General features: G+C 41.8%; 1 protein-coding gene and 1 pseudogene across 5 annotated transcripts; both read left to right on the top strand.

Annotated features, from left to right (window-relative positions):
* The first annotated feature begins 13,900 nt into the window (after window positions 1–13,900).
* On the top strand, window positions 13,901–16,269 carry LOC148015181 (PRA1 family protein B1 pseudogene; annotated as a pseudogene). Of its 3 annotated transcripts, none has more exons than XR_015688387.1 (2): window positions 13,901–14,057; window positions 15,135–16,269. The product of XR_015688387.1 is annotated as a PRA1 family protein B1 pseudogene, transcript variant X2 (transcript). The 3 variants fall into 3 exon arrangements; XR_015688388.1 differs by having other exon boundaries at window positions 13,902–14,057; window positions 15,098–16,269; XR_015688386.1 differs by having other exon boundaries at window positions 13,903–14,057; window positions 15,119–16,269.
* Window positions 16,270–39,304: 23,035 nt separating this feature from the next.
* On the top strand, window positions 39,305–99,114 carry LOC148015180 (AMSH-like ubiquitin thioesterase 3). 2 transcript variants are annotated; one of them, XM_087665099.1, is made up of 14 exons: window positions 39,305–39,648; window positions 40,096–40,160; window positions 40,762–40,837; window positions 40,922–41,086; window positions 41,172–41,245; window positions 41,526–41,631; window positions 41,715–41,761; window positions 41,909–42,230; window positions 42,318–42,407; window positions 42,500–42,562; window positions 97,811–97,885; window positions 97,996–98,058; window positions 98,318–98,357; window positions 98,442–98,579. In XM_087665099.1, exons 1-13 carry the CDS (start codon window positions 39,532–39,534, stop codon window positions 98,333–98,335), a joined length of 1,281 nt encoding a protein of 426 aa, XP_087521225.1. In that variant the 5' UTR covers window positions 39,305–39,531; the 3' UTR covers window positions 98,336–98,357; window positions 98,442–98,579. The 2 variants fall into 2 exon arrangements, with proteins under 2 accessions (XP_087521225.1, XP_087521224.1); XM_087665098.1 differs by having other exon boundaries at window positions 39,308–39,648; window positions 98,305–98,357; window positions 98,442–99,114.
* The last annotated feature ends 45,065 nt before the right edge of the window (window positions 99,115–144,179 follow it).

The following is a 144,179-nucleotide window of genomic DNA, read 5'->3' as shown; positions in this document are numbered from 1 at the left end:
CACTGCTAGGCGACCTGTTAATGAGATGCACTGCAGTAGTAACTGCGTCAACCCAAAAGTGTTGTGGTAAGCCAGTCTGGCTAAGCATCCTACGGACCGGTCCCTTTCCTGAATGGTCCTATTCATGCACTCAGCCATACCATTCTGGGGTGGGGTGTAAGAGGCGATCAACTGACGCTTAATACCCCACTCATCACTAAACAGCTCAAAAGCACATGATACATACTCACCCCCACTATCTGACCTTAGGTATTTTAGCCTTTTCCTAGACTGGTTCTCTGCCAATGCAAGCCAACACTGAAATGTGTCTAAGACATCAGATTTTCTCTTTATGGGATAAGCGCGAACCTTACGTGAGTAATCATCTATGAAAGACAGGGCATGGGCCCACATACATCTAAGTGCACAAGAGCCAAGGGCTCACCCATGCGTTTCTTACCAGACTTCTTATGTGTATTTCTAGTATGCCTACCATACAAACAATGATCACAAGAATCAAAATGCAAAGAGTCAAAAGGCGGAAGATACTACAAAGCACGAAGCATTTTCATTCATTTAAGAGACATATGCCCTAAACGAGCATGCCAAAGGGATACATGGGGAATAGAACCCACAGACAAAACATGATCCAATGTAGCTCCAGATACAAGTAAGGGATACAGGCTGCCAGACTTGGCACCTCTTGTAAGTACAAGCCTGCCACAAGTAATTTTCCATATAGAGTCTCCAAAAGACACAAAATACCTTGCATCATCAAGCTGTCTAGCTGACATAAGGCTGCAAGTCAACGTAGATACATGGCGTACATCATGCAAAACAAAAGAATTGCCAAAAGGAAACTGCAGCCTAACATCTCCAATGCCCACAATGTCAAGAGACCTGTCATCACCAAGACGCACAGAACCAGACATGGTACGATAGGTATGAAACCAATCTCTACAGGGTGTCACATGAAAGGACGCACCCGAATCCAAGATCCATCACTGTGCATACATAGAGTGTATCTCAAAATTTTGTAAGGCATCGCATGAAGAAGCTGCAAGTATATAATCATCATCTGAATTAGTGGCCTGCATGACATTAATCTCTTCTATCTTCACACTACACTTTGCAGGTACAATACTGTGCTCAGAAGACTTTTCCTGCACTTTTTTTTTCCCTTTTCCTTGCGCTTATCATTGCGCATTTTATGGTACTGCAGCCTAATATGTCATGCTTTCCCACAATAATGACAGGTAACATCAGACTTCCATCCACATGACTTATTGCGACCACGTGACTTGGACCTGGACTTCTGAGAGTCCTTGCCCTTATTATCATTAGCATGCATGCCATTTATGCCACCTCTAACGGTCAATGCATGTGAAGAGTAGGAAGCATCATTGTTTCTCCTGTTGATTTCCTCAGTCAATAAAGCACTCTCAACATCTTTGATTTTCAGCCCATCAAGCTTGTTCGTGCATATGGCAGTACGAAATACATCCCATGATTCAGGCAAGGTGCCAAGCAGAAACAATGGGTGCAAGTTTTCTTTGAACTCAATACCCTGTGACAATAGACTCTTCATGATAGCATGAAACTGACTGAAATGAGATGAAAGGGAGGTCCCCTCCTTCATGCGAAGATCCATTAATTGCTTCAGCCAATACATCTGTGACGCAGGACTCTGCTGTGCATAAAGCTCCTGAATCTTCTCCCATAAATCCCATGCACTCTGATTCTCATCTTCAACAACATTATGATGGGCCTCTTCTGAGAGTGACAAAATAATGGTAGACTGGCATAGCTCATCAACTTCCATCCAAACATCATCATCCATATCTTCAGGTTTAACACCCTTGAAACGCAAGGGTTTAATCTGCAACTTTTGCACCAAAACTTGCCATACTTGGGACTTCCAATACCCATAGCTGGTACCATTCAACTTGGCAATGTTAAAGAGAGCCGTATCTTTCAAATGATCAGTCCTACTATCCCAAATCAAAGCAAAAAAGTAAAATTGCAGGTTGCTGTAATTAGCAGAAAATGCTCTAAAACCACAGCTAAAACTGGCTGAAAGGGTGGATTTCACCAAGAGAAGCACTTGTCCACCAAATATGACCAAGATAACATCAAATGGTAAGCATTACCCTCATAGAAGTGCTCAAAATCTGTAGATTTTAACTTGTAATAAATGACAGCAATATGTACAGCTGTTCCAAAATCAAGCAATCACTGATACATATGTCACTACAACTGCCAGGTAACAAGATACATCCAACAGTGAGTTTCCAGGGGCAAGAAGGTACCAAGAACTGTCAAACCAATAACATGTCAGGCAAGAGACATCTCATAGGTCTAGAAGTCATGCATGTAATGGGTCTCGGGGTAAAAGAAGAGACCAAGCACAAGCACAACTGATAGAGCAAGAAGCTCAATACATAACCATCCAAGATGCATACAAAACTGACAAACCTATGATAGAGATAGGTGTCTGCCCCAATAGGAGTATCAAATCAGCCCACTAAAGACAAACTGCAGACGTAAAGCTCTTAAGAGAGCAAATGCATGTAACTGTTCCACAAGCTCAAGCTCATCTATAAATAAGACTCTGTGTACATCTGAATATACCAAGAGGCTCCCAGTGGAAGTGAAAGTCAGATGCAAAGAGAGCAAGCAACGCTCTAATACATCAAATACATAGCATCAAACATGCCGAATCCCAGTAGGGAACATCCAGAGCATAAATCCCAAGCTATCTCAGACCCGTAAAGCATAAGCCTAAAAGCATTCAAAGAGTATGTAACTGACAACCAAATGTAATGCTGAGTAGATCCAAAATGCTCAAATACATCAGAAGATGAAGCTCCAAGTAACTATCAAGCATGGGCAAATCAAGTGGCATCCATATCTAACCAAAGCATAAATGCAAGAAGCCTAAATGTCAAGAAGTGACAATAGGCATAGACCGGTCCAAAGCATGCCAACTGAAGCCAAATGCCAGTGAATAACAACCAAGTCGAAGCTTAATACAAGCTCAAAAGCATTCCATAACCAAGAAGAAGCATTTGAAAACCTCCAGATACATCGATATGATCATTCAAACCTCCAAGAAGCACCTCGTATCCATGAACCAATGCATACACCAAGTAAATGAGCTTCAGCCCACTGTATTACAACAAGCAATTTACTGTTATATGAAGCTCAAATGGTGCTCAAATCTGCTCCAAATCAATCCCAAAGCATAGGCATAGCATCCCATAACATCCAGGCATCACCGGGCATCAATAGGCATCAAATGGACAATGCCAAGAAGCATGAAATAGTAAATGTCAAGTGCTACCCTGTTTTGGCAATCCTAGGAATGTGTATACAACAAAGGGTTGAAGGGGGAAGCACTCGAATCGGGCATTGGGAGCCAAGATCCAATGTCGGGGAGTCCGAAGATGATCAAGAGGGTTGCAAACAATGCCAGAAGCTGGGGAAGGAGCTGGAAATGCCAGGAGGGGATCAGCAAAGCCCCCTAAAAATGTGCCGCATTTTGCGTTGGTTGCTCCTCGAGGCTAGGGAATCTTCTATAGCCCTCGGGGGCAATTGGGAATGTCGAGGGGGCTCCGATGCAACCCGGAAAGAAGCCATTGAAGGTCTGTAAGCTTGGGGAGGAGGTGGGAGATCAAAACATACCTCCAAATGAAGGTGCCATGGCTGCCATTGAAGCTCAGGTGTTGAAGCTCTTCAAATCCATGTTGAAGAGAATGCCGGGAAAGCTCCAATGCCTTTGCTGTGATACCAGTTGAAAGGGAAGTGGAACCCAAGAGAAAGAAGCTTGGCGGTGAGAGCTATGGCGGATGGAGAGCAAGAGCCAAGAGAGAGAGACTCAAAAGTGGGAACTCCAGCAACCACAATGTGTGTCCGGGCCTTCCTTTACTCAAACTGTCACTAAAAGAATAAAGAATAAGTGACTGTGACGGGCGCCCGCCACCTGCAATGTGCAGTGTGGGTACTATCAGTGTAGTAATACATGGGCGGCTAAGCGGAGGCACCTTTACCCCCAACACCATTTGGGTACCCTCAAGGCATTCCTTCAGAGGTATTGAAGAATTCTTTTGAGTGTTTATTTCAGTTTGTAGGGTACAACAGGAAGGGGCAGCCAACCATTGGAGCTCCCCCATTTCATATCTTGGCTCCTGCCTAATTAGGCTTGACAAGGCTTTGTGTAGGCCTTATTTACGTCTCCTTGAGTCCCCCCTTCCACCCCATTAATGCCATGTGGACCAACAACATCAACCCTATTTGGGCGAACTTGAAGACCTACAAAAATTCATTTTTTACTTCAACCCTCCCTTGGCACTCATTGGTAGCTTGAAAACGCTTCATTTGGCACTTGGGAACACCCCCTTGATGCTCGGCATTAGTAGTTTATCATTGGCATTGATTTGTGGATTGATTGATCTCAGTCCACGACTATTTTCCACAGTCTACAGGCAGCCACAAACAGTGTTACATCAACACTTTATGTTTATGCTTGGATAGCATTGGCCATTTGATGCCCGGTTGTGGTCCATGAATGTTAGGGGAATGTATGCCTATTGATTGGCCATCATTTGAAGATGATTTAACGGCCTGAAATACTCAGTTTTACACAATAAATCAATACTGTACACTCCAGTGCTGAAGCTTATTTGGTTACTTTATGCTTTGCCTATTGGTCAACAGGTGCTTCCTGGGTGTTTCATATGACTATTGGGATGCAAATGAAGGTTGGCAAATGCTTTGGATGGTTCCAAAATGTATTTTGAGCCAAGTTTGAGCTCCGTATTGGTTGGCATTTACTTGACATTGGTCTGCACTGGCATGCTTTGTGACAGAGGTTATATGTATGGTCTATGTATGACCTGTTGGTACATGCTTGATGCTTATGTTACCTACACATGCTAGTTACATTGTTTGGACTTGAATGCTACTAGAGCTTCATTTGGGCTTGGCTTTGGATATTCTTGAGCTTATTTTGGTCTTTCTTTGGCTCATTAGAGATTGGTTGGGATTATCTTCATGACATTGGATGCTATCATTGGATACTTGATTGCTCATATGCTCTAGATGTCTTACTAAAAAATGATCTTGGATGCTCCGTCATAGGTGCTCTTACATGCTTTGTTTGAGCTTATTTGCTTGACACTTATGGCTTTGTGCTAGTGGGAGCATCTTTGTATGCTTATCAAACATTGAGCAGTGTGGGTTATGCATATTGAGCTTTTGGAACTTTGAGACATGGATCTCCTTGTGGATAATGTATGATTGATATGCCTTGGTCCGTGTAGATGCACTTGGGCTGATTCGGCTTTGTATTCACTGAGTGGACACCGACTTGTGTCAGGTCTTGGCTGTGGTATATATATTTTGTCCTGTTGATTGGAGGGTGTATTGACTTTACTGACGGACTTTATCTGACATGCTTGGGTGTTGGCCCATGTCAGTTTGACTGTTACATGCTTGTTGATGCATGCTTGATGCTAGTTTTGCATTGACAATCAGTGATTGACTTTGAACATTGGGTTTTGCCTAATGTCAGCTCTCATTGTACACTGCTGTCATAAATTACATCAAGTATATATCTCCGAACCGTCATGTATTTTTCATGCTAAATCATCCTAATTTGATGTACTTTTGATGGTACTTGGTGGACAGCATCATTAAATACTTGTTTCTCCCCATTTTGCCTTGGTTTTGGTGGTTTTTTTGTCATTTTCTACAGTTTACAACAAGCAGTTTTAAACTGTATGCACTGTTTTAGCTTGTAGTATGGCATCTTCTTCCACTGATAGTGCTATCTTCAACATCATTAGGCTTGATGGTACGAATTATGCCTATTGGAAGAGCCAAGTTTGGCAAGTATTGGTGTAGAAATCGCAAGTAAAGCCACTAAGGTTGAGTGGATAGCAATCTGAAAGTATGATTAATGATGAATGGATGGAGCTTGATGAGTTATGCTGCAAGTCCACCCTCATCTTGTCTCTCACTAAATGTGTGCATTACAATGTGGTTGAGGAAGCACAGAGTGCTTGGCAACTTTTGAATAAGATCAAGAACCTCTATGACAAGCAAAGTCCTACGAGTCAAATGTATTGGCTGAAACAGCTTATGGATCTCTGCATGAAAGAAAATGTGACCATGTCAGCTCATCTAAGCCAGTTTCATGCTATTCTTAAGAACTTAGTTTTGCAGGGCATTAATTTCAAAGAGGATGTCACTCCGTTGTTCTTGCTTGGAACTCTTAATGAGTCTTGGGATGTATTTCGCACTACTTTATGTGCATCTACCACTATTCTGAAGCTATCTGATATTGGGAGCTCTCTTCTGCACAGGAAGAGATAAACCATAAGAATTTAGATGCCTCTCGTGTGTCTCATGCTTTGATAGTTAGAGGCCGACATGATGGAAATGCAAAGAATGACTATGGTAATGGTAGTGGATAGGATTCACAAAAATCTCGGTCCAAGTCCCGTGGCAAGTTACACAATAAGTCTCGTGGGAGAAATGCAAATCTGACTTATCATCATTGTGAGAAGAAAGGCCACAACGTCATGAATTGCGCAATGAAAGGGGCAAAAGACAAGGGGAAAGAGAAAATGCAGGAAAATTATTCTAATCACAGCATAGTACCTACTAAGTCATGTGTTAAAATCAAAGAGATCAATGTTATGCAACCTGAGGATAGTGATGGGGATTATATCCTTGTAGCAACATCATCTAATGCTTCATAGATGACAGATTTACACTCTATGTATGCACAGTGTTGGCTCTTGGACTCAGGTGTGTCCTTGCATGTGACACCTTGCCGAGAGTGGTTCCATTCATACCGTTCTGTTTCGAGTTTTGTGCGCTTGGTGATGACAAGTCTCTTGAGATTGTTAGCATTGGTGATGTTAAGCTGCAGTTTCCTTCTGGTAGTAGTTTTGTTATGCACGATGTACATCATGTACCTACATTGACATGCAGTCTCATGTCCACTAGACAGCTTGATGATGCATGATATCATGTATCTTTTGGAGACTCTGCATGGAAGATTTCTCGTGGCAGGCTTGTGCTTGCAAGAGGTGCTAAGGCTGATAGCCTCCACCCCTTAGTTGTTTCTAGATCTACAGTTGATCATGTTTTGTCTATGGAGTCTTCTTTGGACCATCTAGAAAAGGGTTCGTATTGTACTTAGCCATGTAGGCCTACCCCAGCACTTTTGGACTGAGGCAATTATGACTGCCATGCATATCATTAATAGATCGCTCTGTAGTGGCATTGATTTTCTGGTTGCAGAGGAGGTATGGATAGGAAAGCCTCCCTCTTTTGCACATTTACATGTCTTTGGATGTGAGGAATTTTGCCATGTGCCCAAGGACAAGCATAATAAGCTGGATCCTAACAGTGTTAAATGCATATTCCTTGGTTATGGAGATGCAAGAGAGATGGATTACCGTCTATGGGATCCGTATGTGCAGAAAGTCATCCATAGCCATGATGTAGTCTTCCATGAAGACAAGATACATAGGCAGCCTGAGAGAGTCATGGAGATACGCAGGTTTATATTTCAAGAGGAGCCATGTGCTCCCGTACAGCCAGCTTGATGGCCTGCATCAACAACAGATGCTCATGGCCAGGGTGTTGGACAAAATGTTGGGCAGGCAACAGAACCTGCAGTGTGGCATTCTACTAGAGATAGATGCCCACCTGACATATTTGAGCCCTCCATGCACTATGTCTTGGTTACATATGCAGGAGAGCCTTTCACATATGATGAGGCTATGCGCATGGGTGATAGTCACTCTTGGGAAAGGGCTATACAGTCTGAGATAGACTTCTTGCATAAGAATATGACTTGGGATTTGGTTTCCTTGCCTGTTGACAAGAAGGCTCTACCATGCAAGTGGATATACAAGCTGAAAAGTACCCCTGAACACCCCCAGCTAGCATACAAGGCTAGATTGGGAGTAATGCATTTCAAGCAAGAGCGTGGTGTTGACTTTGATAAGGTCTTCTCTCCTATGGTTAAGATGCAGATGGATGTCAAGACGGCTTTCTTACATGGGGACTTGCATGATGAGATTTACATGGAGCAGCCTAAGGGCTTTGCAAAGCCTGGCAGGGAGCACCTAGTGTGCAAGTTGAAGAAAAGTCTTTATGGCTTGAAGCACGCACCTAGGGAATGGTATCATAAGTTCAATGCCTTTATGCAGTCACAGGGCTATAGCCATAGTGTTATGGATCCATGCTTGTATAGGAAGAAAGTCCGTGATGGTTCTTTGCTTATTTTGGTACTCTATGTGGATGACATGCTATTAGCAAGGAAAGCTCATGATGAGCTAGATGTTCTTAAGGCTCAGCTTAAGAAGAGCTTTGAGATGAAGGATCTGGGATAGGCCTCTCACATACTTGGTATGTGCATTAGATGCGATAGGCATCAAGGACTCCTCTACTTGTCACAAAGGGAGTACATTCATAAAGTCCTTGAACACTTCCGCATGCAGGACATGAAGCCTATTAACTATCCATTACCTTCTTATGTGAAGGTATCACAAGCCAATTGTCCGCAGACAGATAAGCAAAGGGCCAAGACGGCCAAGATTCCCTATGCATCCGCAATGGGAAGTCTTATGTATGCCATGATAGCCACTCATCTAGATATTGCCTTTGCAGCTGGTATTGTGGCGCACTATATGGCTATACCTTGCAAGAAGCATTGGGATGTCGTGAAGGGTATCATGAGGTACCTAAAGGGCACTGTAGATATGTGCATATGCTATGGTAGCCAAGATACAGGAGTCATGGGGTACACTGACTCTAATTATGTAGGACATACAAATAGTAGAAAGTCCACTTCTGGCTATGTGTTCACTTATGCTGGAGGTGCTATTTCATGGATGTCCAGGGTGCGAAAATGCACGGCCCTTTCTACTACAGAGGCCGAGTATGCTGCAGCCACTGAGGCTTGCAAGGTGGCCATTTGGTTGGGTCGTTTGGTTCTTGACCTTAGTATTGATTCTATCCCTACCCTGCATTCAGATTCTATGAGTGCTATTCAATTAGCCAAGAATCCGGTCTTCCATGCGAAGATGAAACACATTGAGATGAGGTATCACTTCATACATGGGGTCATTGAGGACAAGTCTAAGTTGACCTTATCAAGATCTTGATTGACCAGAATCCTATAGATATGCTCATCAAAAGCCTCTCTATGGAGCAATTTGCCTTCCTCAGGAGATTGATGGGCGTGGGATAGGACGATGTCTTTCCTCATCCTGTTGTACATGTGTACGTGTTGCACTGTCTTTTTTCTTTTCCTTTTCACTCCTCACAGGGGAAGATTCGCCTTTAAGTGGGAGGTTGTTGGGGGTAAAGGCGCCTCTGCCTAGCCGCCCGTGTATTACAACATTGACAATACCCGCGCCTACACATTGCAAGCAATAGGCGCCTGTCACCATCACTTTATTCTTTATTCTTTTAGTGATAGATGAATAAAGGGAAGGTCGGTTACACATTGTGACTGTTGGAGTTCCCACATTATGAGTCTCTCTCTCTCTTGCTCTTGCTCTCCCGCCATAGCTCTCCCATGCAAGCTTCGATCCTTCTCACCTTTCAACGAGATAGATTTTCTTGTAGTAGTTTCCTTTTTTTCTTGGTGTTCCTCTTGGGGCCCTAGCACATGAAGAGTGGACTTTACGAAGGATGCCATCTAACTATGTGAGAAAGTGTTTTGGTACGGAGGGTAGAAAGAGTTGCATGTGCAAATATTAAAGTCATCAAGTGGGGCTACTCGCACTATGCTTTTGGTCTGACAAAGCCTATAAGGACAAGGCCATTGCACAATGGATATGATTTTGTAATCATGACGTCAAGCATACAAATGTTGTGTAAAAACAAGTGATAGAATCACCAATTGTTCCATCTTTGTGGCCAGTTTTGATACAGGAACAAATATATCAAAGGAAGAGTGTAGCAACCTAAAACAGGCTGGCTTCAAGTTTGTTTGCTTTGCAACACCATCAAGGAACGAGAAGAGCAAACCTCCTAATTCTACAGACAGTGGTTCAAGTGGGAGAAGATGCAAGTGGAGGAATGAAATTTTCAAAGATGCACAAAAGAGAATAGAGGCAATTGCTTGTATGATTGCAACCTTCTTAGAGGAGATAGTGGAACTTGAGAGGTAGCATTTAGTATCTCGAGACTTGACGGAGAGTTGTTATGATGTACACATCAAAGAAGAGCCTAGGTGCACTTGTCTTGATTTTCAAAAAAGAGTATCTATGCAAAATGCATTTCTTGCTTGCAAACATATGTATTATATGTATGCACATACTTTGCCTTTAACCCAAGGAGTACATGGTCATACATCATCTTGCACTAACTCCCATTGACCTTTGTGTTAGGGAAAACACGTAAGATATGCACCATCATGTAGGAAGCCCAAAGCTAAGCACAGTTTGTTCATTATTTAGGCCCACTCATCATCATACTCACATCAATAGGGTGTGGCATATCATTTTTTATTGCAAGAAGATTAGGGTGTAGCAATCTTGGAAAATTTCTAAATATTGTACTCTTTTGGGCAATGCAGAAGTTTAGAATATTTTCTTATGTAGTGATAATTTAGTGCCATTGCTTCCTCTATTTTGGATAGTATACATATCATTAGGAGCTCCGACATGGTGATGCATGCATTATATTTCACATATCTTAATGTTTAAAAAGAGTAGTATTGTGTGGCATTGTGAGACTAAAGTATTTGAATTGTCATTATATATTTGCGTAGTAAACAATAATTTCGATGTCATTTGTAGAAAAAATCGAAGGTTGTTTCAAAAAGCTCAAAAAAGGAGTTTCAATTGCAAAAGCCCGAAATCGAAAGCTCACAATAATAATACATCCGAGAAGAACTAGATTGAATAAATCCTCGTTCGAGATAATCAATCACTTGCTTCTCCACTTCTCTAGCTTCACTAACACTAAGTCAATACGGTGGCCGATTAATGGGTTTACTTCTCGTAAAACATCAATACTATGCATTACATTATGCTCATGCAGTATACCTAGAGGCAAATTTGGAGGAAATACATCGTTATATTCATTAAGCAATTGGCACATCTTATTATGTACATGTGGTAGAGAATGAGAAGAAGAATTTGTAAGAGAATGTTGTGATGAGGAATTTCCTTTTAAAGATAGAGAGCATGCACTTAATTTTATCATTAGATTCTAGTAAAGAAATATCCACAACATCATTAATAGAAGACAAAGACTTGCACAAAGAAACAAGGAAATACAATACATAACAAAAATAGACATCTTCTATTTCATTATGTTTGGCCAACAATGAAGTTTGTTGTACATATAAGAGGGGATGGTGTAACATTCTCCTCACCCTGTAACAAAACTTGCACACCATTGTCCTCAAATGCAATAGTGCTATGATGATAATAACTACATTTTAATTAGTCACCGAAATTGTACAACCATTCTCGGCTCAATGCCACATTTGCCCTAGTCATGTTCATAACTTGAAAATTTATTTTCATAGTATGCCCTTGCACTTCCAATGGAACATCATGTACTTTTGTAGCCCACGCATCCTTGTCATCCCCATTCATGAGAGAGCTGACATAAGTATGAGTACTAGGTGCTTGGGGCGAGCTTCTTAACCAACATATAGTTAATGAAGTTGTGAGTTGACCCATCATCCATAAGAGTACGGACTCGTCGTCCATTGATCATACCACGCATTCATACCAAGTTGTAGGGGCAAAATGTGGGCATACCATTCAAGAGTCATGCGGTTATAGGGTAGTTTGGGTTGCTATCGAATGGTATTTCTAAGTCCTTGATTTTTTGCTACAACCTCACTTTGATACCATTGTTATGCACACATGGATGCCTTGCCTTCAACGAGCACAGAAGTTAAGAAAAGCTCAATTAACCTCTCAGTCACTCAAGTTGATAGTCTCTTTTAGCACCACATTGGTATCTTTAGGTAGATCCATGGACTATTTTTGGACCCCAACCCACCTCAAGTAAACAATGTACAAATTTTTGTCCAAGAATTGAGTGTATTTCAACCTCCCATAGTTAGTACACCACTTTCAAGCAATCACCTTAGATGGCCACAAAACAATGGTTCATGACCTTACTACCACATGTTCAAAAAAGAAGAAGTTAATCTTACTACCACATGTGCAACTTCAAGTCCAAATAACTTAAAGTAAGAATGGTAAACTTCTTAGGCTTTGTCAATATTATAGTGTTACCCTTAAGAAACACTTAGACATAGTAAAGGTACACCACATAATCTTGTATCCTTGACATAGAAGGGGTTCAATTATGCAATGAATAATCTTCTAAAAAATGTGCACAACAAACAATGTGTTAAAATTTGTAGAAGGGCGATTGATCAATTTTGCCCAGTACAATTGACAAATATTGTGAATTTGCTTTTGGGTCATTATGGAAGAATGATGACTACATGAAACAAAATCCTTGTCCATCGTAGAAGTGTGAATACATGAAATGATTTTTCTAGATGTGCATGCAATAGAGGCATCTATGCAAATCCATGCAATCTACATGTTCAAAGAATATATGTCCTATTGAAACTCAAAGTGACTATTCAATCAATTGCACAAAAAGAGTCTTCTAATACAATGAACAAGATAATAAAAGGAGGACAATGGAGGCAACAACATTGAAAGAAATCATACCTTGATGTACTTGGTTGAGCAAGCAATGAGGAAAAGGTAGAGAACATCCTAGTACTCACATTTAATATGCAAACTCCACTGTTGAGTACTAGTTGCTACATGTCAAAGACTAGCTCCTCTAGTTTATTTCACCTTCCAATTTTAGTTGATCAACCCAATTAGCCATATTCTTGGTCCCCTAAATTGGGTAAATGAATCGAGGAGTGTGGATCCTTTTCCCAAGCAACTAGCATGTGAAGCTACCTACTTTTTTGTAGTTGCTAGATATTTCCAAGGACTAGAACATAAATATTTATTCATGTGAAGTCGCTCTAGAGTCTAAGGCCTAACCAAGCAAGTCATACTCAAGCTCTTCTTGAAGTAGAGGATTGCTTCAAGACACTCCATGAATCAATTGGATTTTAGGCATCCCATGACAATGGAAAAAAGTTCATTTGTGTTGATGAACAAGCAATTGCAAGTGTTTGAAGGTCTCACTTTTTCACATTTGTATTGAATTGCTTGCTTTGGGAAACTAACCATTCCCAACCTATGCAAGTATAAGAGAGACTTCAAATCTCTCCCACAGTTGTCCCATAAAAGCACGTTCTTAAAACACCAAAAATTACTACAAATAAATTTATTATTGGACCTCTACTTGCATGTGGGCCTCCTTTACTGATTACAACAATTGGCCTCATGCTTGACAAAAGGGGGTTCTTAGGGGTGGCTTGGGGGTGGAGAGGCCAAAAAGATATGAGTAAAATAGAAGGCACAATACAATTGTTTAGGGTAGAGATAAAAAGCCCTTAGCGCAAGGTAGCTCCCAGTGTTGTTTAATAGAAAAAGGTGTTAATGCAGGTGTCTTAAACAAAAAAAGGCTTATCCTTAATGCCAACTTTCTAGGTAATCAACAATATGTAATCTTTCTTTACTTTTTAATACAATTTTATAGCCTTTTTAATCAGACTATGGAGTGCATGGACAATGACAATGACAATCTTTGCCACTGTGGCGACGCGCCAAAGGCCTAAATTTGACAGGATGCCCGATATTTCATGTGATAGCTAAGTTTATTAAAATACATTTTCTTTATTTGGATTAAGTTTATAATCCTTTAAAAATATAAGTATATTACACATAATATATGTAAAAATGATAGGCATAATATAAGTATAAAAATTTAGGCCCGTTGGACATTTTATGCCTTTACTTGTAGTCGGATGTAGAAGCCAATCAAGACTCGAAGATTAGCCGGCTTAATGATTTCTGCTTCTGCGAAATATTGAAAGCACTAAATAGCTCAGACATCTGATCAGAGAAGTTCCTTCGATCCCGCGGCACACAGGATTTCCACAGGTAAGACAGCTGCTCTCGTCCATGTCTGTTCTCCTTCTTCTTCGCCTTCGCCTTTATCTCTGGTTTTTGCGTTCTTTTGTTTTGGGCCATTCCACTACAAGTCCGTGAAATTTATATATCTGCAGAGGTATTGTGATTAGAACCAGGTGCCTTGTAGGTATAGATCAGCGGATCTCTGTACCTGTCGTGTGATTGATCCTTGAATAGACCTGTATCTAGCTTTCATTCTAGGGTTTCCTGTCTGAGCCATGGCCGAGTGCGTGGTTTACCGTTGTGCTCTTAGCTTTCATTCTAGGGTTTTCTGCCTGAGCCATGGCTGGGTGCACCGTTTTTTGCTGTGTTTTTAGGGCCCATTTACCACAGTTTATGTGATGCTACATGGATGTGTTTGCAGCTTTATTTAGTTTTCATTTTCATTTTTCTGGCTGTCAAGTTAACGGCTTGTTGTCAACCCCTGTCTTGAAATGTAAGTGCAGGCTATGAAATTAGGAATGAATAGGTCTAGTTTGCTCACATAGAAATTCCAGTTATAATTAGATTGACAGTTATTCTTGAAAGTTAAATGTAGCATGGCTAGAAATCCAGACAAGTAATACAGATTTTCTATATAAAAAATTTGCATGTTTACTTAAATCACTCTTAAAATGAAGGGATGTGAGATAAGCCTTCCGTGGAATGCTGTCGTTGAGCCTTGCGGACAAGAGGATGCAGGCAGCCATTAGAGCAGAGTTTTGAATCATTGCACAAGCCTGACTTTGCTGCTTACATGGCTGCGAAAGAAGACTGAAGTGGCTCTGGTTTTTCTGAAAGGGGGGTGGGGGGCGGGTTTTAGGGGCTGGGGGGAGGCTCAATAAAATTGTCAGTCGCCATCATAACTTCAAACTTCCTAAAGAGACACGGGCAGATTTTCCTATGCAGGCTTATTTTAGGCTGGATTTGAAGTGGAAACTTGGATCTGTATCTTTGTTTTGTCATGTGCTTCCTTTGGTCAATTCAAGATTGCCAGTCTGATTCCGTGCTTCTTTCGTGTAAATTGTCAGATTGCTGGTCTGATTTTGTAGGTATTTTTCAAAGCAGGGATCAGCTTGAGAAGCGCAGAGACTGGTAGTTCAAGTAATGGCAAACCAAGTACCAGCAGCACCTGGAAGCGTTGCAGCGGCAGCTCCCACCCCTGCTGCTCGAGCCTTTTTTGGCCGCTTATCTGATGTGTCACGAGCAGCCCTTGCACAACGACGGCCATGGAGTGAGCTTTTTGACCGCAGCTCCTTTGCAAAGCCAGAATCCCTTTCAGATGCGACAACCCGACTTCGCAAGAACTGGAATTATTTCCGCATGAACTATTTGCTCTTTCTGATAGCTGGAGTTGGATTCAGCCTGGTCACGCATCCTTTCTCTCTGCTTATGTTAAGTGGACTTCTGGGAGCCTGGTTTTTCTTGTATCTGTATCGGACAGAGCAGCTGGTCCTCTTCAATAGGCCTTTCAGTGAGCGGGAGGTTTTTGCAATGATGGTGGTGTTGACAATTGTGGTCGTATTTCTGACCAATGTTGGGTCTCTCCTCATTTCAGCTGCTATGGTTGGGCTGCTGCTGGTTGCAGTACATGGGGCTTTCAAAGTTCCGGATGATCTTTTCCTTGATGATCAGGATTCAAGTGGTGGATTTCTGTCATTCCTTGGAGGTGGTCCTACTCAACCTCCCTTACCCACCCATGTCTGAAAGAGAAGTAGTGGCTTCATGGCAGAGCTCTTGATTAACCTTTTTCCTCCCTCATTGATGGGACCTATATCGCATGTTACTCATGTAGGTGCTGACCTTTTAACATAATGAAGTGTCCTGAATTCGCCTTGTTAAAAGACACTAAGCAGCTACTCCAGTGCTGGCACAAACTTATCTCCATCGTTATTTGGAGTGCAAATATTGGTTGGGCCCAATTGAAGAGACTGTTTTTCAGCTTTGTTGTTGAAGTTGATGGACGAGTTGGATACTGACAAGCCAGCTGAAAAGAATACAGTTGTAATTGGAATTAGAAGAAGATTGATGTCTGCCAGGCTTTTTAGGTCTCTTTGACTAGCTGCCATGTTAGAAAAAGTACTTCATAGCCTGTGAATAATTTGTTGTTGCCATGTATGGCATGTTCATGGCCATTGTATTGCTCCTTTATGTGCATCTCAATAACTTTTCCTTCAGTATATACCATCGTCTATTTGCTTAACACTGTGTTGCGATTGAATATCAATCTAGTTTAGAGGTAGAACATTTCTGTGTAGCATGCCTCAAGCCACAGGTGCTGATTAAAGTTGGCCCTCAAGGCATTCATGATCCACTTTCATTTCACACTTCTTAAAAAAACTCCTCCTGCTACTTCAAGTGTGCAATACAGCAGGAAAAGGATTGGTTGAGGTGAAAATAAGTTACTACATCAACATCTTGCTACTATGCATTTGGCTTTGCTTGTGCACAGATTTGATTGAGTACATCTGGTTTATGATGACAAGGTCTAAATACTCTGAATGCACGACTTAGCACTAAGTTCATGCTCACAATTATACATAAATTGCAACACGCCGTTTGACCAATTCTTCAAGTTGGATGGATGTGATGGAGCATTGTGTGTTCATGCAGGCAAGTGCTTGTTTGTGTGTGTGCTTGGTTTCTTGCTTACTTCCTTGCTTAGGGCACTTAGTATTTTCTGTTGTCAGATTTTCTTTGGTCAGTGAGCATGTAATAGCTGGTTTATGGATTGGCAACCCATACCAAATCCCCATTTGATGGAGGCTTTCTTTAAGGTTTCATCACCTTGTGTTCCATGTATATGTCCCATTGCTTCTTCTTTATGTAGATGCACTTTTGAATAAAATATAATTGGGTGGTTTACATAATATATCTATAATAAAACCCCCAATCACTTTGTCTGTGTTCACTTGCATTTCAAGGCTATTCAATTGATGTTTGTCATTTTCACTATAATTGGAAGCTGGGCACTTGTTTCAATAGTATTGATTGTTGTAGGTTTGTAATTTCTAAGGTTGAAGTTTAGAGGTCAAACTTCCATGCTCCTCTTAGAAGTTGACTAAACCTTTTTTAGTTCAAATTACCAATTTGTATTGATTGTTGTAGGTTTGTAATTTCTAAGGTTGAAGTTTAGAGGTCAAACTTCCATGCTCCTCTTAGAAGTTGACTAAACCTTTTCTAGTTCTAATCACCAATTTGTATGGCAATGTTTGTATAACTTTGTGGATTACATTTTATGACTTTGTGCATTATATTGAGCTATTTGACCAGCTTCTTTATAAGTGGCTAGCATTCTCTTGAGGATTTTGACTCCTTAATTCAAAACTTGATCATTGGGTTCAAATAGATATCATAATTTGCTTTTTGTTGTTTTTATAATTGATCCATGTGTAAGAGAATTTTCAAAAACCATAAACTTGTGTTTTTAAGTGTGTTCAACATAATTAAAACTTGATGTAAAGTTTCGTAAAGTTTTGATAAGATCCTACTAGTATTTTTTGGTAATTAATTAATAAATTTCATGGTTTATTTTCAAGATTAATTGTGTGTTAAAAATCTACTTATGTATATTTTTGTGTGGTGTAAGTTAAGCATGTAGGATTAGAGTTTTCAATATAGAATAGCTTTGCTCTTTTCAAAAAATTTAATCTTTCCGGAATGAATAATTGCATTTATTTTTTGTACTCACAAATTGATAATTCCGTGTTTTGAGCTATAATGTCACCTAAGTTTTTGTGTGGGAATCTTAGATCTTAATTTTGTGCTTTGAGCTCTAATGTCACCTAAGTTTTTGTGTGGCAATCTTAGATCTTAAATGAAGGTCAAGATGGAATATATGGTCGATGAATAAATTTAAAGTCAAAGGGGAGAATGAGATGAACTATCTAATTTATCCATTAGACCATCGAAGTTGTGTTTGGTAGCTTTTCAACTAAGCAATCTTATGCAATGTTAGAAAGAGATGTTTATTTATTTGAAGAAAATATTTATCCAAAATATGCAAGGGTGGATAAGTTGAGCATGTGCCACTTTTAGTATGTAGATTGGATGTCACTTGTGAGGGTAGCAAATATTGAAAGCTCAAACTTACTCCTTTTCTCATGTCTCCATGAAAAAATAGATAAAAAGAAGACCCATAAACAAGAGCACGACAACATACATTGGGTACAATATACTTCCATGCACTAAGAGTGCTCTTCTTAATTCATGTGGTTCTTGGATTAGAGAAGCTTGTAAGGCTAACACATAACAAAAATAAGGATCCATTGATAGGTCCTTTATAATATTAGTGACCAATGACTAGCATAAATAGACTTGACTGTGCCATAAAATATAAATATGTAGAAAATAAAAAGAATCACTTGAATGCTGAGCTTGACATCAACACCACTAGTATTGCCTAATGTGTATAATAGAAAATCACCTATTGATGGTATCACCTAAATACACAAGTATCATGCCTAAAAAGGACACATGTTTGTTTCAACTATTTGCCCAAGTGATAATGATACAATCTAAGCCCATCGTCTCCTTGAGAATGTGCCCTAACACATAGATAATTATTTTAAGGACATCGTAACTCTAGCATTAAAAATGATGCATCTTGTTAACAACTTTAAGGGCATATTTTTAATAATGCAACCATCTTAATACACACATCCTCAGAAAGCAACCATTTTGAAAAGGTGTGGCATAATAAAGCTTCTAATGTGTGATCAAACAAGCATGCTGAGAACAACCCCTTATGGTGAGTGTGGCAGTCAATCTAAAAGAGAGAGCTCTTCTACTTTGGATTCTGGTTTATTAGGGGAGCATAGTTGTTGAACCCCATTCATATGGGGTGGGCTTTGAAGCTAATCTTTACTAGGAAGATGTGGGAAACTTTAGGAAGCATGTCCACAATGACCAAATAGAGTCATAACCCCCTTGAACTATAAGAATTCCCACAAGTTCCATATTGATGAAGTTCCATTTCATTTGAGGGATACCAAGAGGCTGAAACTCCCTTGATAGCTTGACTCTTTTATCTTTAACCCTTTAGTAACTTAAACACTATGTAACTTACTTGAATATATCACCCTTCATGTTAGGCTAAAAGTAGCTTCTCCTAACTACACTTAGAGTCCTTATGTATGCAAGGTATCATGCTCTTGGAATGTCATGAGATTTCCAAAGCATTCTCTTCTTAAATTCCATGTCTTTCGAGATGCACAACTTATTATAAAAGTACAAGTTCTCATCCTCTACATGATAGTCCTTGTACTTAAGCTATAATTTGGAATGCTAATCATTTTCGTGGACAACTTGCTTGACTTACATGTAGTTAGAAAGAAACTACCTCAAGAATAAGGATATTAGGTGTAGATATTAGTTTCACTAAGGCTCTCTAGTGATTATTACATTTAAAAATACATTGCAAATTTGGGTATTTTTTACCACATTATCTTCCCCTAGGCGGTATTTAACAAAATCAAACTCCTAAAGTACTTCTATCCACCACCTTCTATGTCTCATGTTGAAATTCGATTGAGTGAATATCCACTTCAAACTTTTGTGGTCCATGACCAATGTGAATTTCCTTCCTAGAAAATAGTGATACCATTTCAAGGTGTGTATAAGTGCTAAAAGTTCCAAGTTATGGATAATATAGTTCCTTTTATAAGGTTTTAGATTATGGGATGCATATGCAATGGAATATTCCTCTCAGGCAAGGACACATCCTAACACTAGCATCCTCACATTAGTTGTGACTTCAAATTCCTTGGAAAGATTAGCAACTTTAGAATGGGTTCCATAGTTGAGCATTCCTTTAGTTTGTCAAAGCTTCCTTACTCAACTATTGTCTAAACAATTTGTATCTAGTTTTTAAGTAATTATTGAGAGGTGTTGTAATTAAGGCATGATCATTAATAAAGATTTGGTCCCAACCTATTATGCCAAGAAATCCTCTAACATTTCTTATCTTTGTGGTGGTAGCCAATCTTGAACATCCTTCCTTTGTTTTGAAACAATGAACCCAAGGTATCAATCCATCTCTTGAAAAATGCATCCTTGCTTTTCTTAACATAGAGCTTGTTTTCTCTTAACGTCCCTAGGAAGATACACAAGTGGCCTAACTGCTCTTCTTCTTCCTTTGAATAAGTTAGGATGCTAGCAAAGAAAACTAGGATAAACTCATCTAGGTATGGTCTAAAGATATCCTGCACTAGCTTGTTAAATGTAGTTGGTGCATCTTCCTTTCTTAATCCTCAACTGATAATATCAAGATCTAAGACCCATCTTGGAAGAGATCTTTAATCCTTGCAATAAATCTAGGAGCTCATCAATTCAAGGAATAGGATATTTGTTCTTTATTGTAACTTAGTTCAAACCTTTGTAGTTAATGCACAATCTAAGGGAGCCTTTGTTCTTCATCTGAAATAGAATTGGTGCACCCCAACAAGAATTGTTAGGACTAATAAAGCCTAGATTCCTAATCTACTCCTTTCATTCAATGGCTTCAAGAATAGCTATTCTATAATGTCTTTTTGTGGCACATCCTATCCTTGGAACTAGTTTTATCTCATGATCAACTTTCTGTGTTGACAACAACTCTATTATTTCCTCCAAAAATACATCTATGTACTCCTTCATCAAGAGGAGCTTTCTTCACCTTCAGAAGACTAGTCTAGCTTGTTGATCTTCATTAGGTATATTGGGAGTCCCCTCCTTATGTCTTGGGCTATGCAAGATGCTTTGGCAAGTTTGATCTTGGGTTTTCCTACTTCCCCTTGAGCAATAACTAGATTTCCTTTCAAAATTTAGAAAGTCACTAATCCTTTGCCATAGTGAATGTTGGCATCATTTGGTACTAGCCAATCCATTTCTAACAAGCAATCATAAGGTCCCAATTTCATAACTCTAAATCTAACATTGATCAGCTTCGTTTTCCTAGCTTAATCCTAGTTTATTTTGTTTACTGTATCCATAGAATCTCTTTTTGATTTGCTAATCCAACTAAAATTTTATTAGTAGGCTTAATTTCTAGGTGTAAATTACTTGTACATTTTTGAGAAATGAAGGAATAGGTAAGGACCTTGAAGAGAGTACCTTTGCCATGTCCAAAGCTACCTAGATTACTAAAAACTATTGATTTGACTCTTTGTTGTCCAAGGTAGCATGAATGGTTCCTCTTTCTATTTCTGATAGATCCACTTCTTCTTCCTCCTCTTCAAGCTAGGCTTGTGTTACTGTTGTATGTCCTTTGCCTTGACTAGTATTCCTCTAGTCAAATGGTCTTTGTCTTGTAGCATTATTTTGGGCTGGAGTATTAGCAAGGTTGGCCCATTGTTTCTTCCTATGGCCAAATTTTTTATTTGATTAGTTTCTTTTACTAAAGGATGTTTGTTCATTCCATACTACTTATTCTAATTATTCTAACCCTAGTAATACTTCCCATCGGTCTTTCTTTCAAGGATCTTGATGAATGGCTTTGCTTGCACAAGAGCATCTTGAAGGTGACTTGGCCACATTGATAATACAAATGAGCATTCAATGGAGATTTAAAACCATTGAAAAATCTAGCCACTTGAGCATCCATATCTATGACTAGAGTATATTTCTTGAGAGTAATGAAGCACAATAGTACACTTGAAGGAAAAGATTTTGCTACTTCAAGTTGAAAAAATCATTCATCTTAATATATTCGTATGTAGGAGGTAGATATCTCCTTTATATATCTTTCTTAACCTCATTGCAAGTAACTCTAGATTTGAAGGTACCACTATCTTTAAACCACTCCTTCCATTAGAGGCGAGCTTCTCTGATAACTTAAGTTTGGCTATCATTACTTGATCAGTGATGTTAGTCCCTGCAAAGTAGTCCTTTGTGGACTCTATCCACACTTTTGTGCTAGATTCCACATCCTTTCCTTTGTTGTCAAACTTAGGAGGCTTAACTTTCTGAGAGAGAAACTTATTCTCCTATAGGTCAATTGGGTTGGTTAACATGTGGAACCTCCTAGATAGATGATAACAACACATTAAAAGTTACACAACTTGAACAATCATTCAATATCAAATTGACACAAGAAAATACTGATTCAGATACTTCAATTGCAATGAAAGAGGTAATTTGCTAAGATATAACAAGCAATCATTTTTTATTATTCAAAACAAAGTACAACAAAGAAGACTCGAAAGAATTATTTAATTCATATCAGAATGAGATACAATAAGTTCAACCGTGAAACATACTAGCATCTATCATATGAAAGGTGGGTGATTTGTTGAAAACATCAACAACTCAATATTGAGCTGAAAAATCTAGAAGTCCCCCTCTAATGTAGTTGTTTCATTAGGATCTTCCTAATACCATAGCTCAATCAGGAGAACACATGAATCACCTACTCATAGATGGCCATGGCTTCTTCAAAGATAAAGATCAACTTAAGCTCCTCCATCTCGTAGATTTTGCTTAAGGTTAGTCTTGAGATAATGTAGGCGGCTCACATTGATGAAGCAATAGATCCTTGTGCACATCCATCGATGCTTGACGTAGAGGTGATGGGATTCACAGCTCTAGTAAATTGGGAGTATATGTATTGATTTTGTTTAATCCATTGCCCATTTACAATAATAGTAGCTCTAGGGTCCTTTACCTTGAAGAACCAAAAAGCTGCCATAAGATGAAACAATTTATAGATCTAGGCTCTCTTAATATCCCTTTCCATGTGATCAACCCCTTTAGCATCAATGAGGAGGCTCCAATTCTTCTAATGCCATCCCTCTATTTGAATCTTTAGCAAGTCGGGCCCAAAATAAAACCTTGAAGGTGAGGCAATGGAGCATCAAAAGAGGAAACCATCCAATTCGTAGGCCAAAGTATACATGGCCTAAAATATTTTGTGATCTATGAGACTATTCAAAAAGGACCCAAGGGAAGCCAAGTCTATAGTCACTTACTTATAGTGAGAAGTACTTTCTAATTCAAATAGTTCAAATAGAGGTAGACAAACAATTCTTAAGGTTTCCTTTTACTTCAATCTTCTAGATCCATCTTGATCGGGCTCTGATACCATGTGAGATGTACCTACATAGAAAACCAGGACGACGTAACATTTGGTGGTCACCCAATTTCTTATCTACACAAGACTAGTTGGATCTCATGGTATGTGTGGGATTAGTTGGTTAGCTCAATGCTTTTGGGTCCACCTAACAGAGAAAATGTCTATCTTGACCCACCAAGACTGGAGATTTCTAATAACTTAACTATGGTTTCCTAATGGAAATCTAGCATCGAGTTAAGAAACATGCTTCTGTGATCATTTAAAGCTCGAAACATCACACTTGGTTCAATGAGAGTGAGAAATGAGGACAAGGAACCCTTTTCCCATAACGCATTGTCTCACCTCATTCCCCTAAAATGATGTTTTGCTTATTTGAAGACTTGGACCCTAGGATGGCCATTGTTTTAGCTCTAATAAATTTAGCGTGTACAAGAAACACCCAACCAATCAAATCCACTCATAGAACTTTGTCATCAAGGGAATAATCCACTTGCTTCCCATGCACTCTCCTAAAGAATTCTTTAGTTATCTAGTTATCGAGCACAATTAATTGAGATATTTACAATCAAATTCCTTAATTTACTTATTCAAAACTGGATTCCTTCATAAAAATTATCAAATAGGGGTGAATACAATGGAATATAGTCCTTCAAAAACAATCCTTTATTGCAATCAAGAAGGAAGTACATCTTATTTTCTTCCATTGGCCATATCCATGTCCTTGCCCAATAATGAACAAAGCACAAAAATTTCCCAACATTAAGCATCCGTCATCCATTTCCTAGCTAGTACACGGACCTTCTAGACATCTTCCAGGCTCATGGGGCACTGACCCTTTCTAGGCTTGAGGGGCACTAACCTCTTCTTAGACCTTGTGGTAGTATCTCTGTTATAAGATCCAAGATACACGCTCGACTTCTTATATACTTAAAATATATATGGTGAATATTATGCTGGCACAGAGGGAGAACAGATGAGAGAAAAGAAAGATGTAGAGAGAGAGAGAGAGAGAGAGAGAGAGAGAGAGAGAGAGAGAGAGAGAGAGAGAGAGAGAGAGAGAGAGAGAGAGAGAGATTGACAACACACTAGGGACTGGAAGATGGGCCAGTCCCCCCCCTTGTGGAGTTATATTATTGACAAGGAGCAAGCTCCTCCATTACACATAAACCAGTTCTTACTTGTTGATCTTGGAAATAAGATCATGGTTCCTTGAATGGTATACAACCGGCTAACACTTGCACAACTTGGAAGTTGGCACCTTTTGATCCTTCTTGAGTCTCCTTCTCTCCTACACAATATGTGTAGGGCTCTCCTCTTGAAGCTTGATTTCAGCAGAGCTTCCGCAGCTCTTGCACCTTATCTTCTCCTCTTGGAACTTGATTTTACCTAAGCTTCTGCAGCTCTTGCACCTTCTCTTCTTCTCTTGGAACTTGATTTCAGCAGAGCTTTCGTAGCACTTGCACCTTCTCTTCTCCTCTTGGATGTATGCAAAGTGATGCTTCCTTCACCTTCCCCACATCGAAGGAGAGCCTCCTCTTTTATAGGCTTTCAAGAGCTTCTCTTCTTGGAGAGAGACTTGAATTCCAAGATTGGAAAGGTTGATCTTCATGCAAGATGTGGTTGTTCCAGGACCTACTCTACAACACCAATTTTGAGATATCTCTCTGTGCACTTGTCGAATGAAAAAACGTACAACACAAAAGTTGTAAATCTTGATATTTCCAATAATCCTTGTAGGTTGTTTTTAGAGATCATCTTTCTATCGCGAGATATTTTAAAAATGGCTTCACCATGTCTATTTTAAGAAAAACAGCTTTTTAAACTGTACTCTTAACTTGTGGTCCATGCAACCACCTTAAGGAGAGTTCATTAGATTGCCTTGGGCCTTAACCTTAAGATTGACTTCCACACAAAATCTTGTGTCATTTTAGACCTTAGAAAGAGAAAATCACTTCTCTCCTCACTTCCAAAGGATCACGTCTCTCATCTTTCTTAGTGAGAGAATTACCTCTCTCGTCTTTCTTAATGAAAGAATTACTTCTCTTCTTAATTCATTAAGAGAGAAAAGACCTTAAACCTTGACTTGTAAGGGAGAGGATGACCCCAAATGAATGCAATGCTCATTACACACAAGTAAATGTTCACAGGCATCCTCGGATGCACACATAAATACATATACACAATGCTGATGCATTTTCTCTTCTTAGAACTCAATCCATCTTCATTTATGTGTAGCTCCTTGGTTCTTGTGTACACTCTTACACTTGGCAGACACTTCCTTCCCCCTTCATAACTTGTACTGCTTGTACCAAATATCCCCGTCATAGTGCTCTGATCACCCCATTAAGTGATGCATTAGGAATACCGGTCTCTAAACTGTCTCATGGCCATGCTAGATCATCATCAACACTTAAAGAAAAGTGAGTCATTAATTTATTGACATAAATTTACTAAATAGAGGATGTGTAATAAGCAATCAATTTAGTGACAATCTCTAGAGTCTCACTAGTCAACACAATTCTCATGAAGCTAGTTGCATTTGTGGAGAGACATCTCACCTATGGTGCCAATCCTAGCAAATCAAGACATCAAACAATTCCAATGGAGGAACTAATGGTATACTTGGGGATAGTCATCATTACTCCCCATAAAATCTATATGGAATTGATCCATCAAAAGATGAAAACCAAGTCCATGTCAAATAGTATTTTATTTAACTTCCAAAAACAATCCTTTTAAAAAAGCTACTTTTTTCAAGCATTTTTCCCTTTAACTTATATTCATTAGTTAAAAAATAACCAAGTTGTGAATATCTACTTGACCTTACAAAGAATCCTTTCTTACTTGTAACTATTATTGCAACATAAATAATTATACAACATTTGTGATTGCATCAATTAGCAAAGTCAAGAGTTTCTAACAAAGTTTATTCTAGTTCCCTTTTAAAGATCCATGGCTTGCCTAATTGAAATCGTGTTCTTTTTACAATTTGCTCCACTTCACCACAATTGCAACTCTTCCAACAAATTGGAAATTTGAAGTTTGGATCAAAACTTATGGTATTTTGAAGTTCTATCTTACATGCATGAATTTTTGTAAGCATGTTGCATGCACAGAAGAGCCATGTTTTTGCTATTTTTAAAATCTCTTTTTTGGTAAAAATGTGTGTAGCCCCTACTTTGGGCTAAATCTCTCAAGAATCACAATGTAGTTAGGACTTGTTTAAGTACCCTTGCTCTTCTTTTGGGTGCCATAAAGAATCAAGCTTCCCAAAATACACTTGTGTAAAACAATATGCTCCAAAGCTCATAGAAGACATGCTAATCCCATGTGTGGATAGCTCATACTTTTGGGGATTACTCACTCAAATGAGAGACAATCTAGAATGCCAAACACTCAAGAACCTATTGATTTTTTACCCAACAAGATCTAGAATGATTGATCACTTGTCATAGGAGATGAGAAACATAGGTCTAGAAATATCAAAGTCTTCTAAACCAAGTGCAATGCAGCTTCAGCCTCTAATTGAAACATATATTACATTAAAGCCACTTGAGATTATGGCACCTTCTTCTAATTGTATGGACCCATTGGGTTTCGATGAACTTGAGGAGGGAGTTAAGGCATAATCACAAGAATTACAACTAGTAACTCAATTGGCACTTGATGCTCAAGAGCATTATGCAAGAATGTTACAAGTCCTATGGGCACAAAGAGAGATTTAGATAAGGCCATAAGGTAGTGTCATGAAAAGCAAAAGACAAAATCATCCATAGCATTCAACCTCAATGTGTATAAGAAATCTAAATTTTGGAAAACAATGCCTCTTGACATAGCTCAAAAACTTATAAAAGTTAGAGACCAACAAGACAAGTCAACTTTTGAGGGAGCTTGTAAAATTCCTAAGAAGAAGACCCAAATAGTGTGTCTTACTAAGAAAGAATGAGAGGTATGGAGGATTTAACCTAAATGGAGATATGCTATCCTTGAAGTAGATGAGTAGGCTTTGTGCGTTTTTTGTACTCAAATCAACGGGAAGAAGATTTGCTTCATTGGCATGCTAGACCACTTGTAGCTAAGCTTACCCATTGAATTCAACTCAATTAAACTTGCCTATTCGCTCTAACTTTGAGCTTTTCCACTTGATTAGACCCAAGCCTATGGGTAAGCTTGCCACTTTGATTTGACTTGTTCCACCTTCAACTTATTGTGTGTCTCAATGACAAACTTGCCCACATAATTCTAGGCAAATACAACTTAAGCTTGGTTATACTAGAGGAAAAAGCCCATTTGTTTACTATTAGCTTGCTTTTGACCTAAAGTTGAGTGAGCTTACTCACTTGCCCTAAGTTCACCTTAGCTTTTGCACTTGGCATTCAATCAACCTTGTTTAAGTTGCCTACTCAAGCAATCTTGTTTGCTTGCTTACATTTAACCTAAGCTTGCTCATTTGAATGTTTAGGTGAGGACTAATTACTTAGTTACTTCCCAAATCTTACTAGATCCAAGCAAAACTGATTGAAACTAGGGCAACAGCCTACCAAGAAGCAATCGAGTCTAGATAGAGCCACATGTTCTTGATGTGCCTATCTAACCACATAAGATAAACCACAAGCACACTTGAGCCTACATGGCCAACTAGGTTTAAAGTGCATTTTCACACATCATTAAATGCATTGAATGCAATTCAGGAAAGAATTACTTGAGTACTTGAAATGCTTGATTGGAAGAATCTAAAAGAATGGTTGTGCAAAAGGCACTAGTACACCCACCCACCCACTTGCATTGAGCATAAAAAGGACAAGAATTGATTGTGCTTAAGTAGATAAATTTTAGGGGAAGTTTAAAGGGAATAGAACTTAAACCGCAAACTCTTGTGAGAGCAACCCAAAGAAGAAACAAAAACTTGGGGAAGGACAAAATCTAAAAGAAAAAAAAGAGGGTGACACTTCAAAACTAGAAAGTTATGATCTATAGATGGAACTATTAAAAGACATCTAGCTCATATACCAAGAGACAATCATATGTCAAGCGAACACCATGGTATGTGAGAGATGTTCCTCGAGACTTACATGAATCCTTAGACAACTTCTAGGATGCAATGAACTTGCACCCCAACTAAATGATACAAGATGTCTCAGGAGGACAATGATTACATACTCTAAAAGACCATAGCAAAAGTACTTAGTTGCACAATAGGAAAGAGCTAAGATGCAAAGAGAGATAGATCACATTAAGAGACGTGTCCTAACATAGGGTTGGCAAAATCCTTTGATGACTACTTGTTTGACCTTATTTAGAGGTGATTGATTGATAACTTGATCGTGCTACAAGTAGGTTCATAAATGGCCAATGCACTACCCACATGACTAGGTATCATGCCCAAAACCAAATAGCACCATAAGATCCCTTTAATATTAAAATAGCTAGACAAATAGAGAATTGGAAGATGGCCCCTATAGCTTTGTAGAGAAATTGAGTAAGTATGCAAGGTGAATGACCTCACCTTAGACTCAGAGAGAGTGTAAGCCTTTGGGATGTGCTTATGCAAAAAGGGATACATGTGGCCTCAGAGCTTAGATGTTGCTAAAAGAAATCATTGTTCTCCACTCTCAAGGGCATCTCATTATGTGTCTCACTAAAGTTGGATATGGGAACAACCTCATTGTATGGTCGATGAACATGGAACAACAAGAAGAGGAGAAGACAAGAGGCCACATTTAAAGCTAGGAGCTTCTATAAGAAAATTTCAATAGTAGAAAGACCAAATGCGAAGGTTTTTTGTAAAGAAGCTAATTCCCATAGGATGCCATTAAACTGAAAATACAAGAAATATACTAAAATGCCAAGAAACCATAGCCAAGGTGGCTAGGCATGAAATGATATTACCAATGTTGGCTAAGAATCAAATGATGAGAGGTTGTAGCATGGTATGCACCCCAAGCTATGGTGGCCAAGAGTATTCACCCTCTTAGATGGTGGGAGGTTGAAACCTCAAACATGTAATGTTGTAAAATGGCCAAAAAATCCTAGGGTAGTTACAACTTAGCCTTTTATACTTAACCCTAGTAGGCTAAATATTGGCTAAGGCATTTAGGCACTTTTACTCCATTACAAGCCATCCTAGCCTAGAAGAGCTTTGTCCTCAAAACTAAATTTGGAAACAATATACAAGGATGAGTACATGAATAGCTTGAAATAGATGAAGTCATGTTGAAATAAGAGTCCATGTTGAAGAAGACCAAATAAGTCGATGAAAAAAGATCATGTAAATGGAACAAATTGTTATAGGCTGTCCAAAACATGCTACAATACAAATCTGGCCATATCTTGAAGTAGAAGTATCCAATTTCCATGTATGAGGTATAGAAATGTAGAGGATAATATGTAGTATCCAGTCATGCCATCAAAATCAAATTTTGATGAAGATAATGCATTTAACTTTAGAACAAAAATTTATTACAACAAGTTGATTACTGTCCAATGAATGAACTATTCTCTTGAAAAAGCCACGAACATTATTCCAAATATGAAGTATGTTGCCAAGAAGATTCTTCCATAGGCAAACCCTTCCACTTAATAAGATACTCCACAAGAACTCGGTTCCTTAGAACTTTCTCCAACTTACCAATAAATCTTTTAAGGTTTATAAATTATCAAACCATCTTCATAAAGGGAAGGTAGTTCTTCAAGAACTTGGATTTTAGGGCCAACATACTTCTTGAGCTGGGATACATGAAAGACATTGTGGATGCATGTAGTTGATAGGCGAGATCCCCAACTCTCTTAACTATTTGGTATGGACCATAATACCTATGAGTGAGTTTATTATGTCCTCCCTTAAGAGAAGCATAACGGGATTTTGGAACCTTCAAGAAAAACCCATTCACCTTTATTAAACTCCACATGTCTTCTTTTCTCATCTGCATAGGCCTTCATTGTCTCTTGAGCTTTTCCAATGTTGTCCTTGCATTGCTTCATAAGAGCTTCCATCTTTTCTAACTCTTCACGATCATTAGGATTTACATCATCATGAAACAATGCAGAAGGCACTTGAACCTTGTGACCATTTAATGCTTCAAAAAGATGAAAGGTAAAAAGGATCAAGCAAGAGGCATAGAGGTGAGAGCTATGGTGGATGGAGCAAGAGCAAGAAAGAGAGAGACTCCAAATGTGGGAACTCCAACAGTCACAATGTGTGACTAGTCTTCCCTTTATTCAAATGTCACTGAAAGAATAATGAATAAAGTGACAGTGATGGGCGCTCATCGCCTACAATGTGTAGGTGCGGGTACTGTCGATGTAGTAATACACAGGCAGCTAGGCGAAGGTGCCTTCACCCCCACAACCTCCCACTTAAAGGTGAATCTGTCTCAGTGAGGAGTGAGAAGAAAAAAGAAAAAATACGGTACAACATGTACATAGATATGCCCATCAACTTTCTAAGGAAGGCAAAGCACTCTATAGAGAGGGTTTTCATGAGCAAGTCTGCAGGATTCTGGTTAGTTGAGATCTTGACAAGGTCAACAGACTTGTCCTCAACAACCCCAAAAATGAAGTGATACCTCACCTCAATGTGTTTTGTCTTCGCATGGAAGACCAGATTCTTGGCTAATTGGATATCACTCATAGAATCCAAATGCAGTGTAGGAATAGGACCTGCAATACCAAGGTCAACAACCAAACGACCCAACCAAATGGCCTCCTTGCAAGCCTTAGTGGCTGCAACATACTCGGCCTCCGTAGAAGTAGAAAGAGACGTGCATTTCTGCACCCTAAACATCCATGAAACAACACCTCCAGCAAAGTGAACACATAGCCAAAGGTGGACTTCCTACTAGCTGCATGTCTTGCATAGTCAAAGTCAGTGTATCCCACGACTCATGTATTCTGGCTGCCATAACATATGCACATATTAGCAATGCCCTTCATGTACCTCATGATACTCTTCACAGCATCCCAATGCCTCTTGCCAAGTATAGCCATATAACGTGCCATAACACCAACTGCAAAAGCAATGTCTAGACGGGTGGCTATCATGGCATACATAAGATTGCCCACTACGGATGCATAGGAATCTTGGCCATCTCAGCCCTTTGCTCATCTTTCTGCAGACAATTGGCCTGTGATACCTTCACATGAGAAGGCAATGGACAGGCAATAGGCTTTACATCCTACATACGGAAGCACTCAAGGACTTTATGAATGTACTCTCTCTGTGATAGATAGAGTAGTCCTTGATGCCTATCAAGTGTAATGCACATACCAAGAATATGAGAGGCATGCCCTAGATCTTTAATATCAAAGCTCTTCTTGAGCTGAGCTTTAAGAGCATCTAGCTCATCATGAGCTTTCCTTGCCAAAAGCATGTCATCCACATAGAGTACCAAAATCAATAAAGATCCATCACGAGCTTTCTTCATGTACAAGCACAGATCCATAGCACTACGGCTGTAGCCCTGTGACTGCATAAATGCATCGAACTTATGATACCATTCCCTAGGTATCTATTTCAAGCCATAAAAACTTTTCCTCAATCTGCACACTAGGTGTTCCCTACCAAGCTCTGCAAAGCCCTTAGAGGCTGCTCCATGTAAATCTCATCACGCAAGTCCTCATGTAAGAAAGCCATCTTGACATCCAAGTGATACAAGTCCAAGTCAAGCTGTGTAGAGCCAAGACTAAGTGTAGGGTAGTCATCTTAACCACAAGAGAGAATACCTCATCAAAGTCAACACCATGCTCTTGCTTAAAACCCTTTGCTACCAATCTGGCCTTGTATGCCAGCATGGGGTGTCCAAGGGTACTTTTCAACTTGTACAAACACTTGCAAGGAAAAGCCCTCTTGCCACTAGGCAAGGAAACTAAATCCCACATACGATTCTTATGCAATGAGTCAATCTTAGACTCTGCATAGCCCTCTCCCAGGAGTGACTATCACCCTTGCACATAGCCTCATCATAGGTGAGAGGCTCTCCTACATTTGTAAAACCAATACATAATTTATGGAGGGCTCATGCCGGTTAGAAGGTCGTCTATCTCTAGTAGAACGCCTCAATGCAGGATGTGTTGCCTGTCCAATATCGTGTCTAACATCCTGGCCATGAAGATCAGCTGGTGTAGGTTGTCTAGCTAGCTAAGTGGGAGTAGGGGGCTCCTCTTGAAAGATAACCCTACATATCTCAACAACTTTCTCAGACTGCATATGCATTTTGTCCTCATGAAACACAACTACGGATCACTTTCCATGCTTGTAGATTCCAAATACGATATCCCATCTCACTTGCATCTCCATAGACAATGAAAATGCATTTCACACCTTTATGATCCAGCTTACTGCATTTATCCTTTGGCACATGGCAAAAGGCCTCACATCCAAAGACATGCAAATGGGCATATGAAGGAGGCTTTCATGTCCATACCTCCTCTACAACCTGGAAGTCAATACCACTGTAAGGTGACCTATTAATGAGATGCATGGCAATAGAGACTGCCTCAACCCAAAAATGTTGTGGTAAGCCTGCTTGGCTAAGCATACTGCAGACCCTCTCCTAGATAGTCCTATTCATATGCTTAGCCAAACCATTCTGGGGAGGGATATAAGGGGTGGTTAACTAACGCTCAATACCCCACTCATCACACAAAACTGCTCAAAGGCATGCGAGACGTACTCACCCATGTTATCGGTCCTTAGGCATTTTAGCCTATGCCCAAACTGATTCTCTGCTAAAGCAAGCCAATGCTGAAAGACGGCCAAGACATTTGATTTCTACTTTATGGGATAAGCCCAAACCTTGTGTGAATAATCGTCAATAAATGTGACAAAGTACTTCGCACCCCCTCATGATTGACAGGGCATGGGTCTACATACATCTGAATGCAAAGAGCCAAAGGCTCACCCATGCATGGAATACCAAACTTTTTATGTGAATTTCTAGTCTACCTGCCACATAAACAATGCGCATCTTATGGCACTACAGCCGTATGTGTCCTGCTACAATAATGGCATGTAAGATCAGACTTACATCCACGGGACTTGCTGCATCCACGTGACTTAGACTGAGACTTCTGAGAGTCCTTCCCATGACGATCATTATCTTTCTGCCACTTCTGCCACCTCTAATGGATAAAGCATGTGAACTACAGAAAGCATCATTGTTTTTCCTGTTAATTTATTTAGTCAAAAGAGCACTCTCTACATCTTGCAATTTCAGCCCATCAAGTTTGTTGGTACAGATCACAGTGTGAAATACATCCCAAGACTCAGGTAAAGTGCCAAGAAGAAACAAAGGATGCATATTATCCTAAAACTCAATACCATGTTGAAGTAGATTCTTCATGATAGATTGAAACTGGCTAAAGTGAGCGAACAATGGGGTCCCCTCCTTCATGCAGAGATCCATCAATTGTTTAAGTCAATACATCTGTGAAGCAGGGCTTTGCTTTGCATAAAGTTTATGAATCTTTTCCCATAGATTCCACGCACGTTGATCTTCATCTTCAACAACATTATTATGGACCTCTTCAAAGAGTGATAAAATGATAGTGGACTTACATAGTGCATCTAAATCAGCCCAGTCATCATCATCCATATTCTCGGGTTTAATACCTTTGTTTCTTAGTGGCTTAATCTGCAATTTCTATACCAAAACCTACCATATTTGAGATTTCCAGTAGCCATAGTTGGTGCCATCCAACTTGGCAATGTTAAACAAAGCCGTATCTTTGAGATGACTAGCCATAACGAGTCAAATAGAGACAAACTATGCAGAAAATAGCATGTTGTAATTAGCAATAAACAAGCCAAAACCATTACCAAAACAAGCTGAAAATAAAAAAAACTACTAGAATGACCAGTTGTCCATCAAATAGTACCAAAAGTACATCAAAAGGACATGATTAAGCTCAGTAAATACATCACAGTCCACATAAAATAGCTTGTTGTAATAAATGACAGCAGTGAGTAAATGAGAGCAAACACTGAGCTAATAGAGATCCAATGACAACAATGACTGCCAAGTCCAATCTTGCATCAAGTGGGCATAACAGAGGCACTATGACAGCCAATGAACATGAGCCAAACACCCAAATGTGTCAAGAAAGTCCGTCAGTACTACAACTGGTACATCCCTTGAGTAATAAGCAAGATGTACACACCATTGGCAAGACTTGACAAAGGTCGGTGTATGTTCAATGAAGACGGATCAAATCAGCTCATAAGCATCCAAGAGCAAACATGGAAGCATCTACCGAGCAAATATCATAGTTAAGGACGTGTAAGAGATCACAGTCTCAAATCTCAAGTAATAGCTCAAATGCATAACCCACTATCGGTTTTTGTTGAAAGGTCGTATCCACTGGGGATCAGAGATAAAAGAAAGTAGAGATAGGAGTTGAAAGAGAAGAAAAAGAATAGACAAGAGGTAAACACAATAAAGACAAAGCACAATGAATTGAATCAGTATGTACTATGACAGAACCTGAAATCCTTTGTCTGGCACTACTCAGAAGCAATCTCTAAGCATTAGATCTCTTAGAGCTCCCTTGTAGGCCAAAAACGTGGATCAAAATAACAGCTCCCTCTCTGCTGCTCGAAACCCAAATCTGATGGCTCCCTTGGCTTCGAAAGGGGGGTAAAACTCTAAGACACTAGGACACCTGCTCCAGGATCTCCCAATTCACTCCTTCTTCTTCTTCCAATTCAAAGTGCAGTTTTTTGCCTATCAACAACGATTGCTTGCGCGCGATTTCAACAATCTATATTTTTTAATGAAAAATCCCATAACTGGCTGAAAAAGCAACTTGCTTTTTGCATGCTAGTACTCATTGCTTTTACAATATTCACACTTACCATTTTCATCATTATTTCAGTCCTATAGCATCAATGTTCAATCATCCAACAAAAATCCAAGTTAAGTAGGCAGTGAATGGCATTTATGCAATCAATTCAGCATCAACATTTGAATGGGTAGGAAAGAAATTCATCAAGCAATCATAATTAGTCCTACGTTGAATTCTACATGCCCTTCAATGGGAATTAAGAGGTTCTATTACACTCAATCTCTCTTATGAACAATATGACTGGTTCAACAATTGGATGAAAAGAGAGATTAAGCTAAAGGCAATTGAATTACCTCTTTAATGTTGATGAAGAGTGGTAGATGAATCCAACCAATCGATATTCAGCATAAACCACCATCAATGGACCAATATTGAAGATTATGATACCAGCTTTAAGAAAGCTTTGTCCAATATGATTGGTTTCATGTAATTTCAACTCTCGATCAATGAGATTGCTCCAATGCTTCAAGAGAATCCAATGACTTAATAGAAGTCTACAATGGTTTGTTGGAGAAGATCCTTTGAGCTCTGAAGAGTGTAGAATCAAGGATTCCAAGAATTTTCAAACATTGCCATGTTCAAGAGACTGAAAATGTCTTCAATCTTGAAGAATTTCTTCAATCTAAGCCCAAACTTTATGGAATACCTTCAATTAAACCTTCCCAGGGTTGTAGACAACAAAAGCCCCATAAATTGAAGCCTCAAGGAAGTAAATTTTAATGAAGATTGATGGCTGCCCTGTTTTGCCCCAATTTGAGATAAGGAAATTGCTTCAATCTTGCTTGGAAGCTCCAATGTTTGCCCAATGTTGGTTGTAAATGGTTGTTTTTCACTTCTTGAAGCTAAAAGAGACTAAGATTGAGTCAAAACTTCAAGAAATTGCTGAAATCTTCATGCTGTCCATTTTCAACCATAGGTAGGGTTGTGAAGGAAGCTTCAAGGCTAAAGGAAAGTGAAACAGCAACTAAGAGATGACTAGTACTTCAGGTTAGGGCTGCATTTGATCATGCAAGAGAGGGCATAGCTTCAGGATGAAGTTGTGAACTGATTCAGGTGGATAGTAGCATGCTGAAAACTGGCACAAACTGTCCAGGCCCTTCATCACGTGATGATAATCTTGATGAAGAACCATCAAATAGGTACCATGGTATTAGGAATCATCTCTAGTAGAGGTGGCTTGAAGAGAAATGATCATGTCAGAGAGAAATTAGAAGAGATCTCCATGGCAATTTTCAACAAGAAGCTTGAAAAGAGGAAAGAGAAGCTTGCTCCAAAAATAACCACGATTTAACCCTTCTAAACCCTGTTTAGGCTTCAGTTAAGTCCATGATCCTTCAAAATGGCCCCAAATTAACCACGAATCACCAAAATGACCATGAATCTGTCATTATTTCTTCAAACATTCTTCAAGACTATCAAATTCAGTCACGGCTTACTGCAGAGACCTTAACTAGTCGCGGTTTTAACTGAGTTAAATCCTGTGACTAATTCTTGTCCTCCAGTTACTCTGTGCCTAAAATGTAACCAGATTTACCATGAAAATGACCTTCCCATTGGATCAAAGATGTGCTATGATACCAATGTAAAGAATCTAATTCCCACGAGAAGCCATTAAACTGAAAATACAGGAAATATACTAAAATGCCAAGAAACCATAGCCAAGGTGGCTAGGCATGAAATGATATGACCAATGTTGGCTTAGAATCAAATGATGAGAGGCTGCAGCATGGTATGCACCCTAAGCTATGGTGGCCAAGAGTATTCATCCTCTTAGATGGTGGGAGGTTGAGACCTCAAACATATAATGTTGTAAAATGGCCAAAAAATCCTAGGCTAGTTACAACTTAGCCTTTTATACTTAATCCTAGTAGGCTAAATATTGGCTAAGGCATTCAGGCACTTTTATCCCCTTACATTGTCATCAAGGCTTATATCAAGGGTATCCAAGATGAGAGAATTTATGAGGCCATGGCTAGTAACTCCTCGTCCTGAGCCAATCCAATATCAATATTCTACTGGATGAGACAATTCCTATTGATAACCTCCATAGAGAGAGGGCAAAGATAAGAAAGGGTCAAGGATTCAAGAGCACCATCCTAACAAAAGCATTGCAAAGCTTAGTACAACTCCTAGCTATCTTCAAGTAGCAGTAAATTGAGCTCTAAAGCAATAGATAGCTTATTGACAAAATGTGTAGTATGTACACTACGGACCACCTACCATCAAAATTATTGATACAGTAAACTCTTGCGGACATTGATGATGGTCTGCTTGGTTAGATGGGTTTGCACGTTTACACATAACACATCAATGGTCATTATGATCCTCACATGGCCACTAACTTATCACTTATTGTATTTGGTTCTAGAGTTGGCATAGCTATAACGCTAGTCAACTAGCATAGTTGGTTATGCATCTGTTTGACTTGATCGTCCACTTTCCTTTATGTTGTTTTGAATACCTTGTCAAGCTTGGGAACATCCTATGTATGCCACATAGATTTGGTTTAGGTTCATGAAATTGGTGAACTACAAGACAATATAGATTTTTTAAATATGAAAATTATTTGTAGTTACTTAGAATACCTTGTCTAGCTTAGGAGCATTGTGCCACATAAGTTTCGGTTTAGGTTTGTTGTGAGATTGGTTTGAACCCACCATCAACAACCATTGCAACCCCATTAGTTATTATCTCCCTCCTCGAGAAGAAGGCATTTGCACAAAGAGAAGGAGTTTTAGTTGCATCCCATCATCAACACTCGTGTCACTGTAGCCATATTAGCAAATGATGCATCCCATCATGAGCCACATTAGTAGGAGGTTGTGCTACAATTTTCGGTCACATAAGCATCCACCTCACTAAGAAGAACGCATAAATAGGAAGAGTAGAAGGTCATGCCTCACCACTAGTGAGAAGAAGGAATCCCATCATCACATACACAATCTCATATTCAATATATCCTTCTTTATCAAGCTCTTGTTTTGGAAAAATCATTGACTTTTTGGTGAGATTGGAAGGGGGCATTTGTAGTAGTAGAGCTTGTCTATAGAGACCCTTGTCGAAGCACAATTGCAAGAATGGCATTCCATGGAAGCTGAGAAAAGGCTGCGAGGGTCCATGTGAGTGTGGTGCATGTAGAGGAAATGGACTTGATTTACCCGTTCTATTTGACCATCAGTCTATGGATGATTGGCTATGGATAACTTAACTTGGACTCCAAGGAGGTTGCAAAGACTCTTCCAAAAACTAGATATCAATTGGGAACCCCAATCGCTAATGATGTCGTCTAGGAGTCCATGTAATCTAAAAATGTATATGAGGAAGAGTCTAGTGGTAGCTACGCCTGTGTTGGACTTGGTGGTAGGAATGAAATGTGCCATTTTTGTAAACCCATTTACCACAACAAGAATAGAGTCATATTTATCTGATTTGGAAAGATAATGAAGGCGTCCGTGTTGTTAGTGCATGTTTGATTGGGTTGCATAGAATGGATTTGTTCCTAGCAGAAAAGTTGGATAGCTTTTCATGAAAGAGAGAGATAATGGCAAGAGCGCGCGCGCACGCACGCATGCACGCGCACGCGCGCGCACACACACACACACACACACACACACACACATATATATATATATATATAGAGAGAGAGAGAGAGAGAGAGAGAGAGAGAGAGAGAGAGAGAGAGAGAGAGAGAGAGAGAGAGAGAGAGAGAGAGAGAGAGAGAGAGAGAGAGAGAGAGAGAGAGAGAGAGAGAGAGAGAGAGAGAGAGAGAGAGAGAGAGAGAGAGAGAGAGAGAGAGAGAGAGAGAGTCTTGAATACCTTGTCAAGCTTGACATCATCTTACATATGCTACATAAAATTTTGGGTATAGTTAACAAGGAAGGTGTTTAGAGAGAGAAAGGAGGAAAAAGAGAGAGTGATTGAGAGGCAAAGAGGACAAATGAGGGAGGTTGTGAGAAAATGTGAAGCAAGCGATGCGTAACCTTGCAAGCTTTGCAACGATTCCCACTGCACAAAACGTAGTAGTAGGCGCATTATTGACCACTCCAGCTAGTACATAATATACAATATAAATATACATGTAGATATACACGAGAGCCCATCCTATAGGCATGTGGATAGCTCCTATGCGAGCGATGGGTTTGGCAGGGTGGTCCCTTTGCGAATGTGCAAGTAGCGAACTCTCAAAACGTTTTGTGGAGAGGCTCCGCGTGCACTAGAGAGCCCCCCTGCAAAACCTTTTCCTTAAGAGATAGTATACCTATAGATATAGATACAGATAGATAATCGCATCATAAAAGAAAAACACGGGTGAGAACGCTGGTAAAACTTAAGGACAAAAGCACGCGAGGAAAGTCAATACAAATCCGAGGAAGAAAGATTAGCCGCCGTGTTGTCTATTGCCTTATGCCTAAGCAAGAACAAAACAGCAGAAATACACTCTCGCCTCCGAAGCGGGAGAGGGAGGAACAGAGGTTTCCTTTGTGAAATTTGGGATCGCTGGCGATGGCGATTCCTGTGCTCCTATGATTCGTTCGTTCTTGGCTTCTTCTTCTTCTCTCACCATCTCTCTTCGAGATGACGACCCGATCGTCCCGCCGCTTCAGCATCGCGGCCAACACCCCTAAGGTCGACGTCGACAATCGTTTCCCTCTCAAGAAGTACTACCGCACCGCAGACAATCTTCTCAAGCAGGTACACAATCAGTGGGTTATGCTGCTAGGAAGATCAGAACCAGAAAACACGCGTATCACAAGAATTAGAATCTGGGAAAACGCACACACGTGCGCGCGCACGAAAGAAGTTTTTGAGATTTTTTCATGTGGGAAAGGGGGGTCTTTTCCCTTGTTTTTCTCTGCAGTGTTCAACATCACGAGCTTCTACTGGGAAGGGAACTTATACCTAGCCAGGTGCAGTTGGGGGCAATGGGCTGCTGGCCTTACACGACCCCTGCCCCCAATGGCACCTAGCCAGTTATGTGGCTCCCTCACAAAAGCTCACGATGTTGTCATAATTCACAATGCAGGAATTGTTTTGGGAATTTGTCTAAAATTTGATGTCTCCCCCCCCCCCCCCCCCCCCCCCCCCCCCGCCCACCTCAACCCCTATTTTCCCCTCCTCATTCTCTGTTTCTTTGTGCAGGCATACATCTACAGAGAGGAGAAGAACATCCTTGAGCTCTATATTTTGCTCCTTAGATTCTCCAGGTAGACTTTCTTTACCATAGCAGTATGGTGAGAAGAATCTTGCACGAGCAAGCAAGATACGATTTCTTATGATGCCCCAATGCCCCAGCAAAGTTTTCCTTTGCAATCACCCATGGACAGGTGTATCTACTTCCCGTGATTAGGAACCACATTGAACATGTTTGATATAAGACTGACTTGTGCAACCAATGGGACAAAATTGGCTAAAGTTGCCTGGGTTCTCACCAAACACTTGGTTGGTCCTACTCCTTGATGGGGTCATCAAGGAGAAGGATCCTAGTGCGATCAAGCTCCACAGTTTGGTTGGGTTGTGAGCTATCTTGCATGCATATGGAAACAATGCCAGCATGGCTCTTGCTATGCTCTCTTGGTAATATTTGCAAGGGAGGTGCTATTCCTTTAGGCATTTGGGTATATACATCTCTTACCTTAGATAAAAAACTGTGTTATTTTGAACCCTTTTGTCTATATCAGATTCAAGGAAAAATGGCACTACTAGACAGCATTTTCCAAGAAATTTTAAGACAGCACTGATGTTTTATTTCATTTGGAGGAGGTGATTGAACTGCCTTCATTTGTGGTTGGTTCTTCGCTATTGCAGTCTTGTGGGAGAGACCATACCTGAACACCAGGACTATTACACATCATCTGCAAAGCAGAGAGCAGTTTATAAGCAGGTGGATCCCAAATACTGTGTGAATGATAAGAGATGTCTAAATAGAAGATTGTAACGGCTGTGTGCTTTGCTTGTGACATTGCAGAAGTGCAACCAGGTACTATCTGAACTTGAATTCCTCAAACCTGAAGTGCAAAAGCGGGTGGAGGAGTTGAACAGTTCAATTGTGGATGTTGGTGGGCAAGTCAACAAGTATGAATGGCCTCCAATATCAAACAGACCTGTGGTTCAAAGTGTCAACAATGAGAATGTTAGTGTCTTGGTCTGCTTTGACTACTACATCTGATAACTTCCCCCATGAGCATAGCCTGAATCTTGCATTGATGTCTGTTCAGACCAATTGGCAGCTCCAAGCACTGCAGAATGTTCAGATCAGACAGTACCAAGTTGATGAACAGCTAAGGGACTTGTGAGCTCCATTTCATTCACCTTTTTCAGCATGCACTAAGCTTATTTTTCCTGTTCAGTAGTGTCTTTACTTGATTGATCCTTTCACTGTTCCATTCATAAAGTTTGATGCTACAGAAAGGACTACCTGCATTCTAATCATGGCTCAAGGAATCACCAAGTTGTGCTCACAATGCAAAACAATGTCCAAATGATACTTTGTTAATGACCTACAAGACTTGATTTGATGCAACAACTATAAATTTGAGTTTCACAAGCTAGTTATGCACGCAACCTTGCAGATCATGGAAATTGCCACCCCCTAAGCAGGAGACTCTCTCAAGGCACTCTTTTCTGGGACCGAATGGCTTACGTGCCCCTTGGGATATGCCAATTTCACAAGCTAGGGTATTAACACAACCCCTGCTCTCTATCGCACTGAATTTTATCCTGTTAATTGGTGCTTCTAATGGCTTCAATTGTCATTATAGGTTCAATATCCCAGTTACATTGATGCAGCACAAATTGAGGTGCCCAGGTTTGTTAACAATTGACCTTTCTTTTTTTTCTCATTTTGTATTTTCTGAGTGGGGTAGTGGGAGGGGATTTCAAGATACAGGCCAAACATTGTGACACATTGTAACATAGGTATAGTCTGACCCTTAATTTTGTATTTTGTGTGAAGCTTGAATCAGAGTGAGAACAAGACTATATCAGTTATTGAAGCTCCATTGTCTGCAGCCTCGGTTGACTTTGAAGTGGAAACACCTTCTCAGTCTGTGTCTGGTGGGGAGCATTTGGACATTATTTCTCAACTCAGCACACTGATGCAACCATCACCTCCACCAGTTCCTGTACCTGTGCAAAGCATGCCTATTATGTCAGACTCATTGGAGCTCTCTAAAGAGGAGAATTCACCTGCGGCAATCTGTGATCCATTTCAAGGCCCCCTTTCAGCATTAGCTGATGATGTGAAGCAAACAGGAGACCCAAAGAGTTTGCACATTGTAACACAGTTTTTCATCCCTGAGGTTCAAATTTTAATATATTGTCTAGATAAAGATTGCTAATATTCTGCATTTTGGTATTTTCAGTCAACAAAAATGATGGAAGAGTTCTTGAAGCTGGCACGAAGTAATACAAACAATAACATTGAGACCTGTGCTGTGCTTGCAGGCTCTTTTGTAAGTAATAGCAATACTGAAACTATAAGTTTATTTCTGATTGTTGTGATTATGTTACTTAGACTGTATTGTGAAATATTTATGCTGTACAGAAAAATGCAACCTTTTATGTTACTGCTCTCGTTGTTCCAAAGCAACAGGCCACTTCAGACACGGTAAGCAGATCTATAGCTGCATACTATTTTATTAACATTTTGACAAACTGTGGCTCAATGTGCAAAAGTTTTCTGAAGGATCTATTTAGGCATCAAATTCATGTTCTAGGAGAGTTTTGGAGTTTATAAGTGATACTGTAGCTTTCTGGTCACCAAACAGAGCAATGAAACAAACAATGGAGCTGCCCAGCCACATGTAAAAAACAGGGATAGGCTATGATAGAAATCACAACATTTTCTAAGCACAATTGTGCTAATTTTGATGCATGATGAGTACTAGATAAAAATAGTAAACATATGGTTACATATTGGAAGGCATAAACCTGTGAGGGTAATGTCATTTTGTGTCAGAAATGAACCCTAAACTGACTGGGGAATGCAAGGCTTACTAGAAGGGAAATTAGTTTTCCGCCTTTTGCATCCTTTGTACACAGCTGTCACTTGGAACGATGTTTAGCAATCCATGCATTATCTTTTTGACCTTGGATCTATCAGAAAAGTGTGGAGCAATGGAAGCAAAGAGACACTGCTGATATGAACTGCAACGAACACAGATCAGAAAAGGGAACAGCAAGAACAGAACTCAGAGAGTACTCTGGAAATCGAACCCATATACTGGGACCTAAGAGCAGTACAACGGCACGGGTTGAACATGCAACTGGTAGAGTGTTTGAGCTAAAACACTCTTTTCAGCTGATTAGCATTCTTAAATAGCCCCAAAACACACTCAATTAATGAAAAGCCCTAAAAAGGGGAGCGGTCTGAGAAAGTTTCAGTAGTCCCCCAAAAACCCTAATTCTTTGGGGCACCCTTCATCATCTATAAATAGACAGGCTGCCCCCATTCAACCTAACTCGTTTTTGCAGATTGCAGCCATTAGCACACACACACACACGTGGTGGTCTAGCCCTTTGATTGCTTCCTCTCTCTCCATCAGCCCTTGCAGTGCCTTGGTGCCTTCCTACAGGCTGTCGCCCACTGTCTGGTGCCCTCCTACCTGTTGCGGTTGGCCCTGTTTCTCATCGCTAGCACCTTCATCTTCATCTGCACCCTGCGTTTGCAGCTTCTGGCTATAGGTGACAGTTAGCAGCCCTCCTCCTCCATCAGATGACTTGTTGCATTTGGAGCTCTCCATCACTTGGCGGCAGTCGGCGACCATCTTTCTCCACCTGGCATTTGCGTTTACAGCCTTCTGCTGGCGTTTTCATCATCAAGCATCATCCTTTGCAGTCGTCTACACTCTAGTGATCAGCGTTTGGTGTTCTTCCTCTCTCTTCACAGTTTGGTTGGTGGTCACAGGCTCGCGATCCGTCTCTAGTGGACGTCACTTTTCGACACACTGCTCTGCCCTTGAGTATCTGTACACTCTTACATTCATTTGCAGTATTCATTCACTTTAGAGTTGTGTTTTTTTCTCCCTTCTTCTGTTTGTGTTTGTTTTTGCGTTTGAGTTTTGAGTTTTTGCATTTAGGGTTTGAGTTTTGAGTTTTGCATTTAGGGTTTGAGTTGTATTCGTCTCTTTGTGTTTTTGTCGTGGTCGTACGCTCTGTGTTTTCTCATTGCAAACCCTAGCAGTTTTCTTCACACGGTATCAGAGGCGGTGCTCTTGTAAAGAGTATCCTGCAGATATTGTGGAGAGCTAGTCTTTGTGCAAGGCACATAATATGACTCGTAACCGAATCACAATATCCCAAACACCTTCTTCTCCAGTTCCTATGATGTTCTATCAGGCTTCTTGATTACTGGAGGCCCTGAGACGTCATTATGAACTCGGTGAGGAGGACGACATGCCACTTTTACTTGCATTATAAACTCGGTGAGGAGGACGACACGCCACTTTTACCTTCATCTTCTTTTTCTACTCCTATTCTAGATTTTACTAACATGACAAAGGACTTTGAGGAGTACTATCGCAACAAGTACGGTGATGTTTACACCCCTTCTACCAGTTTTACTATCACCTTCGGACTGGTTGGTGAGATTGGTTACCTCTCCGATCATGGACGATATACAGCATTTGGAACGTCTGGCAATCCATCTTCATTATCTCAGCGAGGTTCAATGTCAGGTTTGTATAATCCTTTTGAGTTGCCTGAATTAAAACCCTCGCTTGTTTCCTCTTTTGAGGTGCAAAATCCAGAATAATAGAGGGGCTCACGAAGCAGATGGAATTCAGGTACATTTGCAATTTCTATTTCATTTGAGCATGTAACACATACTTCTCCCATCCCTCCCATCCCACCCTCTTCTGCCTCCACTCTTGATCATCTCTCTTCATCCTTTCAAAATCTCGGATTACACTCAACATTCGCTTCACACACACTAGGGGTTGAATCTTTCATCTCTGCTCCTAGTACCCTCTCCTTGTCTATCCCATTATCTATCTCTTTGTACCATAGTACTTCGTTAGGGGGAATGCCACCCTTTAACACATTGCCTCTCACCTTTCCGCTAATGACCACACCCATAGCACTTGGGACAATTGTGATGGGCATTCCTCTCACTGCCCCTAGATTCATCTCTCACATGACCACTCAAACGCAAGGGTTTCCATCCTCATCTTCAGTTGATTAGCATTCTTAAACAGCCCCAAAACACACTTAATTAATGAAAAACCCTAGAAAGGAGAGCGATCCGAGAGAGTTTCAGTAGTCCCCTAAAAACCCTAATTCTTTGGGGCACCCTTCATCATCCTTTGGGACCTCGTCATTGGTCTATAGCCTATGCGGGGGACCCTTGACTAGTTCACCCTAACTATGTTGGCCACATCCCATAAAATTTAACTCACTTATTTAAAAGAAAAAAAGTTCCATGTGGTTCCATTCGCCTTTGTAAGGCTTGGTAGGCCTCTGGGCAGCCGACGTGCACCCTTTGTCTGATGCCCTGTCCTCTCTGGGGTGACTACTTGAATTTCCTTGGTAAGATAACCATCGCCTCTATAGTCTTGGTAGGCCACTGGGTAGCTGATGTGCACCCTTTGTCTGATGCCCTGGTTGCTTTGGGGTGGGATGCCTTGGGGTCAATAAACATCATAGTGGCTGGTCTAACCTTTCGGCTTAGTTTTGGGCTTGAGAGGGGGTGTTGAGCTAAAACATGCTTTTCAGTTGATTAGCATTCTTAAACAGCCCCAAAACACACCTAATTAATGAAAAATCCAAAAAAAGGGAGCGGTTCGAGAGAGTTTCAGTGGCCTCCCCAAAACCCTAATTTTTGGGGTATTCTTCTATATCTATAAATAGACAGGTTGCCCCCATTCAGCCTCATCCTTGTTTGCAGGTTATGCCAACCCACACACCCTATGTTGCTGTCGGCGCCCAGTTTCCAGCCTGCAGCCCGCCGTCTCCATTTGCTGTCCAGCCATCATCGATTGCAGCCACATTATCTTCAGCTTGTCCATTGGTGTAGGTAACAACTCCAAGCTGCTGGCGACTGCTTCAGACTGCTGCTCCAGCTGCCGCCCATCATTGCCAAGGTCAGCCAGCCTGCGTTTTCAGCATTGTAGGTCCTGACACTCTTCGACACCCTTTCTCCAGCTGTTGCCCTGCGGTTTACAGCACCTGTGCACAGTTTTCAGCTTCCAATCGGTGGTACACTGCTGCGTTTACCAGCCTCTAGCCTCCAGACTGTTGCGTTTTGGTGACCAGCTTGTTGCCATTTGCGATTCACTATTCAGCACTTCTACAGCTCCGACTGGTGGTCACAGACTTGGGATCCATCTCTGGTGGACGTCACACTCCACATTGCTTTGCCCTTGAGCACACTGTACACTCTTAAATTCATTTACAACATTCATTCACTTGACAATTGTGTTCTCTCTCTCCCTTCTTCTGTTTGTGTTTGAGTTTCTGTGTTTTAGTTTTTGAGTTTTGCGTTTAGCGTTTGAGTTGTGCCCTCTGTGTCTGTGTCCGTCTCTTTGTGTTTCTGTCGTGGTCATACACTCTGTGTGTCCTTAGTGCAAACCCTAGCAGTTTTTTTTACACCGAGGAGTCCTTCAATTTTATGCATAGCCTTTAGGCCCTCTTCTTTTCTCAATCGGGTGGTGTATCTATGATGGAGGCTCATCCTCCCTTCCACACACTTTTGGGCTTATCATGGCTTGGGATTTCCTCGCAGCCATTATCGAGTGTGGATCAGTTGGTACTAGACTCTAGAGTTTGTCTCCATGGCATTACCTAGTAGGCCTTCTGGTCATTTTGCTGTGTCCTAGTTGACATTTGGATAGGGCTCATGTGGCCTGGTATCTCCACTTGCTTTGATGTCTCATGAAAACATTCATATTCTAGTGCCTTCACATCAATCGGCACCTTTTGGACACTTACAACCTACTTCTATCTACCCTCCTCCTCCTCCTTTCTTTTTTTGGTGGTCCTAAGCTGTAGATGACAGCTTCCATGGCTGTTTGAGTAGGGCAGTGGTAGTTTCAGCCTCTCTTGTGATGAAACTCTGAAATTTCTCTTTGTACTACATTTTTTCTCTTTCTCCAACAATTTTCCAACTTTCCTCCAAGTTTTATAGCAATCCAGTCATTGGAGGTGGATATTTTGGTGAATCTCTGCTGGAAACCCTAATTTACAGCAAAAATTAAGGTTTGACAACCACCTCAGGATGCTTGTTCAGAATTGAGGGCCTATGACTTGAATTCCAGTAGTTGAAATGAAAGAATTTCAGGGAGTTTCAAGACTTAAGAAGCTAGCTAGCCCATATTAGATTTGGGGCTCAATTTGTCCTTCAAGGAGTAAAGGTCAATCCCCAAGCAAACCTAGGGGCAAATCGGTTTGAAGGCTTGCTGGCCATTTATGACAGCAAGTGGCACTTGGATTAGTGGAGGAGATCAGAGTATCTTAGTTGTACTTCACCTATTTGCAATTGAAGATAAAGAAATACTGCTAGGGGTGCCAATTTTGAGGCCAATAGGTTGTCCATTGTCCAAGATTAAAGTGGTAAAGTGTGAATTTTAGTTTATGCGATTTATTTACTTGCTGTAATTACTATTAAATTAGGTTGTTACCACCCTATCCGAGGAGGAAGGCTGGTTTCATGGTTCCATTGTTGGGATACAATCAACTCCCTTGAATTAGTGGGCTCGAGGCACTTCATTGAAGGTCAAAAGCTTTATTGTAGTGTTGACATTGTATTCAGCTGAGCATTACAACAAGAATGTCTTCAGATAGTGAGATGGGATCAAGAAATGATGATTCCTCTTAGTCTGAAAATTCACATGATGAAGGGGAAAATGCAATGTGTGATCTTGGACAAGGCCCGCTGTATGGACTCCAAGCTGGTAATGTTGGTTTAGACTCAAATGTGGGTCTGTTTAGGCCTTTGGAGTTTCATGGCCATCAAGAGGGAGAGGAATTTGATGAACAATTTAAAGACCAATTGAGGATAATAGTTGAAATGCTTGTGCAATTGGCAAAAGATCCTTGGTTTTTGCACTTTTTGAACCTCTTACGAGAGGGCAGGAAAAGGCAAGAGAAGAAGAAATTGTCTTTAAGAGCTTCGGGACAGCAAGATGCAATGAAGGAAGAGCCAATATAGTAGCATGATTTTCCGAATGTGGGTAGTGAGCATAAGCAAATGATGCAAATGGGCCAATTTATGCATATACAAGGTCAACTTGGAAGGACCAATCTGTTGGCCCTTAATGTTGATGGTAATATTAGAGGCTAGGCATTAATTAATTAATTAATGCTAGTCTATGGGTCAATAACTGCTCAAGGATAGTTGAGAGACATTGGCCTAGCCACTTCAATTATTGGTTGGTGGAATTAGTTTTTTGGGCACCAGAATAAATATTAAATTAATTTTCAGAATTAATATTTTGAAAACTAATTTAATAAGTTGAATAGTGCTGGAAAATGGGATTAGAAGGCTGTCACTTGGTAAAACTTCCCCATGTAAGTGGAAACAACGTTTTTGGGGGCTAGTGAAAGTTTATTCCAGCCATTGTGAGAGAGAAGAAGGTTGTTACAGATCAAGGATATGCTGGTAAAATCACAAGGATGTGAAATTTTATTGCTTTGCTTAGCATTTGATTAAAAGTTAATCAAATGTGCTAATGTAGCTTGCAAATGTGAGGTGGAAATCAATTATTTCGTTGTGTGGGACTTATTAGCAGTCCAGATGGCTCACGTGTGAGTCTCAACCTATGCCAGGCATGTCTAGGTTATTTAGGCATTTTATTATGGTTATTATGATGCTTATTTGGGGTATTTTATGTTGGCAGACTAGCATTAAATGCTGACCTATCTCTATTTTGGCATTATTTTCTTCTTTATATTCCTGGCTCCCTCATCATTCAATGACATCATCACCTACAGCAAGTTTGGTGGAGAGTGAAACCAGCCTGTTCACTGGGAAGGGCGGTAGTGTACAACCAAAATATATAAATGCTTTCACCCAATTTACAGTCGTCCACTTTACCTGAACTTAAAGACATAGAATCAAGAAGAAAAACAGGCAGCTAGAATGCTCCTGTTGCCACACAGACACCTTGTTGGCCCCTAAGTTAGGCGCCCCTTGTGGTATTTCTTTATTTTTAAAAAGAGGGAAAATACAATGGGCTGTCTTTCACCTATTCTGGGTGAAATTTGACAGCATAACAGTACAATTACTGACCCAAAACAAGTTGACTAGGAGGGGAACCTCTGCCCAAGTCTGAATCTTCTGGTTGGAGTGCAGAATTGACCATTTCAACCGGCTGTATTTACTGGTTCAGACCTGTTCTGAAACCTGTTTACAACTCATACTGTTCCCTGTACTGTTCAGCCCACTGTAATTACTGGTTCAGACCTGTTCTGACACCTGTTCTCAGCTCATATTGTTCCCTGCACTGTCCTATATCATCTGGGCCAAGTGCCCCTTGATTCTGACATCAATTGGGCTCTGAAATAACCTCTGAACAGTCCAGAATCAGAACTGATTTAATGCTGTTTCAGACACTTGCTTGGTGAGGTTACCACCCTCACCTGTTCCTGCTTGTGGGCAGCATACAACTGCTCTTGTTCCTGGAGAAAGGAGGCTCTTGCCTCATGCAAAAACAACATATTCCACACAGCTGTACCTGAATCAGAAGAAAGGCCCTTGATTCTGCAGCATAACCATACTGTCAGGGAGAGAGAGAGAGAGTAGGAAGCAAGCCCAAGCCTCTGTGCATCATAGACAAGGTAGACCAGCTCTCAAGAGCTCTCCATCTGCAGCAATCCATCTCCCTTTCACAAAATGAGCCCCCCATGCATTGAAACTCGTTTTTGTGCTGCCCTCTCTCTCTCTTTTGGGAATTTATGCCCAAATTGTGACACATGGCATACATGTAACAATTTTCCTGTTTAAACCTTTCGGTCTAAAATTCTCCATCCTCGGTTCAAAATTTGACCTCGGCACAGACCAAAGGATTAATCCTCGTACAAAAACAAAGATAATGATGCGAACAGATTCTGGGGTCCAAAAATAGTAACTCCCTAAATTTTAGGAGTTGTTTCCATTGCATCCCCACTAGTCTTCTGACCATCTTTGCAGACTATGGCTACATCCAAATCTGTAATGTAGCTCAACTGAAAGTGAATTTCCACTGATGACTCCACATAGACTAATCTCTTGAAGATTTGTCCATCTTCACTTTGAACTAGTCTCTTCCAGGCTAGTTCTTCAACACACTTGTCCATATACACTTTCACAAGTCTCTTCCAGGCGACATTCTTGTCCGTTTCACAAATTGGCCATGCAACTCAGGCGTTTAGATTTCAAGAGGGATCCTTCCAAAAAGAAAAACCAAATAAAATATGTAATAAAGAAATCAACAAAAAGGTAATAGTTGTCACAGTCTTGTGACAGAGAGATAGAGTTGTTGCAATGGCTAGGAGCTAGAGACTCACTGTTGTACGTATCATTCTCGTGTTTGGTATATGGATTGTATTTTTTGAGCACATCTTTGGGTTCTCTTCTTTTGCAGTGTTATTCTGTTTTCTCTCTCTTTTGTCTTATATTCAGTATATTTCAACACTTGACTATGGTTGCATTGCTACATCTCTTTTGACATGGTATCAGATTGCAGGACCTAGGTTCTTGCTGCGATTTTTTTGTTGATTACAGGTTTTTCTTTCCCCTATTGACCAGGCTTGTGTTTTTCAAACCAGCAACACGCGTTTTCAGCGTGCACTTGGATTCCAGCCTTCAATCGTCGGTTTGCTGCATTAAATGCTTCACCATTCTGCATTTTTAATTTTCTATCCCTAACCTTGGCTGGGGCGATTGTTTGTACAAGCCGTTTTTGTTGTTTCTGGCAGTTTTTGATAGGTTTTTCTTTATTTTGTAGTAGTCAGCCTTTGTTTTTAATCATATTTTCGGTTACATTATATGTGAACTCTTATTTTGTGAAGTCTTTGTTGTTGGTTTGGCTGTATTCTCTCTCTATATACCTTCTATTATTCTATCTTCTCTTCTTATCCTCCCCTAATGGCTTCTCCATGTACTTCTACAAATGATAAGTTACATGGACTTGACTATCTTACATGGAGTGCTGTGATGAAAGCTTGGTTTGTGAAGGAGCGAATTTGGGACATTGTATGTGGAGCTATTTCTCGGCTTCAGTGTTCTTTTCCTCTTTTAGAAGATTTTGATGAGGACAACCATGAGGAAGTTGTGCTTACATGGGATTTGGACAATGCACGTGTGTATTTTGCCCTACTTTGGTGTATTTCTAAAGCAATTCTATTGGTGGTTACCTCTTGTAGATCATCACCAGACATATGGTTGAAGCTTCAGCTGTTGTACAAGACATCTTTCTTTATGTGTGCTATGACTCTTTATGGACAGCTTTAGCAGATGAAGTTTAAGCGATAAATATCATATAGTCATTTTTGATCTGTGTGACACAGGTATAGAACTGGCTTTCAACACATGCAGTCTGTCCTTCCAGAGGCAGATCTAGTGGGAATGATACTCTGCAAGCTTCCCTTCGAGTTTGATTGAGTGGCCAATGCTTTGCGGATGCAGACATCCTCCACACTTGTGACCTTTACACATACGTCCTCGATGTTACTTGAGTATGAGGTATCTTTGCGTTATAAGGGAGTCTTTAGTCTCATTATGGAGGTTTCAGTGAGGCCTTTATAGCTTTCGAGAGGGTTGATAGAAAGAAGGCGAAGGCCTTGTGTTATCACTGTGATAAAAAGGGCCACTTGTGGAAGGACTGCAAGGAGTTTGTAGCCTCATGAAAGAAGAAGAAGCGGAATGTGGACTTCTCCAATGAGTTATCCTCATCTCGAGTCTCGGACTCCGATCCTTCGGCCAAGGGGAAGTCCTAGGTGTGGTAGAGATCCACTTTTTCAGATTGAGGGAGGGCTTGCTTGCCCCTTCCTTTGTTGCTTTCTAGTCTAGGTGATGCGGTCATCCTTCACGACTCTCCAATGCCAGAGAGGGAGTGTGAGAGGGTGGTGAGATGGGGCTGCTGAGCCTCACCTATGTAGATATATAGATGCACATGTTCCAGAGAGGGATGTCCTTGACACATCAACCAAAGTCTGTAGGTTCAAATCTTGGAGCTGGGATTGACATCTAGGTTCATGATGGGCTGGTTTTTTGATAGAGTGGGATTGGCTCCTAATCCGAGCTCACATGAGGGCACACTTTGGTAGTCTTGGCTAAAGGCGGGGAATCCATGGTCATGTATGTTCAGAGGCATTTTTTGTAGGATGGTCTTGTATGCTCCTGCGAAACATTGTTTGACAGACACAAAGATTTGTTATGACTCTTCTCTATTTTCGTGAGCCGGTATGATCGACCTCGACATCAGGTTTACTGCGAAGCACCTTGGTGGTGGCTTGATCACCCATTGTTTGGGTATCCATGGTTCTACTTTGGTGGTTCTTTGTTGTATGGACTATGATTAGCCTTTATCATTGTATCATTGTATTTTATCAAATCACTTATGATCTGAGCCAGGGTGTTAGCAATCCAGATAGCTCATGTGTGAGTTGACCTATGTTGGGCATGGCTAGGCTATTTAGGCATTTTATTATGGTTATTATGATGCTTATTTGGGGCATTTTATGTTAGTTGACCAACATTAAATGTTGGCTGACATGCCTCTATTTTAGCATTATTTTCTTCTTCATATACCTGGCTCCCTCCTCATTCAGTGACATCATTACCTATAGGTTTTGTGGAGAGAGGGAGCCGATGCTAGTGTCTAGGAGCCAAAGACTCACTGTTGTATGTGTCATTTTCATGTTTTGTACATGATTTCCATTTTTTGAGCATATCTCTGAGTTTTCTTCTTTTGTAGTGTTTTTCTGTTTTCTTTCTCTTTTGTCTTATGTTTAGTAGTTTATTTGAGCACTTGTCTATGCTTCCATTGTTAGACCAGTTGTAACCAGCCTTCCTTCTTGGATAGGGTGGTAAATAACGTGATTAAATACTATTTACAGCAATTAACAAATTCACAAAATTAAAATGCACACTTAACCATATAATCTTGGACATTGGACATCCTGTTGGCCCCAAAATTGGCGCCCCTTTCGGTATTTATTTAACTTAATTAAAGAAGAAGTTGATGTATGATGGGATTCTCCCAATCCCTTTCAGTATTCCAACTCCCCTTGCTGTCCAAAATGACTAGCAAGTCTTCAATTTGATTTGTCCCTTGATTCGGGCAATCATTTGGCCTTCACTCGCTTTGATGGAGATGGAAAATTCTCCAAATTCAATGATTTGCTGGTCCCTCCACTTGAATAGGCTAAAAACAGCTTCAGCCCTATTGAATCTAAGTCTTGGAGCTTCCAATTTTTGGATGCTTCTCGAGACTGTTGCTAAACCCTAATTTCTATTGCAGATTGGGGTTTATAGAAGAGAAATCTAAAATTTCTCAGCCTTTGGTGATCTCAATGCTGTAATCTTTGGAGCAATGCTGTAGAAAGGTTGGGAGATGAGAGAGAATGTTGAGGATAAAGAAAATTCAGACTTTCTTTGCGAAGAACTAAATAAATCTGTCATTTATTGTTGCTGCCCTATCTCAACAGCTTGTAGATACAAAGGACCGAAGAAAATTAGTCATTTACTGTTACTGCCCTGTCTCAATAGCCTGTAGATGCTGTCACTTGGTGTTGATTGGTTTTCTCTTGCCCTTGGTTGTCTCAAAAGGTCCTCCAATGGCTGCAAATTAGACAAGCAACATCTCCTTCCTCTCTTGTAGGTTGAATACACTAAAAATGCCTCTCTCCAGTCTCTAAAGAAGTTTTTCAGTCTTGCATGGGTATTGTTGACAAGTAGCAATCTTCCCAAATGGTTTTTCTAGCATTATTCATAATTAAATATTAATTTTTAGTACCATCTTTGACCATCGGATTGGCGTTAGGTACCATTAAACACCACTTCCCTAGTGTGACCAACTGACACTCATGGCTAAATGAATGACCTAGGCCAACAATTGGCACAAGATATCACCAAGTACCTGTGTGGCATAACTTATAGCAACTTTTGCCTTTGACATCTCGTGATTTCCTCGAGTCCCGGGCTCCTAAATTTACTCTAATCCCAGTTACACCTCACATGTGTAACATTTACTTAACCATGTGATTAAAAATTAATCCACATGTTAAGTGAGGTTTCAAAAATACACGTCCTCATGACACCAATTTTGTCAGGAACGAGGATTGTGAGATATCCTTTAATACCAAAGGCAAAAGTTGTAATGAGTTATGTGTGACATGTACTAGGTAGTACTCGGTATCAGATTTGGGCCGAGACCTATTTATTGGTCACTAATGTCAGTGGTGACATTAAAGACTAGGCATTGATTAATTAGTTAATGCCAATCTGAGGGTCAATAATTGCTTAGGGACGCTTGGAAGATAAATTAGCCTAGTCAAGTTAATTATCAGCCAATTGAATTTTTATATAGATTTGTGTAGCCCTTTGCACACTACTTCCTTAGGAAAAGCCAAACACATCGTACTAGTGGTTGATGACTTCTCTAGATGTGTACAAGCCTATTTTTTGGAGCTAAAATCAAAGGGTTATTCCCGATTATGTGAGTGGAAAATCTTTGTTGAAAAGAAATCTACCTTCATGTTTGAGGACTTCGAGTGAACCTTGAAGGAGACTTCACCTCCAAAGTGAATCTTGAAGAAGAGTTCACCTCTAAAAGGCTTGACAAGTTTCATAAGCAATTGAAATGAGGGTTTGAGATCTCCAATACTACGGAATCATCTAAGAATTATATGTTGAGAAACCCTTCACCCTTCACCCACAGTTTGTGTTTTTGCGTTTTTGCGTTTTGCGTTTAGGGTTTGCAGTCCCAAAAAGGGGCGCCATCCTAGACTGACTATGCCTATTTATAGGCCACTCTCTCATTCATTCCTCACGGCTGATTCATTCAGTGCGTCACTGCTTCTTTCCAGTCTCTCCACTACTCTCACACCCCTTCAGGAGGACATTGCGGTTCGTGGTTCGTGGCTCGTGGCTGTCTTCATCATCTTCCTTGTGCTACGACACGCTTGTTCCCTTGTATCACATTCACTCCATGATTCAGATCTTCATCATTCCATTCATCAGAGTTTCTTCTCTCTTCTCTTCTCTTCTCTATGTTTGCCAAGTTCACTCCGTGTTCCTCCCCGCAAACCCTACTGTCTCGTTGGTACGTCATCTTTTGACATTATAAAGTGGAGTAACCAAAATAGAATAATTATTAAATTAATTTTCAGATTTAATATTTTAAAAGTTAATTTAATAAGTTGGATAATGTTGAAAAATAGGATTAGAAGGTTGCCACTTGGCAAAACTTGCCCATGCATATGAGACAAACGTTTTTGGGGTTGTGGAAGTCTATTTCAATCATTGTGAGAGAGGAGGAGGCTATTAGAGAGCAAGGAGATGCTGTTGATGTGATTTGCAGCCACCAGAGACCATTCCTATAGCAGATGACAACAATATGAGCCCTCCAGGACAGGTGATAGTAGCCTAAGCCCTTTTGGTGCAGGTGACAACATATAGGAGGGGTAGTAGTCTTTTTGGTGGTCCTAAGCTATAGGTGATAGCTCCATGGTTGTTTGAGCAAGACAACAGTAGTTTTTTAGCATTTCTCGCGATGAAACTCTGAAATTTCTCTTGCTATAGCATTCTGTCTGATCCCCCAACCATCTCTCAAGCTATCTCGGCAAAATCCAGCCATTTGAGTCATCAGAGGTGGAGATATTGAAAAATCTTTGTTGTAAACTTTAATTTACAATAGAAATTAGGGTTTGACAGCTACATCCCGGGCCTAGGACTTGAATTCCAATAGTTGAAATTGAGGAATTTTAGGGGGATTCAAGAGGCCAGCCAATCGATATTAGATTTGGGGCTGGATTTGTCTCTCAAGGAGTAGGGTGAAGGCCAATCCTGGAGCAAATCAAGGGGCAATTTGGTTTGGATGCTTGCTGGTCATTAAGGATAGTAAGTAGTAGTTGGATTAGCATAGGAGATCAAAGAATCTAAATTGTACTCGATCCATTTGTAATAAAAGCTAAAGAAATCTTGCAAGGGGCGCGAGTTTGGGCACCAACATGCTGTCCATTATCCAAGATTAAAGTGGTAAAGCGAGCATTTTGATTTGTGTGAATTAATTACTTATTGTAATTAGTATTAAATTAGGTAATCACCACTCTTTCGAAGAAGGAAAGATTGGTTTCATCAAATGTGATTTGCAGCCACCAGGGACCAGTTCTGCAACAAGCAATAGCAGTTTGGAGTCCTCCAGTGTAAGTAACAGCAGCACAAGGTCTTTCTAGTTCAGATGACAGCATATAGGAGGGGGTAACAGTCTTTTTGAGGGTCCTTCTTGAGCTAAAACATACTTTACAATCGATTACCATCTTGAAACAGCCCCAAAACACACTTTATTAATGGAAAACACAAAATTGGTGCACAGTCCAAGAGAGTTTCAATAGTCCCCCAAATCCCTAAATTTTGGGGTACCCTTCAACATCTATAAATAGGCAAGATGCCTACCATTCAGTCTCATTCCTTTTGTGTAGGTTCTCACCCTTGTGTGCATATTTCATCCATCAGCCTTCACCCATGTGGCGGTCTACCCTTTGCGACTGTTACCACTCCTTCCACAATTCCTCCAGTGCATAGTTTTTTCATATGGCAATCATACGTCATATGCCGACAGGTATGAAAGTATGATTGGAGTATGATTCACACCTTGGGGATGAATCATTCATTGCCCTAATTTTAATTTTAAAAAATTGTAATAATGTATCTAAATCTAGTATTTTACAGTAAATTGAGTAAGCAAGCTAACAAGCTGAATGAAAACTAGAGTCCCAAGTGTTCTAACACCACTTGCACTTGCATGTAAATTGCCCCCTTCCATTGCTTCACAGTTGTTACAAATTCCCATTTCACTTTTTTTCTTTCTTCCCACTTGTGTCGGCCTGAAGCAGAAGCAAGGGGATGAGGCTTTCTCACATGAAGACATTACAACTAATTTAGTTTGCTGAAATGTCAATTTCAGCTGTCAAATCAAGAAATTTCAGAAATTTTGGAGGCAATACTAAAGGGGAAAAAGAGTGTTTCTCAAGAATTTGAGAGAGAGTTTAAGGGCTGTTAATGTCAAAAATTTCTGAAAGTTTCAGATTTTTAATCAGATATTTCAGAGATCCTTAAGCATATACTAAAGAGAAAAGGAGTGTTTCTCAACAATTTGAGAGTTAAACGGCTGTTAATGTCTAAAATTTCTAAAATTTTTAGAAATTTCAGACTTCAGTCCAAGAAATTTGCAACAGTAACTAGCTACTCAGAGTTGAGAGTCAAGGCACGCAAGAAAGATAGAGAGGGAGGGAGAGAGAGAGAGATGCAGTCTGAAATTTCAGACAGACAAAAATAGCACATGTAAAAGATGAGAGAGGGATAATACACTAAGAAAATGCATTCAACTCTGGGGCAGTCAATATTGAGGCTGAAGACTGAGTAAACCTGTTGCACAGTCCACAAGCAAGTTTTCTATGTTTTGGGGCAAGGAGAAGACAAGTGACAGCAAGTGACACCTTCCAAGGTGAAATTGGCAAGTGTTTCTTAATGTTTTTTTACCAGGCAACAGCCTATTTGGCAAATTTGTGATGTTTATTTCTTTTTCCAATCTGTTTTTTTCCTCAAAAGTATGTCAAATATGAAACAAGATTTCATACTCCTGTTTTCATACGTTTTTCATACGTCTGCTTGAGCAATTAGATGTGTCTGATAAAAACTATGCTCCAGTGCATGGTGTCTTCATCCATTGCTGCTGCCCACTGTTTGGCCCTCTCCCTTATGCTGTGTTTGGTCCCATCAGCCATCATTAGAGGTTAGGCTGCCTCCTACTGCTTGCATTTGATCCTTATCAGCCAGGCAATAGTTGGTAGTGCCCTTCTTCAGCATCAGGCAACCTTCTGGAGCTTGCGTATGGCCCTCCTATTTGCAGGCGACAGTTGGTTGCGGTCTTCTTCCTCTAGGCGGCAGCTCTATTGCTGCGTTTACAACTTCTTGTTGCTGCCTTCTGCTCCTAGCATCATTCTTGCTGTCGCCTCTGTCTTTTGACTGTTTGCTGATCAACATTTGGTGTTTTCCTCGTCTTTTGCACTTTGATTGGTGGTCATAGCACTTTGAATCCATCTCTGGTGGATGTCACTCTTTGACACTCCATTGCTTTGCCCTTGGATTTTTTGTACTCTCTTATATTCATTTATAGCATTCATTCACTTCAGAGTTTCTTCTCTCTATATTTGTCTTCGTGTTTGACTTTTGAGTTTTGCATTTGTGTTTTGCATTTTTGTGTCTAGGGTTTGAGTTTTGTTTGTCTCGAGTTGAATCTTTGTGTTTTATTGTATCCTACGGTGATTGTGGAGGCTAGTCTTTGTGCAAAACACACATCGACTCGGTTCTGACTCGTAATGTCTCAAGGGCCTTCTTCTGGGGATCCTATGACGCCCTATCAGGCTTCTCCATCGTTGGAGGCCCTGAGAAGGCATTATGGTCTCGAGGAGGAGGTAGATACATCTTCACCTTTACCATCATCATCTTCTCATTTTGATCATCTTATAGATGAAGAGTTTGAGGAGTACTTGCGAATCACATACAATCAGGTTTATCCCCCTCCAACAAGTGCTACTACTTTGTTTGGACTGATTGGTGAGACTAGCCATCTCTTTGATCTTGGAGGGACCACGATACATGATATTCGGCTCGTTTGGTGATCCATCTTCTTCATCTCAGCCAGGCCTTATGTTAGGCTAGTATAATCTTTTTGAGAGTCGTATGAGCCAAAACCCTCTCTTGTTTCTTTTGTTGTGTAGGATCTGGATTGTTTTCAATATGTTAACTTTAATAGAAGAGGCTCTGAGTAGATACCCTTCATCAGGTATATCTTTACTATCTGTTTCATTTGAGTAAGTAAACCATACTTCTTAACTCCCTCCCATCGCACCACTATCTTCTTCACATTGTAATCTACTCACATCTTCCTTCAAAAACTTGGGATTACATTTCACTTTTGTTTAAAGCACACTAGGGGTTGGATCTTTCATCTCCGCTTCTAGCACTTTCTCATTCCCCATCTCCCCTTCTACCTATCCTCCATTCACTCCACCTCTTGGTGCATCGTTAGGGGGAATGCCACCCTTTAACACTGTATCTTCCACATATCCCCTCTTTACCGCATCCTTACACTTTGGGACAGTTGTGATGGGCATCCCCCTCAATACCCCCTCACACTCACCTCCTCCCCTCCCTCCCCCCACATGACCTTTTAGATGTAGGGATATCTATCCTTTGCTTATGGATTGTTGTCACACATCCCTTGGGTCACTCCTATGTAGGGATTTTCGTTCTTTGCTCCATGTGTCCTTAACCCTCCACCTTGGGCTCCTCATGTGGTTACTATGTTCATACCTAGCTCGCTTATGCCCTTATTTGGAATGACTATTCACACTTCTCGTTTGCATGGTGGTCACTCTAGGATTCCTTTTCAAGTGTGCTCCACTCCCCCACCCTATCCTCCCTATCCATCTTATCTCCATTACACACCTCTATCTCCTAGCACTACCACTCGCTGCAATGGCCAAGAATGCCTTCATGGATAAGACTCGTTTTAATGGGTCGAATTTCACTACTTGGTCAAACTTCATATAACAAGTGCTTGAATCTTAGGGTCTTTGGAACCTCATTGTTGGTATCCAGTCCATAGCAAACCCTCGATTAGCTCACCTTGATTACATTCGTCATTGGAGAGCCCACAATACCATGGTCAATGTTGAGTTAATGCAGGGATTGCTTCGTGAATTCCACTGATAGTTACAATATTTTTCCCTCGCATATGAGCGTTTGACTCATCTCATGGACCGCTATGTGGCTCGAGATCACACACGATGTATCAATCTTAATATTGAGCTTCAAGGGTTTTCCATTAAGGAAGGGGATGATCTGAAAGTGAGTTAGGTTGAATATCGGTGGTCACTCGCTAAGTTTGCTACTATTGGCTTTACAAAGTCAGATGACAATTAGGTTACGTTCTTCTTGAACAAGTTGTCTGACAAATACTTTCATTTTATTCAATACATTATCTCACTACCTAGGTTGCGGACCTTCTACGAGTTTGAGTGCCAATTCTTGCATGACGCGAGGCTACACAATCAAGTTCATAAGAAGTTCTCCACAAACATCTATTTAGAGGAGTGAGGGTTGGTTCTCTCTTCTTCGGGAGGGATTACCAACAGTGGCGAGAACTCTGAAGGCAAGCCAAAACAAGCATGACACCCCTTTCTTGGATGAAACTAAAGAAGCACAATCCCTTTGGTAGCCAATTTCTAAAAAAAAAAAAGTTTTGCACACGTTGCCAGAGGTTGGCCATGTGGACAAGGAGTGTCATACCAAGGCCCAAGACTTTCCATGTAGAAAACCACAACAAATTGCTACGACTGGCTCTACTCCGACTAGCCAGTCTTGTGGGGTTGCGCCTCCCATTTCTACACCATATGCTCCATTTGTCCTAGTGGCTACTGGACATGTGGTACGCGGATAGCCTCAATAGTCCATCTCCTTCACTACTCTTGAAGGACTAGTTGATTGGTTTGTTAGTGGCTCATCTATTACACTTTACACATCCATTCCTAGGGCATCCATTGCACCTTCTAGGACCACTTTCCCACCTCGCCATATGCGATGATGGCCACACTCTTTGCCTTTTTCTTTTTAGACTTTCAGTGCATACTTACATACTCATTGCATTGCACTTAGCTTTCCTTTCCTTTATTTTTAGTACAATGTGTTAAGTGTACCATCTCTACTCTTGTCTTTTGGATCATTGTTACTTAATTAGCCACCACCCATAAAATTCACTTTTAACCCAAAAAAAAAACTAAAACAAAAGTTCAATGTGGTTCCATCTGTCCTTATAGGACTTGGTAGGCCATTGGGCAGCCAATGAGCACCCTTTTTTCAATGCCTTGTCCTCTTTGGGATGACTACTGGGACTCCCTTGATAAGATAACCATTGCCTTCGTAGTCTTAGTAGGCCATTGGAGCCTTTCCTTTTGGCTAGTCTATTGAATTTGAGAAGGCTAATAATATGGTCTAGGGGGTTTGGGCCTAAGAGGGGATATTGAGCTCAAACATACTTTACAACTGATTAGCATCCTTAAATAGTCCCAAAATATGCTTATGTAATGAAAAATGCAAAATTGGTGTGCGGTTCGAGAGAGTTTTAGTGGTTCCCCAAAACCCTAATTTTTTGGGGCACTCTTCAACATCTATAAACAGATTGTTGCCCACCATTCAATCTCATTTCTTTTGTGCATATTGTCACCCTTGTGTGGAGATTTCAGCCATTAGTTTTTACCCATGTGGCAGTCTATCCTTCATGATTGCTGCCACTCCTTCCATAGCTCCTCTAGTGTATGGTGTCTTCATCCCTTGCTAGCGGTCTCCCTCATGTTGCGTTTAGTCCCATTAGCCATCACTAACAATCAGACAGTCTCCTACTGCTTGTGTTTGATCCTTATCACCCATGCAGCAGTTGGCAGTGCCCTTCTTGAGCATCAAGTAACCTTTTGAAGCTTGCGTATGACCCTCCTATCTATAGGTGACAGCTGGTTGTGGTCTTCCTTCTTTGGGCGGCAGCTCTATTGCTGCGTTTACAGCTTCCTAGTACCACTGTATGCTCTTGGCATCATCCCTGCTATTGCCTTTGTCTTCTGATTGCTTGGTGATTAGTGTTTTGTATTTTTCTCCTCTTCTCACTCTGACTTGTGGTCACAACACTTGGGATCCGTCTCCGGTGGTCATCACTCTCCAATATTCCATTGCTTACCCTTGGGCAAGCTTACATTCATTTACAATATTCATTTACTTCAGAGTTTTTGTCTCTTTGTTTTTCTTTGTGTTTGAGTTTTTGAGTTTTACGTTTGCGTTTTGCGTTTTGCATTTAGGGTTTGAGTTTTGTTTGTCATTGTTGGAGTCCTTGTGTTTCAGTCTTGGTTGTACATGCTGTGTTTCCTCAGTGCAAACCCTAATATATCTTCACAGTTCTAAGCTGTAGGTGATAGCTTTTATGGCTGTTTGAGTAGGGCAGAATCAAATTTTAAGCTTTCCTTACGATAAACTCTGAAATATCTCTCTCTCAAAAGCATTCTCTCTCATTCTTTAGACATTTCTCAACTCTCCTTGGCATTTTTCAGTAGTTTGAGTCGTCAGAGAAAGAGATTTCAATCAATCTCTATTGTAAACCTTAATTTGCAACAGAAGTCAGGGTTTTGACATCACCTTAGGATGCGTGCTTAAAATTGAGAGCCTAGGATTGGAATTCAAGCAGTTGAAATTAAAGAATTTCAGGGAGATTTAAGAGGGCAGCCAATGTATATCAAATTTGGGCTTAATTTGTCTTTCAAGAAGCCGGATCCCCAAGTAAATCAAGGGAAAAATTGATTTGAAGGCTTGCTAGCCAATTTTGACAGCAAGAGATACTTGGATTAGCAGAGGAGATTAAAGAAGCTCAATTATAACCTATCCATTTGCAATAAAACCTAAAGAAATACCAGAATGAACGCCGGTTTTGGGGCCAATAGGCTGACCAATGTCCCAAGAATAAACGGTAACATTTGCATTTTCAATTTATGTGAATTTTATACTTGTTGTAATTAGTGTTGAATGAGGTTATTTACCACCATTCGAGAAGAAAGGCTGGTTTCATTTGGTGTCTGATTTTAGCCTAGACCAATTTATTGGCCACTAATGTCAGTGGTGACATTAGATTAGGCATTAATTAATGTCGGTCTAAGGGCTAACAACTACTAAGAGATACTTGGAAGAGAAATTGGTTTAGACAATCTAATTACTGACTGATGAAATTATTTTTTTGGACACTAGACTAATTATTACATTAATTTTCAAATGGATAATGTTGAAAAATTGGATTAGAAGGTTGCTACTGAAGGATCGAAGCTTGCACGCGAGCTATGGCGGGAGAGCAAGAGTAAGAAAGAGAGAGACAAGAAATGGGAACTCCAACAGTCACAATGTGTGACTGGGCCTTCCTTTATTTACTAGTCACTAAAATGAATGCAAAGAATAAAGTGATGTGACGGGCGCTCGCCACCTGCAGTGTGCAGTGGCGGGTACTGTCAGTGTAGTAATACACGGGGCAGCATGGCGGAGACGCCTTTACCCCAACAACCTCCCACTTAAAGGCGAATTTGCCCCAGTGAGAGAGAAAATAAAAGAAAAAGATAGTACAACTGTACATAGGTACAAGGGATGAGGAAAGGCAACATCTCATCCAACGCCCATCAATCTCCTGAGGAAGGCAAAGCGCTCAGTAAAGGCTTTTCGTGAGCAGATCTGCAGGATTCTCGTCAGTGGAGATCTTGACAAGGTCAACAGACTTGTCCTCCACGACACCACGTATGAAGTGATACCTCACCTCAATGTGTTTCGTCTTCGCATGGAAGACCGGATTCTTAGCCAACTGAATGGCACTCATAGAATCTGAATGCAGTGTAGGTATAGCATCAATCCCAAGGTCAGCAACTAGACGGCCTAGCCATATGGCCTCCTTGTAAGCCTCAGTGGCTGCAACATACTTGGCCTCAGTGGTAGACAAAGCTGTACACTTCTGAACCCTAGACATCCAAGAGACAGCACCTCCAACATAGGTGAATACATAGCCAGAAGTGGACTTCCTACTATCTGCATGTCCTGCACAATCGGAGTCAGTGTACCCCACGACCCCTGTATCCTGGCTACCATAGCAAATACACATATCTGTTGTGCCCTTCAGGTACCTCATGATACTCTTCACGGCATCCCAATGTTTCCTGCCAGGTGTAGCCATATAGCGTGCCACAACACCAACTGCAAAGGCAATATCTGGACGAGTGGCTATCATGGCATACATCAAACTGTCCACGGCTGAAGCATAAGGGATCTGGGCCATCTCGGCCCTCTGCTCATCTGTCTGCGGACAATCGGCCTGTGATACCTTCACATAAGAAGGCAATGGACAGCCAATAGGCTTTACGTCTTGCATGCGGAAGCGCGTAAGGACTTTATGAATATACTCTCTCTGTGACAAGTAGAGGAGTCCCCGATGCCTGTCGCGTCTAATGCGCATACCAAGTATATGAGAGGCCTGTCCCAAATCCTTCATCTCAAAGCTCTTCTTCAGCTGAGATTTAAGAGCATCTAGCTCATCATGAGCTTTCCCTGCTATCAGCATATCATCCACATAGAGTACCAAAATAAGCAATGAACCATCACGGGCTTTCTTCGTGTAAAGACACGGATCCATAGCACTCCTGTTGTAGCCTTGTGACTGCATAAAGGCATCAAACTTATGATACCATTCCCTAGGTGCCTGCTTCAAGCCATAAAGACTTTTCTTCAACTTGCACACTAGGTGCTCCCTGCCAGGTTCTGCAAAGCCCTTAGGTTGCTCCATATAGATCTCATCATGCAAGTCCCCATGTAAGAAAGCCGTCTTGACATCCATCTGATATAGATCTAAGTCAAGCTGAGCAACCAAAGCCAAGACCAAGCGCAGGGTGATCATCTTAACCACAGGAGAAAAGACCTCATCAAAGTCTACACCATGCTTCTGCTTAAAACCCTTTGCTACCAATCTAGCCTTGTATGCTGGCTTGGGGTGTCCAGGGGTACTTTTCAGCTTGTACACCCACTTGCATGGCAAAGCCTTCTTGCCCTTAGGCAAGGCAACCAAATCCCAAGTCTCATTTTTATGCAAGGAGTCAATCTCAGACTGCATAGCCCTCTCCCAGGAGTGACTGTCACCCCTGCGCATAGCCTCATCATAAGTGAAAGGCTCTCTTGCATCTGTAACCAAAACATAATGCATAGAGGGTTGAAATCTATCAGGTGGACGTCTGTCTCTAGCAGACCATCTCACTGCAGGCTCTGCTGCCTGCCCAACTGCCTGTCCAACACCCTGACCATGAGCATCTGCGCTGTAGGCTGTCCAACTGGCTGTGCAGGAGCTCTAGGCTCCCCCTGAAAGATCACTTTGCGGATCTCAACCACCTTCTCAAGCTGCTTGTGCATCTTATCTTCATGGAAGACTACATCATGGCTGCGTACTATTTTCTGCGCTTGCGGATCCCATAGGCGATAGCCCATCTCTCTTGAATCACCATAACCAAGAAAGATGCATTTAATGGTCTTTGGATCCAACTTACTCCTCTTGTCCTTGGGCACATGGCAGAATGCCTCACATCCAAAGACATGGAGATGCGCATAAGAGGGTGGCTTACCAGCCCAAGCTTCCTCTGCAACCTGGAAATCCAATCCACTAGAAGGCAATCAATTTATGACATGCACTGCCGTACTAACTGCCTCAGCCCAAAAGCTCTGTGGTAGGCCTGCATGGCTAAGCATAGAGCGGACACGCTCCTGAATAGTCCTGTTCATGTGCTCAGCCAAACCAGTCTGGGCGGGGGTGTAAGGGGTGGTCAACTGACGCTTAATACCCCTGTCATCACAAAACTGCTCAAAAGCACGTGAGACATATTCTTCCCCATTGTCAGTCCTAAGGCATTTCAGCCTATACCCAGTCTGGTTCTCAACAAGAGCAAGCCAACGCTGAAAGACTGCCAAGACATGGGACTTTTGCTTTATGGGATAAGCCCATACTTTCCTAGAAAAATCATCAATGAAGGTAACAAAGTACTTCGCGCTACCCATAGACATACACGGCATGGGTCCACAAATATCTGAATGCACCAAAGCCAAGGGCTCACTCATGCATGGCCTACCCGATTTCTTATGCGTAGACCTATTCTGCTTACCATAAAGACAATGATCACACGAGTCAAAACGTGCATAGTCCAAAGGCGGAAGATACTGCAAACCAGATAACATTTTCATTCCCTTCAAAGACATATGCCCCAAACGGGCATGCCAAAGTGATACATGACGTACATCCCTGAGCAAAAAGGAACTGCCAGTGGAAAACTGCAACTGAATATCTCCACAGCCCACAATATCAAGAGACCTGTTATCTGTTGAAGCGCGCGGGTAGCGGAAGCGTGAAGATTTGCAGCAGAGGAAGTGAACAGGTGAGTGAGAGTGAGAGTAAGAGTGACGAACTGATTTGGGTGTACCAACAATGTGTTGGTACACAAAGAATAAAATGTATTTATACTTAGGGCCCGTAAGGGTGCATTTGTTAGCATGCTCTTATTTAGTCTCAGTCTGTCATCTCCTGGTTGTGAGCTCCTGTCAGAGTCTGACAGGAGACAGAGGAGCTCTGTCAGTGTGTTAATAGGCTGCTTTAGTCAGCATGCAGCCTTGGGCTGTTTTTGGGGTGACTGCCCATTATTTTGGGCAGTCGGACCAGTTCTGGTCAGTCGGACTAGATCTGGCCATAGTCGGCCAGATCTGGCCAGGTCGGCCAGTTTAGCTGGTCGGCCAGTTTTCTGGCTGGGGGCTATTTATAGCTGCCCCCCCAGTCAGTCCAGCATTCATGCTCTGCAGGTTCAGCACTGCTCCCTCCGTCTCCGTCTCCGGCATTGGTGCTGCCTCTGCTTCCAGTCTGTCCTGGTTCGCTCACTGACGCTCCGGGCTGCGTGCAGGGACTGTTCTGTCCATTCCAGTGTATTCAGCATTCATCTCAGTCAGTGCAGACTTTCTTCCTTCATTCTCTGCTTCCTCTCTCCTCTCCTCTGTGTTCGTGTTCTTCTTTCGCTGCGCACTCTCACATGGTATCATCGCCTGATTGAGAGCACGGAGGATGAGAGAAATACCTTACTGCTGCTGCCCACAGTTCCTCAACAGCCAGGCGATTCCTTCAGGCGGCTGCCAACAGGTCCATCCCAGCCAGGGGACTACATCAGAAGGCTGTACAGCCTGCGTTTGCTGTACACAGGGGCTGCCACGTCATCCAGTGACGCAGCAACCCTGCGTTTGCTGCCAGGCGACCTCTTCTGCTGCAGGGCGACCCTCCTCCAGCTTGCGTTTTGCTGTTTTGCAGGTCGCTTCTACCCCGGCTGCTTCTATCCTGCAGGCGACCTCTGTCTGGGCAAGTTCCCGGTGCTGGTGGTCTCGATTCTGGTGTTCGACATCAGATCTATTTGCGTTTTGCAGATCTAGGTGTTTGTAGGCACTCTCTGCCTGCATCTTGGTGGTTGGTGACCACATTGTTGGTCCTATTTCGTCAGCGGCACAACTTTATTTGGTATTTTGCAGATTGGAAGATGTCTTACCAGTTTTCAGGCTTTGAAGACTTAGAGGATGAGCTTCTTTCTCATCATTCCTCTGAGCGGAGGCGGGACTATCGTGAAGTTCGACATCGGGATGACCCTCCTCGCACTCGTCCTTCTTCAATCCATGCATCTCAAAGGGTTCCATCTACTGCGAAGGTTTCTTCAGTGAAGACTGCATCAACTGTGCGGATGCCTTTCTTGATTCCCTCTATCCAGGTGCCGATTCTCCCTTCCTTTCCGAAGGAAGACAAGTTGGATGGTTCCAACTATTCCCTATGGTCATGCAAGGTGGCTTGCATCCTTGATACCTTTGATCTGTGGGATCTTGTTTCTTCGCCCATCGACCGACCCCCCGTGGATTCGTCCGATGGCACTTCTATGGACCGTGCAGCCTTATGGGATAGGCTCAACTCTCGAGCCCATTCCTTTCTTTTTATGAGTCTCCATGATTCTGTTCTTGTACATGTTCACAGGTTAAAGACCGCGGCGGAAGTATGGACAAAGCTTGCGTCTTTGTATCAGCACAAGACATTTGCCCACAAGATTTCCCTGGAGAAGAAGTTGCGGATGCTCAGTCTTGATGGTTCTTCTTCCATGAAGGAGCACATCACGAAGATGGAGGATATGCGAGGCGAGCTCGCCTCTCTTGGTCGTCTGATATCGTCTGAGGATATGGCGATGATTCTGTTGACTCAGTTGCCATCACCCCGTTATGATGTCTTCTACACCAGCCTCATCACTACGAGAACCCGTGAGACTCTCCTATGGGAGGAGCTTTCCCCGCTTGTCTTGGAGCATGACGAGCGACTCAAAGAGGTGGGAGCCAGTGGCTCCACCAAGGCATTTACGGCTGCCACAGGTGGTGGCAAGAAGAAGAAACAAAAGAAGGAGAAGTCCAAGGACAAGAAGGAGGAAGATAAGAAGGATGCGAAGGAGAAGAAGCCCAAGTGTCCCCATTGTGGGAAGGGCACTCATCCCGAGGAGAAGTGTTGGCAGAAGTATCCCCATTTGAAGCCTAAGGAGAAGGACTCGAAGGCGGCCCCAGCCACAACAGAATCTGCGTTTGTGCATCTCTTTGTTGAGGAAGACACTGCCCTAGCCTCTACCACTCAGGAGAAGCCTTGGCTCGTCGACAGTGGAGCATCTTCACATATGACCTTCCGTCAGGATTGGCTTCAGGATCTTCGTTCCAGAGGGGGTACAGTCACCATTGGTGACAATTCTACAGTTCCTGTTCATGGAGTGGGGACTTTACCTATGTTTTCTGACAGGCGGTCTTCCTCCGCCAAAGTTCTCTATGTGCCTGATTTGGGTTTTAACCTATTATCTGTGCATGGTCTTACTCAGTTAGGTACCCGAGTCATTTTTACTCAAGATGCAGTCACAGTGGAGGATGCTTCTACAGGTGATGCTCTTTGGACAGGTACACAGGAGGGTGGGCTTTATACGCTCACAGCCTTGGCTGCGCGGACTTCCCATAAGCTTGGGCTGCTCTGGCATGCTCGGTATGGTCATTTGAACCTCGATTCTCTTCGCCGGGCTTCTAGGAGGAAGATGGTGGAGGGACTTCCTGATTTCCCTCCTCTTCACACTTTGTGCCCTAGCTGCTTGAGGGGCAAGCAGCACAGGCAGCCTCATCCGCAGGTTGCTTCTAGGCGGGCTACTTCACCGCTTGAGTTGGTTCATACCGACCTTTGCGGACCTATGGGCACGGCCTCCCTTGGAAAGGCCAAGTATTTGATGCTGATTGTGGACGATTTTAGTCGTTATGTGTGGCCTTATTTCTTGGAGTACAAGAGCGAGGCGTACTCCCGTTTTTGTGAGTGGCAGGTGTTTGTGGAGACCCAAACAACTTCCAAAGTCCGTGGTGTTCGAGCTGATCACGGTGGAGAGTTCACTTCTCACCTTTTCTCTCAGTTTTGCAGGGATCATGGTATTCGGGTGGAGTATTCCCATCCGAACACACCATCAGAGAATGGTGTGGTGGAGCGTGCGAATCGGACCATGATTGAGATGGCCCGATCTATGCTGGAGCATAGGAGTCTTCCTCATTTCCTTTGGGGTGAGGCGGTGGCTACAGCGGTGCATATACGCAACCGCTCTCCGACTTCGGCGTTACAGGACATGACTCCATATGAGGCTTTCTTTGGAAAGAAGCCTTCCGTGTCCCATCTTCGCATCTTTGGGTGTGATGCTTTTGTCCATGTGGACAAGAAGAAGAGGAAGACGAAGTTCGACTCTAAGTCGAGAAAGCTTATCTTCGTTGGTTATAGTACGACCACGAAGGGATATCGGCTCTACGACTCGACGACGCGGCAGGTTGAGGTGAGCAGGGATGTGATCTTTGATGAGGCTTCGGCCTCTGAGGATCCGATTGATGGTTCTATTTCCGATGTTTCTTCATCATCGACAGACCCCCCCCCCCCCCCCCACCTTCTCTCCCTTCACTTCCTTCCAGGATCACCCTTAGCACCTCCCCTATTCCTCCTCCTTCGGCTTCCCTTTCCCCTTTGGTGGATGTGCCTTCGTCTTCTACGAGCTCTTCTACCGCCACTTCGGGATCTTCACAGGATATACAGCCTTCTTCAGATGCGGAGGATTTACCTTCACTCGGTGAGGGGGAGTCCCTCTCCGATTTGGGTGCTTTACAGGTTCCGGAGACCCCCCGGTCTCCCTCACAGAAGGAGTCTCTCAGGATTCCTTTATGGTATCGCCGGCTCATGCAGGATTCAGGTGTTACTCACTTTCCTGCTTCTTCTACAGGTCCTCGTCGATCCGTCCGTTTACAGGCCCAGCGGGACAGTTCACTATGTGTGAACTATGCTCTTATGTCACAGATTCTTCAGGATTCTGAGCCTTCCACTGTGGAGGAGGCTCTTGCACAGGATATTTGGAGACAGGCCATGCAGGCCGAGCTCGACTCCATCGAGCGAAACCATACGTGGGAGCTTGTACCGCGTCCCGCGAAACGGAAGGTGATTGGTGTGAAATGGGTCTTTAAGACCAAATATCTTGCAGATGGCTCCTTGGACAAGCATAAAGCTAGGCTTGTTGCCAAGGGTTTTGCCCAGCGTGCAGGGTTGGATTACTTTGAGACTTTTGCTCCTACAGCTAGGATGTCCACCATCCGAGTGCTTTTGGCTCTTGCTGCTCACCACCGTTGGCCTGTCTATCAGATGGACGTCAAGTCTGCTTTTCTGAATGGCGTTCTTGAGGAGGAGATTTATGTTTCACAGCCTCTTGGTTTTCTTGTGCAGGGGAAGGAGGATCATGTCTACAGGCTGCGGAAGGCTCTTTATGGCCTAAAGCAGGCTCCTCGTGCTTGGTACCAGCGGATTGACCGCTTCTTTCTACAGAGTGGCTTTGCGCGCTCCGCTTATGATCCCAACCTCTACTTACGGGTGGTGGATTCTCTTTCGGTGTTCCTCATCTTGTATGTGGATGATCTTATCATTACAGGGAGTGACACTCAGCAGGTGGAGCATACACGGTCCATTCTACAGCAGGAGTTTGACATGACGGATCTAGAGATCCTTCACTTCTTTCTAGGTCTGGAGATCTATCAGATGGCACAGGGCATTTTTATCTTGCAGCACAGGTACATCTCCGAGCTTCTTTCGGAGTTTGATATGGCTGAGTGTCGGTCTATCTCATGCCCTATGGACCCTGAGTCCAAGCTTTTGATAGTTGGAGTTCCTCTTACCGATCCCACCCGTTACAGGTGCCTTGTCGGCTCTCTTATCTGGCTGCTTCACACTCGGCCGGATATCTCCTTTGTGGTGGCTTTATTGTCTTCCTTTATGCAGACTCCTACCCAGGATCACTGGCAGGCGGCCTTGCGGGTTCTTCGCTATTTGCAGGGGACTCGATCCTTTGGGATCATGTATGGAGATGGGATTATCCTTTCTGGATGGAGTGATTCTGATTGGGCAGGTGATGTGGATTCGCGACGATCCACTACAGGTTATGCTTTCACCCTTGGATCTGGTGCTGTCTCTTGGAGCAGCAAGAAGCAGCCTACTGTGGCACTTTCTTCTACAGAGGCTGAGTATCGGGCCCTATGTTCGACCGCTATGGAGGCAGTTTGGCTCCGTCGCTTACTTGCGGAGATTGGCTTTTCCCAGACCGGACCTACGGAGCTGCGCGTGGATAACCAGAGTGCTCTTGCTCTGGCCAAGAACCCGGTGTTTCATGCTCGTACGAAGCACATTGAGGTTCAGTATCACTATGTTCGAGAGCGGATCGTGGATTCGGAGCTGGTGGTGGTCTATTGTCCTACGGCGGCCAATGCAGCTGATCTCTTTACGAAGCCTTTGCCTCAGGCTTCTTTGCTTCATCACATGCGGTTCTTGGGTCTTCAGACTCTCCCAGGAGTTGAGAGGGGGTGTTAGCCTGCTCTTTTTTAGTCTCAGTCTGTCATCTCCTGGTTGTGAGCTCCTGTCAGAGTCTGACAGGAGACAGAGGAGCTCTGTCAGTGTGTTTTTAGGCTGCTTTAGTCAGCATGCAGCCTTGGGCTGTTTTTGGGGTGACTGCCCATTATTTTGGGCAGTCGGACCAGTTCTGGTCAGTCGGACCAGATCTGGCCATAGTCGGCCAGATCTGGCCAGGTCGGCCAGTTTTCTGGCTGGGGGACTATTTATAGCTGCCCCCCAAGTCAGTCCAGCATTCATGCTCTGCAGGTTCAGCACTGCTCCCTCCGTCTCCGTCTCCGGCATTGGTGCTGCCTCTGCTTCCAGTCTGTCCTGGTTCCCTCACTGACGCTCCGGGCTGCGTGCAGGGACTGTTCTGTCCATTCCAGTGTATTCAGCATTCATCTCAGTCAGTGTAGACTTTCTTCCTTCATTCTCTGCTTCCTCTCTCCTCTCCTCTGTGTTCGTGTTCTTTCGCTGCGCACTCTCACAGCATTCACATGTACAACATAACAATATAGAGCGCGCTGGTAGCGGAAGCGTGAAGATTTGCAGCAGAGGAAGTGAACAGGTGAGTGAGAGTGAGAGTAAGAGTGACGAATAGATTTGGGTGTACCAACAATGTGTTGGTACACAAAGAATAAAATGTATTTATACTTAGGGCCCGTAAGGGTGCATTCACATGTACAACATAACAATACACGTGTAAAATACATGGAGGTGAATAAAGGACCTTTACATCCCAACAACCTCCCACTTAAAGGTCCAGAGTGAACCTTTAACTAACTCCCACTAGTCGTATGCAATGCTCATGCTGAGCCTTGCCTAGACTTTTAGTGAGAACATCTGCAGGGTTGTCCTGTGTTTTGATCTTTGTCAATGTGATTAGACCATCCTCCAGAATCTATCTGATAAAGTGATATCGCACATCAATATGCTTTGTGCGTGAATGATACATGGCATTTTTAGCCAGATACACAGCACTCTGGCTATCACATCCCAACACTGGAGTACTCATAGACATGCCGAGATCCTCTGCGAGTCTGCTCAACCATATAGCTTCCTTAGAAGCTTCAGTAGCTGATATGTATTCAGCTTCAGTAGTACTCAGTGCGACGATGTTCTGCAACCTGGAGCACCAAGAGACGGCCCCTCCAGCAACTGTAAAGACATACCCGCTAGTGGACCTGCGAGTGTCTAAGTCACCTGCCATGTCTGCATCACAATAACCCTGCAAATTAAGTGCACCCTGCCCATAGCAAATACACTTTCTTTGTGTACCCTTCAGGTATCTAAGAATACTCTTGACAGCCTCCCAATGTGGTTTGCCAGGATTTGACATAAACCTGCTAACAACTCCCACTGCATGAGCAATGTCTGGACGAGTAGCCACCATAGCATACATAAGAGAGCCACAAGCTGATGCATAAGGGACTCCCTTCATAACATTGGCTTCCATATCATCTTTTGGGCTGTTGGCTTTACTAAGCTTAAGGTATGGAGGTAAGGGTACTCCGAGAGGCTTAGCTTCAGCCATGTTAAATCTGTCCAATACCTTTTCAATGTACTTTTCTTGAGATAAGAACAACAATTTCTGCGTTCTATCCCTATGAATCCTCATGCCCAATATATGCTCTGCATTCCCCAAATCTTTCATGGAAAAAGCTGATTTCAGCTGATCTTTGAGAGCATCTAAGCTAGTCTTTCTCTTCCCAGCTAACAACATATCATCCACATACAAAACAAGTATGATAGGGCTGCCATCTGTATCCTTTTTCATATACAAACAATGATCTGCATGGCTGCGCGTAAACCCATGAGAGAGCATAAAATTGTCAAACTTTTTGTACCACTGCCGTGGTGCTTGTTTCAGCCCATATAAGCTGTGTTTTAGTTTACACACCAACTGCTCTTTTCCAGGAACTACAAAACCCTCGGGTTGTTTCATGTAGATCTCCTCATCAATGTCACCATGCAGAAAAACTGTTTTCACATCCATTTGGTACAGCTCTAAATCCAATACAGCAGTGAGAGCAAAAAGGACACGTAGTGTGGTCATCTTCACGACAGGTGAGAAGACCTCCTCGAAGTCAATCCCTTCCTTCTGTGCATACCCTTTGGCAACCAATCTTGCCTTGTAGTTGGGTTTCCCATCAACTGTCTTTACTTTGTAAACCCATTTGTTTGGAAGAGGCTTTCTTCCTTTGGGCAACGACACAAGATCCCAAGTATCATTAGCATACGGAGATTTAATCTCTTCCTGCATAGCTAGCTCCCACTTATTGCTGAATTTGCATGACTTGGCCTCTTTATATGTCAGAGGCTCACCCTCATCAGTAAGCATCACATAATGCAAAGAGGGGTCATACCTATGTGGCTGCCTTCTTAGACGTGTAGACCTGCGTACCCAATGATCTACATTCTCAGGAATCGGATTTACATCTGGAGGCATGTTATTTTCAGCATTTATTGGCTGCTGTAAGCCATTTTCAGCATGCTGTTCATGCTGTACAGCACCTTCATTTTCATTTCCAGCACCTGCATTTTCATAATCAGCAAGTCTATCTTGTTGTCCATGACCTCCCTGTGCTTCTATTTGCTGTCCATCATCATCTGGCTCAAAGATAACCGGCTGATCATCAGTTTCAGCCTGTGGTACAGCACCATGAGGCTCATCATTTGAAGTAATAGGTGGCTGCAAATTCTGAAATTTGACCTTTTTCATGTTTTCATCAGAGGCTAAAGTACCTTTCAGCAGCTTTGCCTTATTAAACACAACATTACGGCTGCGAACAATTTTCTTGGACTGAGGTAGCCACACTCTATAGCCAAATTCACCCTCATCACCATAGCCCATGAAAATGCCTTTGGTGGATTTCGGGTCAAGTTTATTCCTCAGTTCATTTCTAACATGCACAAAAGCATCACAGCCAAATATTCGTAAATGGTCATATGAGGCCGGTTTGCCAGACCAAACCTCCTTAGGAATGCCATTATTTAGGGACCTGTTTGGAGAGCGGTTGCAAATGTGAACCGCGGTTTTAAGTGCCTCTCCCCAAAATTCATGAGGGAGATTAGCAGTGGACAGCATGCACCGCACTCTCTCACATAGAGTCCTATTGTATCTTTCAGCCACACCATTTGAAGAAGGGCTGTAAGGGGCTGTAAGCTCCCTCTTGATCCCATGCAAGTCACAAAAGGACTTAAATTCATTAGACGTGAACTCACCCCCATTATCAGTTCTCAAGCATTTCAACTTTCTACCTGTCTGAGTGGTCACGAATGCATGAAATGTTTTAAAAACAGCAAACACTTCACTTTTCTTTTTCAACAAATAAACCCAAATCTTCCTGGAACAATCATCAATAAAAGAGGCAAAGTATGCAGTACCACCCAATGATTTCAAAGGCATGCTACATACATCAGAATGCACCAAGTCCAATACATTTGACTTACGGGAGACACCAGAGTAAAAGGAAATTTTCATTTGCTTTTCAAACTGACAGTCATTACAAAAATCAAGTTTAGAGCCTTTTCCATCAACCCTCTTTAAAGAGGTAAGAACATCAAGTCCTTTCTGGCTCATATGGCCTAATCTCTTATGCCATAACTCCAAATGACAGCCAATTTCAGCAACTGCAAGAAACTTGCCATTCAAAGCTTTACAGTGCAGACAATACAAAGTGCCCTTCTTGGTTCTTTTAGCAATCAGCATGGAACCCCTTTTTAATTTCCATAAACCACCACCAAACAGTGTGGTGTAACCATGCAAGTCAAGCTGTCCAACAGATAGTAAACTCTTCTTGACGCCAGGCACATATCTGACATCTTTCAACACAAGTTCTTGCCCATTATCCAAAGACAAGTGTATGGTGCCAATCCCATCAATGCTGCAAGCATGATTATTTCCAAGGTAAACCTTGCCATAACAGCCTGCATCAAAAGTAGCAAAACACTCCAAGCATGGAGTCACATGGAAAGAGGCACCAGAGTCTACAATCCAAGTCTGAGTGACACAATCATCAACTGACAAAAGTGCATCAATCACATCAGCCTTGGTGATCTGCATATCCTGCATGTGACATACAAGGGCATCATAATCCACTGCACATAATACATCAGCCTCTGCATCTGAGAGCTCCTCTATGACAACACTAGAGGCCACATTGGCCTTTTCCTTGCCTTTACCTGCCTCAGATGCATCTGTCTTTTCCTCTTTCTTCTTTTTGTCTCCTGCATTCTTCTCTCTCTTGTTCCTTCTTGTAATACCTGCAATCAGGCTTCTTGTGGCCCTTCCGACCACATTGATAGCATGTAACATCACTCTTTTCTTTTCCTTTGCTCTTGCTCCTGCTTCTCTGTCCAGCATTTGCATTTTTCTTTTCAGCCCTGCCTCTAACATTATAAGCTGAGTTGCTGCCTTCTCCACTAGACTTACGTCTAATTTCTTCATTCAAGATAGAACCCCTCACACCATCATATGTGAGATTGGGGTTATTGCTGAGAGAAACAACCAAAGTCTCCCAAGAGTCAGGCAATGTCATGATCAAAAAGATCGCCCTCAACTTATCATCAAAATCCAAACTTGCATCCTTGAGCTGATTTAAAATGCCAGTAAATGCACTCAAGTGCTCAGTTGCAAGCTTGGACTCATCCAGCTGCATATTCACCAACTTGCGCATTAAATGCACCTGATTAACAGGTGTGGTGATCTCATAGGTAGTCTTCAACTTCTCCCATATTGCATGACCAGTGTCTAAACCCTTAATGTCTGTCAAAATAACATCAGTGACACCCATCTTTATATAAGCCACAGCCATTTTATTGACTTTGGCCCAATCCGCCTCAGACATTTGTGCGGGTTTATCCATTTGCAAGGCATCCTCACAATCCTTTAAGAACAGTATGCCCTGCATACGATCTTTCCAAAGATCAAAGCCTTGACCATCAAATCGCTTGATTTCCATCAAACTTTTAATGTCAGAACTGGAAGAAGTTGCAGCCATTTTTCACAAGTACAAGTGTAAAAAACACTGAACTGCAAGAGCACAAGTTAAATCAGCAAATACACTGCTGTTCTTGTATAACCAGCAATAATCCTCTGCTGTTTTGACATAAACCAGCCACTGCACAGGCAAATAATGCAGAAATTTATCAAATTCTGCACAAAATCCCAAATTTCCAGGTCCAAATGTGCGCAAATGTCACCCAAACTGAGCAAAATTGCATCAATACATGAAAAGCCCCAGTTTTCCTTGGTCCAATGCCAAGAAATTTTACTCGGATGAGCGCAGCCCATTAGATGCCACGCAGCCTGTGTGAGCTGTCGCCTGCAGTCGTTGACCTGCGCCTGATGCCACGCAGCCTGTCCAGCCTGCGCCTGATCAAAAAACGACCTGTCCTGGTTGCTCGTGACCTGTTTGACTGTTGCCTGATCAAAAAACGACCTGTCCTGGCTGCTCGTGACCTGTTTGACTGTCGCCTGATCAAAAAACGACCTGTCCTGCCTTCTAGGTCAAAAACGACCTGTCCCTGCATGCCAGGTCAAAAATGACCTGTCCTGTCTATCAGGCTGTCGCTTGCACAAAACGCGACCTGCAACATTGTCGCCTGACTATCCAGCACATACACGTGCCTGGAAACAGTGACGACGTGACCTGTATGAGTGACGACTTACTGATTTCTCGCGAGCAAAGAGTTGGTGTTGTCTCACACGGACTTCGAGGAGCGCGAGCACCTTAACCTCAGCTCTGATACCAGTTGTTGGAGCGCGCGGGTAGTGGAAGCGTGAAGATTTGCAGCAGAGGAAGTGAACATGTGAGTGAGAGTGAGAGTAAGAGTGACGAACAGATTTGGGTGTACCAACAATGTGTTGGTACACAAAGAATAAAATGTATTCATACTTAGGGCCCGTAAGGGTGCATTCACATGTACAACATAACAATACACGTGTAAAATACACGGAGGTGAATAAAGGACCTTTACATCCCAACATCATCTCCAAGTCTGACTGATCTAGATATAGTACGGTAAGAGTGAAACCACCCACGGTAAGGCGTCACATGGAAGGACGTACTTGAATCCAATAACCAGCACTGTGCATACATACTAGGTGTCTCAGTCAAGTGTGAGGCATCAGAAGAACTAGCTGCAAGTATGAACTCATCACCACCATCGGAATCCTCGGTCTGCGTGACATTAATTTCCTCAATCTTGACGCTGGACTTCGCAGGTACTATACTGCGATCAGAGGACTTCTCTTGCACTTTCTCTTTCCCCTTATCCTTGCGTTTCTCATTGCGCAACTCATGACACTGTGGTCTGATATGGCCCTTTTTCCCACAATGATGACAAGTGACATTAGTGTTGCGCCCACGCGACTTACTACGCGACTTTCCACGAGATTTAGACCGACCCTTCTGAGAGTCACGGCCACGGCCATTCCCACGTTCATTCCTGTCATTCCTGCCTCTAACTGTCAAAGCATGTGAAACACGAGAGGCATCCAAGTTTTTGCGATTAACCTCTTCTTGCAGAAGAGCACTCTCAACATCATTCAATTTCAGAGTAGCACTAGAGGCACATAAGGCAGTGCGGAATACATCCCATGACTCATTCAGAGTCCCAAGTAAGAAAAGAGGAGTTACTTCCTCTCCAAAGGTGATATCTTGCGAAGTCAGGTTCTTTAGTATAGCATGGAACTGGCTCAAGTGAGCAGACATAGTCGCATTATCCTTCATGCGCAGATCCATAAGTTGCTTTAACCAGTACATTTGACTCGTCGGACTTTTCTTATCATAAAGATTCTTGATTTTATTCCATAGATCCCATGCACTTTGTGCTTCCTCAAATACATTATAATGTACCTGTTCAGTGAGAGACAATACAATCGTGGACTTACATAGCTCATCAAGTTCAAGCCAGTCGTCATTGTTCATAGTTTCAGGTTGCTCCCCGCTCAACCGAAGTGGCTTAATTTGAGATTTCTACACCAAGACCTGCCAAATTTGACTCTTCCAATAAGAGTAGTTGGTACCATCCAACTTTGTGATGTTAAATATGGCATTATCAGTCGAAGAGGACACCATAATGTAGGCTGGAAATGCACAGACTGTCTAAAACTGCTTGCTGTTTTACTGCAGAAAGTGCCCAAAATCCACTGAAATGAGCTCCAAATGGCGAGAAAAGTGTGCCAAAAAATGCTGCCCACTTAGTACTAGGTGCGGTACACCAAATCAAGATATTTCAGCATAAAAAATACTGCTCAGTCCACCAATAAATGCTTGCTGTAATAAATTTCAGAACTGCAATAATGAGAGCAAACTATCCCAAAACTGGATCTAATGTCAACTAAACAATGCTAGGTCCAAAGCCGGCATAAAGAGGACAAAGCAAAGCCAAATGACAGTGAAAATACATGAGCATAACACCGAGAGATGTCAAATAGCATATGCCAGTAAGAGGCACACCCCCAGACAATCTAGGCAAAATGTAGAACCAACTGCCAAAACTTGACACAAATAGGTGTTTGCTCAAAAGAAAGCGGATCCAAAACTGAGACTCAGCTCATAAGCATCCTGTGAACCAAGACATATACTCAATGCAACATCCAATTGTCGGAGTATAATCCCAAAGTCTCAATACATCTGTAACTGCTCAATGACATAGACTACTCCAATACATGTAATTGCTCCAATAGCATGTAATCCCTCCTCAAGGTCAAGTAAGCATGCAAGATGCTCCCACTGGCACAAAAAGCGTACAAACGAGCTCAAGGGCTCAAGCAACCCAAGACAAAGTACCAGTGACAAGTGACCAAGTCAATGCGTCAGACGCATCCAAGAGAGCATGACATACATGAAGCAACTGTTGTAGCAACCACTGAGCAAGACATAATCCCAATGGAAAGATCTCTGTCAAGTCAATACATCCAGTAGCAAGCCAAAGCCAATATCCCTGTGGGTCGGAAGTGCTCAAAACATCCAAATCGGAGCTCCAAAATATCTGTCAAGCATGGACGAACTAAGAGGCATCAACCATGGACCAAAGCATGTAATGCATAGAGCTTATCCGTCAAGTACAGACAATAGGCATAAGCGGCCCAAATGCCAGTCAAGTTGACCAAACTGCCAATGACAAACCAATAACAACGGAGCAAATGCGATGCTCAAAAGCATTCCGGAATCATGATCATGAGTTCGAAGTTGATCCCCAAAGTGTAATACATCATGACATAACCCATAGCATGACAAATGAGCTTCAGCCCGCTCATGTACAGCAGCTCTAAACAGTCCAAAACTGTCAATTTCCAGCCTAACAACAATGCCAAATCATGGGCAAATCGAATGCATACATTTCCAAGACATTCAGGCATCAAGTAGGTCGCATACGGGCATCAAATAGCACAACCGGAATGGAGTGTAAGCAACAAATGCTAATGCCAATGTTGCTGCCCTGTTTTCAGCCTGTTATGACAGTTTATGACAGTCCCAAATCTGAACAAATCAGCCCCGAATGATCAAGACCAATGCCCACAGCTTGAATGACATCAAACATGAAGTCTAATAGCCCTCTTGATCAAGGTAGAGAGCAAGAAGCAATGGCCAAGTGTGGAGCTGAAGTAGACGAGTGCTAACAGCCTGGAAAAATGGCGCAATCTGCCCTGTTGGTGCTGAACTTGCTGCTGCTCCACGTGGGCTGAAAGGGGGTAATGGGGGGCTCAAGAAGGGCCTATCAAAGGCCTATGACAAGCCTCTTTGGGCCTTGATAGGTGTAAGGCACAATATGAGGGGAATAAGCTTCAAGGGTTTGAAGCCATGGCTGCCCTTGCTGTTTGTAACCTGTAGACTGAAATAAAACCTTGAAAGAATGATCAAATACCTCAGTACCAATGCCTTGAAGGTTCCTCAATAGGCCGGGAAGGTGCTCGGGAAGCCGGGGAGTGACGGGAGCTCGGGGAGATCGGATATGGTTGCCGGGATGGAGATCCAATGCAAGAAGGGAGTCAATGCGAAGCTAAGCAAGCACCGAGTCGAGCTCGAGCAAGAGGAAGCCAAGCTCTGATACTAGTTGAAAGGTGAGAAGGATCGAAGCTTGCACGCGAGCTATGGCGGGAGAGCAAGAGCAAGAAAGAGAGAGACAAGAAATGGAAACTCCAACAGTTACAATGTGTGACCGGGCCTTCCTTTATTTACTAGTCACTAAAATGAATGCAAAGAATAAAGTGACGTGACGGGTGTCCGCCACCTGCAGTGTGCAGTGACGGGTACTGTTAGTGTAGTAATATACGGGGCGGCATGGCGGAGGTGCCTTTACCCCAACAGCTACTTGGAAAAACTTACCTGTGTAAGAGGTAAAAGCGTTTTTGTTGGCTGGTGGAAGTCTATTCTGGCCATTATGAGAGAAAAGAAGGCCCTTGGAGAGCAAGGGGATGTAGTTGATGTGATTTGTAGCCACTAGGGACTAGTCCTATAGCAGGTGAGAGCAGTTTGGAGCCCTCTAGGTGTAGATGACAACAACCCAAGGTCCTTCTAGTGCAAGTGAGAATATACAAGAGGGGCTAGTAGCCTTTTTGGTGGCCCTAAGTTATAGGTGACATCTTTTATGGTTGTTTGAGTAGGGCGACAATATTTTTTCAGGCTTTCTCGTGATGAAACTTTGAAATTTCTCTTCGTACTATATTTTGTCTTTTTCTCCAACCATTTCTCAACTTTGTTACAAGTTTTATAGTAATCCGGCCATTGGAGGTTGAGATTTTGGTGAATCTTTGCTATAAACCCTAATTTACAATGGCAATTAGGCTTTGATAGCCAGCTCGGAATGGGTGCTCAGAATTAAGAACCTAGGACTAGAATTTTAATAGTTGAAATTAAAGAATTTCAAGGCGATTCAAGAATCAAGAGGCCAATCAACCCATATTAGATTTGCGGCTTAATTTGTCTTTTAATGAGCAGGGTGAAGACCAATCAGTGAGCAAAGCAAGGGGCAAATTGGTTTGAATGCTTGTTGGTCATTTTGTGATAGCAAGTGGCACTTGGATTAGTGGAGGATATCAGAGAATCTCATTTATACTTCATCTATTTGCAATTGAAGATAAAGAAATATTGCAAGGGGTGCCAGTTTTGGGACCAATGGGTTGTCCATTGTCCAAGATTAAAGTGGTAAAGTGTGCATTTTAGTTTATGTGATTTAATACTTGCTGCAGTTACTATTAAATCAGGTTGTTACCAAACAACCATCCTATCCTAGAAGGAATGCTAGTTTCACATGAAAAGGCTAGGAATACCTTTGCTATCGTTGAGTTTATATAGGGCTTATTGCTTGAGTTTCATTCTCAGCTACAACATTTTGATTTAGTGTTAGAGCATTGATAGACTTGATTGACCTCTATGCGGCTCGAGATAGGATCCGTTGCATAAATCTTGACTATGAGCTCCAAAACTTTAAAATCATCGATCGATGTCTTGAAAGCCAAGTTGGCCAACTATCGGTGACTTCTCATTGAGTCTTCTACCATGGTCCATGATGATCAAGTCACATTGTTTCATAACAAGCTATTGTGGAAATAATTTCATTTTGTGCAACAAGTAATCTCACAGTCTACTATGCCCATGTTCTATGAATTTGAGTGTCAATTACTGCCTTATGCTCGGTTGTTTGATTCGTTTCATAGTATAACCTCCATAAAAGGAGCTCTTGTTGCTTTTTCTCAGAAGGGGCAGCAAAGAAAGGACAAGCAAAAGCAACATTCAAAGCAAAACCAAAATAAAAAATAATATCAAAACCAAAACCAAGATAGTGGAACCTAACAGAACTCTAAGCCCTCTCTAATGCTTGATTGACAAAATGTATCTAAGAAAAATAGGCATTATCAGTATTTTGTTCAAAGATTGGCCACTTTGACAATGAACATAGCCCCAAAATCTAAGACTCAAATCCTTGCCTCAAGTCGGGCAATCCCCAACAGGGGAGGCAAGGTGGTGCCAACCCCTAGTAGGGGTAGTGGTGAGACTAGATCCATTTTGCCATCAGTCAGCCATCACAGTCAATAGCATTCTCGACGCCAAAGGGCATGTCTGATTGTTTTGCAGAGGCCCACATTGTCTCCTTAGAGATATTTGAGGATGCAAGTTTTGTTCACGTTAGCGAGTTACCTCTTAACAAGGTTGTTGGAGAGGCCCACTCGTCATAGCCGAGCACTACTTGTCATAGACGAGCACTTCAGCTACTCCTTAGATTATGGACGGTGGAGCTACTTATCATATGATCCCTATCTCGGACATTTTTATCTCCCGATCACTTGCTGTTGGGATAGTTCGTGTTGGGAAAAACTCATTGATCAAGTTTTAGACTTATCGTCACATTAGTGCCATTGACCAAGACCCGAATCTTGCTACATTGGATGATATATACTATGTCACCCAACTTGGGGTGAACTTGTTCGTTCAGCAGTTTTGCGGTTTGGGACAAGCAAATTTCTCTATAGTGAGATCATAGTCGAGGTCCTTGACTTTCAGATTGGGTTAATGATTGCTTGCGGTGACGCACAGCCTAGTGGCTTGTACCACATGACCCAATTTCTTTCCCAGTTGATTGTTGAGGGCTTAAAGTTTCATCACTTTTAGGCTTTAGCCACCACATGAGAGCCTATGATCAATGAGCATCTTTGGCATTTTGGCTTAGAACATCTTAGATATGACTCTCTTTATGAGTTGTCGCGTTGATAGACGGTTGAGGGGCTTCCATGCCTTAGGCTATCTCGAGATAATTGTAAAGCAAACTCGAGAAGCAACACCGTACTCCATTTCCTTAGTAGTCCACACATAGAGTTGAGGCATCTCTTAGATTGATTGGTGTTTATCTTTGTGGGCTAACAACCATTGCCGCCTTGAATAGCCCTTTGTTCTTCTTTTTGATAGTGGATGATCATTCTAGATACATGTGGGTGTACTTTCTCAATTATAAGTCCGACGTCTTTACATGTTCTTTTCCTTGGGTGCTACTAGTTTATAACCAAACTAGTCGTCGTATAGGATGCAAGAGCAATGATAGTGGTAGTGTGTTTACCTCCCATGAGTTTTCGAGTTTCTATAGGAGTGTGATATTTCTCGCCAACTTATCTCTACCAACTTTTCCTCTTAGAATGGAGTCATAGAGTGTAGGAACCAGACCATCATGAAGATGGCATGCTCTATGCTATTTGCTGTAGAGCTCCTTGAGTGCCTTTGGATTGAGGTTGTTAACACTTTGGTGTACATCCTCAATCAGTGCATGACTGTGGTTGTTCGTTAGAAGACTCTATATGAGGCATTCTTTGGCTCTTGGCCTATAGTTTTCCACTTTAGAGTTTTTGAGAGTCATGCATACACATATACTTTGATGATAAGATAGAAAAGCTCACTTCGTAAGCAGATCTCCTTATTTTTGTAGGATACTCCTTCGAAGGGAAGGCTTTATTCGTGCTGCTGTTTACAACTGATTATATAGCGCATTTTGAGCCAAAAAATGGTTAGGAGACTCTTTAGCATCCTCAATGGTGAGAGGCCATGGAGAAGGAGCTAGAGAGTATTGCGATTGAAATGAGACTTGGACTTTGGTGGATCGTGCGAGTCACAAGAAAGTCATTAGGACAAAGTGGATATTCAGGATCAAGCCAAAGGCTGATGGAACATTTTCTACCCGTAGATTACGCTAGCCGCTCACTATGATTGGCCGATCTATTAGACGGATGTTAAAGGTGCCTTTATAAATGGTTATGTAGAGAATACAGTTTATGTGGAGCAATCACCTAGATTGTTTTATGTTGGTCGGAAATATAAGGGTCTTTCACTTGCGGATAGCTCTTTATGGGTTGAAGCAAACACCACATTTTTGGTTTTAGAGGATGGATGAGTTTCTTCGAGCTCATAGATACGGTATACCATTCTATCACCACCTTCGAGCCGACGCTCGACCTTGCGGTATGGCATTCCTTTGAGGGAACCCGCCGAGATCGGCGATTTTAGCTGGCAAGAGTCAAGCACTAACTGGGTCCCTGAACCGGGGTGCTAGGTGCCTATCCACGCTCCGCCCATTGGGAGGAGTCTTCAAAGGGCCTTGGCCCTGAAGGAAGTAGCGAAATCATAAGCTAGTGGCACAGGGTTCTACCTTTGAGTCTGATTAGGCACCTGGCTCAAAAAAAAAAAAAACCCAAACTTGTATTACTTCAAAGGGGGTCAGCTATATCTTGCTATATGTAGGCAATTTTTTTATCACTAGTTCAGATTCTGTTGCCATATTGGAAATTAAGGCCAAGCTTTGTGCTACATTTGAGATGATAGACCTCGGTTTGTTGTCTTATTCTTTGGGGATGGAGTTTGTTCGATCTGTAAGATGTATTTTTGTGTCACATTAGAAATAGACTCTTTAGTTGGTGGATGAATATTGCCAGGATCACACATGCCCTGTGGCCACATGTCTGGATCCAACTGTCCACTTATCTAAGGATACGCTAGGTCAGCCTTTTGATGGCATACCTATAGATTTGTCATAGGGAAACTTCTTTGGTTGATACATACTAAGCGAGATATACCATACTCAGTTAGTTTGCTCAGCCAATATTTCACATAACCTAGGATGCTACATTGCATTGCATGTCTTCATGGTTTGAGATATTTAGGTTGTATCTATTCTTATGGATTCACTTATGGTTCTAGGTTATGTTTGCAAGGGTATACTGATTTTGATTGGGTTAGAGATCGTGACACTTGACGTTCCATGGTGGTTACCTCTTTACCTTGGTCATGAATGCCATTTTTTGGGCCAGCTGTAAGTAGGAAATAGCAGCGGTATAAAGCTCTCTTTGATGGCACTATTGAGGCCATCTGCTTGAGGAGTTTATCAGCAGTGTTTTAGTTCCTATGTGCTGAACTGACTGTCATCTATTGCAACAACTAGAGTGTGATTGCACTAGCTAGTAACTTGATTATTACACCTTGGATGCAGCATGTTCATGTACATTTTTATTTCACTAAAGAGTAGGTTGAGCTAGACACTATTCATCTAGAGTTTGTATCTTCATTAGATAACTTCGCAAATATATTAACCAAGGTTGTCAATCAACTAATGCTTTAGTATTTACTACCTAGGATTGGCTTGGGAATAACCCCCTCTACTTCAGATTGATGGGGACAGGGTGCTTCCCTTCAACTTTCCCTTCCAGGTTGAGGGGGGTAGCTTACTTCTCTTGATGGTGACAAGGTGTTGTTTATAGTTTTTGCTTTTGACATTATGTATATTGTACTTTGTATATTCATTCGCATCATCAAGATGAGTGCTTGGGCAAGTGAACAATTTCCTTACGAGGGCTACTTGCCAAATCAATAAGTTAAAAACTTTAGATCCTCATGATTGATGGACTACTTCAAGACAACAAACCCAAAAGTTCAAATGTAATGTCTTCAGGAGGAGGAAAGGAGGTTTGTACAGTCTAAACAGCTAGGTGGCCAAATATAACATATTTTATGATTTGAGGTAGGATAAGAGATTGTTAGGACTTCCCTATCAAATTTTCCCACCTTCATAGAGGAGCTAGTAGTAGCTTAGACTGCAATAGAGGGGTCTTGATGTGAGCTTTTTATAAATCATTCCTTGAGGCAAAAGAAATTGAGAACTCTTGGTTCCTTTAGTGTCTTGACAAAGAAAAAAGTAGGGGAGGATGTTAGTCATGGGCATTCGCATTTTCCCACCAGTAGGTTCTTGAGAACCCCTCTATGTATGACACGTACACATTTTTGTTAGTAGTCATTTTTATTCATATTTGTTTTGGTTTTGAGCTTCAATCCGAGTCAGATGAGGACATTTGGAGCTCTAGCAGTGTCTCTCTTAGTCTTGTTTACCGGTCTATTTCCAGCCACCAAGCCTAGTACAATGCCATCTTAATTTTATGGAGGGCGTGGTTTTTGCTGGGCTTAGTTTTTGCTACTCTCTCTCTCTCTCTCTGTGTGTGTGTGTGTGTGTTTTGAGAGGGTTTTGGACCCTTGAGACGAATCATATAGTTTGAGAATCAGAGATGCTTGGGTTTCTTCCTCTTGGAGCTCCAAAAGTGTAGAGCAGCTATTCTACAGGGTAGGAGGTCCCCATAGCTCGGTTCACATAGATAGAGAGTGGTCATTGACTTTTTCACTGCTACATGACCCAATACGGCATGTACCACTACTATTGCCACACAGCCTATAGGAGTACATCATCATTGGACCTCATCTTTTGTAGGTGCCTCTTTGGATAGAGTAGTGGCACTCAGTCGGTCTAGGTTCTCATGCCACCCGGACGAAGGCTTAGACATCCACACCACATACAAATTAGAGTCATCATTGAGCGCCATAGGAGACAGATACCGAGACTCCTCAGCCATGCAAATATACATCTCCTTAGGGGACATACATCTCATTGATGGAGAGTTTCCTTTTTCTACTTTTACTTTTAGATCATCGACATGTTTTCTTTTTATAGGACACTCACTTTTTTGCCTTATAGGCATGCTTTTCATCTTTTCTCGTTCTAGATGAGAAACACACTATCATTGTATGCATTGCTTTGGTCTCATAGGTCACATTGACCTTTTAGAGACGTGAATAAACCCAAACCCCCCCCTCCTTCCTCTAAGGATATGGGCTTTGTAGCTATACCATGGCGTAGAAGCTAGAAACACCTATATAGGGAGTAGTTGTGACTTTGAGCTCAGCTTGGTTTCTATTCTACGTGTGATTCCCTATACTCAGTGGTGAATCCTCATATGTGCGGTGTCACGAGGGTGTAGTCTTGAGATGTGACTCAATGTTGTATCTTTCGATATCATGAATACAAAGGTTCCTTATTGATATATCTTGTGTGCCATTCCGTTGTGCCTTTTTGTGCCTCATGACAGGTTTTACCATGAAGTTCCGTGAAGGTTTATAACACTTGGTATCAGAGCAACTCTATCGCGGAGCATACTAGCTCGAAAGGGGAGCAGACTCACGGACGCGGAGGAGATCCTACCATAACACGTCGCGCAATGCGACGTGATGACCCTGACATGACACGACGCAACACGATGCGACACAACACAACATGACACGACATGGTGTGACGTGCCATGTCACGACGCCCTCTCGGGTTAGTTTTCTGCTGAAAATTAGAAGAGAACCCGATGTGCCAACAAAGTTGAGAGGGAGATGTGGCGTGATAGGAACACGTGGCATACCATTCAAAATGACTTGGAAAGAGCTGAGGCTATGGGAGGACACTTTCTTTGAAGAGGAAGATGAGCTATGTCATTGGCTCAAAATCACATATAAGAAGAAAGAGCTACAGCTCAAAATGATCGAGCAGACAAAGAAGAGCATCAAGATGCTAAGGAAGACCCAACAAGGAGCAGATGTGTTGGATGATCTTGAAGAGAAGGCTGAAGAGTTGGATGAAGACCTGGAAGAGGTTGACTACTAGTCGATCATGGTGCGAGAGAGAGCGAGATTGTGGTAATTGAAGACGGCCCGAGACCTCGACACGGAGCTACAAGAGAAAATCATGTTGAGGTGGGATTGGGAGACTGCCTTTGGATCTAAAGAAGCCAAAGAGAGGGCCGAACCATACTTGAAGCAGATGTGGGCTGAAAGAGTCCTAGAGCTGAAGAATGGAGCGAAGCCAACCAAAGAAGAACCAAAGAGCCAAGGGAAGCAGAAACAGGTGAAAGAAGAAGAAGAAATATGGTCGGACAAAGATGAAGATGAAGACAAGGGGGAGGATGAGCTCAACACTGATTGTGGAACACCTGGCCCTCAAGAAGAAGCCAACGGCTACTACCTCGACTACTACCCGGAAGATTACTACCCAGAAGGCTACCTTGAAGATTAATACTTCGACAATGAATATCCTCTTGAAGGATATGGATATTGCTACCTTGAAGATGTTCCTATCGACTACCACCCGGAAGGAGAATACCTCTACATGGACTACCTCTGTCCCAAAGAATGCCAAACGAAAGAAGTTCCAAAAGAGGAAGAAATGGTGGAATATTATGTGAAGGGAGAAGGATGAAAAATAGATGTGAGTTCAAAGGTAGAAAATATTATGATGGAGTTAGGATACAGAAAAGAAGAGGAAGCAAGGTGGACATGTCAGAGACATGAATCAACGCACCCACAAGTTGCAACCCAGTTGGTTGAAGAACTAGTGTTAGAAAAAGAGAAGGGGGAGGATGAGCTCGATCTTGATATTGGAACACCTAGAGATTTGTTAGATGAAGCCATAGAGAAGATCAAGGAAAAGATGAGTCAAGAAAATAGAACAAAAGAGATAGAAGAACAAGTAGAGTTAGCTAGGAAGAAGCTAGAAGAAGACGAGAAGCTAGACCATGATAGGAGAAAACAAGTAGAAGAAAACAAGAAGAAGAAAGCTAGGAAAAAGATTGAACAAGAAGAAAAAAACCAAGAGAGCAAAGTGAAAGGACTAGTGTGGATAGCTAGTGTCAAGATTGTGGGAGAGAAGGAAGGAGTCTCGCTTGAAGCTTTCTTGCTTGCACAATGGGGGAAGACACACAAGGGTGGAGGCTGAAAACAGTTTTCCTCTTCTTAGTTGTGTAAGCCAAAAGAACTCTCTTACAAAGAAATAGAAGAACCCTGTATATATGGGTCTCAAACCAAACTCAACTAACTAAGGTGGCATACTAACTGAGCCACAAACTAGAGTAGATAAGGATAGCTATCGTGTAGCTATTATTCAGGGGCGGTGTACCAACCGCGTCTGCAACTAACACGTCGGTGACATAAATGCACAACGGTCACCCTGGCGTATCACGAGTGGAGCTCGATATGTCAACACTCCCCCTCGAGCTCAATCCCAATTCCTGCACACCAAGCAGGTCTCTGAACTTGCGCAGCTTCTCTGCACCCAATGCCTTCGTAAATATGTCAGCTACCTGATCTTCTGTGCTGACATAAACTAGATCAATAAGACCTAGTAAAACCCTCTCTCGCACATAGTGATAATGCACCTCAATGTGCTTTGTTCTAGCATGATAGACTGGGTTATTTGCCAAGTGTATACTACTCATGTTGTCACAATAAATGACAACTGGCCCATCTGTAGACTGATGCATATCATAAAGTAGCATATGCAACCAAGCTACCTCACATGCAGCCATTGCTGCACCCCTGTACTCAGCCTCTGTGCTCGACAAGGCAACTGTAGGCTGTTTCTTGCTGCTCCAAGTGACTGCAGCACTCCCAAAAGAGAACACATATCCACTGGTAGATCGTCTATCAGAAATACTACCAGCCCAATCAGCATCAGTGTATCCATGCAACTGTATCTGAACCCCAGTCTCATAAAATAGTCCATACTGCAATGTGGACTTCACATACCTAAGTATGCGTCTAGCCGCATCCAAATGTGGTTTCCTTGGAGCCTGCATAAACTGACTTACCAATCCAACAGCATAGCTCAAATCTGGCCTGGTAATAGTCATATAAATCAAACTTCCTACTATGCGTCTGTACATAGTAGGGTCTTCTAGAAGCTCACCTGCATCTGTGCTCAGCTTCACATTTTGCTCCAAAGGAACTGAAATAGGCTTACAGCCTGTCATCCCATATTTGGACAGCATGTCCAATCCATACTGCCTCTGCAAGAGCTGTATCCCACTTGGTGATCTAATCACCTCAATGCCCAAGAAATAACGCAGCTCTCCCAAATCCTTCATCTCAAACTTCTGCTTCAATAGCATTTTCACATGAAGGATATCTTCATCACTGTCACCTGTCATAATCAAATCATCAACATAAATGACAAGCAGCATAATACCTTTCTCTGTTTTTCTCACATAAAGTGAGAAATCTGCCTTGGAAATCTGAAAGCCAATAGTGACAAGATACTGTCCTATCTTGTCAGACCATGCTCTAGGTGCTTGCTTCAAGCCATACAAGGCTTTCTTCAACCTGCAAACAAACTCAGGATGAACAGCATGCACATAACCTGGTGGCTGCTCCATATAGACCTCTTCTTGCAAATCACCATGCAAGAAGGCATTCTTTACATCCATCTGATGTAAAGACCATCCCTTTGATGCAGCCATAGCAATGACTGCTCTTACGGTTGCCATCCTTGCAACCGGACTAAATGTTTCTTCATAGTCAATGCCATATGTTTGTGCATACCCCTTGACTACTAATCTTGCCTTGTATCTGTTCACAGAACCATCAGCATTGTGCTTCACCTTATAAACCCACTTACAGCCAATTGCATTCTTACCTTTAGGCAAAGGTACTAACTCCCATGTAGCATTTGCTTCCAAGGCATCCATTTCTTCATCCATGGCTTTCTTCCATTTTTCTTTTCCCATGGCTTGCTCAAAAGATGTGGGTTCTGGTTCCTGTATCACTTTGACCATATATGCATAGTGAATGGCTGTAAATCCATCATATTTCAGCCTATCCACAGGATACCTAGCTCTTGTAGACCTGCGCAAAGTAGGTTCACTCCCAGGTGCTCTCAAAACATCCATGGTCTTCCTTACTCAAGGTGTAACAATAGAAGGAATACCCAACTCATCATCAATGCTCTGTTCTGAGCCACTGGATTCACCATCCACATAAGAGTGACCTGCATTCACATCAAACATGGGCTGATCAACCTTCTCTTTTCCTTTTCGTGATACCTGCATACCACTATCTGCATTGCTTTGAGAATATTCTCCTGATCTCAATCTGCCTGTCCATGGCGAAGAATGTGAACCACTGCTAGAGGACGCTCCAGGTCCACTAATATTTTGTGACTGCTGCTGTGAATTCTGTGTAGCATTACCATTTTGTGCATCTTCATCATCAATCACATTTACTGGTCTATAGCAGCTACTCATCTCATCAAAAACAACATCTCTGCTCACTGTAAACTTACGAGTAGAAGGGTTATAGCATCTATACCCTTTTTGCTGCAGAGAGTAACCAATAAAGATGCACTTCTCAGCTTTTGGATCCAACTTGGATCTCAGCTCATCTGGCACATGTACATAGGCAATGCAACCAAAAATTTTCAAATGAGAAATATCTGGTTTCCTACCAGTATACCTCTCCTCTGGAGTCATTCCATGTATTGCTGCAGTGGGAGTCCTGTTCATAATGTAGACTGCTGTAGCAACTGCTTCAGCCCAATAAAAATCTGGCAAGTCTTTTTCATTGAGCATGGCACGAGATACCTCTCCAATATGCCTGTTTTTCCTTTCTGCAATTCCATTTTGTTGTGGGGTATAACTGCATGAATATTGTTGCTTTATGCCATGCTCCTGCAAGAACTTTGCAAACTCATTTGAGAGGTACTCTCCCCCTCCATCTGACCTTAGGCATTTTATCTGCAAGCCTGTTTCTTTTTCAACCATAGCTTTAAGAGTTTTGAAATGCCCAAAAACTTCACTTTTCTTTTTCATAAAATACACCCAAACTTTTCTGCTATAGTCATCAATAAAACTGACAAAATAATGACAGCCTCCAAGAGATGCAGCTTTAGTTGTCCACACATCAGAGTGAATTAATTCCAGTGGCTTCTCACTCTCTTGAACATGTCTAGGAAATGGTTTCCTTGCCTGTTTTCCAAACTGACAGGCTTCACATACCTTATGCATTTCTGCAACCTTGAATTTGGGCAATCCTGCAACAATATTTTGGGCCTGCATTGATTTAAGTCGCTGTACATTAACATGACCAATGCGTTTATGCCAGATATCAATATCTGCAACTACACCGGTCCCATGTGCAAACATTGCTGCACTCAATTCAGACATGTCTGCATCCAATGTAAACATTCTGCCCTTCTTCTTTCCTTTTGCTATCAAGCGACCTTTATTTTTCATATCCTCAACAAAGCATCCATGAGGATTAAATTTGACCTGCAAGCCCTGTTCAACCATTTGACCCACTGAAACCAGATTCTTGGTAATATTCGGGACATGAAATACATCGGACAGGTATTTCTTTTTCCCACCCTGCATAGACAAGGGAATTTTTCCAATCTGCACAATAGGATGTGCAGTATCATCACCAGTCTCCACAAATCCTGGTTTTTCCATTTTCCTTGCATCCTCCATCCATTCTGCATGACCTGTCATGTGGTTTGATGCACCTGAGTCAACATACCATACATCATTGCTTTCTTCTGCACTTGTCATAGAATTGTTCATGTGCTGCACCATGAACAAATGCTCATTTCTGTCATCACCCTGTCTACTAGAAGATGCATAATTCCCTTGTTGCAGTTTTCCATTCATGATGTCATTCTGCTTTTTATAGCAGTCTTTAGCCATATGACCCATTTTACCACAATAGTAGCATTCAACATTACTGTTTGCATTGTGGCCTCTTTGCCATCCACCACGACCTCTTTGGCTCCCCCTGCCTCTAGAGTTACCACGTCCTCCTCCATAGGACTGGTTTTCTTGAGTTTGCTGCATATTCTGATTTCTGCCACGGCCTCCAAATCGGCCTCCTCTACCTCTGCCTCTACCTCTTCCAGCATTTGAGTAGAAGACAGCTTCTTTTGAAGTTCCTCCTGAAGAAGATGCACCACCATTTCTCTGTTCCTCAGAAATTAGAAGAGCAATCAACTCCTCAAAATCAGGAAATCTTTCACGAACTGAAATGGATGTCCGAAACTGTGCATAATCCTTTCCTAGACCATTCAAGGTCACGGAAACTAAATCATCATCTTCCACTGGCGACCCAATGGAAGCAAGTGCATCTGCAATCTTCTTCACCTTCATGTGGTAGTCGTTGATGCTCATACTTTCTCTTTGCACATTATGCAACTCTTGCTTGAGCTGCATTTTCCTGGCTTGCGTATTTGTGCTATACATTTTTGACAAAGTATCCCATGCCTCCTTTGGCGTACTTGCATCCTGAATATGCACAATCATAGAGTCTGAAATACTGATAGACAGCCAATACATAACTTTCCTGGCTCTCTCATGCCATGTTTTAAATGCCTGCATTTGTTGTTGATTGGGAACATCAGGAAGAACTGGTTCTTCTTCATTTCCTGCAACAAATTCCCAATATCCTTTTCCCATAAGGAAATTCGTCATTCTAAACTTCCATGCCTGGAAGTTGTTCTTGTCAAGCTTTTCAGTGACAATCTGTGAAAGAGAATCAGACGCCATTACAGAATACTGCAAGAAATTCTGTCACTGCAAAAAACACAGCTTCACCCTCACAAGGGCAAATCTGCAAAACTGGCGAAAGTGGTATTTGACCACACAGTCACTTCCTAGTGACGATTTTGCATAAACAGGAACCAAGGATGATTCTGAAACTCCCAATGTCTCTGCGCACAAGCATACGATGCAATTTCTACAGTAACTTTTCACCGACCTGTAGAACAGTGGTCGCACAGCATAAAACTGAGCCTTTTCTTGAGTGCGTGCAGAAAACTTCCGTCTGCAAAACAGGCCCCGAAATGGCCTCAAATAAAAAAAACAAGGTCGCCGAGGGCTTAAGCCCTTCCCCGCAGCATATACTGCCCTCTTGCTTCACCGCGAAGGGCGTCTCAACCTGAGACAATGCACTCCTGCAATTTCCGGCTGTGCTACCTGCAGAGATCTGCTCCCAAAATAGGAGATGAAAGCAACACTGCTCCTCTTACCAGACCACCGCGAGCTTGGCTTGCTTTCTTGAGCTCCTTACCACGAACAAGGCTCTGATACCATGTCAAGATTGTGGGAGAGAAGGAAGGAGTCTCGCTTGAAGCTTTCTTGCTTGCACAATGGGGGAAGACACACAAGGGTGGAGGCTGAAAACAGTTTTCCTCTTCTTAGTTGTGTAAGCCAAAAGAACTCAAGTACAAAGAAATAGAAGAACCCTATATATGGGTCTCAAACCAAACTCAACTAACTAAGGTGGCATACTAACTGAGCCACGAACTAGAGTAGATAAGGATAGCTATCATGTAGCTATTATTCATGGGCGGTGTACCAACCGCGTCTGCAACTGACAAGTCGGTGACATAAATATACAACGGTCACCCTGGCGTATCACGAGTGGAGCTCGATATGTCAACAGCTAGGAAGCCAAAGAAAGAAGTTAGACTAGAGTAAGAAGAGCAAGAAAAGATAGATCAAGGTAGGAAGGCCAAAGAAAAGATAGATCAAGGTAGAAAGGCCAAAGAAGAAAAGATAGAAGACAAGAAGGAAGAAAAAGAGCAAAAGATAGAGAAGCAAGAGAATGAGAATGAGACAAAGAAGGCGAAAGCAAATGCCAAGAAACGGAGGCAAGCCAACAGAGCTAGGGTGAGAGATGAGAATGAAGATGCCTCCAAAACCCCCCAAACTCAACTTGTGGCTAAGGACGAAGCAACCCCAACTTTTGATCCAAGGCCACATTCCATCCCAGCCAAATCGGATCAAAGTAGGAACCAAGGATCATGTTAATAATAGACAGGCTTGGAACAAAAAAGGCAAAGTTTTGAAAATATTAGATAAAATAATATTTTATTGTGATAAAATTGATCGGAAATATGATAATCTCAAAGACTTCAAAAGACCAATTGAACCTTTTCAAAACGTGAGTCAAAACGGTAATGACAAAAGCTTAGAATAATTAACACTTCACTCACTATATAGTAAGAAGTTCGTATTTTATATGGTAAGAAGTTGCTATGTTTCTTCATTGTCTAAGTCATATAAGATTTGTAACTAACTTTGTTTTTAAACTATGTAGCATATTTTATATTCAGCAATGGAGTCATTGGCTACGTCTTTGAGCCCGAAGAGGCGAACCCTTATGAGCTTGGAAACGAGAAGTCAGAGGACAAAGCCTCAAAGAAGGGAGAGCATGAGGGAGTGCTCGAAATATGGTCCAGCCAAGGTAACTTAGTGCCATGGAAGGGAACCTTGCTAGTTAAGCCTTTGAGAACTCTCCAACTCACTCTTAAGGTGAATGTCTTTGGTCTATGGAGCCCATTGGGACTATACTCAATGCTAACAAAGATTGAGATCTTGGCACTAAGGCCGCAAGCAGTGCAAGGAGGTGTCATCTTGATCCTATGGATCTGTGACACACCAAGCACCACACAGATGGGCGTCACCCCAAGAGCTTCAAGGATACCTTTACTTCCGCAAATCAAAATCCGGTTTAAGTGTGACGACTTAGTCCATTCCCCACCAAGAACCTCAACTCCAAATGAGGCTAAGAAGAGCCAAAGAGGTGCCATGCACCAAGACTGGACCTTCTGTGCGAGAAGGCAAGCTACACCAACTAGCTTGTCTAAGTACAAAGCAAGCAAGAAAGATCCGGCAAAGAGGCCAATGAAAACTGCCCAAGTACTTGACTTGGAGATGAGGGCAAAGCGTCTTGGCAAATGAACCAAGAGACCCAAGGCGACGACAAGAAGAAAGGGAGGCCCGGTGCAAGGAGTAACTCAATGGATTGTCTTCCTTAAGGTGTAGCACAACATGGCAACAACCGCGCCACCACGCCTTGACCCCAATAGCGCAACAACTTGGGATCGCACCTACAAAGCTTGGCATGCAGAGCCATAAGTACCAAGCCACCTCAAGTGAGGACCATGAAGCCTCCACTCCTCAAATGTAATTGAGTTGAGGGTGGACTAGAATGCAAAAAACAAAAAAGGAACTAAGTCTAGATGGGTAGACCTTGGCCAGCTTGATAGCATAAGGTGTGTTTAGACCCCCAAGTTATAGTGTGGCAGACATTGACCAGTTTGATAGAAAAGGTTGCGTTAAGATCCTGCTAAGGAGTCAGTCCTAGACTGGCAGACATTGACCAGCTTGATAGTATAAGTTGTGTTAAGGCCCCGGAAAGAGTCAAGAAATCACCCTTAATTGCTGAGGACGGCAATTCATTACGCGGGGGTGAGTGTAAGGATATGGGCTTTGTAGCTATACCCTGGCGTAGGAGCTAGAAACACCTATATAGGGAGTAGTTGTGACTCTGAGCTTAGCTTGGTTTCCACTCTACGTGTGATTCCCTATACTTAGTGGTGAACCCTCATATGTGCAGCGTCACGAGGGTGTAGTCCTGAGATGTGGCTCAATGTTGTATCTTTCGATATCATGAATACAAAGATTCCTTATTGGTATATCTTGTATGCCATTCCGCTGTGCCTTTTTGTGCCTCATGACAGGCTTTACCATGAAGTCCTGTGAAGGTCCGTACCCCCCGCATTATAAAGCTATTACAGAGCGATGCATTTAGAGACTGATCCTTATGATCGAAGTTACATACTTTATAATGTGGGCCTTATTCATACAAGTAATGGCAAACACGCAAAAGCCTTGGAATATTACTTCCAAGCATTGGAACGAAATCCGTTTTTGCCACAGGCTCTTAATAATATGGCTGTGATGTGTCATTACGTGCGATTATCTCTGCTACAGGATCTGTCAGCCACTCAATCCAGTTCTGCTTAGTACTGAATTTGTAGAAAAACTACCATTGGCCTGTTTTTACTGCGGCTTGGCCCAATTAAGGGCCAAAAACAGTCCCAAACTTGTGTCTGCAGGTTTGTGACCATACAATGGCAGGATGTAGATTTCCAGGCTTGAACATTGCCGAACAGGTACCTATGCCACAAGTATACAAGACGCTTAAGTTCTGCAGATTAAGAATAGCCATAGTGGTCGTGATTCCATGTGACTGAAGGAAAGGCTTGCTGGAGCCTTTGGAGGTCAGTTTGTCTTGTGCCTGCAACAACATCAGTAAATGGAAGTTCTTGCCTATTGCTGCAGTCCACAAAAGCCGCACCTCTACCATCGTATTAGAAAGCATGAAAAAATTGCATCTCTTATTGCTCTGTGACTTTGTGGCTGGCCTCTAACATCAATTTCTGTGAAGAACTGCATGGAGAAACTGAGGATTCCATAAATGAGATTCTAATTTCCATCAAGGGGTTTATTCTGAATTGTTAATAATCTTTTGGGGAGTATAAGAAACAACTTACGTTCTTCCTCTTCCAAAGAAGTTGTGTTGCTGTAGGTGATAAACTACAAGGTTACAGTCTTAGAAATATATATCACAAGTGGAAAATATGTCCAGTGGCTAGCTTTTTGAAAGAAGAGGGTGGTGTTCCCTATTCAGAATATGTTTTTTTGACAGTGTCAAACAGTTAATGAAGAGGAGATCTTCGACTGGCAAGATAAACGTGGGCTCTTTCAACTGGGATGGATTCATGTAAGGATAAGTTTGGGGGTGTTTCACACTATGCATTTACATGCCTGATATTTTTTTACGGGTGCTATTTTATGGGTTGAGGGACTTATTCATGATATGTGAAATTTCAGACACACCCTACACAATCGTGCTTCATGTCCTCGGTTGATCTTCACACTCATTATTCTTACCAGGTCAAATTCTTCACTGTAGTCATTACTTTTGTATCACTTCAGCAAGGAGGGTGACCTAATGTAGCAATGTTTCTTTTTATGTGTATAACATATGTAGCAATTCATATTTTCTAGAGGCAATTTACAAATGGTTGAGCTACATTTGAGAGTTTAGACAACTTAATGCTCTTGTTCTTTTCATTATTGATTGCTTATTGTCTTTGCGGCCCTGTTTTGTTTGGTTTACGCTGCATCACAATTTTACAGGTGATGTTACCAGAGGCCATTGCCATTGTGATGGCTCCAAGAGATGACAGAAGGTACATTCTTGTGGATAGAAATATCAAACCAGTTTGTCCAGTATTACAGAGGCAGCCATTGTATAAAGAAGTGTTTGTCTGCAGGAAATATGGCATCTTTCGGTTATCTGATCCTACTGGTGTGAAAGCTATCCAAAAGTGCCCATTGCGGGGATTTCATGCTCATGATCAGCCATCTGACGGGAATCCAATCTATGAGCAGTGTAGCCATGTCTTTCTGAGTTCGACATTAAAATATCAAGTGGCAGATCTTCGATAGGATCTCAGCATTACAGACAAGGCGGGCCTTTACGTCATCAGATGATGGCTTGGGCTTTGTATGCTTACCAAATGTATTCATTGATTTTTGCCCAATCCAAATGGGCTTTAGCTTTTCAATCCATGTAGCATCCAGGCATCCCTTATGGGCTCTATAAAAGCACATCCTTATCTCAAGTCTGTAACAAAACATGATCATATATTACGGGCACACCAACGCTTGTCAAATCCTCTATGCTACACAAGTATCTCCTTTGGACAAGGATGGTCTTCATTGCCTCTTCAAACAAATCATTGTGCATGTAATGGAGTTTGTACAACATTCAAGGACTAGTTACATTCCAATTACTTGTAAAGAGTCCTGTTTATACCCTGAGGAATAATGCAGTTCATAAGATATGGTTGCAATTGGGGTGAAATTATCAAGGGAAATTTCTCTCCTCATACCTTGTGAAGAAGAGCTCTCTCTTGTATTTCAATCACTGTCGGTTGTTTGTAAGTCTTTCATGTATAATAAGAAAACATTTGGTTGTGTAGCTGATGGCAAGAAGAGTGGATTCACAGTTGTTTTCAATGTTGAGTTGGCCTAACTACATGTGTGCGCGCGCGCGTGTGCACATGCACTGTGCGCATCACATTTCAGGACTGGGTTGATGTTGCTGATAGATGGTGCCCAGGCATGCCAAACATATTAGCCAAGTGACGACTTCTGAAGGTTGGCCTCAACATGGCATACCATATAGGCTTTTGCATTTGTGTTTGCTGTTCTTGTTTGAGCTCACAAAAAGTAGGTGGCTAAGTGGTCTCAAATGCCAACGCCAAAAAGGAAAAACCTCAACCCTGGGCACTCTCATGTTCCCAGACTGAGGTAAGTTCTGTCAGTTCTTAGGTAGAGATACCTACACCTTGGGTACTCTGAGAAACCAGGTATCCGTGTCTCATTGAAAGAATAGGCATTGCCCACCCTCAGGTAGCTTGCTGAAGGACCAGCTTCAAAATGAGTGCTCCAAAACTTGCTTGTAGAACTGAAAGATGCATATCAACTTCAAGTTGTAGCTTCATAATCTTCAAAAACTTCTACACCTGGCAAGAAGGGGCATGCAGCAGCTCCACTGACAATCAGATGATAAAGGATTTGACAATGGCTGATGCACAGCTGAATGCAAAGAGGGTGAGTAGCTCTAGCAGATAGGCGGGAGGATGGTATACGAACCAAGGCAACAAAGTTTTCCAAAGCACTTTATAGGCTTAGCATGAAGCTGTCCCATCATAGAATATGTTGGAAAGCCTCAAGAAAGCACCACTGTTCACCTTTCTAATACAGCAATGCAAATCACAGGGTCAATCCTGCATGAAAGACGAACCAAGACAACAAAGTTTTCCAAAGCATTTTGTAGGCTTAGCATGAATCTGTCCCATCATAGAATATGCTGGAAAGCCTTAAGAAAGCACCACTGCTCACCTTCCTAATACGGCAATGCAAATCAGAGTCAATCTTGCATGAAAGAGGGACCCAAATACAATGATCAAGCAATTGGAGGTTGTGCTTGATTGAAAAGGCTCTATAGGAGAAAATGTAGGGCAATACCCTTTTTTTGCACTAAACATTGGGATGGAAAGGAGCTCTTGACGATTGTGAGGTGCAGTAATAGGCAATAGACAAGAAGCGTTGGCTGTTAGAAAGACATTGGCTTGGTTGGTTAGCAACCAACACCATATTTGCATCGACAAATGTTGTGTAGCATGAAACCACATCACTTAGGGTAGTACATTGGTTGTCGATAGTTTGGATGCCATAGCCTGAATTGTAGTAGTTTTGTTGGTGTTCATGAAGTGAGATTCAGCATAAAAAATCACAACTAGGGTACTTAGACCGTGAGTACAGTTAAATGGGACTTGCTAAAGCTAAGTAAATGTGGTCATAAAATTGGATGAAAGTGAGATTGTCAAAGGAGTAAAGCTCGAAAGAGTTAGTGCCGCTTTGATGAACAAAGCCTTACAATTTGATAAAAATAACCCATGGAACTTCAGTGTTCAATCAAAGCACCATGTATTGTGATTTGTTGCATTTGAAGTTTCCAAGGAACTCTTTGAGGTGCTACATCTCTTCTTCATGTGTATAAGTATTCCAAAGATCATTGGTCACCAAGAACATGGTGAAATGTTGTCAGTCAAATGGTAAATATGTGGTTGAATAATATCTTGTGGGAGACTTGGAGACTTTGAAATACATGTGTGGAATATTGAATGGTGCAAATACAAGATTTACATACCTATACCGCTTGATAGAGAGGGTGGATGGAAAGAATGGGAAGAAGAAGTGGCAGAGTGACATTGACATGTGATAAAGAAGATCCCACATGGAAGCCTATCTTCAACGTTCCATTGGATTGTGTTCATTGTTGCGTGTCACATGCTTTTATTAGGGTTATTGAGAAAATTGTGTATGAATATATTTGCCTTGCATATAGAATGTAGTTGGAGAAAGAAGCCATTGTAATGTATAAGAATGCGGAGCGAGTACTATCAAAGATCATTCTACATAAGCATCTAGTAATGATTGAAAATAATTAGAAGAGAAGAAAAAATTGGTACTTACTAAAGAAACCTTGCTTTGGAGGAATCAATGCCATGGCTTTTCTTTCAATACCTATCGATGAGGAAGGAAATGTTGCACTTTGTAGGTTACAAGACTATGATGGGTGTCACATATTACATGGTAAATGATAAGTCAAGACTCCAGAAGCATACTATTTGCATGTATTATTTTTGGATATTTTTTTTTCATGTGTGATGTGTGCCTTTTTAGCATATCCTCAAGCTACAGGGGCCATACTTTGTAGAAAAGGAAAGCATCGGAGTTTGGTCCACACAAGGGATGGAAAATTCATATAAGATAACATGTAACACATACCAAAGAAAAATAGATGATGGTGGAGGGGTGAATGGCATCAATCCAATGTTCCAATTACTATCCTCATGGTATATTATCACAGAGGAAAGAAAATGAGAGTGTTGATGGATTGACTTAAAAACCTAATTAAATCGCATCATGTCACTAAAAGAGCACATTATAATGCATTGTGCTAAATAGAAGCATCCCAAGTAGCTAGAAACAAGGTTTCAAGAAAGTAAAAAATGGGTTTAAAAATAACTACGATAGTAAGATAAAAATGTGTCCAATGTGAACACAATTTATTATGAGAGAGAGAGATGTTGGGGGTAAAGGCGCCTCCGCCTAGCTGCCCGTGTATTACTACACTAACAGTCACCGCCACTACACACTACAGGTGGCAGGCGCTCGTCTCATTGTCACTTTATTCTTTATTCTTTTAGTGACAGTTTGAATAAAGGAAGGCCCGGTCACACATTGTGACTGTTGGAGTTTCCATTTCTTCTCTCTCTCTCTCTCTCTCTCTCTCTCTCTCTCTCTCTCTCTCTCTCTCTCTCTCTCTTGCTCTTGCTCTCCCGCCATAGCTCTCGAGTCTAAGCTTCGGTCCTTCTCTTCCTTTCAATTGATATCAGAGCTCGGTTCCCCGACTCTTGAGCTTGGTTCGTGGCATTCTCAGCTTCCCATCGACTCCCCACTCGCATTGGGTCTTCTTCTCGGCAGCCATAGCTCATTCTCTTGAGCTCCCGTTACTCCCCGACTTCTCGAACTTCTTCTTGGCCTATTGAGGCACCATCAGGGCATTGACATTGAGGTATTGCTTCATTATTTCAGAGTTTTACTTCAGTTCTCAGGTCTCACAAGCTGTAAACAAGTTGTGGGCAGCCATAGCTTACACCTCTTGGAGTTTCCTTCACCTGGATCTTGCTTCCAGCCTATCAAGGCTTGCTGAGGCTTGGTGTAGGCCTTCTTTGGCCCTCATTTGTGCCCCCTTTGGGCCCCATTGTTGACACGTGGGACAGCAGACCCCTCTAGCTAGCTCACGTTTTTTTGCGATTGTTTCAAAAGCTGGCCCAAAAATCACTCTTTTTGTCATATCTCGGGCATTCGGAATCCGATTCAGGCAAGATAAGAGTCTAAGTTGGGGTTTTGGCATGCTCCGGATGTGATGGTGATGTCGGATTTGCCAAATTTTGATGACAGAATCTTATGGAACAGATTTTAGGTCTGAGATAGCATATATTTGTATGCCTATACTTGTTTGGGCATGATTACATAACCAGTTTGATGCCTATTGCATCCCAATTGATTGGGGGATTGAAGCTACATGTAATGCTATGATTTTGGCCTGATTTTGGGACTGGAAATACACACTTTAAAACAGTAAATGCGTGCTGAATACTCTTGGGCTGAAGCTATCTTTCATGCTTTGACATATGTCTATTGGTTCTGGATGTATGTCTTGGGTTATGCTATGATGTATTGATCATTGAGGGATGACTTTGAGCTTGTCATTGAATCCAGATGCTTTTGGAAGTTTGAGCTTATTTTAGCCCGCACTTATTGATATTGATATATGCTTTGACAGTGATGCTTCTTGGGTTTATGCATACTCGTTGCCTACAGCTTGATGCTCATGTCACGGGTGATTATCCTATGCATACCTTGAGCTTGAGTGCTCATTGAAGCTCCACCTTGGATGCATTTTGGATTATATGGAGTAGTCTTGGATGTTACTTGGCTTGTCAGAGTTTGGATTGGGATGTATTTGATGTCTTACATGCTTATGGATGCTACATACGGATGCTCTACTGCCTACATGTTCGAGATGTACTATTGATGTATTGTCTTGGACATATGTCATTGGCACTGTGTCTTGCCTTGGCTTGAGCTCTTGAGCTCGTATATATGACTTTTGTGCCAGTGGGAGCATTCTTGAATGCTTATCAGACATTGAGCAGGCGGTACTTTTATGCATTGAGCCGTTACATGCCATTGAGCAGTTACAGACACTTGAGACTTTGGGACTTCTTACCTTTTGGGATGATACATCATATGTCTTGGTTCACTGTATGCTTATGAGCTAAGTCTCAGTTTTGGATCCGTATCTTTGTGAACTGACACCTACTTGTGTTAAGTTTTGGTAGTGGCAGGAACACTTTGCCCCGTTGACTGGGGGGTGTGTCTACTCACTGGCAGATGTTTGTATGACATACTTGGGTGTTGGATTTATGCTTATCGACTGTCATATGCTTATGCTATGCCCGCATGATGCCGGCTTTGGTCATGGCAATATCTGATTGCCTTGGGATTCGATTTTGACACTGTTAGCTCTCTTTTATTGAAATCTGAAATTTATTATAGCAACCATATATATAGCAAGCATATATATATGGACTGACACGGATTTTTCATACTGAAATACTCTGAAATGATGTACTTTCACTAGTACTTGGTGGACAGCAGTTTTGGTTTCACTTTTCTTGTCATTTTTCCTTGATTTTGGTGATTTTTTGATCATTTTTTGCAGTAAACAACAAGCAGTTTTGAACTGTCTACAGTCTTCCAGTCTGCACTATGGCGATTTCGTCCACTGATCATGCTATTTTCAATAGCACTAAGCTTGATGGTACGAATTACTCTTATTGGAAGAGCTAGATTTGGCAGGTGTTGGTGCAAAAATCGCAGATCAAACCTTTGAGGTCAAGCGGGCATCCGCCTGCAACTATGCCAGTTGAGGAATGACTTGAGCTTGATGAGTTATGCAAGTCCACTATTGTATTGTCTCTAACAGAACATGTTCACTATAATGTCTTTGAGGAAGAATAGAGTGCATGACAGTTGTGGGAAAAGATAAAAAATCTCTATGACAAGAAAAGTCCAGTGAGTCAGATGTATTGGCTGAAGCAGCTTATGGATCTATGCATGAAGGAGAATGTGACTATGTCTGTTCACTTGAGCCAGTTCCATGCTATACTCAAGAACTTGACTTTGTAGGACATCCCTTTTGCAGAGGATGTCACTCCTCTTTTCTTGCTTGGTACTCTTAATGAGTCATGGGATGTATTCCGCACTGCATTATGTGCCTCTACTGCTACCTTGAAATTATCTGATGTTGAGAGTGCTCTTCTGCAAGAAGAGGTTAATCGTAAGAATTTGGATGCCTCTCGTGTGTCGCATGCTATGATAGTTAGAGGCAAGAATGATGGATATGGAAAGCATGGCAGTTGCAGTGCTCGTGGACGGGATTCTTAAAAATCTCGGTCCAAGTCTTGTGGAAAGTCACGTAGCAAATCCTGTGGCAGGAATGCAAATGTTACTTGTCACCATTGTGGGAAAAAGGGCCATATTAGGCCACAATGCCATGAATTGCGCAATGAAAGGCGCAAAGATAAGGGGAAAGACAAAGTGCATGATAAGTCTTTTGATCGCAGCATAGTGCGTGCAAAGTCCAGTGTTAAAATTGAAGAGATCAATGTTATGCAACCTGAAGATGTTGATGATGATGATTATATCCTTGCAGCTTCTTCTAGTGCTTCGCAGATGATAGAGATACACTCTATGTATGCACAGTGTTGGCTCTTGGACTCAGGTGCATCCTTTCATGTGACACCTTGTCGAGAGTGGTTTCATTCATATAGTACTGTTTCGGGTACTGTGCGCTTGGGTGATGACAACTCTCTTGATATTGTGGGCATTGGTGATATTAGGCTACAGTTTCCTTCTGGCAGCAATTTTGTTATGCAGGATGTACATCATGTACTTGCTTTGACACACAGTCTCATGTCAGCTGGACAGCTTGATGACACAGGTTATCATGTATCTTTTGGAGACTCTGCATGGAAGATCACTCGTGGCAGACTTGTGATTGCGAGAGGTGCCAAGGCTGGCAGTCTCTACCCCTTGATTGTATCAGCTTCTTCCCTTGATCATGTTTTGTCTGTGGGTTCTATCCCACATGTATCTCTTTGGCATGCTCGTTTGGGCCATATGTCTTTGAAGGGAATGAAAATGCTTTCTAGTTTGCAATACTTACTGCCCCTTGATTATGCATGTTTTGATTCATGTGAGCATTGTCTTTATGGCAGACAGACTAGGTCTACACATAAGAAGTCTGGTAGGCCACGCATGAGTGAGCCCTTGGCATTGGTACATTCTGATGTCTGTGGGCCCATGCCTTGTCAGTCTATGGGTGGTGCAAAGTATTTTGTTACGTTCATAGACGGAAAGTTTGGGCTTATCCCATTAAGCTGAAATCCGATGTCTTGGCTATGTTTTAGGGATGGCTTGCATTGGTTGAGAACCAGTCTGGGTATATGCTAAAATGTCTAAGGACAGATAATGGAGGTGAGTATGTCTCACATGCTTTCGAGCAGTTATGTGATGAGAGGGGTATTAAGCGTCAGTTGACCGCCCCCTACACCCCTCCCCAGAATGGTTTGACTGAGCGGATGAATAGAACCATCCAGGAGCGTGTACGCAGTATGCTTAGCCATGCAGGCCTACCACAGAGCTTTTGGGCTGAGGCAGTTAGTACAGCTGTGCATGTCATAAACATATAACCTTCTAGTGGTTTGGATTTCCAGGTTGCAAAGAGGTATGGACTGAAAAACCCCCCTCTTATGCGCATCTCCGTGTCTTTGGATGTGAGGCATTTTGCCATGTGCCCAGGGACAAGAGAAGTAAGCTGGATCCCAAGAGTGTCAAATGCATTTTCCTTGGTTATGGGGATGCAGGCGAGATGGGTTACCGTCTCTGGGATCCGCAGACGCGGAAAGTCATCCGCAGTCATGATGTAGTCTTCCATGAAGACAAGATGCATAGGCAGCCTGAGAGAGCTGTTGAGATCCGTAGGGTCATATTTCAGGAGAAGCCGAGAGCTCCCTCACAGCCAGTTGGACAGCCTACAGCTGTAGTAGATGCTCATGGTCAGGGCATTGGACAGGCAGCTGGGCAGGCAGCAGAGTCTGCCGTGAGATGGTCTACTAGAGACAGACGTCCATCAAATAGATTCCAGCCCTTGATGCATTATGTCTTGGTTACAGATGCAGGAGAGCCTTTCACTTATGATGAGGCTATGCGTAGGGGTGATAGTCACTCCTGGGAGAGGGCTATGCAATCTGAGATAGACTCCCTGCATAAGAATGACACTTGGGATTTGGTTTCCTTGCCTACGGGCAAAAAGGCTTTGCCATGCAAGTGGGTGTACAAGCTAAAAAGTACCCCTGGACACCCCAAGACGGCATACAAGGCTAGATTGGTAGCAAAGGGTTTTAAGCAAGAGCATGGTATGGACTTTGATGAGGTCTTTTCTCCTGTGGTTAAGATGATCACCCTATGCTTAGTCTTGGCTTTGGTTGCTCATCTTGACTTGGATTTATACTAGATGGATGCTAAGACGACTTTCTTACATGGGGACTTGCATGATGAGATTTATATGAAGCAGCCTAAGGGCTTTGCAGAACCTGGCAGGGAGCACCTAGTGTGCAAATTGAAGAAAAGTCTTTATGGCTTGAAACATGCACCTAGGGAGTGGTATCATAAGTTTGATGCCTTTATGCAGTCACAGGGCTACAGCCGGAGTGCTATGGATCCGTGTCTTTACACGAAGAAAGCTCGTGATGATTCTTTATTGATTTTATGTGGATGATATGTTGATAGTAGGGAAAGCTCATGATGAGCTAGATGCTCTTAAGGCTCAGCTCAAGAAGAGCTTTGAGATAAAAGATCTAGGACAGGCCGCTCACATACTTGGTATGCGCATTAGATGCGACAGGCATTATGAAAGACTCCTCTACTTGTCACAAAGGGAGTACATTCATAAAGTCCTTGAGCGCTTTTGCATGCAGGATGTAAAGCCTATTGGCTGTCCATTGCCTTCTTATGTGAAGGTATCACAGGCTGATTGTCCGCACACAGAAGAGCAAAAGGCCGAGATTTTACTTTTGAAGTTTGGTTTGAAGTTTTAAAGTTCAAGTCATGTTTTCTTTTTCAGCTTACCCCCTCCCCCATGGGAATGATGAAGATCCTTCCCTGGATTGGAGGATGCAGGGTTAAGGGCATTAAGTACCAACTTGTTGTGCCTTATTTCTTCATGAGCCAAGCATATAACTATGGGTTATACTCTAAGTGGGCATGGCGGTCCATGTTATGAGGCTTAACGCCTATGTGTGTAATGTAGGTCAGGACATTGGTTAGGAAGTTGCGATTTCATCTTGCTAGCATTGTATGATTCTTACTTAGGTAGGAGTCGATCCAAATAGGGATGGGCCATAACATGCTCTTCTAAAGGTTGATTGTGCATGATGGCCAATACTCTGAATGAGGTAGGAGTCACATATGTTGGATCGTACTTAGAGGTTTTGATTACACGTCTTTGCTTAGCAACCCTCTTGCTCCCATTGGAGACATAGAGCATACCATTTTTGCAGAAAGGAAGAGTTGGAGTCGGCTAACTATTTCAGCTCTTCTAGTTCCTTGGTTGTTGCAGAGACTTTGATTTTGCTATAGAAGGTGAGAAATTGCTATTTGAGAGCTTGCTCTCGAGAGATCTCATTGGCGATCAGGTCCTCAGCCATCTCAAGAATCTTGAAGAATATGAATTCATATTTCTCCCAAGTGTATGGGAAGGAACGTACTTCTATTGCTAATGGCTCATCGAGGAGGAGGCCTAAATCCAACCATTCATAGCTTTTAGAAAACGTGGTGAAGGTGGTGTCCAAGTGTCTGATGTAGGTGACCAAGTTGTCCCCCATATTTGTGGCTAGATTTGAGGCCAAAGTAAGGATAGCTCTTTGCTTATAGGGGGTCTAAGGCCTAGGGGAGATTGGGATTTAGTTGGATTGGATATCTTAGCTATTGATGCCTGCTTCATAGGCTAGTCAATGGGGTATTTATCAGTTACTTGTGCGATGGGTTGGACTTGCGGCTCAGGCGATGTGCTTCTTTCTCCTTGTGGAGTAGTTGGGTCAGTAGAAGTGTCAGGTTGAGTTGGTCTAGATTCAATGGGCTGCAATTTTGGTTGATAGACCTGTTGAGGCTTGATGGGTTTGGTTCATTTTGGATAATTTTTTTTCTCATACCTAGCTAGCTTATAGTCTTTTGGAGATGGGTTGGAAGGTAGGGGGTGGGATGAGGGATAGGCATGCCACTTGTGGTCTTGGGCAACCGAATCCAATTGTTTCCCTCGTAGTAGCCTTGAGCATGCAATAGGTCTTTGGTTACCCATCGCGGCTTGACCGTTCATCGGTTTTTATAATCTTTGCACTACTCAAAAGCAATCTCCAGGAATTAGATCTCCTGGAGCTTCTTCTTAGAACAAAATGTGCATAAAAATTACAGCTCCTTCTCTACTGCTCGGAACCCAAATCTCATGGCTCTGTTGTCTCCCAAAAAGGGGGTAAAACCCTAGGACACCTGCTCACGGATCTCCCAGATCACTCCTTCTTTTCGTTCAATCTGTAGTTTTCAGCCTGTTTATAGTGATCACAATGGGCATGATTTCGTCAATTTGTCCCTCTTGTGAAAATCCCCTAATTGGTTGAAAAAGCAACTAGCTTTTTGCATGTCATCCTAATTTAGAAGCTTTTCTAACTTTTTCAGATTTTTACAATAAATAATATCAAATATAGGCTAAAATTATCCAAAAATATAGTATTTTTGGATAATCCATGCAACTCACACTAATACTAATGAATCAGATCACATTGACTCTCTTGATTAATAAGAAGTCGGATGATAATGCATTCCATGCTTTTTCACATTGTGTCTGCATAGCATCACGACATCCATCTCCTCTGAACCTGCACATCCTCTGGTATGTGCCAAAATCCTAGTTGTCACCAGATTCTGAGTCCTCCTCATCCTTTGCAACCATATCCTTTGCTTCTTCATCTTTCATATCTTCCTGGCTAGCCCTTGTATCATGGCCACTATTTTCTTTCAATTCTGGCAACTCATAGGCAGTAGATTTTTGCCTTTTGAATAATTTGATTCTTTTCCCTGCTATCGGAATTTTTATGGCTATCCCATCCATCTCATTTAATGCATAAGTAGCATTATCAAACACCTGTCTTACCACATAGGATCCAAACCATCTTTTGGAAACTTTATGCATGGCACTATGCTGGTTGTCTAAACTGCTATCATAAACCAATACCCAATCCCCATCTTGTATGGTTCTTGGTCTCAGTTTATGTCTTTTGTCAAATTGTTTCTTGTTCTATATCCTTGTTGCCCTTAACTTTGTAGTTGCTGCCTCTATGTCTTCTGACTTTATTTCCAACTATCTAATGCATAAGGCCAACAACTCCTCTGGATTCAACTCCTCCTCCCAAGGTAACACACTCCATATGACTGTCATCTCTTCTATCTGCATGATAGGTTTTTGACCATACATCAATTCTGCAGGCATATATCCTGTAACAACACTATGAGTTGTTTTGTTGGCCCATAAATCATAAGGGAGCAATCATGGCCACTCTTTTACCTTCTCTCCATATGCTTTTGCCAATGCCTTCACAATAGGTGGGTGACCTATTTCACTTTTTCCATTTCCTTCAAGGTTATATGCTGAAGTTAAAGCAAGCTTTATCCCCAACCGTGCAAAGAAATCACGAGCTTCATCTGGATCCAACTCACCCCTATCTACTGTAATTTTTCCCACATAGCCATACTGACAAAAGATCTCTTCTAAGAGAAAAGTACACATAGAATTTGTTGTCTTAGTATGTAAAGCTTTCCCTTCCACTTGATTAGTCAAGTCTTCACGAGCAAGCACAAGATACCTCATTTGCCAAAGACATGTAGGCATTGTGACCAAATCCACCACCCACTTAAAATGAAGAGACAATGGATATGTGGGTTGCAATCCATGCCGATGTCTCACAGATGAATACATTTGACATGTCGTACATGTTTCCACAAAGTGAGCAACATCCTTATACATACCCTGCCAAACCAATATCTTTCTTTGATCTTTGTAAAAGTATCCCAAACACCTCTATGACCAGTCCACAAGCTTTCATGAAATTCTTGCATTACTTTTACTTGTGAAGCTCTGTCACCCAAAACTCACAATGGCATACCTTATTTCTTTTTAGTATGTTTCCATAAGTATCCATCTTTTTAAAAAAACCCATACGTTTTCCTCTTGATTTTCTTAAACTCCTCATCTGACCATTCATCTTTCTTTGTTAATGTACTCTCCTATATGTTTGTCTTCCAGAAACACTTCTACACAAGATACAAAACATCTAAAGTGTCTTCTCTTTGGTGTCCAAGCTTCTATTAATGCTGTAGCAACACCTTGCATTGCTAAATTCACTCTTGCAACATCATTTTCAACCATGAAAAAGTCATCTTCTTCCTCCTCATCCATCATCCCATTTTCATTTTCATAACGTGCTCGAGATAACACGTCTGCCACTAGGTTATCTCTTCCTGCAATATGTTGAAATTTAGGGTGGTTCAAAGATTTGATGTATGCAATCCACCGGAGCATAAGGATGTACGGAGTAGCACAACTAGTAATCATACCCAATACCGGCAAACAATCGGCCTTAATGACTACATGAGCACCCATAAAATACTCCTTATTGCATTTAAGGGCTGTCACAATTCCCCATAATTATCTTTTAACTTGTGGATATCTTCTCTATCGTTCAGTAAATACTTTAGCACCAAAGCGAATTGCATATCTTTGCCCTTCCTCATCATCTTTCCCAATTGCCCATCCAATCCCTATTGGGCTTGTATCAATAGCAATAATGATAGGCTTTCCATGTGAATAGTCACCCTTTCTCAATGTAGGAGCAGATTTTAAGAGTTACTTCTGTGAGAAATGTGGGATCTAGAGCATGGCAAAGGCGGAAGCTATGGAGGATGGAAGGAGAAGTGTGGACTCATGATGGAAAAGACACTGTTTGTTACACAAGTGAATTAGGTTCCAAGATTGAGACTTGGACTCATAAACACAATCTTGTGTATGTGGACAATGACATTGACAATTCACTGAAAAGAAAAGAGTACTATCATTGCATTAAGAAAAGGAAGCAAGTACAATGCTTTATAGGAAATTAGGAAACTGCAGTAGGCACCATTGTGCATATCGGATAGGTTAGCCTGCATATCCTTGACCCTGAAGCTCCATACAAGAGAATACCCAAATGGTAAACACTACAAAGACAAATCACAATGAATTGAATCAATATGTATTGAAAGAACCTAGAATCTTCGCACTACTCAGAAGCAATCTCTAGGCATTAGATCTCATGGAGCTTCTTCGTAGAATAAAAGATGCATAAAAATTACAGCTCCTTCTCTGCTGGTCGGAACCCAAATCTCATGGCTCCGTTGGCTTCAAAAGGAGGGTAAAACTGTAGGACACCTGCTCACGGATCTCTGAGATCACTCCTTCTTCTTTTCGTTCAATCTGTAGTTTTCAGCCTGTTTACAGTGATCGCGACGCGTATGATTTCGTCAATCTGTCCCTCTTGTGAAAATCCCCTAATTGGCTGAAAAAGCAACTAGCTTTTTGCATGCCATCCTAATCTAGAAGCTTTTCTAACTTTTTTAGATTTTTACAATAAATAATATCAAATATAGGCTAAAATTATCCAAAAATCTAATATTTTTGGATAACCCATGCAACTCACACTAATACTAATGACTTAGATCACATTGACTCTCTTGATTAATAAGAAGTCGGATGATGATGCATTCCATGCTTTTTCACACTATGTCCGCATAGCATCTTGATAGTGCGGTTGTGGGGGGTTGTGACTGATTCACTATGGTGGGTTGGGATAAGTCACGACCCCCTCCTTAGGCTTGGCACTAAGTTGCTCTACCAGTGACACTATGGCCTTAGATGGAGCTGCGTTGTCCTTGTTGAAAGCTGTCACTATCCGAACATTGCCAATTGTAAGGTGAATACGCTATGAGTCGTAGTCGATGTTGTAGTGTGCATGTTTATTGAATGCACATTCTAGCATTGATTTCTTAATAGCATCCTTGGTATTAGGCAATACATAAAAGTTCATTGGTAGGCTCTTAGTCTCGATAGAGATTGCTATCTTGTACTTTCCCAATAGTGAATAAGACTTCCTCCCAAACGGGTTGATTTAATGTTAGTAGGTTGTAACTAGGGTTGATTACTGAGAGTCCAATGATTGTGTGTAAGGATATTACAGTAGCTCCCTCATTAATGAGCGCATCAAAGGCTTACGTCCTATGGTTAGTGATTGATATGCACAAGTATGTAGGTGCAACTTCTTCCTCATCCTCGTCCTCTATCTTAGTGATGGTGGCTCTACTATTACATTGACAAGCAGGTCCAGCATTGGAGGCGGTCCCAATCCCCTAAACTTCATCTTTTGCTTATGGCCCTTTACAGAGTACAGGAGCACTAGGTCACCCTACTCGAAGTCACATTGTTTGACATGTTTGTCAAAACAACTCTTGCATCTCCCTTTTTTGCAGATCAGTGTATGGATTGCTAGGAATCTTGCTTCAAAGAGGCATTCTAACTCCAACAGGTGTTCCATCCATGCTTCCTTTCCATGCCATCTCTCCTGTACTACTAGTCTCAATCTTGGAACAAACAACTCCATTGGGTAGGATTGTTTTCATCCTACATGTCAGCTTGAATGGTGTCTGCCCTCCTATGACTATCCTATAGGCCCATAGTGTTGCCATGAGATTATTGTCCTAGTCAGTGCATGAGATAGAGACTATCTTAGTCAGGACATTCATTAGGATCTTATTTGTAGATTCCACCTAACCATTAGCTTGAGGGTAAAATGGTGAGGATTTTCTATGGATGATCAAGAAGATGGATTGCAAATGAGCAATCACTTCATTAATAAAGTGTGTGTCTTGATCACTAACTAGTTCGATGGGATAGCCGAATCACGAGATCACTTGCTCCCAAAGGATCTTTGCGGTGGTCCTAGCATCATTCTTCTTGGTGGCCCAAGCTTCAGCCCATTTTGTGAGATAATCCATTGCCATAATTATGTACTTAGCTTGTGAGTACTACGTTGTAGGACTGATTGGCCCAATGAAGTTGATTTTCCACTTTTCAAAGGGTTGTCATGCTATTACCAGGGTCAACTCCATCTTGTCCTTATGGATGGGGACTTTGGTTCTCTGGCACTTGTTGCAATGCTTCATGAACTTAGCTACATCGCAGAATAGGGAGGCCCACCATAGATGAGATTGGAGCACCTTGTGTGCTGTAGTGTCTATGCTAAAGTGTCCTCCAAAAATTCCACCATGCGCTTCAGCAAGTACATCATACACCTTGTACTCACAAATGCATCTTCATAATAACCCAGCCTATCCTAAATCTGTAGAGCGGGCCAACTATTAATTGATAGGGCTAAACCTTGAGGATAAGATGCTTTAGCCTAGGGTTCTCTATAGGTCTCTTAGGCAATCCATGCTCTAGGATTTGGACTATGTCATTTGCCCAATAATATGATGTTAGATCGGCCCTAAACAGGTCTCTCTCACTTGACATGCTAAACAGATGCACATTTGGTAAGTCATCTATGATGCCCTGGTTTAGTGGCTTCTCCTATGGGTATGTCGAATATATGGTCTACCATGTAGTGGTGCTTACCATTGCATACAACCATAGAGAAGTTAAATTCTAGAAGCAGAGTTAACCATCTAGTTATGCGTCCTGTAGTGCAAGGTTTTTTTACTAAGTAAAGCAAAGCGTGATGATCAAGGAAGAAGGTGAAGGGCATAGCTAAAAGATAATAACAGAACTTCACAGAAAACCCATAGCTAGACCTTCCCTCTCCGTCATGGAATAATTCATCTCTGTATATTTGTGAGTTGTCTGCTAGCAAAGCTCACAAGATAATCAAGATTATGTTCACCAGGTTGGCACATAATAGCTCCCTCGGGAAACTTTGATGCATCAGTGTGCACGTCGAATGTTATATTTCAATCTGGGGCTCATAGGATTGGTATATTCGTAAGAGCATTCTTTAGTTTCTCCTAAGCACATTGGCATTCCTTGATTCACTCAAATATAATCAATAATTTGTAAAGGGTTCTAGCAATCAATGAGTAGTTTAGAATGAATCACCGATAGTACCATGTGTACCCTAGGAAGCACTCAACTCCCTTGTTGTTCATAGGTGGTGGTAAATCAACAATGACCCTAACTTTGGAGAAGTCGGTGGCAATGGTGTTCTTAGACACCATGTGCCCTAGGATACGTCCATGTTTTACCCAGAACTAGCACTTCAAGGAATTTAAGAAGAGATTATACAGCCTATATTTCTCAAAGACTGTATGAAGTTTATCTATGTGTTCCCTCCAATTGGAGTGGACACATAGATCGTCAATGCATACCTCCAATTTTTACGTAAGCATTGTTGAGATGACAAGCTCAACACATGCGGACATTGATGATGGACTACCTAGTTAGATGGGTCCACACATCTACACTTAGCACGTCAGTGGTCATTATGACTATCACATGGCCACTGACTCATTACTTATTATATTCAAGTTGTTACACCTATTTACAGTTGGCATAGTCATAGCGCCAGTCGACTAGTGTAGTTAGTTATGCATTGTTTGACTTAGTAGGCCACTTTCCTTTATGTTGTATCTTATCTATACTTTGTGTACATTGTAAAGTGTATGGAAGAAGAAGAAAAAACCAGCAAGAAAACGTTTTGGCCTCCATCTCTCTTCTCGTCTCTTGAGTGAGCTTCTCCTTGTGCATTATGTGTGTGTTGGGCGCAGTATCTTGAGCAAGTCCCCCCACCACACAATTCTTGACATGGTATTAGAGCCGCGCCACTGAGAGAGGTTGATTTTGAAGGCTGAAGTGAAGGAGAAGAAGCAAGGTTCGAGCAAGCAAGCCACGGGTAAGAAGCTCTTCCATCCTTCCACTCTCTCTCTTGGATAGTGCCTGTGGAGGCACCGGAAGCAAGGCGGAGCAAAAATCTCAGATTGCAGTGAGATTTGGTGTGCGCGAAGAGCGCTATGTATTCTGTAGCGAAGCCCTTTCAGGCTAATCCGCAGTTATTTTGGGCATTTGAGGCCGTTTTAGGCCCCATTTTAGAGCCGCAAGATTGCGGACAACAGTTCGAGATACCCTGCAATTTCAGTTGTGTCTGCCGTATACAGGTGCACAGGTTACAGATTTCAGATCTGTAAGTTCAAAGGTATTTACCAATGAATAAACACAATGTTTATTTGCAAACTGATTATAGATTGCATATATTATTGAGCAGACAGTGAAAAAGGCTGTCTGGTGTATTGCTGTGCACTATACAGGTCGAGGATTGTAGAAGATTTGCTTACTCTTTGGTATTAGTTTTGTGATAATGGCAGAGAACAGTGGAAACCCCATCATTGAGAAGCTCGACAAGAACAACTACCCTTCATGGAAGTTCCGTGTCACAAACTTCCTTATTGGAAAAGGCCTCTACGAGTTTGTTTCAGGTGAAGAAAAGGAGCCGGAGGTGAGTGATCCTCCAACTGCAGAAGAGACAAAGGCACGAAAGGAATGGAATGCAAAAGACAAAAATGTCATGTATTGGCTGTCTGCAGTAATTGACAATAATATGTTGGGACATATTAGAAATGCAGAGAATTCATATGCAGCTTGGACCATACTTGAAAGTATGTTTTCCGTAAATACAAAGGCACGAAAGATTCAACTCAAGCAAGAGTTGAATACATTGAAGAAAGGGAAGATGTCTATCAATGAGTATGCACTAAAGGTAAGGAGCATTGCAGATGCCTTGGCAGCGATTGATGTAATGCCCGATGATGATGATTTGCTATCGTCTACCTTGGGTGGACTTAATGATGAAAAGGCTTGGAAGTCTTTTATAATTTCTGTATATGTCAAAAAGCCATTTCCAGATTTCGATGAGTTGGTCTCTCTTATGATCACTGAAGAGATCAACATGCAGAGTGAGATATCTGAAAGAAGTGGTGAACAGGTCCAAGCTTTCTACTCCAGTTCAAGAAGGGGACGTGGTAGATCCTCTTCAAGAGGCCGTGGTACATGACGTAATAGTGACAACCAGCAAAATAGATTGAATAAGCAATTTGGTGATATGCAGGTTTCAGGAGGTCCTGGTAACTTTAGAGGCAGGGGGAGCTTTAGAGGAAGAGGTGGATGGCAGAACATAGGTTCTAACAACTTTGGTATTGTGTGTCACTACTATGGCAAAACAGGTCATATTGCAGCCCAATGTTATGCTAAGAAGGATGATATTCGTAGTGGTAAGTTGCAGCAAGGAAACTATGCATCGTCTTCACGACAGAATGAAGACAAAAATGAACGTCTGTTTGTTATGCAGCATATGGTGAATGCTGTTATAGGAAAGGGAACACATGATGATATTTGGTATATTGATTCAGGTGCATCCAATCATATGACCAGCCATGCAGAATGGTTTGGAGAGATGTAGGATTTGCAAAATACAAGTTATGTGCAAACGGGTGATGATTCATGCCACCCAATTTCACACATTGGAAAAGTTTACTTGTCCTTGCATGGTGGTAAGACAAAGAGTCTTTCAGATGTATTACATGTGTCATCTATTACAAAGAACTTGGTGTCAGTCGGTCAAATGGTAGAGCAAGGGCTGCAAGTCAGATTTAATGCAAAGGGTTGCTTTGTAGAAGACTTCAATGACAAGTGCAAGTTGGTTGCAAAGGGAATTAGAGTTGGATGTATGTTTACTCTGGATGCTGGAATTCCTACTATGAATGCTGCTATGTATGCTAACGAAAAAGGTATTGTTGCAGATATTGAAATTTGGCACAAACGCATTGGACATGCAAATGTACAAAGGTTGAAATTAATGTAGTCCAAAGGGTTGGATAGGTTTGCCTACATTTAGAATTGTAGAATTTCATAAGGTATGCGAAGCATGTCAGTTTGATAAGCAGGCAAGACAACCCTTTTCACATGATAGAGATGTAAGCAGAAATATCCTCGATGTTGTGCATACAGATATTTGGGGGCTACACAAAATGTATCTCTTGGAGGCAGTTCTTACTTTATCACATTCATTGATGATTGTTCTAGAAAGCTGTGGGTATATTTTATGAAGGAAAAGAGTGAATCGTTTGAGCACTTTAGAACTTTCAAGGCTGCAGTTGAAAGAGAAACATGCTTGAAAGTAAAGTGCTTGAGGTCAGATGGAGGGGGAGAGTCCCTCTCGAATGAGTTCAGTGATTTTCTGAGGTCTCATGGGATAAAGAGAGAGTTCACATGCAGGTATACCCCACAGCAAAATGGTGTTGCAGAAAGAAAAAACAGGCATATTGTAGAAGTTGCACGAGCCTTGATGGTGGTTGAAAAGAATATGCCTAAGCATTTTTGGTCTGAGGCTGTTCATACTGCTGTTTATATTATGAACAGAACTCCCACAGCTGCAGTTCATGGGATGACTCCTGAAGAATGCTTTACTGGCAAGAAGCCTAATGTATCACACTTGAAGGTATTTGGCTGTGTTTCATATGTTGATGTGCCAGATGAGCTACGAAAGAAGCTTGATCCAAAGGCAGAAAAATGTGTCTTTATTGGATACTCTTTAGAGCAGAAAGGGTATCGTTGTTATAACCCTGTCACATGTAAGTTCAGAGTGAGCAGGGATGTCATCTTTGATGAAATGAGCAGTTGGTATGCATCTACTGGTGATGCATTGGATGATGATGATGATTATGACACTCATGTGTAGGCTAAAAAGCAAGAATCATAGACTCTTAGTGGACCAGAGATATCATCTGGTAGTCCATGGTCTGGGAGACTAAGGATTAGCTCTACATCTTCAGGTGCATCTAGTAGCACTACATGTAAAGACAAAGGAAAGAATAAAGTGTCAGATGGAATTGATGTAGTTCTTGATGGAGACTCCAGTGGCTCAGAGAGCTTAGATGATGAGCTTGGTATTCCTTCTGTCAGGACACCAGGTGTACAGAGAGCTCATAATAATGTAAAGGCTCCATTGAGTGATCCAGTGGTACGCAGATCTAGCAGGGTCAGATACCTTGTTAAAAGATTTGGTTTTGAAGGTTATGCAGCTCACCATTATGCTTATATGGTGAAACTAATTGAGGATGTTGAGCCCACTTGTTTTGAGGATGCTATTGGTCATACTCATTAGGATGCAGCAATGGATGAGGAGATGGCTGCATTAGAGGCCAATAATACTTGGGATCTAGTATCATTGCCGAAGGGCAAGAAAGCTATTGGATGTAAGTGGGTTTATAAGATTAAGCACAATGCAAATGGTTCTATTAGTAGGTACAAAGCTAGGCTGGTTGCAAAAGGCTATGCCCAAACATATGGCATAGATTATGAAGAAACCTTCAGTCTAGTTGCTAGGATGGCAACTGTTAGATGTGTGATTTCTTTGGCAGCAGCCAAAGGTTGGAGGTTGCAGCAAATGGATGTGAAGAATGCCTTCTTGCATGGTGATTTGCAAGAAGAAGTGTATATGGATCAACCAACAAGTTATGAAGATTTAGAGCATCCCACGTATGTGTGCAGGTTGAAGAAGGCGCTCTATGGGCTCTAGCAAGCTCCTAGAGCATGGTCTGACAAGATCAGAGAGTATCTTGTCAATATTGGCTTTTATGTTTCTGATGCTGATCACTCACTTTATGTGAGAAAGAGAGATGCAGGTTTGGTCATCATAGTCATCTATGTGGATGACTTGATTATTACAGGTGCTAGTGATAGTGGGATTGCTGAAGTCAATGATTTTTTTTGAAGAAGTTTGAGATGAAGGATTTAGGTGAGTTAAGGAACTTCCTTGGCATTGACGTGATTAGATGTGATGATGGTATATGGCTGTCCCAAAGACAGTATGGCTTGGATATGTTGTCCAAGTTGTCAAGATTGTGGGAGAGAAGGAAGGAGTCTCACTTGTAGCTTTCTTGCTTGCACAATGGGGGAATACACACAGAGGTGGAGGCTGAAAACAGTTTTCCTCTTCTTAGTTGTGTAAGCCAAAAAGAACTCTCATACAAAGAAATAGAAGAACCCTATATATGGGTCTCAAACCAAACTCAACTAACTAAGGTGGCATACTAACTGAGCCACAAACTAGAGTAGATAAGGATAGCTATCATGTAGCTATTATTCATGGGCGGTGTACCAACCGCATCTGCAATTAACAAGTCGGTGACATAAATGCACAACGGTCACCCTGGCATATCACGAGTGGAGCTCGATATCTCAACACTCCCCCTCGAGCTCGATCCCAATTTTTGCATACCAAGCAGGTCTCTGAACTTGCACAGCTTCTCTGCGCCTAATGCCTTCATAAATATGTCAGCTACTTGATCCTCTGTGCTGACATAAACTAGATCAATAAGACCTAGTAAAACCGTCTCTCGCACATAGTGATAATGCACCTCAATGTGCTTTGTTCTAGCATGATAGACTGGGTTATTTGCCAAGTGTATACTACTCATGTTGTCACAATAAATGACAACTGGCCCATTTGTAGACTGATGCATATCATAAAGTAGCTTATGCAACCAAGCTATCTCACATGCAACCATTGCTGCACCCCTGTACTCAGCCTCTGTGCTCGACAAGGCAACTGTAGGCTGTTTCTTGCTGCTCCAAGTGACTGCATCACTCCCAAAAGAGAACACATATCCACTGGTAGATCGTCTATCAGAAATACTACCAGCCCAATCAGCATCAGTGTATCCATGCAACTGTATTTGAACCCCAGTCTCATAAACTAGTCCATACTGCAATGTGGATTTCACATACCTGAGTATGCGTCTAGCCGCATCCAAATGCGGTTTCCTTGGAGCCTGCATAAACTGACTTACCAATCCAAAAGCATAGCTCAAATCTGACCTGGTAATAGTCATATAAATCAAGCTTCCTACTATGCATCTGTACATAGTAGGGTCTTCCAGAAGCTCACCTGCATCTGTGCTCAGCTTCACATTCTGCTCCAAAGGAACTGAAATAGGCTTATAGCCTGTCATCCCATATTTGGACAGCATGCCCAATCCATACTGTCTCTGCAAGAGGCGTATCCCACTTGGTGATCTAAGCACCTCAATGCCCAAGAAATAACGCAGCTCTCCCAAATCCTTCATCTCAAACTTCTGCTTCAATAACATTTTCACATGAAGGATATCTTCATCACTAGTGCCTGTCATAATCAAATCATCAACATAAATGACAAGTAGCATGATACCTTTCTCTGTTTTTCTCACATAAAGTGAGAAATCTGCCTTGGAAATCTGAAAGCCAATAGTGACAAGATACTGTCCTATCTTGTCAGACCATGCTCTAGGTGCTTGCTTCAAGCCATACAAGGCTTTCTTCAACCTGCAAACAAACTCAGGATGAACAGCATGCACATAACCTGGTGGCTGCTCCATATATACCTCTTGTTGCAAATCACCATGCAAGAAGGCATTCTTTACATCCATATGATGTAAAGACCATTCCTTTGATGCAGCCATAGCAATGACTGCTCTTACGGTTGCCATCCTTGCAACCGAACTGAATGTTTCTTCATAGTCAATGCCATATGTTTGTGCATACCCCTTGACTACTAATCTTGCCTTGTATCTGTTCACAAAACCATCTGCATTGTGCTTCACCTTATAAACCCACTTACAGCCAATAACATTCTTACCTTTAGGCAAAGGTACCAATTCCCATGTTGCATTTGCTTCCAAGGCATCCATTTCTTCACCCATGGCTTTCTCCCATTTTTCTTTTCCCATGGCTTGCTCAAAAGAAGTGGGTTCTCGTTCCTGTATCACTTTGACCATATATGCATAGTGAATGGCTGTAAATCCATCATATTTCAGCCTATCCACAGGATACCTAACTCTGGTTGACCTGCGCAAAGTAGGTTCACTCCCAGGTGCTCTCAAAACATCCATGGTCTTCCTTACTCCAGGTGTAACAATAGAAGGAATACCCAACTCCATGATACCTGCATACCACTATCTGCATTACTTTGAGAAGATTCTCCTGATCTCAATCTGCATGTCCATGGCGAAGAATGTGAACCACTGCTAGAGGACGCTCCAGATCCACTAATATTTTGTGACTGCTGCTGTGAATTCTGTGCAGCATTACCATTTTGTGCATCTACATCATCAATCACATTTACTGGTTTATACCAGCTACTCATCTCATAAAAAACAACATCTCTGCTCACTATAAACTTACGAGTAGAAGGGTTATAGCATCTATACCCATTTTGCTGCAGAGAGTAACCAATAAAGATGCACTTTTTAGCTTTTGGATCCAACTTGGATCTCAACTCATCTGGCACATGTACATAGGCAATGCAACAAAAAATTTTCAAATGAGAAATATCTGGTTTCCTACCAGTATACCTCTCCTCTGGAGTCATTCCATGTATTGCTGCAGTGGGAGTCCTGTTCATTATGTAGACTGCTATAGCAACTGCTTCAGCCCAATAAGAATCTGGCAGGTCTTTTTCATTGGGCATGGCACGAGATACCTCTCCAATATGTCTGTTTTTTCTTTCTGCAGTTCCATTTTGCTGTGGGGTATGACTGCATGAATATTGCTGCTTTATGCCATGCTCCTGCAAGAACCTTGCAAACTCATTTGAGAGGTACTCTCCCCCTCCATCTGACCTTAGGCATTTTATTTGCAGACCTGTTTCTTTTTCAACCATAGCTTTAAGAGTTTTGAAATGCCCAAAAACTTCACTTTTCTTTTTCATAAAATACACCCAAACTTTTCTGCAATAGTCATCAATAAAAGTGACAAAATAATGACAGCCTCCAAGAGATGCAGCTTTAGTAGTCCACACAGTAGAGTGGATTAATTCCAATGGCTTCTTACTCTCTTGAACATGTCTAGAAAATGGTTTCCTTGCCTGTTTTCCAAACTGACAGGCTTGACATACCTTATGCATTTCTGCAACCTTGAATCTAGGCAATCCTGCAACAATATTTTGGGCCTGCATTGATTTAAGTCGCTGTACATTAACATGACCAATGCATTTATGTCAGATATCAATATCTGCAACTACACCGGTCCCATGTGCAAACATTGCTGCACTCAATTCAGACATGTCTGCATCCAACGTAAACATTCTGCACTTCTTCTTTCCTTTTGCTATCAAGCGACCTTTATTTTTCATATCCTCAACAAAGCATCCATGAGGATTAAATCTGACCTGCAAGCCCTGTTCAACCATTTGACCAACAGAAACCAGATTCTTGGTGATATTCGGGACATGAAATACATCGGACAGGTATTTCTTTTTCCCATCCTGCATAGACAAAGGAATTTTTTCAATCTGCATAATCGGATGTGCAGTATCATCACCAGTCTCCACAAATCCTGGTTTTTCCATTTTCCTTGCATCCTCCATCCATTCTGCATGACCTATCATGTGGTTTGATGCACCTGAGTCAACATACCATACATCGTTTCTTTCTTCTGCACTTGTCACAGAATTGTTCATGTGCTGCACTATGAACAAATGCTCATTTCTGTCATCACCCTGTCTACTAGAAGATGCATAATTCCCTTGTTGCAGTTTTTCATTCATGATGTCATTCTGCTTTTTATAGCAGTCTTTAGTCATATGACCCATTTTACCACAGTAGTAGCATTCAACATTACTGTTTGCATTTTGACCTCTTTGCCATCCACCACGACCTCTTTGGCTCCCCCTGCCTCTAGAGTTACCACGTCCTCCTCCATAGGACTGGTTTTCTTGAGTTTGCTGCATATTTTGATTTCTACCACGGCCTCCAAATCGGCCTCCTCTACCTCTGCCTCTACCTTTTCTAGCATTTGAGTAGAAGACAGCTTCTTTTGAAGTTCCTCCTGAAGAAGATGCACCACCGTTTCTCTACTCCTCAGAAATTAGAAGAGCAATCAACTCCTCAAAATCAGGAAATCTTTCACGAACTGAAATGGATGTCCGAAACTGTGCATAATGCTTTCCTAGACCATTCAAAGTCATAGAAACTAAATCATCATCTTCCACTGGCGACCCAATGGAAGCAAGTGCATCTGTAATCTTCTTCACCTTCATGTGGTAGTCATTGATGCTCATACTTTCTCTTTGCACATTATGCAACTCTTGCTTGAGCTGCATTTTCCTGGCTTGCGTATTTGTGCTATACATTTTTGACAAAGTATCCCATGCCTCCTTTGGCGTACTTGCATCCTGAATATGCACAATCATAGAGTCTGAAATACTGATAGACAGCCAGTACATAACTTTCCTAGCTCTCTCATGCCATGCTTTGAATGCCTGCATTTGCTGTTGATTGGGAACATCAGGAAGAACTAGTTCTTCTTCATTTCCTGCAACAAATTTCCAATATCCTTTTCCCATAAGTATATTCGTCATTCTAAACTTCCATGCCTGAAAGTTGTTCTTGTCAAGCTTTTCAGTGACAATCTGTGAAAGAGAATCAGATGCCATTACAGAATATTGCAAAAAATTCTGTCACTGCAAAAAACACAGCTTCACCCTCAGAAGGGCAAATCTGCAAAACTGGCGAAAGTGGTATTTGACCACACAATCACTTCCTAGTGACGATTTTGCATAAACAGGAACCAAGGATGATTCTGAAACTCCCAATGTCTCTGCGCACAAGCATACGATGCAATTTCTACAGTAACTTTTCACCGAGCTATAGAATAGTGGCTGCACAGCATAAAACTGAGCCTTTTCCTGAGTGCGTGCAGAAAACTTCCGTCTGCAAAACAGGCCACGAAATGGCCTCAAATAAAAAAAACAAGGTCGCCAAGGGCAAAAGCCCTTTCCCGCACCATATACTGCCCTCTTGCTTCACCGCAAAGGGTGTCTCAACCTGAGACAATGCACTCTTGCAATTTCCAGCTGTGCTACCTGCAGAGATCTGCTCCCAAAACAGAAAATGAAAGCAACACTGCTCCTCTTACCAAAACACCGCGAGGTTGGCTTGCTTTCTTGAGCTCCTTACCACGAACAAGGCTCTGATACCATGTCAAGATTGTGGGAGAGAAGGAAGGAGTCTCACTTGTAGCTTTCTTGCTTGCACAATGGGGGAATACACACAGAGGTGGAGGCTGAAAACAGTTTTCCTCTTCTTAGTTGTGTAAGCCAAAAAGAACTCTCATACAAAGAAATAGAAGAACCCTATATATGGGTCTCAAACCAAACTCAACTAACTAAGGTGGCATACTAACTGAGCCACAAACTAGAGTAGATAAGGATAGCTATCATGTAGCTATTATTCATGGGCGGTGTACCAACCGCATCTGCAACTAACACGTCGGTGACATAAATGCACAACGGTCACCCTGGCATATCACGAGTGGAGCTCGATATCTCAACACAAGTATGGTATGACAACATGCAAACCACTTTCAGTTCCATTGGAGCAGAATGTAAAGTTGAGTGCTGATGTTGGGGATGAGATAGAAGACCCTACTATGTTCAGGAGGATAGTGGGGAGTTTGATCTACATGACCATTACAAGGACAGACTTGAGCTACGCTGTTGATGTTGTGAGTCAGTTTATGCAAGTACTTAGAAAGCCACATTTGGATGCAGTCAGACGCATATTGAGATATGTGAAGTCCACATTACATTATGGACTTTTCTATGAGGCAGGTATAGATGTGTACGTGTTTGGATACACAGATGTAGATTGGGCTGGTAGTATGTCTGATAGAAGATCTACCAACGGATACATGTTCTCTCTTGGTAGTACAGCAGTTACTTGGACCAGCAAAAAGCAACCTACAGTTGCTTTGTCGAGTATAGAGGCTGAGTATAGAGGTGCTGCTGTAGCAGCATGTGACGTAGTATGGCTACAAAAGTTATTGGTTGATTTAGATGTGCAGGTGGAAGGTCCAGTTGTCATTTGTTGTGATAACATGAGCAGTATACAATTGGCTAGGAACCTTGTGTTCCATGCCAGGACAAAACATATTGAGGTACACTACCACTTTGTGAGAGAGAAGGTACTAGCAGGTGAGATTGACTTGGTGTATGTCAGCACACAGGATAAGATAGTTGGCATCTTCACGAAGGCATTGGGTACAGAGAAGCTTCAAAAGTTTTGAAGCTTACTTGGAGTTGCAGAGATGCAGTTGAGCTTGAGGGGGAGTGTTGAGATGACAAGCTCAACACATGCAGACATTGATGATGGACCGCCTGGTTAGATGGGTCCACGTGTCTACACTTAGCATGTCGGCGGTCATTATGACTCTCACATGGCCACTGACTCATTACTTATTATATTCAGGTTATTACATCTATTTACAACTGGCATAGTTATAGCGCCAGTCGATTAGTGTAGTCAGTTATGCATTGTTTGACTTAGTAGGCCACTTTCCTTTATCTTGTATCTTATCTATACTTTGTGTACATTGTAAAGTGTGTGGAAAAAGAAGAAAAAACAGCAAGAAAACGTTTTGGCCTCCATCTCTCTTCTTGTCTCTTGAGTGAGCTTCTCCTTGTGCATTCTGTGTGTGTTCGACGCAACATCTTGAGCAAGTCTCCCCACCACGTGATTCTTGACAAGCATGTCTTTGAAGATGGCACACATGAGGCATTGAAAGGTAGCTGGTGCATTCATTAGCCCCAAAATGGCATGACTATGTAGGAAAATATGCCCCATTTGATCGCAAATGCTATCTTGTGTCTATCATCAGGGTGTACCTGCACCTAGTTGTAGCATGAGAAGTTGTCTAGGAAATTGTATGCTTCCTTTCCACCACTACTCTTTCGAGCATATACTCTGTCTTAGGCAATAGTTGGTGGATAGTTGTCCCTATTGCGATTTGCAATCACATCCATGCTGCCTCTTTGTATGAAGCAAATGGGCTGAGGATATGCAAGCTACTTGAATCCCATAGGCAGAGAGGGGAAGACTGGCACCTACCCTATTCTATATACCATTGTACTTGGATGCCACTTTCATATATGATGAATGCAATGTCATTGTCCTTTTGTTCTTTAGCTTAGTGTACTTGATTTTCTTATATTTGTACTTCCAATCAAGTCTTGATTCCTGTCATGTCCAAGTACTCATAAGTCTAGTGTTTCTCTATGAGCCACCATAGCTACCTTGCTCTAGATCCATGTTTTTTACATGGTATCAGAGCACAACTGAGCATGGCTTAGCATGTTTTAGCTCGCCTCTCTTCTCCTATAGGTCTCCTCTCACTCCTCTCAGCTCACGTCTTGGCTTGAGTGCATAAACTCCTTTTACACCTCCATCTTTACTTTGCCCTCTTGTTTGCCATAGCCAGATAGTACCCAACTCACTTGGAGCTTCTTGATCTACTCTTACAACCCATATTTTTCATGCTTCCTTGTAGGGAAATATTTCTAAAGTCAAGGCACAACTTTCTATCACAAAAATGTCTAACATTGATCACTTTGTAGTATGACATTATGGAAATTTTTGTTTGCAGTCCCCCAAAACAGATGCAACCTATTTGCACTATCTCTACTCTTCCTATGCACTGCGATTTGGCATTGATCACTTTGTAGTCCGACATTATGGAAATTTGTGTTTGCAGTCCCAAATGCAACATGTTGTACTATCTCTACTCTTCCTACGCACTGCGATCTGGGCCGCCACCATGGGGTTTTGAAAGCCCATGAGATAGGCTTTCTATCCATGTAAAAAGTTTGGGAAATGATCAAGTCTACAATGCACATAGAGAAGAAAACCAAGCCAAATCTTGTCACTTGTGTCATCTGATAAAATCAGCTTTGCCTCTAATCAAATTTGAGTTTTTGTGCTACTCTAGCATCAAATCAAGGAGGGGAAGACTTGGACTTGCAAGACCTTGAAGACCTCAAACATCTTTGAAAATTTCAAGTTCAAAGGGCATACTAGTCACCTAGTATCTCTTGATACTAATCACCTAGTGCTTCTTGGCACTTTTGCTCAACTCTTCTGCTGTTGAAATATGAAAATTTTGGAGCTGATTTGCTACTGATCTTTCAACCTCAACATGGGCAAGGACTCACCGACAGTTTGATTCAAAGGGGTCGGGTTTCACACCTGGTAGACCCGCATCAAGCTCATCCTAATGAAGAAGGGTCTCTGGGCCCTCATAAATGGCAAAGAGAAGAAGGCTCGGGATGCAAACCTTGCAGTCACATGGCAAATGAATGATGATAAGGTACATGCCATTATCAAATTGGAATTGGACGACATCTACATCCACCATGTGGATACCTGTGAAACATCTAAAGATACATGGAAGAGATGAGATACTTTGTTTGGTGCACAATCAAAATCATCTAAGTATGGATTACTAATTGAATTTTTTAGGCTAGATATGAAATCAAACACAGATCTTGCAACTCACTTAAACTACATGGAAAGTCTCTTATCTTAGCTTGCAGGAATTGATCTCAAGATGGATGAAGATATTTGTATTGGTGTGTTGTTAAAAAGCTTGCCTCCTGACTATAATAATATGTCAACTACATTGATCAACATGCCTACTCCTAAACTGGTTGACATTAAGGCCTCCCTATTAGAAGAAGAAAAGAAGGTAAAATCCAAAGAAGAACCAAGCACCTCTAAAGATGAACAAATGTTATATGTAGGTACCAGGTAAAAGGGCAAGAAAGATTAATGACTTTTGCAAAAGGATTGGGCACACGGAGAAATTCTGTCATGCTAGGAAGAGTCCCAAAAGGCCTATCTAATTGTTGTTAAAGAAGAAGAAGAACATGGAGCAAAAGAAGAGTAAGAAGAAGAAGAAGAAGACCACTAGGAGAAGGACAACCTCATCAGTCCTTCTATTTTGATAGAAATTTTTAGCCTTGTATTGCCTAGCCCTAATACTTCTGACATAAGCTTGTAAACTCCTCATGTAACCTTGTACTACAACCTCTGTACACTTTGTGAGACCCTTGTTACAGCCTCTGGATGTTCACCATGTTTGTGGTACCCACACTTAGCCTTTTCTGCAATAGCCTCTGGTGTTTACCATATTTGTGGTATGCCCACACTTTGCAGGTGGTGCTAACTAAAGCCTCTACACACTTTGTACTTTGTGGTTGTGATTGAGGAGGGGTGTTGAGATTTGCAATCACATCCATGTTGCCTCTTTGTATGAAGCAGATGGGCTGAGGATATGTAGGCTACTTGAATCCCATAGGCATAGAGGGGAAGACTGCTACCTTGTTCTATATAACATTGTACTTGGATGTCACTTTTATATATGATGAATGCAATGTCATTGGCCTTTTGTTCTTCAGCTTAGTGTACTTGATTTTCTTGTGTTTGTACTTCCAATCAAGTCTTGATTCCTGTCATGTCCAAGTACTCATGAGTCTAGTGTTGCTCTATGAGCCACCATAGCTGCCATGCTCTAGATCCGTGTTTTTTATAGTCCCTCTTAGTCACATCATTGACCTTTTTATAATTCACACACACTTGAATTTGCCCATTCTTCTTCAACATAATCACTTTAGGTGATACTTTGTTCGTGTGCTCAATTTCATAGACGAGTTTGGCCTTCAACAACTTATCTATCTCCTCCTTAATGACGTGTGCATGCTTTGGATTCATTGGGTATGTCTACTAATTAATTGGCATTGCATCGGGAGTCATAGGGATGTTATGAGTCACAACCCTTGGATCTACTCCTTTTAGTTTGCCTAAGGACCAAGCAAACACATCTATGTACTCTCATAGGAGAGCAACGAGATCAGCCTCCTCTTGCTTAGTTAGGTCCTTAGTTATGAATACAAGTTGAAACTTTTCACCTTCCCCTACTAAGTTGGCCTCCTTGACCTTAGTGGGCCCTTCTATTGGTTTGCTTACCTATCCTTGCCTCTCTTAGCTTTGAGCAAGATCACTGCCATGTCACCCTTTTTGAACTTCGTGAAGCGCTTCAGTAGATTCTGGGGCTTTCTTTGCTCTTTGGCTTCTGACCCCTTTGACTATCTCTTCTTTTCCTCCTTCAAATGCCTGCACCTTATGTGGACCGGTAGGTCCCCTTTGGTGTGTTTGGTCTTAGGTGGCTGGGGTATCTCTAGATTGCTCTCAGAGCTCACTTCTGATTCTGAGTTAAACTCACAACCCTGACTAGAACAAGCTTCCCCGTGTGGTCATGGCTGATTTGGTTCTAAAGAGTGGTGTGGTACTTAGTTGAACTAATCCAACTTGCTCATAGTCCATTACACCTAGGTGGTCCAACCAAGTACGATCACATTCCATCATGATGACTCCTCTTTCAATCCTAAAGACGTTGGCTTTCCTTGGCTTAGAGTCTACTCGTATTTGTTCAAACTTGACCGTCCATATCATACTCTATTGTATCGATCTCTGTCTCACTTTTCTCATTCTCATAGAGTAGCAGCCTTCATACTCATTGTTTGAATTGTCATATTCTGACTGCTCATCATCTCCTAGGCTTCTGCTCTCAACCTTCTTTTTGTTTGTGATTAGTTCCCAATTGTATAATGGATTCAAGTCATGCACTTTGGTCCATCGCCACATTGGCTCATCCATGAGGTCCTTGAGGGGTTTGAGATTGGCGGCTGGGTTACCAGCTAGCTCTCTCATCAAGTATTCAAGAATCCCATGGAGTTTGAGTTTTTTAGATGGGATGTGGAAGGGGATAGGTATTGGTCGACTACTAGAGTGCCTGGCCATCATGCAGAGTGGTATTGATGGTGGGATCCTACTCTTTGGCAGTTGAGATGGTGTGACTTTGTGGGACTCACCGGTTGCTTTGGCAGCTTACTTATAATCCTTCTTATTATCTAAGAATGGTAGGTCAATGGTGACTAGTACATGCATCTAATCTCACTTGTCCTCGGGGCAAGGGATATGCTTTTTGGTGGCATGTAGGAATTGCTAACTTGTGAGTCTCCATTCAAGATAGCAGAGATGGCATCTAGGTTGATTAGCATGGTATTTCAAGTGTCCATCTCAACCCTTACAACTTTTGATCTATTGCCTAAGAATATTAGACCGTTTTCCTAGTCTTTTTTCACTCGTGCACCTTACATCTAGGGTCGGCCTAGCATGATGTCATAGTCCACTCCCTTCATGACTATAAAGTTCACTGAGAATCAGATTCCAAATACCTTCAAGGGCCAGTCTTTTAGTACTCCAAATGGTCTCACTTTCATTTCGTTAGCCAACGTGACATTGAACCTAGCGTTCTCCACAGGTGGGTTACCCCAAGTATGCAGGATTGTATGGCTAAGCATACTAACTCTCACTTCTATATCTTTAATTTCCTTCCTTGTAACATCTCCTAATGCATTGACAAGTAAGACCCTATGCATTTCTGTGCCTTCCCAAAAAGCATTTACATGAAAAGACTTAGATACTGAGTTGAGGGTCAAGTTGGGTATGTGTGTTACTATATCATGGTCAGGCAAGTCAATCGCTCCAAGCTCCTTAGGTCTTTCTACCCACCACTACTTCAACATTTATCATAGTGTTGGGTTCTGCCTAAAAAGATCTCCTAGAGGTAGAGTCACATGGGATGATATTAATGTCATGAGTAGGTTGCCAATTGCTTGATTTTTGTTAGGCTCTACACTCTTTTACAAGTGATATCGGCCAATCTGCTTGCCTGTGGTATCTAGGCTTCATCTATGTAGTGCTACATGGTGTGTAGATGCGTCTCTCAATCTTAATCGCATTGGTGATATTGGTGTGCTCATGCTAGAGAGTTCATCGATCTTATCTTTAATGATAGATTCAACATCTTTGAGATGCTCTTAGGCTTATCTCACCCACTCCTTGACCTTATCCACTACTTTCAATTGATGCCTCAGGTTGGGATACTCCCTAATCTTAGCACCCCCGTTTTTTATAATATTGGGAGCAGATGTTTTTGCTTGTGCATCCGTGACTTGCTTCCCTTGGGGTAATGTGGTGGCACTATCTGTCCTAAGCATTAGCTTCGTCTCAGCTTTCTTTCTCCTTCTCCTACAGATCTTCTTTCCTATTGAAGCTATGTCAAGGTTGCTATATTTGGGTAATGAAATACTGGCCTGCTTTGTTTATGCATGGGCCATGATGTTCAACAGAATTGGGGTGGCCTCACTGTCAAGTATATCGACTTCGAATAGCCCCAAGGGTATGGATGGGATGATTGTTGAACTGGTGGAAGGCTTTTGCCTAGGTCACTTGGCATATAAGTGTGTGATCTTGCACTCTGGACATCTCAGGTCGGCTTTGTCTTGATTGGCTTGCTCCCTTTTGAGGTGGCGAGATGAGATATACCCTGGGTGACCGCAAGTCCAGCATGCAATGGGTTCTTGGTGTTATCCTCCTAGACCTCTACCTCTTCCCTTGCCTAATGCCATTACTAGTAATGGTATGAAATCCATCAAGTTGGGGTTACCTTCTTCATCGCACAAGACATAAGGATTCATGTATGGTTCGTCCTCATTTGGCTCCTCTACATAATGTATCGGAGTGTCGATTGGTGGATGGGTCATGATGGGTCTAGGTGGTGTAGCTTTCCATGTAGGCTTGATGTCCATCCTAGGGACGATTGGCTTTGAGTTGTTGGGTGCTAGGAGATCTAATGGAGCTACCCCTCTTGAAGTGTGGAAGCCTATTCCCTAGGTAATAAAGCTGATTGTATGGTTGCGAGTATGGAAATCATCATGGCCAAACCTACTGCAATTAGCATATGGTCTTGACTTAGGATCCAATCACTCAATTGGGAGGTGACTTCCTTTGCAATGCATGCATTGCATATGAGGTCATGATGAGGGCCTTCTTTTCATCTCTTGAAGATTAGCAAATTCTAGCTTCATATCCACCAACTTCTGTTGACACCCTTTCCCTTGTCTTATATGCTCTCGCACCAGACCTCTCGCTAATGGCCGTAGCTCTCTCTAAGGGTTTGGAGATAATACCATCTTGAGTTGTGGTTATGGAGCTTCTCTCCTTGAGTAGGTCATCCATGTCAAGATCGTGGGAGAGAAGGAAGGAGTCTCACTTGTAGCTTTCTTACTTGCACAATGGGGGAATACACACAAAGGTGGAGGCTGAAAACAGTTTTCCTCTTCTTAGTTGTGTAAGCCAAAAAGAACTCTCATACAAAGAAATAGAAGAACCCTATATATGGGTCTCAAACCAAACTCAACTAACTAAGGTGGCATACTAACTGAGCCACGAACTAGAGTAGATAAGGATAGCTGTCATCTAGCTATTATTCATGGGCGGTGTACCAACCGCATCTGCAACTGACAAGTCAGTGACATAAATGCACAACGGTCACCCTGGCATATCACGAGTGGAGCTTGATATCTCAACACTCCCCCTCGAGCTCAATCCCAATTCCTGCACACCAAGCAGGTCTCTGAACTTGCGTAGCTTCTCTGCACCCAATGCCTTCGTGAATATGTCAGCTACCTGATCCTCTGTGCTGATATAAACTAGATCAATAAGACCTAGTAAAACCCTCTCCTGCACATAGTGATAATGCACCTCAATGTGCTTTGTTCTAGCATGATAGACTGGGTTATTTTCCAAGTGTATACTACTCATGTTGTCACAATAAATGAAAACTGGCCCATCTGTAGGCTGATGCATATCATAAAGTAGCTTATGCAACCAAGCTACCTCACATGCAGCCATTGCTGCGCCCCTGTACTCAGCCTCTATGCTCGAGAAGGCAACTGTAGGCTGTTTCTTGCTGCTCCAAGTGATTGCAGCACTCCCAAAAGAGAACACATATCCACTGGTAGATCGTCTATCAGAAATACTACCAGTCCAATCAACATCAGTGTATCCATGCAACTGTATCTGAACCCTAGTCTCATAAAATAGTCCATACTGCAATGTAGACTTCATATACTTGAGTATGCGTCTAGCCGCATCCAAATGCGGTTTCCTTACAGCCTGCATAAAATGACTTACCAATCCAACAGTATAGCTCAAATCTGGCCTGGTAATAGTCATATAAATCAAACTTCCTACTATATGTCTGTACATAGTAGGGTCTTCCAGAAGCTCACCTGCATCTGCGCTCAGCTTCACATTCTGCTCCAAAGGAACTAAAATAGGCTTACAGCCTGTCATCCCATATTTGGACAGCATGCCCAATCCATACTGTCTCTGCAAGAGGTGTATCCCACTTGGTGATCTAAGCACCTCAATGCCCAAGAAATAACGCAGCTCTCCCAAATCCTTCATCTCAAACTTCTGCTTCAATAGCATTTTCACATGAAGGATATTTTCATCAGTGTCACCTGTCATAATCAAATCATCAACATAAATGACAAGTAGCATAATACCTTTCTCTGTTTTTCTCACATAAAGTGAAAAATCTACCTTGGAAATCTAAAAGCCAATAATGACAAGATACTGCCCTATCTTGTCAGACCATGCTCTAGGTGCTTGCTTCAAGCCATACAAGGCTTTCTTCAACCTGCAAACAAACTCAGGATGAACAGCATGCACATAACCTGGTGGCCGCTCCATATAGACCTCTTCTTGCAAATCACCATGCAAGAAGGCATTCTTTACATCCATCTGATGTAAAGACCATCCATTTGATGCAGCCATAGCAATGACTGCTCTTACGGTTGCCATCCTTGCAACCAGACTGAAGGTTTCTTCATAATCAATGCCATATGTTTGTGCATACCCCTTGACTACTAATCTTGCCTTGTATCTATTCACAGAACCATCTGCATTGTGTTTCACATTATAAACCCACTTACAACCAATTGCATTCTTATCTTTAGGCAAAGGTACCAATTCCCATGTAGCATTTGCTTCCAAGGCATCCATTTCTTCATCCATGGCTTTCTCCCATTTTTCTTTTCCCATGGCTTGCTCAAAAGAAGTGGGTTCTGGTTCCTGTATCACTTTGACCATATATGCATAGTGAATGGCTGTAAATCCATCATATTTCAGCATTTCCACAGGATACCTAGCTCTGGTAGACCTGCACAAAGTAGGTTCACTCCCAGGTGCTCTCAAAACATCCATGGTCTTCCTTACTCAAGGTGTAACAATAGAAGGAATACCCAACTCATCATCAATGCTCTGTTCTGAGCCACTGGATTCACCATCCACATAAGAGTGACCTGTATTCACATCAAACATGGGCTGATCTACCTTCTCTTTTCCTTTTCGTGATACCTGCATACCACTATCTGCATTGCTTTGAGAAGATTCTCCTGATCTCAATCTGTCTGTCCATGGCGAAGAATGTGAACCACTGCTAGAGGATGCTCCAGGTCCACTAATATCTTGTGACTGCTGCTGTGAATTCTGTGCAGCATTACCATTTTTTGCATCTACATTATCAATCACATTTGTTGGTTTATACCAGCTACTCATCTCATCAAAAACAACATCTCTGCTCACTATAAACTTACGAGTAGAAGGGTTATAGCATCTATACCCTTTCTGCAGAGAGTAACCAATAAAGATGCACTTCTCAGCTTTTGGATCCAACTTGGATCTCAACTCATCTGGCACATGAACATAGGCAATGCAACAAAAAATTTTCAAATGAGAAATATCTGGTTTCCTACCAGTATACCTCTCCTCTAGAGTTATCCCATGTATTGATGTAGTGGGAGTCCTGTTTATTATGTAGACTGCTGTAGCAACTACTTCAGCCCAGTAAAAATCTGGCAAGTCTTTTTCGTTTAGCATGGCACGAGATACCTCTCCAATATGCCTGTTTTTCCTTTCTGCAATTCCATTTTGTTGTGGGGTATGACTGCATGAATATTGCTGCTTTATGCCATGCTCCTACAGGAACCTTGCAAACTTATTTAAGAGGTACTCTCCCCCTCCATCTGACCTTAGGCATTTTATTTGCAAGCCTGTTTCTTTTTCAACCATAGCTTTAAGAGTTTTGAAATGCCCAAAAACTTCACTTTTCTTTTTTCATAAAATACACCCAAACTTTTCTGCTATAGTCATCAATAAAGGTGACAAGATAATGACAGCCTCCAAGAGATGCAGCTTTAGTAGTCCACACAGTAGAGTGGATTAATTCCAATGGCTTCTTACTCTCTTGAATATGTCTAGGAAATGGTTTCCTTGCCTGTTTTCCAAACTGACAGGCTTCACATACCTTATGCATTTTTGCAACCTTGAATTTAGGCAATCCTTGAACAATATTTTGGGCTTGCATTGATTTAAGTCGCTGTGCATTAACATGACCAATGCGTTTATGCCAGATATCAATATCTGCAACTACACCAGTCCCATGTGCAAACATTGCTGCACTCAATTCAGGCATGTCTACATCCAACGTAAACATTCTGCCATTCTTATTTCCTTTTGCTATCAAGCGACCTTTATTTTTCATATCCTCAACAAAGCATCCATGAGAATTAAATCTGACCTGCAAGCCCTGCTCAACCATATGACCAACAGAAACTAGGTTCTTGGTGATATTCGGGACATGAAATACATCCGACAGGTATTTCTTTTTCCCATCCTGCATAGACAAAGGAATTTTTCCAATCTGCACAATAGGATGTGCAGTATCATCACCAGTCTCCACAAATCCTGGTTTTTCCATTTTCCTTGCATCCTGCATCCATTCTGCATGACCTGTCATGTGGTTTGATGCACCTGAGTCAACATACCACACATCGTTTCTTTCTTCTGCACTTGTCACAGAATTGGTCATGTGCTGCACCATAAACAAATGCTCATTTCTGTCATCACCCTGTCTATTAGAAGATGCATAATTCCCTTGTTGCAATTTTCCATTCATGATGTCATTCTGCTTTTTATAGTAGTCTTTAGCCATATGACCCATTTTACCACAGTAGTAGCATTCAACATTGCTGTTTGCATTTTGGCCTCTTTGCCATCCACCACGACCTCTTTGGCTCCCCCTGCCTCTAGAGTTACCACGTCCTGCTCCATAGGACTGGTTTTCTTGAATATGCATAATCATAGAATTTGAAATGCTGATAGACAGCTAGTACATAACTTTCCTGGCTCTCTCATGCCATGCTTTAAATGCTTGCATTTGTTGTTAATTGGGAACATCAGGAAGAACTTGTTCTTCTTCATTTCCTGCAACGAATTTCCAATATCCTTTTCCCATAAGGAAATTTGTCATTCTGAACTTCCATGCTTGGAAGTTGTTCTTGTCAAGATTTTCAGTGACAATTTGTGAAAGAGAATCAGACGCCATTACAGAACACTGCAAAAAGTTCTGTCACTGCAAAAAACACAGCTTCAGCCTCACAAGGGCAAATCTGCAAAACTGACAAAAGTGGTATTTGACCGCACAGTCACTTGCTAGTGACGATTTTGCATCAACAGGCAACAAGGATGATTCTGTAACTCCCAATGTCTTTGCGCACAGGCATACAATGCAATTTCTACAGTAACTTTTCATCGACCTGTAGAACAGTTGTCGCACAGCATAAAACAGGGCCTTTTCCTGAGTTCGTGCAGAAAACTTCCGCCTCCAAAACAGGCCCCGAAATGGCCTCAAATAAAAAAAACAGAGCAACCAAGGGCTAAAGGCCTTTCCCGTAGCATATACTGCCCTCTTGCTACACCGCAAAGGGCGCCTCAATCTGAGACAATGCACTCTTGCAATTCCCGGCTGTGCTACCTGCTGCAGAGACTTGCTCCCAAAACAGAAAAATGAAAGCAACACTTGTCCTCTTACCAGAACACCGCGAACTTGGTTTGCTTTCTTGAGCTTCTTACCATGAACAAGGCTCTGATACCATGTCAAGATTGTGGGAGAGAAGGAAGGAGTCTCACTTGTAGCTTTCTTGCTTGCACAATGGGGGAATACACACAAAGGTGGAGGCTGAAAACAGTTTTCCTCTTCTTAGTTGTGTAAGCCAAAAAGAACTCTCATACAAAGAAATAGAAGAACCCTATATATGAGTCTCAAACCAAACTCAACTAACTAAGGTGGCATACTAACTAAGCCACGAACTAGAGTAGATAAGGATAGCTGTCATCTAGCTATTATTCATGAGCGGTGTACCAACTGCATCTGCAACTGACAAGTCAGTGACATAAATGCACAACGGTCACCCTGGCATATCATGAGTGGAGCTCGATATCTCAACAATCCACCACCTGTATGGCTTCTTCAAAGACCCTAACTAGCATGTCCCTTTGCAAGTTTGAGTTGCTCACCAAGGCCTTGTAGAGATCTTTCACTTTGGATTCTCTTTATAAATATAGTGGAGACCGCTCATTCATTAGGTCATTCTACTGCTGCTAGGATTCTCTTAAAGAGACTATGTATGTGGGTGATGTAGTCTCTAATATCCTCCTTATCCTTTTGACTGACATTCATCAACCTGACAATGAGGTTGTCAAAGTATCCCGCTTCAGAGAACCTCTTGATGAAGAGACACTCTTGAGGTTATTAAAATTATTATGTTCGTGTCTAGGCTAGTAAACCACATCCGTTCTTTGTCTCCCAGGTAAAGTTCGAAAGCTTGTGATTGTTGAGCAAGGTCCATGAGGCCATTTGCCTTGCATACTTGCTCGAACTACTCCAGAAGTCGGGTTGCTTAGCAATCGTAGGTATTTTGGTTTGGTTCTTAGAGTTTGGCATGATTCATAGTCTTGCTAGCAACGTAATCACTAGGGTTGCTCTACCTCTCTGCAGCAGTTGTATTATCGAAGAGTCACTTTGTGAGAAGCTTGCTCAGCATAAGATTAGCCTCTAGTGCTCTCTCCCTCTCAGCATTTGTTCTTGCCCTAGTTCTATTAATGAGAGATAAGATGCACTAGATCTTGTGCATTTCTATGTATTGTCTCAATTTCTGAGCTTGCTGTTCTTGGTTGTAGGTAGATATGCCTTGCACTGCTTTTCTTACCAACCTTCTCTCTTCCTCGAGATCGGCTATGATCTCCTCAGTTAGTCTACCATGATATACCATTTTGATTCGCAAGCCGTATTGGTTTACCATTTATTATTGAATGCCGACTAGGAATTCTCCCAAGTCGAGCTTGTCGTCTATGCAGGGTTGGTGCTAGCTCTCGACATGTTGGTGGTTTCTTGAGTAACTAGGGTGTCGATTAGATTGATAAGATCAAGTAGAGCTACATCCCTAATCATGTCAATCCTCAGTTGCTGACTTCAAGTTTTGGTTCTGAAGTTGTGTTTGGCTTCTCGAGGTTTGCTCCTATTAGTGGGTTTGTTCCTTACATAGACCCTGTTATCTGTTCCTTGTTATACAAGTCAGTTTGTAATGTTACATGGACTAGATACACAAGTGGTGGAGTGGACTTGTGCCAAATTAGAATTTATATATTTCCTTGTGCACTCCCTTCAATTAATTTTGGCTAGTTGCAACTCTCTCATACAAGTGGTGGCTACTCGTAGTGGTCCACTCTAGGTCCTTGCTGTATGCTTGATATATAGTTTGAAGGGTAGCGAGTTCAGGTTGTCAGTTTGGACCTCCATTGGGGTATGGTCAATTACTGTAGTCGCTCCTGGACTATTAGGTCTCAATCCTTGAGTCAGTTGGCTCTATTACCCTATCTACTTACCTGGGATCTACAAGAATGTCCTACAACTAGGGTTTGGCCCCTAAAGGGTTTGGATTGGTCAGAAACTACCAAAAACTAATGCTCTATTCTCTTGTCCAATTTGCAGGTTTTGGTCCGATTCTCAGAATTGAATGTTCTAGATTTTGGACTGTTCAATTCTAGAGTGTTTGAGTTTTGCATTTGATTTTGGACCGTTTGATTTTGATTTTCCCGAATTGGATGGTGAGGCTATTCGATTTTTGGCTAACCAAGTGTTGTATAATCGGACGATCCAATGTGTTTGAATATGAAAATCTGACGACTTTTGATAGCCGGGGCCGATTGGGATGGCAAAACTGTACATAGACCTAATGCAATTCCAATGCAACACTCTCAATTCATCCTCCTAATCCCTGGCAAGCTCCAAAATCAACTAAAAAGGCTAAATGATCACAAAAACTTACATGTAGCTTGCACATGTGCCTGCTCGCACAAATCAAAGCTCTCCTTGTCTCCCTGTTGCTCTGCAACAAACCTATCTAGCTCTCTCTCTCTCTCTCTCTCTCTCTCTCTCTCTCTCAAACCCTGAGTGTAGAAATGAGCTCCCCCTTAATCTCTCTACCTTTTAAACCCCTTGTCTTCTAGTCTTCCACTCCCCTTCTCTCTCTTTCCTCTCTTAATGCATTGAAGTCCCTTTTTCTCCCTGTTTTACAGCAGTAACCCTATTGTTTGTTTCCACGTTTTTCTTGAGTTTTTCCTACCTAAATGCATCCAAATCACAAGAAAATACTTAAGCTAATCCAACCTACTTTCCTAAACCTTAAAAACCAAAAAACTTACTTGTAAAAGAGATCAAATGCCCTTCGAATCCCTCACTTCCTACCCATCTTCTCAAGCACTGATGTAGGTTTGTTGAATCCCATAAGCACAGTGTGGAAAGTGCTACCTGCCGACTACAAAGCATCATACTTGCTTGTCATTTGAATACAATGTCATTGTAATTTTTTCCTTTCAATCAATCTCATTGTCTATACACACAAGCTTGTGTTTATGAGTCCAAGCTTCCATCTTGGAATCGAATTCACTTGTGTAACAGTCATGGTCTTTAAGTCAATGTTATCATGAGTCTTGTACTTCTCTTTCATCCTCCATAGCCATGCTGAAGATCCATGCATTTCAACATGGCCACCTTGTGGGGGATCCATAGCAATGCCATCTCTTGAAATAATATGGATCAATCAAACATCAGATTTTATAGCAAAGATACACTTCATGGGGTTAAGACCAATACTTACTTCTCGACATCTGGTGAAATAGAGCCAAATATGATGCAAGTGAAGGAGTAGTGTGCTTAAGACACTAAAATCATCCAAAAATACCTACAAAAAGTCACTCAAGTAAAGCCCAAAATTTCTTGCACATCCCGCTAAAAAAGAGGTTGGACTATTCTTCAAAACAAACCACATCACTATACAAACAAAGATGTTCCATGCTGTAATGAAGGCAGTCTTGGATTGGCTTTCCATAGCAAGCCATGCCTGATTGTACCACCACTCATCACTGAAGCCATTTAGGAGTCATTTTGTGACCAATGACCTCATCCAAAATTCTATTGAGGTCTAGAATGGAGAAGGGGTCTAGAATAGTGGCAACATTTAGTTTTTGATAATCCACACAAATCCTTAACTTCTTGTTTTTCTTCAAAACAATGACAATTGGAGAAATACATTCTACCTAATATAGTGGAGCAATGAAACCGACTTGGAGGAGTCAATCCAAATCTTGCTTTACTAATTTAGCCATGTACAGATTCATGCAATATCACTGCATGTGGATTGAAACAACATTTGGTTTGAGTGGAATTTGGTGCTGATAGAACCAAGGATTCAATCCTTTCATGTCAACATAATCCCATGCAAATAACTTTTTGAAATCAATTAGGAGAGCAATGAACAGTTCTCACAATTTAGGCTACAAGTAAGTACTTATTTTTACCAGCGGTGAACCAAGATAGACTATAGAGAGAGCATCCTCTGTGACTCTAGTCACTTTTTTCATGTGTGCTTCAAACTCTCTTTCTTGTTTGAGAACTTCTACTACATTTGATTCAATCATAGTCCTAGCTTGATCCACTTTTGGTTTAGAGTCTGGAGTCAAGATTTTTGTACTCGAAGGAAATCCAATCCTTGCTAGTACTAGCTCCTGGGCAAGATACAGTGGGGAATGTGGATCTAAGTATTGCTCACTAGTTCACGTGCATGCTCGGATCATATTATTGCTTTTGAGGATCATATTATTGATTTTGATCCTGATTTTATTGCTTTTGAGGATCATATTATTGAGGTTCTAGACACTCGGATCTCTAGTGTCCTTCCTACATGCAAAAGAAACATTGTTTATTTGAGGGGTAGTAATATCCTTCTTTTTCTCCTTTGATTTCTTCGTTATCCTCCACACGCCATACTGAGAGATGGGTAATCTTGTTGTGTATAAGCAACTAGTGCCAGTTCCATTTCTATAAATAGATGGGGGGTAATCTAGTTGGCAAGTTGCACTCCTCCTATGCCTTACTAGTTGGCAAGCTATGCTCCTCCTCTACCTTGCCATGCCCCAGGTGTCCCATCTGACTCCTGGCATTGTATTGGAAAGCCTCTATATTATGGGTGGCAATATGGTAAATATTGTACCATCATTGATTAAGACTGCAACTTGTTAGCCAAATGACCTATATTATTGCATTATTACACTTAGTACATCGAAGGATTTTGATTATAGGTTTGCAAGTGCCCTTTGGGGGTTTGCAGTCCTTGTTTCTCCTCTTGGTTGGTTTTATGACTTTCAACATTCCTCATCCTCAGAGTCCTCTTTCTCATTGCTACAGTCTTCCTCCAGGTTTGAATTTTTATTTGGGCCATGGGGTTCGATACAATGGGGTTTATTAGTAGATTTCACTGATTTCTTTCCTTTTTTGACTTCTCCTTAGCCAAAAACATTCCAATGCGAATAGCATGTGGATAAACATATTCTAGGTTATGACCAAACAATCTTCTAAAGCCAAAGCTTTATGGATATCCTGGTTAAACCTTGCAAATATATGGAGTGCGACATTTCACTAATGGAGTGTGTGTTTAGGAACATTCATCCTCTTAAGACTTTAAACCGAGGTGTATAGCTATGAAATGTAGCATCATCTTGTTTGAGACTACAAAGTCTCTCCAACTTTTGGGCATCAATCTAGTCTAGCTAAAACCATGAGTGCAATGCTGCCTTGGCATCATCAAAAGCTGCCTATTTGTTTTTTATTGCAAGTGAAGGCACTGCCTTTTTGCACATCGATGACTCGAATATGGCCACCTTATGGGCAAGATCCATGTGGGTGGGAAAATTGACCATATATGCCACCTTGAATTGCCTAAGGAAAGCATCTAGGTCCTCGATTGATGAGCCAAAAAACTTCAAAAATGGAACTCATGCCTGGGTAGCCAATCATGTAGATCAGAATACCACAAGGCAAAATGGATAAAAACACAATTGGTTCTTCTGATGCAAACATCCACCCTAATAGCTTTAGAGGCATCCTAGGAGCGATTGGAAAACCAAGAAGCATATCCAAAGGTCTAAGAATAGAGCATGAGTGCTATTTGTGGGGCTACAAAGTGGGCTTCTCTATTGAAAAGTTGTCATCACTGAGGAATGAAGTACCCTCACGAGATGGTACCTACTATTATTGCTCATGCCTAGACCACTTATGAAAACATAGGTTGGTGGACGTCCCTAAGATCATGTGTGTATGAAAACTTATGCACATGGGAAAGATCAGAATGGTTGCCATGTGTAATTAAGTCCAAGTCCAATTTGTGGTTGCCAAGTGCAATTAGACTACACCAACTCTATAGGATGGTAGAGTCCTAACATACTTAGTCCCAACATAGTGATATGCTAACATTATAGGTATATTAGTCATAGAATATCGAAAGAAAGCCTACCTAACAAATAAACATAGACAATACTAAATAGAAAAGAAAATGATCATGTATTAAAATATCTCAATTGATGTCATTCATACAAAGCATTAGGGTTTCTCAAGGAGATGATAATAGGCATAGACAAGACTCAAACCAATGAATATATCTCAAGGTGTAAACCACTCATAAAATACCATTGCAGTGCTATAGTGGAGCTAAATATGAATGTATGGAAACATATGAGGGTGAATTGGCTTTGTACTCATGCCAAAGACAGTAGCAACAACAACGGGATCTAACCCTCATCACTTACTCTTTGCTCCTTTTATAACCTTTGGTGTTTGTGGTGTCTTGAAGTCCTATCACTATCTTCGACTCGCCTTTCATTACTACATTTCTACTATCACATTGATTGCTACTTTTAGTCTTGCCAATCTTCTCGGTCCATCCTGTGCCTCATGGAAACATAAAAGCAGTATTGACAAGATACTTTTTGATCTTATTAGACCATGCGCTAATTGCTTGTTTTAGCCCATATAGCATCTTTTTTAACCTACGCATATATATGGGATGCTCTAAATCCTAATCAGTTGTTGCTGTGTTGGTTGCTCCAAATACACCTCTTCTTGCAAATCACCATTCAAGAAGAGGCATTCCTTATATCCATTTATGATAAATTCTAACCTTTGACTATTGTCAAAGCAACCACATAGCCACCCTAGCAAGTAGACCAAATGTCTCTTCATAATTTATGCCATATGTTTGTGCATACCCTTTTACAAAAACCTTGGCCTTATACCTGCTAATGGAACCATTTGTATTATACTTTATTTTATAGACCCACCTACAACCAATAGATTTCTTACACTTGGGCAATGGTACTAGATCCCAAGTGTTGTTAGCCTCTAATGCATCCATCTCCTCATCCATTTTATGCATTCCAACGAGTATAACCAACAACCTTCTCAAAACAAGTGGGCTTAACATCCTTAACATCCTCAACTTAATTTAGCATATAAGCATAATGGTGAGATATATAACCCTTAAAACCAAACCTTCTAACGAGGTATCTTACCTTGTTAGACTTGCATACCACTGGATCGGTCAATGGAGCCTTTATGTTACCATGTGTTCTTTGTAGACTCAATGTCCTAATTGAAGGAATAATCTAAACTCTCTGAGCTACACTAGAGTCTCCATCAAGAACTACATGACTAGCATATGTAT

The sequence above is a fragment of the Lygodium microphyllum genome, chromosome 24 (assembly GCF_053477565.2).
Source record: "Lygodium microphyllum isolate KBCC chromosome 24, Lygodium_microphyllum_v1.1.10, whole genome shotgun sequence".
NCBI lineage: Eukaryota > Viridiplantae > Streptophyta > Polypodiopsida > Schizaeales > Lygodiaceae > Lygodium > Lygodium microphyllum.
This window is presented reverse-complemented; position numbering and strand designations above follow the sequence as displayed.

Excerpts from the sequence above, each read along its gene's own strand:
- LOC148015180 (XM_087665098.1), top strand. The coding sequence starts at position 39,532 with ATGACGACCCGATCGTCCCGCCGCTTCAGCATCGCGGCCAACACCCCT. Across the intron at positions 40,161-40,761 it reads TTGCTCCTTAGATTCTCCAG|TCTTGTGGGAGAGACCATAC; the intron begins GTAGACTTTCTT and ends TCGCTATTGCAG. Across the intron at positions 41,246-41,525 it reads GATGAACAGCTAAGGGACTT|ATCATGGAAATTGCCACCCC; the intron begins GTGAGCTCCATT and ends GCAACCTTGCAG.